This window comes from Peromyscus leucopus, chromosome 5 (genome assembly GCF_004664715.2).
Source record: "Peromyscus leucopus breed LL Stock chromosome 5, UCI_PerLeu_2.1, whole genome shotgun sequence".
Lineage (NCBI taxonomy): Eukaryota > Metazoa > Chordata > Mammalia > Rodentia > Cricetidae > Peromyscus > Peromyscus leucopus.
The window spans coordinates 66280783-66402678 of NC_051067.1; the positions used below are offsets into that span (position 1 = coordinate 66280783).

General features: G+C 40.8%; 2 protein-coding genes and 1 non-coding gene across 6 annotated transcripts; 1 reads left to right on the forward strand and 2 right to left on the reverse strand.

Moving 5' to 3' along the window:
• Positions 1 to 30653: 30653 nt before the first annotated feature.
• On the forward strand, positions 30654 to 95823 carry Pter (phosphotriesterase related). 4 transcript variants are annotated; one of them, XM_028870521.2, is made up of 5 exons: positions 30654 to 30756; positions 68493 to 68950; positions 70515 to 70780; positions 87821 to 87961; positions 94442 to 95823. In XM_028870521.2, exons 2-5 carry the CDS (start codon positions 68519 to 68521, stop codon positions 94650 to 94652), a joined length of 1050 nt encoding a protein of 349 aa, XP_028726354.1. In that variant the 5' UTR covers positions 30654 to 30756; positions 68493 to 68518; the 3' UTR covers positions 94653 to 95823. The 4 variants fall into 4 exon arrangements, with proteins under 4 accessions (XP_028726354.1, XP_028726353.1, XP_028726357.1 ...); XM_028870520.2 differs by having other exon boundaries at positions 30671 to 30747; positions 94442 to 95230; XM_028870524.2 differs by lacking the exon at positions 94442 to 95823 and adding an exon at positions 93729 to 94435 and having other exon boundaries at positions 30671 to 30747.
• Positions 44607 to 44679, reverse strand: Trnaa-agc. The gene has a single exon. It is a non-coding gene; the product is annotated as a tRNA-Ala (tRNA).
• On the reverse strand, positions 95667 to 105276 carry C1ql3 (complement C1q like 3). The gene is made up of 2 exons (XM_028870525.2): positions 103758 to 105276; positions 95667 to 97987 (listed from the first exon to the last, which is right to left on the reverse strand). The coding sequence occupies exons 1-2, from the start codon at positions 104343 to 104345 to the stop codon at positions 97808 to 97810; spliced, it is 768 nt and encodes a 255-aa protein (XP_028726358.1). The 5' UTR covers positions 104346 to 105276; the 3' UTR covers positions 95667 to 97807.
• Positions 105277 to 121896: the final 16620 nt, after the last annotated feature.

A 121896-nucleotide genomic window follows, 5' to 3' on the forward strand; every position in this document is an offset into this window, starting at 1 on the left:
GATGCAAGCCTCAAGTAAGATGCTCAATTAAAAGCCACCTCCATTTTTGTCTTTTCTATACAAGGGGCAGTGGTCAGCTTCAACAGTAGGTCGCTCCGTAAGCACTCTTTGGGCAGGTGACTGGGTTCCCTCTTTGGGTGAGAGTGGCCAGTACTTGTTCCAAAAGAGGTTATTATTAAATCAATCATCCTCCAGGCCATGACTGCTCATCTTGTAGTGTTTCTCTCCATTCCTTCTGCAGGTGCCACTAACGAGATGACCGAAGTGGAAGCCTGAGACACACATGGGCAGGCTCTAGCAACTGGATTCCAGTGAGTGAGCAGAGCTGCTGTGCTGCCCCTTCTACCAGTGATAGTGGAGCTCTTGGGAAGTATGTCGTCTCTATGGAAAGTATTGATCATGCCACAATGACTTACAGCCTAATCCCTTCCCCTCTGCAAATCTTGTTAAAATTTCTCAACATAGCCTTGCTTAAGAAAAGCCATGAAATAAAAAAACTCTCTAAAATTCCCCCCAAATCACCAAGTCTTTGTGCCTAGCTAGAAAGAAAAAACATTTAATTATATGTTACTACTTGACAAGAAAATATAATGAATAAAAGTTTGTATCTACATTTTTAATAGAACAAATTGCTTGAAAAATGAATTCGAATTGATTCGGGGGCGTTAATAATTCATAGATAATCACAAAACAAAATCCAACCCATCTAGATGAAAAGTTAGGTCACAGCTTCTTGTTTTTGTAAATAAAGCTTTATTGGAAACAGCTATCTCTATCCATTTGAGTGTGGCTGCCAGCGTGTTATATAATGGAAGAGTTGAATAGTCACAACAGAGACTGTATATGCTGAAAGCCTGGTCAACTTACTAATCTGCCTCTTTACTAAATAATACCTGCTCATCTGTGGTCTAGATACTTAAACTGATTATGTTTTGTTAAAGGTGGTTGGATTAATTGTTCTGAAAGCTGAATTAGGATTTGGCTCTCATGGCAGGTTTGAATGTCCAGTTGTTTATGAGTCATTTATGTGTTCAATTAGAGGGTTGATTGGTGTTTTAATCCATAGTCATGAAATTATACTGCTGCTTCATTTGTTTGCTATAAATATCTTCAGAGCTCAGCTAACACAATGGTACGTAAATTTCTTAAGCAATGACCAAGCTTCCTATTCCCTAACCCTTTCATCAAGAACATGGACCAAATTGCCTTGTCAGTATGAAACAGCAGCATCTTTAGAAAATTCCTTACGCACTCATGGTGTGTCACTTCTACTTCCTACTTGCCTTGTCTGGGTGTATTTATAGATGTTAGAGAGAAAATAGTCACTTGGCTCTTCCTGATAGACGTTAATAATTTGTAAGAGGAAATAAAATGAAGGAGAGAAGGAAACCAGGAAGCAGACTTTGCTGATAAAAATGACACTTTGACAAGGATGGCTTTGCCGGGTATGAGTCTCTTGTTGGTTAGTTGATTGTTTTGGTGTTATGTGATGGTTCAAGGCTAGCCTAGAACTGGCAATTCTCCTGCCTCAATTCCCCCAGTACTTCAATTATAAGCATACCCTCCCATACCAGCTTCGAATGTTTTTGTTTTTTTTTTCTCTTTTGGATTAGTTGGCTAGGTTAGATTGGCCTGATTTTTCCATTTTTTTTAAATTATTATTATTTGACAAATTCACAGTCTTTTTTTGAGACAGGATTTCACTGTGTAACTCTGGCTAACCTGGAACTCACTATGGAAACCAGGCTGTCATTGAACTCACAGAGATTTGTCTGCTCTGCCTCTTAGTGCTAGGATTAAAGGTGAATTGCCATCATAACCAACTGTTTAAATATATTTACTTAATGAATTTAATCATTTTAACCTCATTCCCTTTCCTCAACCCTTCCCCTGGCTCCCTCCTCACCACGTTCTCTTCCTCCTTTCACACTTTTTTTTTTTTTCTGTAGGGGACCCACCTACTAAGTTCAATTATAGTTACTTGCCAGAGCATGGGTAGGAGGTTATTCAGCAGAGAAAGGGCAATTTACACATGCCTATTACCCTGAAGAAAGTGACAACCCCCCAACAGGTGTTAATTTTGAGAAGAAATGATGTGGAGTGCAGTGTCCCACTTGGGACAGCTAGAACAGTTCCCCCAAGCCTTGGGGGAAAATTGAGGAAGAGGGGGTGGAAAGAACGTAAGGGTAAGAACAAGTGTTGTACAACAAAATGTCTTCTGGATACAACACAGCTGCTGCACTTGTGAAGTCACTATAGTTGTGGTTACCTGCCCAAGATCTGCATGAGATTGGGCCTGTCAGGATTTTATCATGAATGATGGAGGGCCCATGTCTCTCCCTCCCAAAAGGACAATTAGCTTGCCTTTTTTAAACCACCATTTTATAGTATACACATAAACCTAGAACTTTTGGCATGTTTGAACAGAGAGCAAATATTTATTGCTCAAGTCACTTTTTAAATGACTATTTGTTCTTTGATAATTTTACACATGTATATAATGCATTTTGATGATATTCACCCCCTGTTACCCTCTCTTACATCCTCTTCTCCTTTCCAGCTAGTTTAGCTTCTACTTTGTCTTTTGCCAAATCCTTTTACCTAGGATCCCTTTCACTTAAAAAAAAAATGCAGTATTGAACCTACTCTTCTAAATCTAATAACATTTAACACGGCTTCAGATTCCCAGGAACCAGAATTAGAGTATTACATCGTATCCCAGATTTTACACACTAACTTGCTGTGTAAACTTAGGTTAGGTATTTCCACATTTTCAGTTTCCCCATATGTACAAAGTGGTTACACCAATGTCTTCTCCATATAGCTCACAGCATGATGTCATGGTGAGATGAGGTAATGTTTGTGAATTTGGCAGGGTGTGATCAAGTGAAAGATGTTATTATATGATTTTGGTCTTCCCAACCTACAGATGATATTAAAAATGTGATGGTCATGACCATCTATGGTCACACTCCACGTCTGACTGTGAAATTCTCCTTGTAAATTTGAGAGTTCAGATTTTATTTTGATGTAATAAATGAGTGTAATTAATTTTTATTGTGTGCATTATTTGTGAGAATGTTTTACCACCTTAAGTATGGCCATATTTCTCAATGGTACTCAAGGGTTATCAAGCTGAGAAGAGCTGTCGTTAAAAAAAATAAAAACGATGATTTCATTTTGAGATTTGAGTTTGCTTTTATTGCTGGGATTAATAAAATGTTGCTGTTCAAAATGAAATTGTTTTCTTTCCAGGACTTTGTATTTCTGCCTGGTTAAAGAAATAGCAATAACATGATTAGACGTCAGTAATTAAATATCTAGGCAGAACAGTTTCTTAATAGCATATATTTAGAACACAACCATACCCCAAACATTCAATTACATGGATATGGCTTTAATATTTAACAGCTTGTTTCTTAACTACCAGCCTTATGGTGAGCCGATGTTGACTGTGGATGAAGGAAAGCGAGCAGTTTAGTGTCAAATTAAGAGAAGTAGAATATATTATGATGGTACTTTTTATGTTTTGCTGTTCTCATATTCAGCTTAGCATAATGTTTTTATTTAATATAGCTAACTATCAATTTATCTTTCTTGATTTTAGCAATAGAAACCTTCAATTTTCTCTAAGCAAAATGAAGGTCTACCCAAGGACCAAGTCATTTCATATAAGCATCATGAAAAACAAACAACTGTTAAAAAGCAATAGGTGTTAAGTAGGAGAAGCTAGTCCATGAACTGTTAACTCGAGGATGGCGATGGAAGACTAGCACAGACCCTTGCTATGTGCAGTGAAGGAACTGAGGAAACTGGAGAACTAAGATTGGTCTGGTACCATTGTGACGATGACCCGAGACTCCAACTGGAAATCTCCAATCTTTGAAAAACCCAGAAGTGAAAAATTTGCATGGGTGCTGAATGGGAATGAGAGGATGAGATTTGAAAACACTGAAAATCCTGCCACTTCCAGTGATGGGATAGGGACTCCAACCCAGCAACAAAACATTGATTTACAATATGTTCTGCCAGCAAGATGTGCTGGGACAATGGTGGCCTGGAGCTTGCAGGAATGGCCAACCAATGACTGGTCTATCTTGGAGCCCATACTGCAACAGGAAGTTCATGCCAGACACTGTCTGAAGAGCCTATAACCAGAAGCTAGAGAGTCCAGAGACCTAGGATAGAACCAAACAGGACTGGCAAAATAAATGAATAAATAATAATAATAAAATTTTTAAGTCAATGAAATTATTCCTAATGATATTCTGCTATATTAAATGATTGTTGTCTAGCCCAGTCATCATCAGAGAGGCTTTCTCCAGCAGCTGATGGTAGCAGGTGAAGAGACATTAGGTAGAGCTTGGGTGAATCCTTCAGAAGAGGAAGAACTGTAGGAGCCAGAGCAGTTGAGAACACCAGGAGAACACAGTCCACAGAATCAACTAAGCAGGGCTCACAGGGGCTCACAGAGACTGAAGTGACAATCACAGAGCCTGCATGGGTCTGTCCTAGGTCCTCTGTATACATGTTGTGGTTGATTAGCTTAGAGTTTTTGTAGGACTCCCAATAGTGGGAGTCGGTGGTGTTTCTGACTCTTTGGCCTTCTTTTGGGACCCTTTTTCTCCTCCTACTGGGTTGCCTCATCCAGTCTTGATGTAAGAACTTGTGCTTGGTCTTATTGCATCTTGTCATGCTGTGATCAGTTGATATCCTTGGGAGGCCTGCTCTTTTTTAAAGGGGAATGGAAGAGCCGTGGATCTAGGGGAGAGAGGAGGTGGAGGTATGCTGGGAGGAGTGGGGTGAGGCAGTGGTTAGGATGCACTGTATGAGAGAAGAATGTGTGTGTGTGTGTGTGTGTGTGTGTGTGTGTGTGTGTAAATAGAAAATCCTGACAATAGTAGCACTGTTAGTGAGTGAAATAAGTACTGACTTTGTAGAAAACCATAGTGTCAGACATCTTGAAAAAGAGAAATGGTGGATTTACTTGTCTATTTAAAAAAAATCTGTCTTTTCCCATGGGAAACTAGAACTATCTTTCCTGTCTTGGCCTGTCCCAAATGGGATGACTGATTTGGGATTGGAGTGCTGCAAAAGACAATCTGGCCTTTGCCACTGAGCAGAAAGATGGAGCCTGAGTCTTGAGCGCATCTTCACTATACTGTTGTACTTGGCAGAGCACATGTGATGTAGATGTAGGCCTGTGGGGGATTTTACAGTCTGAGAATGAGTGTGTGTGAGTGAGGCAGTACCCACATTCTCAACTTCAAGCCATTGCAGCTTCTTTTCCCCAGAAGACAAAGGAATTTGGTGTTGCATTTCATATAATAACTAAAGTTCTAGTACAGCACAAGAGACATGTTTTGAAAACTATTAAGAAGGATAATAAAGGATGGACACACTTTTTGGCTTTGTTTTTAATTATTCTAGAGAGAAAATGCTGATGAATGGCCAGCTCTCTGGTCCTGATCTTTTCATCAAGTTGCCTCTCCTGGTAATATGGTTCATGTGTGAGTGTAGCTGTGGGGAGAGAGGAGAAAAAGGAACCTCTGCAGTTAGAGGACATAGAAAAACAAAAGTATAGTTGTTATAAATAAGAAATACAGGCTTCAAAGACAGAAAAGCCACAACTCAAACCAAAATTTAAATGCTTGAAAATTGGCATCACAAGAGCAAAGCTCTCTTGTGATTTGTATTGTGGCAGTCGAATGTCCCCAGGACATATATCAAAGAATTTAGAAAACAAATGCACAAGAGCAATACACGCTCAAAAGTGCAAATTCCAGGAAACTATTTGAAATTGCAAATGGCAAAAATGTAATGTTTGAATGATCTGATAAGATAGACATTTGGAAACTGAAGAAAAAGTAAATAAATAAAATAAAAGCAGTCATTTCTTCTAAGAGTCAGGAAAAACAAATGAATGTTAAAAAGCAGTAAGTGTTAACTGAGAGCCCAGTGACGGTCTCTGACTATCAAATGCTTAGGTCACTTGAAAGGACACAAGCTATCTCGGACAGGACACAACAAAACCACCCATGCTTCTCTTGGTAATGGGAGGAATAAAGAACCCAGAATCATATCAGGGATCCTATTATATAAAGGTAAGTGTGAATGTGTAAATAAATGAAATTAATGGCTGGTTTATATATGTTTATTTTGATTTTAAAAGATTTACACTTTCCCAAAATTTTTATTTTGATTCCAGTTTTCATGACTGTTTCCTATATACTTTAGTCTCTGCCTGAGAAATTCAAGACTTTTTTGCTAAACAAATGAAAGAGCTAGGCAGCTACTAGAATTGGGAGAATGAGGACCTTCAAATATCTATGAAGGCAGAAACTATTTCTGGATCCCCATGGCAATCATGATGGGGACTGTTTAAAGAGCAAGATGTTCACCAGTGACTGATTCACTTCTGCGGTGGAGAGCAATAAATCAGTAAAATAATACAGTGCTATATCCGAAACACGGAGGCCGAAATCAAACCACCAGGCTCAGAGAGGCTCCAGCCATTCCTTTCCTGGGTGACTCTGGGGCAGATGCTAACTGTCCAGTTTTCAGCCTGATACCCATGAGATGAGAATGAATCACAGTTTCCAATTCCTGAAAATGTCACAGTCTGTAAGCCTGGTGTGCATTTGGTGCTCAATAGATAACAGAACACAGTTGAAACGTTGCTGAGGAAGAATCGACAAGGACTCACATGGTAGCTCAGTCGATAAAGTGCTTGACTTTCAAGCACAAGGACCTAAGTTCGATCCACACAACCCACATTTAAAAAGCTAGGCATAATCCGGGGGAAGTGGAGACAGCCAGATCCCTGGGGCTCACTGGCTAGTCAGCCTAAGCTATTTGGAGAGTTCCAGGTCTGGGATAGACCTGGTCCAGAGGGGAAAAGAAAAGTTGGACGGTCCCAGAGGAATGACACTCAAGGTTGTTCTCTTGCATACACACATGCACACCTCAACTGCAAACATACTTCCACACACAGGCGCCTGCACACACACACACACGTGATAGGAAATCAAAGAGGAGGCTGTATATGAGAGAGAAGGGAAGGAGTGCCTTGCTTGGATTGCTGCAGATCTCCTGAGGAGGTAAGTAAAGAGGGATGTAGGAGGAGGGCTTTTATCAAAGTTGAATGAAAAGAGAAAATAAGCTACCCCATGGCTAACTTGGAACTCTTTCTATTCATTACAGTAGTGGGGTTAGCCAGAGAGGTTCAGTCTTCCATTTCACCTTTGATCTTTCAAACATCATTCATGTGGCTTTGAACTTTTATGACGACGATGGTGATGACAACAGATGGTGACCAGAAGCAGTCGGAGTACACTAAATGAGAAAAGTTGTTCTTAGACCTCAATATTCTGGTTATTAATTCATGCTTGATAACTATTTGCAAACAGTCGCCATTCTGGTGATCCTGTAGCTATTCCAGACCATTCTTCATGGAGCACTAAGTTCCATGCAGATAAGAGAGGGCAGAGGGGAAGTACTTAATCTTTGCAGCAGATTGAAGACACTGAGGCCCCAAGTGAGACGCCACTGAACAACTCTGCTTTGTGCAAACTTCAGTTCATCTGAGTTAAAATGAGCAATGTAGCAAAGGACTGTTCCCTTCTGCCCCTCAGCTGCATTCTCTAGCCAAGATCATAATCAATGTTCCTTATCACTGACTGGCCTATCAATGACTGAAATGGAAAAAAATAGTTTATTTCTGACTTGTCTTTCAAGCTCCATCCCAGAGCTGGGGACCGTGATAAAGAAGAGCAGTAAACATCCTTGCTGTGGTGGGGCTGCGAGAAGACAAACACTGCTCGCTTTCAATCTGTTAGGAGAGAAAACGAAAGCCTGTTGTAGAAGCAATATTTCTGCACAATCCTCTCTGATCATTTCCACTAGGGTCTGCTCAGCTTAAAAGGCACACAACTTAAAAAGAAAGAAGAGGGGGAGGCATTGCTGTGGATAATATGAACATGTAAAGGGAAAGGCGCAGGAGAATAAGTCAGAGAGATAGCATTAAAACCTCTTTTCACACCCGACACAGAAGAAACCTTATCTTCCAAAGCAGAAAAAAAAAAATGCCTGATGAATATATGAGCTGCTAATGCTATACCAGAGCTGAGATTCCATCTTGGAGGCAAAAGGAATGATCTCATTGTGGTACTTTGAAAAGAAGCCTCCAGAGAGTGAGGAGCAACTGTCCCCACTCTAAGATGGGCCACTGTGATACCCCACTCTGTTAGAAGCTCTCACAGCATCCTAGATTTTTATGGGATTTGACAGAAACAGGAGTGTATGGAGACTCCAGGGTGATTGTTGTTTTTATTAACCTCCTGTTTAGACAAAACAAACAGCAACAACAATAACGTAGTGTGAAGATGTTAGCTCAGAAAACGGTTAGCTATTTTAAGTGGGTAGTTTTAGCCAAGTCATGATCAGACAATGCTGAGGGAAGACTACTGAGAAGTCTGGATCTGTCATTTAATTAGCTGTCAACCTATCAGAAATAAACAAGCTGAAACCTGTTCAATTTGCATTAAAGTGACTTTAATGCAGTTCCTTAAAAATACTTTAGTGGGGATGAGAGAGAAACTCGGTGAATCATTGCTACCCAAGCCCACAGTAAGATGGAACGAGAGAACTGACTCTACAAAGTTTTGCTCTGAACTGGAGCACTATAGCATATGTGCACACACACACACACACACACACACACACACACACACACACTTGTTAAAAATCTATATATTAAAAAAAATCTTTGATCCCACAAAGAACTATCAATGCTGCGAAATGGGCCAACTACTATCTCTCACTTAAATACCTTAGCGTCTCCCTTGCCCAGGGTTTCTGAACTTATTGTTGGAAGGAAGGACTATCTTGCATTGTTCGCAACATTTCCAAAGTCTTAACCACCAGAAAATTGATGTCACTCCCCACACATGTTATGATAAAGATGTCTCAAGTATTGTCAAATGTTTCTAGGAAAGGGGATATGCAATATCAACCCCAGTCCAGAACCACTGAGGCCCACCCACTTTCCACTGAGCAGCACACTGCTTTCTACACTGCTGGCAAGGCCACCAACTTTTGGAGTACCTCAGGATTCACTTCCGGTGGGCCAATCCACCGTCTCCCTAGCTATTGACTCTGGTCATTGTGTCCCCTTAGATGGCCCTTGTAGAAACTACTCCAATACCATCCTCTGAGCTTTGGTGTCCCTCCCAAAAGTCACATGTTGAAGCCTATCTCCAAGGAAATGGTATTAGGAGGTTGACCCACTGGGGGTAATCAGGCTGTTAGTGGGGACCTCACAAGGAGAATGAGATTAGTTCCTTAAAGGAGATTTCAGAACTCCCCCTCCATCTATTCTGTCAGGTGAGGTAAGAAGATGCTATCCAAAAGGAGGAAATGGGCTCTCATCAGACAAGTCTGCTGTTACCTTGATCTGGTCTTCCCATTTCCCAAGCAGCAGGACAGGCATTTCTGTTGTGTACAGTAGTAGTTCATTAGAGATCCAACACAAACTAAGATACCCAGCTAATTGATGAAATAGATAGCAGGAAATAAACAGCATTCATTGCAGAGCTGGCAGCCTTGGGTTCAAATTTCACCTTTAGGACTCAAGAGACATGAAATTTTCAGTCATTATTTTTCTTTGAGTCTTGTCTTTTTATACAAAAACAGTATTTTTAAAATGTCTGTCTGTCTGTCTGTCTCTCCCCCACCTCCCCGTCTCCTGTGTATGTGTGTGCACATGTGTGTGCAGGTACTCACAGAGGACAGAAGAAGATGTTGGATTCCCTGAAACTGGAGATACAAGTGGTTGTATACTGCCAGATTGGGTGCAGGGAATCAAATTCAGTTCCTCTAGGAGTCGCAAGGGTTGGTAATTGCTGATCCATCTCTCCAGCTTCTCTCTTCCTCAAGACCTTAATTAATTGAGGTCAAGAGATACTAATCTCATGAGGAATTGGAGCACGTTGGTTATGGTTTAAGGTTAACACAAAGGTCTATTTTGAGAATATTTGATGAACTAAGATGAAAATCAAAATCATCACTGTTGAGAACTAAGGAGTGGTCAGGAAAGGTAAACAGGAGCACAAGTAGTCTCAGACACCTGGTCATCTGCAGGCAGCTTAAAGGTCACAATGAGGGTTGGAGATACGGCTCTGTGGTTAAGAGAATATATTGCTCTTACAAAGGACATGAGTTTGGATCCCAGGTTGAGTGGTTCACAACTGTTTATAACTCCAGGCCCAAGAGATCTGATGCTCTCTTCTGGTCTCCTTGAGTACTTGCATTCACACACACACACACACACACACACACACACACACACACACACACTTGCGCGTACGCTTGCACACAAACACTTCAAAACTCAATTTAAAGATTACAGTGGTCCAGCCCATAAAATAAAAATTATGATTTTTACAAAGATGGAAATAAAAATAACTGTCACTGAAAGTGAAATAGATGAGTGAAGTGGGAACTCAAATAGATGTAAATTAATCAAGCAGTGATAATCCTTCTCTGTTTCATTGTGTTTCCCTGACCACTCATTTATACCTCATTGATTTCTTGCAAATTTTTAATTGTGTATCTGTTTGTGAAAGAACTCTCCATTTCCATTAGATTTTACTTGTTCATGCTTTCATGGGTTGGCTTACTATTTCAGAATCAAAACGCACTATTGATGAAATTTTACCTTTTCATTGCACTCGTTATTGTAACACATGAAAAGGAAAAGTGCCTGGAAAATCTTTTCATTGTTGGAAAGCCTGTATCACTAAAGGAGAGGGAGTGTTAAAACCTCAACTAGTTTAAATAAGTAGATTTCCCAAAACATGCATAGCGTTGTTAATTTCATTTACAGAGTGCAATTCTTTATGTTTACAATAGCACATTTAAAGTAAGAAAGTAAAATTTGATAAGTACCCTAGACAGTATGCCCTTTTAACGAAGTGTAAGTATAAAATTTGTTATTTAACTGGGGATTGAGGTAGTAGGTCAATATATGCTTTTACTGTAACAATGGTCATGAGAAAATATTATTGTAAGGCATCAAAATTATAAAGGGGTAGCTGACAAGTGCATTTTTCTCTCTCGTGAATTCCTAATAGCCCCGTACAAGTACTATTAGGCCAAGCTTCCGTGAGTAGTGTTGGGAAAATTAAAGCAGACAGGCATCTCTTTAAGGCACTTGGTACAATTTAGTTTGACTTAATAGGATCTTTCTCTGGGAGTCTGCCTGCTCACCTAAACAGTTTCACCAAGCTTCAGAGTGGGTTAGTGTGAGAAATGTTGGCTGCTTTGGATCATGTTGGCTGCTGAGCTGTCTGATTTGCTTTGGCACGAGGCAGGTCTCTTACCGGGCAGTACGGTGCTTTGCTATTCATCAGGGCTCCTTTGCTTTTGTCATAGTTTCAGCAAATGGGCAGCAACTTCTTGTTGGTCCTGGTCAGAACTATGTCTACATCTCTTCCTCACTCCTCTCCTCTGCATCTCTGTGTGTCTCCCACGATAGTCACTTTTAGGTGTAACGTATGTTACCCCTTAACAACTAGTTCTGTCACTCTATTTCCAAACACCTACAAAAGAGCTCTTGTCCCTATCAAAATATGTCAAATGGCTCAACTAATAGAAGAGAAATCCTATGTCTTCTGTTTTCAAATGCCACCATTGCTTTAAATGTTCGGAATTATGATTTTTTTTTTTTTTTTTTTGCTGCATTGTCTATTCCATCTTTGAAAACAGATTAGGGTGAGTATACAAACTGTAAATTGCTCCATAGCAACAAGAGATAAGGGAGGATATGGCTTTCTTTTTGCATTTTCCATGCTAAGTGGCCAAGAGCTGCTTTGAATCTTGTATTTTAAATGCATTTCTGTAACACTCAGAAGACGCATACCAAAGTTTAGAGTGCATTTCTCAAAACCAAACAAATGATTTCTATTTCAGTATTATATCTTTAATCATTAATGTTAGGTATTGGATTTTAGGGAGGTAATTTTCTTTTCCTATGTGCTGACATGAGACATGAAATTCATTTATTTTACAAAAATCTTAGAGATAGAGAAGTTTTATGTGTAATGAAGAAACTTGGTCACACATGCAGAGGCTATGTGACCCCCAGGCTGTCAATCATGGAAGAGCTTTGGTGAAGAAGAAAGTGATTGAATGTTTGTATACGAGTAAACATGGCACCATTGTTAGTGGTGAAACCCCTTAGAGTTGGAAGAAGGTTTGCAAGTTCTAAAATCCCAGAGATCATTGCTGTTTTGTTGATTTCTCCACATTCCTGAACATTTCATCTCCCCTGGGTCTCACTGACTGGGCAGCTTCAGTAAAGGAATCATTTCGTAAAACCTCAAAACCACCCAGCTACTGGCAGGAGACTGCTAGTTTCAACATTGTAACCATGAAACCAAGTCTCAACTTTTATGCCATCTGGAGTTTTTTGAAAAAGCTTTTGCAAAGCAGCTTGTGGGTACTAAATTGCTTATTTTTTCAGTGCTAAAGATTGAAGTCAAGGCCATACACTTGTTAAACAGGTGCTCTGCCACTGAGCTACACCCCAGCCCTGGGACTTTTGAAATAAAGTCATGTTATGAAGTTCAGAGTGGTTGGCCTTGGAACATATCTAGCCTACACTGACCTCAGACTTGTAACCTCCCATCTCATCCTCTCCAGTGCCAAGATTGCAGGCATGCACCACCGTGCCACAACCTAGAAAATTATATTTTTGCATGAACAATTGCATCTATGATCAACAAAATAAGGAATAAGCCCTAGTTGCTAGTATTATAAAGAAAAAGGATTTATGTCATTTGAATGTAGGAACTAATAATAGGTCTTGAAAGTGATGTTATGGAAAGCTGGCACTAATGTTCACTGTTTGCATGAAAACATGCCTTTCACAACCCATGTTTAGGTAGTTCTACCTTCCTTTAGGAAAGGTGCCCATTACATATTTGTTGATATTCTCTTACCTTGTGCTGTTCACGTTGTTTTGTTTTGTATAGGGAGAACTGCTAAAGTAAGAGTTTTTCTTCATGTTTCTTGTGAAGCATCTACTAAAGACTGAATGAGGGTATGGGGAGAGTGCTAGGTCGGTAAGGTGCTTGTTATGCAAGCACGAAGACCTGAGCTTGGAGCTCCAGAAACCTTGTCAAAATCTGGGCTTGGCAGCATGTGCCCGAAACCCAAGTGCTGGGAGGTAGGCACAGATGCATCCCTTAAGTTCATCAGGCAACCAGCCTAGCTGACCTGATCAACTTTGGATTCCGTGAAAGACCCTGCCTCAAAACTAAAGGTGATGAGCACTAGACCTACAACTTCAACATCTGGAAGGTAGATACAGGAGGATCTAGATTTCAAGGCCAACCTCAGTGACATAAAGAGCTTGAGGCCACCCTGGGCTACATGAGACTTTGTCTCCAAAAACAATAAAATGGCCCCTACACACCTACATGAACAAGTGTATACACCAACACTAATTATGTGCACACACACAAACTGAATGAAAATGAAAGAATACTTATAATATGTGTAAGGTATAATAAATTACAAGAAGAATGGAAACCTTGTGTTCACCATCCAGATAAGAAAGTGTTTGGGGCACCACTGAAGATAACTTTTGATATATATAGTAGTATGATATCACTTGCCTCTACATGATGGCATACCTATCCTCCACTGAAGAAATCACTGCCCTGAATTTTGGTCTGTTAGTCTCTGACTTTTCCTTGTAGTTTAGCATGTGTGCTGGATGTTTTCAGTCTGTATAAATGGAAATATTATCTGAATTCATCTGCAAACTTGACTTTTTTTTCACACAATACTATTTCCTGTTTCCTGATATGCATCCACTATGATTTATATACCTTTTTCCCACTGGTATATAGTATTTTTACTATTCTAAACATTTAATGTCATGTGTGTGTTTGTGTGTGTGTTTGTGTGTGTGTGATGAGTTGGTCTTTTCTTGCACTTTTACATGGGTTCTAGATCTCAAACTCAGGTCATTGGGCCTCACAGCCAGTGCTTTAACCACTGAGCCATCTTTCCCGTCTGTATTGTTACATTTCTATTTTAAGAAAAAAAAAAAACATTTAATTGGAATCAGTGGGATATATGAGGAAAAAGCACATGAAGCTGGGAGGGAATAAGGAGAGAGCAGTTCTTCTGAGAGGAGTTAGAAGGAGTGGTGGAAGATGAATATGACCAAAAAAACATTGTATGCACGTATGAAATTCTCAAAATAGTAAAAATAGTGTATTTTACTTATTTTAAAAGACAAATTGACAAAAAGAAAGCAAGAAAGACTAGCTTGAAAAAGAGAGATTGGCTGTATCTTCATTTTTTCTTTTCCTTTCTTTTTTTTTCCTTTCTTTTTTTGAGACAGGGTTTCTCTGGTTGGCTGTCCTGGAACTCACTGTATAGACCAGGCTGGCCTCAAATTCACAGAGGTCCATCTGTCTCTGCCTCCCTAATGCTAGGATTAGAGGCATGAGCCACCATGCCTGGATCAGTTTAGTTTCTTTTTTTAATTATTATTATTTATGTGCATTGGTGTTTTGCCATGGGTGTTGAGTCCCCTGGAACTGGAGTTACAGACAGTTGTGAGCTGCCATGTGGGTGCTGGGAATTGAACTCGGGTCCACTGGAAGAGCAGTCAGTGCTCTTACTGCTGAGCCATCTCTCCAGCCTCTATATCTTCATTATTGTTTTAGAAAATCCCTAACTTCATTTGTTTTCACTTTAGCTAGTGATTTAATTTTATGCTTCGGTTAGAAAACACAACATGTGTTGGTTATCAGTATTGAAAGGAAATTTAGAGATACTTTTGTTCACTTATTTATCCTGTGTATGCTAATGAATCCCCTGATCCCTGAAAAGATTCAGAGAAGGTTCTAGAACAAATAAACCTTGAAGCATCTCCAAGCCCCTATTTCACAGGGCCTCAAAGGAAAGAAGAGCTCACACTCTGCCAGTCTCTGGCACTTTCTTTATTTTTCAGAAATAACAGAGAGGAGCAGTGTCTAAGCTCCCTTCAAAGCGGCTTCAGGTCCGAAGTCCTGGGGGAAAACACAGGAATCTTCACTGCATGATGCGTCTTCATGCTTGTAATTAGTTACTCCATTCTATCATTGTTGTGGATTTCCAGTGCTTTCTTCTTCTCATTTTCTCTGAAAGAAACTAGTGGTAAAAACAAGTAAAAGAAAGAAAAAGTAGGCTCTCTCCATCCTAGGTTTGGATAAGAATCTCCAAGAAATCCAGACTTGGAAAAGAGACCTTCTGGAAGACTGACTTAGAAGATTTCTGAAGGAATCGATCAGCCCCACCTTCAACAACTATGTGACAGAGGGGAACCAGTCATTCAGTCACATCCTTGGAGGAATGTACAAAGAAAATAAAATGACCTTGTACATTGTCTTGGGACACTGATGCCTAAGACTGTTCTTAGAAGCCATGAGTAGGATTTAAAAAAAAAAAATCCAAATATTTTTGTACATGCTGTGATCTGGCCCTGAGGAAGGAATATTGAGAGCTCAGGAATAGCTTGGTCTACATAGTGAATTCAGTCACCCTGGATTATATAACAAGACCCTGTCTCAGAAAAGAAAGAAAAAGGATGGAAAGTGAGGACTAGAGATAGAGAGTAGGGGAGAGTAAGGGTGAAAGAGCAGGAGAGAAAGTGTTAGAGAGGGAAGAAGAGAGAGAAAGAGAACGGGAAAGGAAAATAAAAGAATTTTGAAAAGAAGGGATTGGAGAGATAGTTAAGAGCACTTGTAGTTCTTCTAGAGAACCTAAATTTGGTTCCTAGAATCCACACTTGGTCACTCACAACTCCTGTGCTCCAGCTCCAGGGGGACCCAAACCCTCTGTCCTCCATAGGCATCTGCACTTACGTGCACATAACCCCCCCGACACACACACACACACACGGGCACACACAAATATACATACTCAGTAATAAAAAAATTTAATAAAAGAGTAAGAAAATTTTACCCATTACATAGCAAGAAAATTATATGACCAACAAATGTACTGAGCATAGAAAATAGCCCAATATTACAAAATGAATGATAACAAACTCAAGTCTTCTGATGAGAGTGTTAAAAGAAAATGATTCAATATCCAAGTACAAACCAATAACTCACATAGCCAATTCTATTTTGAAAATATAGATGATTGCAGGAGAGTTGTCTTGTCATCATGCTTTGGCTTACCAACATCTCTACCTTTTCTTGTATTTGGACAACATTCAGCCAGCAGAAATCAGTGTGAATCAAAAATCTACCTTTTACTACTGAAGTTCAAAATACCAAATACTGAATTTTACAGCCTCCCTTGCAGCTAGGCATTGGTCACATGCATCTTTCATCTATCAATACATAAAAATCTTGATTAGCTTTGAAAGGAACAACAACATCCAGCTTCCAGAAAGAGTACTAGATGAGTAGAACAACACATATGAAAATGTAAAAACAATGAATTTATAACACACAGTTTTTCTTACTTTTCATGTGTAACTGTAGCAAATACTGCATGAAGCCACAAGCATAGAATCTTTAGGAACAGCAGCCAGAAGACAAAGCCAAGCATCAAAAGAGATGCTTAGCATTGATAAGGAAAGTTATCTCCCTGTGGGAGAATACATTGATTGATAATCTCTAGTATGAATCTGTGAGTTCATTCTCTTTTTATTTATCCAGTTGCTGCTAAAATTCTTTCTGTGCTTGGAAGCACTGTCCATCTCTAGGGCTGGCAAGGAGGCTTCCCGCAGATATTCACAGCATTAGCTCTTGTCACCTTTTTCTTTCAAAGACACAGAGCAAGAGAGATGGAGAGGTGTTTTTCTGGGGCTTGAACGTGTTTGTCTCTGAAACAGATGCTTAGGATTATATCACACTATGCCAGCACTGGGTGCCAGATCCCAAACACCAAACATGTCCCGATGTATATGTATGTGGGACCCAGGCACTCTGGCTTAGATTTAAGGGCATCAGGGATAGGAAGACAGCTTGTCTCAGAAGCAGCCATGACAATGATGGCTCGTCCAAACTGAGGTCCTGCCACTGTGTGGTCTTCCTTCTGTTTCTCTATCATCTTCTTCCTTCTCTTCTCCCAGATACCTCTACTGGATGTTTGTTTACGTAAACGGATGCTTTTCTGCTTAGACTCTACAAGTTGCTTAACCATCTTTGTACAACACAGGCGCTACAAACATGGCTAATCTGCTAAACTGTAAGGCTTAATGGCAGAATTGCATAGGCTAAAGCTTAGATCAGCTAGAAAGTTTCTTTCTTTCTCTTCTTGGTAAATAGTTGTACATATACAAAAAAAAAAAAAAAATCCAGGGAATTTTCAGTGTTTCTGTAAAAACCCTTCATTCCATGGCTGTTTCTGTCCCACTTTGCAGTCCGTCAAAAGCCCATTCCTAGCAGACAGAAGAGCACTGTGTACTTAACATTCAAGAAGCAAAGGTTTAGAAACTTGACACCCTCTTCTTAAAGGACATTATTCCTCTAGATAAATATTCACCAGTTCAAAGTCCTTCTGAACATCCTTGGTAATTTTTAACAATAAACTCTTGGTAAGGGAGAAGACCCTTTTTATTTCAATTCATATTGATGAATACCTTTCTGAAATGCATCAACTTTTTTCTTAGTTTTTGTGGTTTTCATATGAAATGCTCCTTAAAGGTTCATGTGTTTGAATGCATGGCCCCCTGGTGAGATGCTCCTAGGTGTCACTGTGTCTTCACATCGTGGAAGGGGCAAGCTAGCATGTTGCTGCTTCTGTTATAAAAGCACTAAATCTCATAAGAGGGTTGCTTGTGGCCTAATGATATCCCAAAGTCCCTGCCAGTGTTTGCATTAAGAATTTTCAATGCTTCAACACAAATGTGTAACACAAATTGCTAAATGGTCTTTTTAATTTAAAAAAAAAAAAGGGAGGGAGCCAGATATTGGGGTGAATGCTAAAAGATCAGAGAAACAGAACAAGCCACAGCCAACCTCACCTTCCAACTCCTCAGCTGATCCTGTTTCCATGAATCCCCAGACTGAAAGCCTCTGAGTCTTCACCCCTTAGGGTCTCAGTTGAACTGCTGCTCAGTTCCTGTCTCCTCATAACTTATATACCGTTTTCCACCCAGCCATGTCACTTCCTGGGATTAAAGGTATGTGTGCTTTCCTAGAAAAATCATGAGATTTCAAGTGCTGGGATTAAAGGTGTGTGCCACCACTGCTTGACTCTGTTCCCAGTGTGGCCTTGAACTCACAGAGATTCAGACAGATATCTGCCTCCCAAGTGATAGGATTAAGGGTGTGTGCCACCACTGTCTGGCCTGCATGTCTAATCTAGTGGCTGGCTCTGTCCTCTGATCCTCAGATAAGTACACATTATCAGGGTACACAATATAACATTATATTTAGGGTACACAATATATCACCACACAAATATATAAAGCATAAAAATTCACAAGTATCTTAATGTGAGCATGTGTATGATCATGGGATTTGTGTGTGCAAATATCACAGAAAGAGTTGTGAGTCTATAATTGTGCATGAATACTTGAGTGTGGGTTTTATTTTATTTTAACAAAATAACTGGATTTAAAGAACATAAACTTGAAGCAACAGGGATTTTTGCTTTGGATTGATGGAACATTGAATGGCAGGTGGGTGTGCAGAGGATGGGCAAGTGAGCTCAAAAGCAACCCTATTCAGTCACTTATGAGAAATTTCCCAGTGGGGCCGGACTGATGGCTTAGCAGTTAAGAACACTGGCTGCTTTTCCGGACCTGGTTAAATTGGCAGGAGCTTCTTGGCGGCTCACAACATCTGTAACTACAGTTGCAGGGGATCTAACACCCATGTGGTACACAGACAAACATGTAGGCAAACCACCTATACACATAAAATAATTTTAAATTATTTTAAGCAAATCTTATAGTGAAGGGAGAGTATATAAATAGGGATTCCAAAGACTGTGCACGAGAATCACAAAAAGACCAAAATGGAGGTGAAGAGCATGAAACACAGGACGAAGCAAAGGTGATTTTTGTTCATGGAAATCTTTTGCCTGAGAACAGCCTAGCCAAGAAAAAAAAAATCCAATACTTATTTCGGTGAGCCATTAAAGCCCTCACTTATTCATGGAGAGTTACATAAAATAATTTTTCTTAAGTCAAATATACGTGAACATAATTTCAAGGAGTAAAATTGTAGAGATGTTAAAGAATGCAGTCAGTGCCTAACAAATACTACACTCCGTGACTCTCCAAATGTGACTTTCCAAATGTATTTGTGTGCTGTGTGTGTGTGTGTGTGTGTGTGTGTGTGTGTGTGTGTGTGTGTGTTGTGTTGCATGTGCTTACATGTGCAGATGTGCATCCCTTTGCATGCCCATGTGGGAGCCAGAACAGGGATGCTCAGTATCTTGAGACAGGGTCTCTCTGTAGACTGAAAGCTTGCTATTTTGGTTACACTTGCTGGCCAGCTGCTGCAGCTAATTGACTTCATCCTCTCCTCATGCTGGGGTTACAGGCACACATAGCCAGGCCCAATTTTTTAAGTGGATGCTTGAGGACTTGAACTTGGGTCCTTGTGTTGCAGAGCAAGCACTCTTATGCACTGAGCTATTTTCCCAGCCCCCACATCAAACTTTAATGTTTTCCTTTTCACCAGAAAGCAGATTAAATTTTGGGTTGTTTTTTTTTTAAAAACCATTGCTCAAAAGCACACATTTTTACATTCTCTATTTTGAGTTTATTCTTTTAATGAGAGTTTGAAGATTTTCCCTTTGAGTGGCATCCTCGGTAGTCCCCACTGTGGAGTATGAATTTGTTCCATTAAGTAAAGCTTCAGTGAAGATGGCATGCATGTACACAAATACCACCATAATTTTTAAATTAAATGTGTTGGTTTTAAAAGCTTAGGGGTTCACTTGATACCAGCATCCCCTCTGTCTAGAAATGGAGTGGTGGTGAGTCTGCTTGGGTGGGTAGAGCATCATGTCAGCCCCGTAATTCAACCAAGGCTCCTCAGTGGCTATGACATTGAATCACATCCCTTCCTGACTGAAGGGACAATGGGTCCTGCTTTCACCAGAGCTTTGTTTTATTTCCTTTCTCCTGCCCAACAGTCATGTTTTCTACTCTAACACTCACACGAAATGAAATATTTTCACAAGAGGTTTGTACTACCTGTCAAAAGGCCCAATCTGCCCCTTCTATGATGCGCTAAAATATTTGTACCTTATGAAGTGTTAATTAACACGGCAGCTTGCAACTTTTCTTTTTTTATTTACTGAAGCTATTGGTGTTTGGTCTTGGGTTAAAAGCACAGGCTGACATAGCTCTTCTCCTTTTACACTTACTCCATGTTCTCTGGATGCTGACAGAAATATTTTTTTATGCTGATAAATCAGGCTGTCTTGTTATCTGAAAGAGGAAAGAAGGTAGGTTAAAAAAAAAAAAGTCAGGGAAATAAACATTTCCAAGAGTCTATCCTTACCAAAGGGAAACAATAACCCTATTTCTGGGGGGTCCTTGTGAAATCTTACTGTGTAAAATACTGAAGTTGCCAGTGTTCAGAAAGCAGAAAGTAGTGTCTTTACTACTCTAATGACAAGAGTGGAAGAAGCTTGCCCTTCCTCATAAGCCCCTGATTCATCTCAACAGTTGTCTTTTCAACAATTCCTCTTTGCCTTCCTGTCTATCCCCACTGGTGAGGAACCCATCATCAGATAAGGCCTTCTGAGAACCCTGAATCTGAACAAGAGTCTCTCAGTACAGGTATGAACACAAGGTGAGGCTTGAGCAATGAACAGACATGCAGTTGCCATGCAGCTCTGAGCAAGAGCCTATGTTTAAGCAAGGCAGGAGACTTCTATCCATCCTGCCAGTCAGGTAGAGAAATGTGGTAGCAACTCTTTCACGAGAGCATGGCTGCTTTAACACAAAGCATAGTGTATCCTGTGGGAGCAGACACAGAACACCACCAGCATCTCCACTCTGAAACTCTTGAGTCTAGAACATGCAAACAGAGGCAGAGAAAAATGTGTCAAATTTAGTGGCAAAATCTGAGACAACAACACTATTTTCAGATCCTTGATGTTAAAACCCTCTTCTTTTTAAAATAATAAAATGAATTATTTAACATCATTGTCTTTATTTACTTAATTTAGAGAAGACAAAGCAGTACTTTCTTATATTATCCTTTTATCAATTTCATTACTATTTCACTCTGACAAAGTCACATACCTTCTTATCATGAAATGTGATTGGCTCCAGCAAGTCTCTAGTACCCATGACTGATGTCAACACATTTCCTTAGGAGAACTCAAACCTGTTCAGATGGAGGACCTGATACCCAAGGACTCTCTTGCATTCCTCAGGGATAAGAGGGATCTTAAAGGCCATGTGACAAAGTCGTCTCTGCCTTAGTTTTTTTTTTGGGGTTTTTTTGTTTTTTTTTTTTTTTTTTTTTTTTTTTGGTTTTTTCAGACAGTGTTTTCCTGTGCAGTTTTGGAGCCTGTCCTGGATCTCCCTCTGTAGACCAGGCTGGCCTTGAACTCACAGAGATCTGCTTGCCTCTGCCTCCTGAGTGCTGGGATTAAATGTATGTGCCACCTCTGCCCGGTTTTCATGTGTATTATTATTAGCTGATGTGTGTGTGTGTGTGTGTGTGTGTGTGTGTGTGTGTGTGTGGTGTGTGTGTACACACTCACACATGTGCACGCACTACAAGACTAGAGGAGGGTGACTGCTGTCCTGCCCTATGACCCTCTTACTTGCTCCCTTGAGACAGGGTCTCTCAGTGAGCCTGTAGCTAGGCTGGTGTGCTGTTTGGGGGTTGTTTCCTTTGTCTTTTTTCTTTTTTGTCATCTTGACACAAGATAGAGTTGAGAAGAAGGAACCTCAACTGAGAAAATGCCCAAATCAAATTGACCAGTAGGGCATTTTATTGATAGATGATTCATGTGGAAGAGCCCATCCCACTGTGGGTGGTGCGATGCCTAGGCATGAGGCCCTGGGGTGTATAAGAAAGTAAACTGAGCAAGCCAAGAGGAGCAAGCCATTAAGCAGCATTCCTCCGTAGCTTCTGCTTCAGTTCCTTCCTCCAGGCTCCTTCCTTGAATTCAAGTCCTGACTTCCCTTCATGATAGACTTCAGGCTGAAAGGTAAAATAAACCCTTTCCTCCCCAAGTGGATGTTAGTCGTGGTTTTTAATCACAGCAACAGAAACCAGGCTATGACAGACAGTGATGAGCCAGCCCCAGGTCCTCCTGTCTCTGTCAGTGCTCGGCTCACAGATCTTATTTGGTGGCCACACCTGAGAATTTCAACAACCCAAGTCCCTGTGTTTGCAGGCCAGGTGCTCTCACCCACTGAATCATCTCCTTAACCCCATTAACTGATTTTAAAGACAAGTCAAATATGGGGGTAGAGTTGGGGTGAGAACAGAAAGGGGCAGGCTGAGGACAGTAAAACTGGCAGAAGCTTCATTTTTCACTTGGTTACTGGGCTTTGTAACCTATTTCCTGGGTATGTGAGATATCATTCTGTCTCATTTCAAAAACAAGAGTTTCCAATAGTCACACATGATTGACTTATTTGTATGTCTTACATTAAAAAACAAAATTTTATGAAAATCTCCAAACTATCCTCACATTAAATTACTATCTAAACACCACAATAGCCAAAAAAAAGTCTGTTTAAAGAATCTCAATCAAAATAATGTTAAAATCTCGCAATTTTCCAGCACTCCGGTTACCTTTGGCAAGCATCTAAGCTCACTCTTGCACACACGCCCTGATTGTGAAGTGTCTTCTGACTCACCCTGCTTCTCCAAGGTCAAAACCTTTCCGTGAGACTCCCAGCTCTTTGAGCTAAAAGCCCTGTAGTTTGCTTTTTCTCAGCAGCTGGTTTTTTTTTTTTTTTTTTTTTTTTTTTTTTTTTTTTTTTTTTTTTTTTTTTTTTTAATCCCAGAGATGTCCTTTGTCTACTGCCATGAGGAGAGGACCAGATACAAGGTTTTTCTTTTTCTTTTTTTTCTTAAAATCTTCCTCTGGCTCTAAAAGTGACCAGTTCTGAAACAATCAAGGAAAGTAATAGCTTGCCTTTCCAACATTCTTGTTATCAAAGCCTCCGGATTCTTCCCTACACTATTGAAGAGGAAGAAGAATTGGCTACTTGACCTCTCACTTCTTTAATGTGAGTCCACCTTACGCACTGACGGACCTCTCCCACCAGCTCCCCATTGCCTCCCTGCTTCCTCTACACATCCCCAGCTCCACACACTGTGTATGAGGAGCCTGACCTCACTGTGTCTCCAGGTTAACTCTTCTCTTGCTTCTGGTCTTTCCTACCAGATATTCACCCCTTGTCTAAATACTAACATATTTTTTATTGAACCCTCTGCTGTGTGTCGTACCGAGCACATTATTAGAGCTGCTGACTAGCTCTCATGGTTTTAATTGTAGCTTCAGCAAATCCCAGATTTGAACCTCAATTTAATTATAAGATTTTAAGCAAGAATTTTTCATATCTCTGAGAATCTATAAAAGATGGGTCTTACTAGTATTTATCCTACACCCACAAAGACTTGGTTATTAGAATAGGGAGTAGCACAAGATAGCCAATAAATGATAGTTATTTTTGTTACTATTATTGTCCTTATGCAGATACCATGGCATTGAAGCCATGTTGGCCAATGTAGTACAGCAATGTAAGAAGGAGAGGGGAGAATAAATTTAATAGTCAGGTAGCCACCTGATGAAATTGCACCACTCTTACAATCTCCAAAAGGAGATTTTAGACAAAAAAATTAAATCCATTTAATTTAATTAATAAACATATCTTTAAAAATGAGACATAATTTAAAATCATAGTCTTTAAAATACGTATTTTTAAATGTTATGGGTATAAGTGTTTGCCTGTGTGTATGTATGTACACCAGAAGCATGTATTGCCCTCAGAGACCAGAAAAGGGCATCAAGTCCCCTGGAACCTGAGTTGTAAGCTTCCATGTTCATGCTGAGCACAGAACCCAGGTCTTCTACGCAAACAGTGCATGCTCAACTGCTAAACTCTCTCTCCCCCCCCCCAAAGATGACCTTTCCTTTGACACCAGTGGAGACAACTTAGGGCCAGTGTCTAGTTCACTCGTTTATGGGTTATCTACAAACAGCTGCTTAGAGTCAAGTGTTTTTGCTGAAACAAGACAATATTTTACCACTTAAACTTTTTGAAGTGTGCAGTTCAGTGGCATTCAGAGCATTTGTGTTGCTGAACAGCTATCACCATTGTCCATCTGTCTGAGTTTCTCACTGTCCAAACTGAAACTCTGTGCCCAGTACATAATTCTTCCTCCCCTGTTCCTTTTCTCCTATCACCTGGCACCACCATCCTACCTTCTGACCCTATGAATTTAACTATTCCAAGTAAATCATACATGTAAAATAGGACATCTGTCTTTGTTGAGTCCAGTTTATTTCAACAAACAATATTTAACAATATTTGAACAATATTTTCATGGCTCAAGGTTTAATCTAAGGGTAAATAATATTCCACTATATGTACATCCGCTGTGTGTACATAGCTGTTTGCTTTCTACTGTGTGCACATAGTGGTTTGCTATCCACTGTATGTACATCGCAGTTCACTTATCTGACCAATTAACAGTGGACAGTTCAGTTACTGTTTTCTTTTGGAAATTGTGAATAATGACATTATGAGTACAGATGTATAAAGGAGAGAAATTGCCAAATCATATGGTGATTTGCTTCTTTCCTTTCTTTTTTGAGGAACCTTTTCATAGCAGGGAGGGCTTTGATTTTCTGAGGCAGCCCTAGCTTACCTCAAAGTCCCTGTGATTCTCCCTGCCTCAGCCTCCTAAGTGCTGGGATTACAAGCATGATTGACATGCCTGGCTGTGCCAAAATATCTTTTAAGACAAACTGGTCACTAAGCCTTAACAAAGACTGTATAATTACCAATGGATCTTTTGCTCAGTAAAAGTTTCACTCAACTGGAAGATTATATGTTTTCAATTTAATTTTTAATAGTCAAGATAATTTTAATTTATTTTCACTTTATTGCATTACTACAATTATTATTCTTTGAAGTGCTGGTGACTGAATTCAGGACCCTACACACAAGTCTTGCTTCATTATTAAAAAGGAAGATAAACTATGTTGAATAGTTACTTCGGAAGGGGGTTGTATAAAGGATAGAAATTTAACAGGAAAATTACACACTGAGAATTTGGGTCTGGTTCTTTTATGCACTGGTCTCTAGTACCTTTCCTGGAAATGATAGAAATAGTTCACCACATTATGATCAAATTTGAAACTAAGAGCTGCTCAAGACCCCTGTAAATGCTAACTTTTAATTAACAATTAACCCTGATAGTCATAGCATGTAAAGCATTGACATCATGGGTTGTGCTTCCCATTGTTACTGACCTGATGCTTTTCTGGATTACTCTGGGCTGTGTTCTCTAGAGTGTTTCTATAAACTGTTCATGTACATAATTAAAACAATTAACTAGGACTGTGAAAAACCTGGGTATTTTTTTTGCATTTTAACGCAAATAGCAAGAGGCTATGAAGGTCTGGGTTTGATTTCATTCTATCTCTGCCAATTTAGCATGTCTGAGTACAGGTACTATTGAAATCCAAAGATCCTGTGAGAACAAAAAGCAAACTCTATAGAACTGAGAGTATGTTTGAACTAAATCCTTAACTGGGAGGTTGATTTAGAAACCTTTGGTCCCTTAATAATGTGATTTTCAACTTTGGTATTTCATCATAGGCATTGTTACCCCAGGATTCAAAAATATCCCCAAACTAAGTGTCCCCAGAAATAGTGAAGTGGAGCATAAGCCTGATGCTAGAGTATCATTTTTGTCTGTTAAATATCACAACACTTCCTTTTCAGTTATTCTTGTTTTGTTATATACAGAATATACATTCTGAGGTCAACAACAGTTATTTTTTTTTTTTTTTGACATTTAAAAGAAGATTTAGGGCATCTTCTGTGACATAGCATCTTCTATATATGACAGGGAAGTTGTTCCCATGACATCTCAATAATACGGCTGCCTAAACAAGACCTGAAAATGATAATACCAACTGACAGGGCAATGTGGGTGGGAAGGGATCTCACAAGGCCCCACCCTTAGTTGAAGAGTGCCAGACAACTAGTAGCTGCTGGGAGAAGAACTGACCTTTTCCACGGAGGAGCTTCCCCAATAAGTGATAGAACCTAAGTGGTCAGCCCTAAACACATACACATATGAGTGACACTAAATGAACTCAGCAGGTTGTATTTATAAATTTGTGTGTGTGTGTGTGTGTGTGTGAGAGAGAGAGAGAGAGAGAGAGAGAGAGAGAGAGACAGAGAAAGAGACAGAGACAGAGACAGAGAGAGACAGAGAATAGTAATTAAAGATTCAGAAGCCATGAATTTGAGAAGGAAAGGGGAGGACATGTGCTGGTGGCCATGCCAAAGGAGCAGCAGGTGGCAGCTGACTTCAGAGAATTGGTCCACCAGCATGCAAGGCACTGATGAGTGAATCTTAGATAGGCAAGGCCCAAGGTCTTCGGTCCCAGAATGTCTCTTGTTACTGCTATGACTTTACGTGTTTGCTCCTGCCATTTTTCTTTAGTATCTGGTATGATGTGAATGGGCATGGGGAGATTCCCTACTGCCTTTAATGTAGTGTGATTATCTCATGGAAATGTCCCATTCTACTGGGCATTTTTACCTGTGGATTACTATGAAGATGATTTCCTCCTGTTTAACTAAAGCAACGATTTTATACAATAATAGTGTTAGCTTAAATAGAATTTTGATGACTGAGGGTCTTTAATAAATATAGTAAGGGACTATGATAGAGGTTAATTAACTTAGTGGGAAAACTAATATCGGTAAAAGCAAGATATGGTATTTCTCCCATCCCTGATAAAGCAGGGGCTGCAGAGGATAGATAATAAGAACAAGGAAATGTCACACAGCTCGTTTCTCTTGAGGAACTGTATAGACTATGGCATAGGTTAATGATTAAGAAAAACAATTGTGTCCCAGAAGCTAAATTAGCTCAAGTTCTGTTAATCTTAATGTTGAGAGGCATGTTTACAGATTTCAATGTGCATCATAGCTAAAACAAAGCTTTAAATAGTTAATTAAGGTTAGGTTAAAATGTTTTTATTAATAGCTCTGAGGCAAAGAATCTTGGAAAACAACATAAAGGCATCCTCTTAGTAGTTGAGCAAGGAGCTCGTCGAGTTCAGGGAGCAGGAACAATGACAGCCTGGCTACTTCTGGCTTATACACCTTTCTTGCTAGGATGGGTTGGTGATCAAGGGTGATGACTAATTCTTTGTACCCATTTCTGCCCTCAGCTTTCTAATATAAAAAAATAAATAAAAGCTGTTGATGAGTGGGTATGCACCCTGAGGATTTAAAGTGGGGCTGACTGTTTTTCACATATAAAAGTTTAAATTTGTGATTCTTTTAAGATTTCTTATAAGATTACCTTACAAGATAAATATAAAACGATCGGTCCTTTCTTTGTAACTGCAAAATACAGCCTGCCAGTAAAAGAACTGGCTAAGGAAAACATCTTACTTGCTTACACTTTGTTAATCTATAACAAGTTGCTTGGATAGGAACCTACGTGGGTTCTTGGGACAAGTTGTTTTCCACCTGTAATACGTAAAATGTTTAATCATGTAAGGGATATGGAAAACATGTTTTTTTTTACTTGTATTTATTGTGATCATTTACTTAAAAATAGATTGTAACCACATTGTAATTTTAATACTGCTTGAAAGATTTTGCTGAGATATATAAGCTGTAAGGGAAAAAATAAAGTTAGTTAGAAGGAAAACATCAAGAGAGACAAAAGGAAAACATTGGGGTAGAAAGACAGAACAGAAAAGGAATACAGTAGAACAAGCAACAGTGAGAATACTAAAATGAAGAACTTAAGCCTTGGCCCTCAGAAAAGTCCTCATGTGTCTGTCTGTCTGTCTAGTTGTTTGCCTGCTCTGCATCTCCTTTTCAGTTTCTCTGACTTGATGAAGGCTTGCCATTCATCAGCATCCTAGGTGAGACCCTGACATGTCAGAGATGTGTGTGTATGTGTTTGTGTGTGTGTGTATTTCCCTTTTTCGCAGGCCCCAGAGAGTTAAGCTTTACTCCCTCAGATAGAGTAGTCAAGTTGAGTGATTAGTTCACAGACTCCATGGCTCTTCTCCAATCCCTGAGCTGCTAGAAGCTGGCCCTCACAGCAGCCATAGACAAGAGAGAAGTTGTAGGAAGGGGGGGAAATAATGTAAATACAAACTGTAATATGAAATTGTAATAAATAAATATTTTGTTACTTTTAATTACATGTATATGTCTAGGTTTGGGTCTGTGAATGTGAGTGTAGTTGCCTGAGGAAGCCAGAGAAAGGTGCTGGATCCTTTGGAACTGGAGTTACATGGTGTTGTGAGTTTTCCAACATGGGTGCTAGAAGCTGAACTGGGGTTCTCTGCAAGAACAACAGGGGAGCCATCTCTTCAGCCCCTATTTTATTTATTTTTAAAATCTAATGGTATTTGTTATCTGGCTAGCAGTAGTATACAAATCACTTATAATATGCAGCAGGACAGCAATATATATCTTGACACGCTAAAATTGTTTCATTATTATCCGCAGTCTAATTATGCTGGGGGAATGTTTTAATATAAGTAAATATTTTACATATTAATTTGAAATTTCTTTGTTGTTGTTTCATTCAAAGATAAATAAAGTGTATGGTCACTTTTCTTTAGCTTTAGTACTATCCTTTTAAGGAGTAAAAGTCACAGAATTAAGTCTGCATGTGAGGTCCATCATGAATACTGCTCTATGGGTTTAATGTAGGCAGCAGAGAGTTTAGTCACTTCCACAAAGGAAAAAACAAAGTCTGTTTTTAACATGAACCTTGTGCATAAATTCATCTCTGGCAGCACAGACTGATAAAACATATAACATAAATAATGAGCCTTTAGGCCTCTCTTTAACAACCATTGACAGGTACACATTTGGCTTCATGGCTACAGGGAGAGCAATGAAAAGTGGGAGCCCGCCCTGAAATCCCTCCAGAAGACCCTCTCGGTCCATCTATTCATCCTACAGTCTCAGTGTGAGCCCACTCATTCCAGCAAGGTTCAAGCCTCCCAGTACTCATAGGAGGGTACTCTGCACTTCCTTACCTCTACATTCATTTCTGTCTCAGGCCCCACGTCTATTCTCATCCCTGCTTCTAGGATTGACCCAGCCACATTGCTCTCAATATCGCCCCTTACTATCTTTTTCTCAAGGGCTTCTCATACTGTAACACTGCTTAAAAGGAAAAGTGAATGAGGAAATAAGGAGAAGAGAACTGCGTAAGCTTTTCTTCTGTGCCTTCTGACGTGAATAAGGATTTCCTGCCCTCCAATCAGGGGCCGCCGTGAAGATAGGATACCATGGTTGCTATCAACTAAACTGGATTTTACTCCTGGCCTTGAACTTGAAGATCATTCTCTAAGTCTGTTTTCTTGTCTGTAACTAGAGAAAAAAAAATCATATGTAGGTTGTTCAACAATTAAACACAAGGGCCTGCGAAAGGCTTAGCGGACGATGGCAGCTTGTCCGTCCAGTCAGATGACCTGAGCTCCATCCTGGGACCCACACAGTGAAAGGAAATCTGAGGAAAACGGTTTTTATTCACACAAACAAATAAATAAAATGGAACAATTTTTAAACAAATGAAAACCTGTGTTTAAAAATTCAGCACAAAACACACTGTTTTTAAAGCATACCAAAAGGGGCTCCATCAACTATCAGTTGTTACCCCTAAACCTCTATCTTCCTTAGAAATGACTCTAGGTTCTTCCTCTTTTCCTCGGACTTCAGATTAAAATGAACTGGTAGTTCAATCCAGAAAGGTGCTATTCTGTATTCTAACAGCAGCTCCTAGGAGGATGTTTTGCAGACTCGTGTGCATATTTACTAAGCCTGTTTCACTGATATCAAGTTCCAGGCCTTCTTCAAGTGCTCTAGAGTAGCACTCTAATTTTAAAGGCAGCAAGCAAGCCCAGGGTAACGAAAAACAAAAAACAAAAACCCGTTAAGGAATACAAAGCCAGGGCTCTCTGTTAAGCAGGCGGATCCAGAAGTGCAGCATGACACCCAATAGACCGTGCTCAGTGCTCTGACTTGTAGTCTTGGAGGACACAGAAAAAGTTACTCAAGGAGTCCCAACTTTGCAGGTTGTTCTATGGAGAACTGAGACCTGTAGGAAATCCTGCTGCCTCCTTTCCCCTTGGGGATCTAACATCATCCAAGCTAAAGAGCCATGGGACGGTTAGGGTGTGGAGTAGGTGGGCTCCTTGCCCAGCCTTTCAGAGCAGCTCCTTAGCAGGCCCTGCAGCTGGTAGGAGCCCAGCCTAGGCCTAAATGCTGGCCGGGCAAAGCCGCAATCTAATGGGTGTGGTCTCCCGGCGGCGTGAGCTCGCTGGGTGTGGCTTTGGGCTGGAATGGGGCGTGACTTAGGGTCAGTGGGCGGGGAAAAGACAAAGTTGGAGGGGGGGCACAACTAAAGGGGAGGGGAAGCGGACCTAGCTCAAGTTCCCAGGGGAGCAAGCGGCGGCGCACGGCAGGAGGAAGGACGCCCCAGAGCTGGTGCAGGAGCTGTGGGCCTGGTAGGAAAGGTGGGGACCAAGGCCTGGAACTCGGGGATCATCTGCAAGGAGACACGTGGAGCCCCAGTGGGCAAGGAAAGCTGCTCTGTGGCCCTGCCACTTTTCTCTGAAGGTCTCCTGAGAGGTTGCAAGGACTAGGGGGCCTGGCTTAAGGAGGCCTGGCCTTGGGGAGCTGGCCCGGGCTCAGAGGGCGCTGATCTCCCCCAAGTTTCTAGTCTCCCCAAGTCTAACTTGTAAGCTGGCGATCCTGGGCGGGTCCAGCGCTTTGCTTGCTCTGCTCAGCTTGACTGCTGAGCTCTAGGGACCTGTTGGGGCCCGCTGTGCGGGGAGGGAGGGGGAAATGGAAGGTGGAGGCGTCTGTTCCTTGCACGAGTTTCTTTAACAAGCTTTGACTTCAGAACCGTCAGCCTGGAGCCCTTAACCATCTTGTACATGTATTCTAGCACTTATGCGAGTCTCCTTAGATCTCTTAGAAAAGTTTATACAGCCCTGATATTGAGTGATGGCTATTAAGATGCCTGGGTATAGTGATACCTGCCAGTGAGGACATCTTCAAATCTCCACCACAAAGAGGAGATTGACAAGCGCCCAATTCCTGTCCTTAAGTTCCCTTTATTCATTGCTACAGAGGAGGAACCTCTGGAAGAAGAATCCCGGGACTAAACACCCACTTGGCACAGTCCTTTATAGTTTACATAGACAGAGAGGATGTCCAATAGTTATCCTTGAGGCCCGGTACCATTCTAGAAATAACCAACGCCCTTCAAAGAAAAAGAAATGAGGAAGGAAGAAAAATAAAGAAAGGAAGGGAGAAAGGGAGGGAAGGAGGGAGGGAGGGAGGAAGGAAACTACAGTGCACACTGAAAAGAAATTTCTGATCATTTCTGACTGTTGATGGGTCAGATAACAATTTTCAAAAAGATAATTTGAACTCCAGCTTCACCGTGTGTCTTAATGAAATTATGTTTTTCATTTGTGAAGGCTAGATGTTGCTTTAGAATTATCAAAGTCATGAAAACATATGTAGTTTTGGATTAAAAAAAAAACAAATGAATTTTTTTTATTTCTATTCCTAGATTTTGGATGACCAAGTACTTGTTTTTTTTTTTTTTTTTTTTTTTTTTGTTTTTTTGGTTTTTTTTTTGACATTTAGTGAAAGTTAGCTGTCAGGGATGGTACCTGAAGTCTACATTCTAATTCATCACACAGCCTTGCCAGGTAGCTTCACAGTACAGATGAGCAAGATGAGGTACAGAATGTTCAAGCCACACTACTGGGAAGCGTTAGGAGGGGGTCTGTTTTTCTGACTCTGAAGTCTATGCTCTCCCCAAGACTGTCTCCACCTTGTCTATTGTAGACTTGTCCCACCTCCAACAGGGACTAAGGTCATGATCCAGAATACAGCTTAAGAATCATTTTTTGTTGGCCTAGTCTGGGGGCATATACCTGCACAAGCTACTCAGGAGGCTAAGGTGGGAGGATTTCAAGTCCCAAGCCAGCTTGGGCTACTAAGTAAGAACCTGTGTCAAAATAGAAAATTCAAAAGGGACTGGGGCTGAAGCTCAGTGGCATAGTGCTTGCCTAGCATGCACAAGGCTCTTTGTCCAACCCCCAACAATGGAAAATAAAATCATGTTATTTTAAGAGAGAGAAAGTGGCTGCTGGTGTGAACAACTCGTACATATCATGAGTCTGTCTGGTTCCAGCTCTGCAGTCACAGAGCTTTAGAGAAGTTACTTAGCTTTCCTAGGCACATAGAGGTCATTGATCTCTAAGTCTTGGCTCAACCTAATAATCTATGGATTTATGAAAATAAGATACTGCTTTTAGTTAATGATATTTTGGTCACATCTGGTATTGAAATTACAAGGTGGTCAGGAAGGGTTACTTTATTCAATCAATAAATATGTACTCTGCGCCTGAATAGTCACAGGGCCTATAATGAGAGCAGTACAAATAAAGACACCAGATTGTTGAGTTTATATTCTGTTTGGGGGTGGAGGAGCCAACAAGCAAATTAATATACAGATACAACTTGTAAGTAGGGGGCTGGGATGGATAATGATGCAGAGGGTACACTTAGGATTTGGTGATGGAGATGCCTCACCAATTTAGATTCTGATGTAAGAAGATAACAAGGACTTAAAGATGTCCCTCTTACTGGGACCTACAAGAGCAGGGGAGGCATGAAAGAATTTGATATATTCTAGGGACTTCGGGAAGGTTTCAGTGTCTGGTTCAAGATGAAGTTGGAGATCTGGGTGGGAGTAGGTTATGTTGGGATTTGTGCCATTTGGAAAGGACTGTGACTTTCCATGTACTAACTACAGGGAACAGGGGACTAACACCAAGGTGGGTCTGATGAAACCCAAACACAAGCTGAGGACAGGTCTGGTGATGTCAGTGGCTGTGGGGGCAGAGAAAGCAAAGTTGTCAATGTCACATAATCAGTACATCTTCCTGATGTTCGCTGTAACCCTTCAGTGCCCTCATTTTGCTTAGCATTCGTTGTTTTCATACTCACCCCCCCCATATTGCTAATTCCCATACAGCACACTATATTTATAACTCTGTTATTTATTCCCTCTTTTGAGAATGTCTTGTACTTGAGGACTGAAGTATGTCTGAGAGAGACAGGATCTCCCTATGTTGCCCCTGATGGTTTGGTGCTGTGGATGTCTTTCTGTATGGTGTGAATATGTGTTGTTCTGATTGGTTGATAAATAAAGCCGTTTGGCCTATGGCAAGGCAGCTTAGAGACAGGTGGTAAATTAAACAGATAGATGAGAAGAGAAAGGAGAGCAGAGGAGATGCCAGGCAGACAGCTGTCTCTGTCATTCTAGATTTTTGGAAGTTCCTTACAATGCTCTTCCTGCTTGCTTAGATAATATTGTATCCTTCTGAGGTCTTTGATGTAGTTGAAAACTAGATAGTTATAATTATAATTTTCCTTGGTTGTGATAAAAGATAAGTTAGATATGAAACCTTAGACTCACAAATATAGGATAGATAAAATATTTTCTTTAATTTTGCCAAATACAAATAGACTAGATATTGTAACTGTAATTCTTACTTGATAACTGTTGTTAAAATATTAACATTTTACTATGTTAAAGATAAAACTTTCCTTTGTAATTAAACAAAAAAGGCAAAATGCTATGGGATAGTGATTTTGTACATTGGTTTAATAAATTGCTGATTGGCCAGTAGCCAGGCAGGAAGTATAGGTAGGATAAAGCAGACGAGGAGAATTCTGGGAAGAGAAAGGCTGTCAGGAGATGCCAGCCTGCCATCTAGGGAGCAACATGTAATGACACACAGGTAAAGCCACAAAACACATGGCAATATATAGATGAACAGAAATGGGCTGAGTTTGAGTATAAAAGCTAGTCAATTATAAGCCTGAGCTAATGGCTGAGCAGTTTTAATTAATATAAGGCTCTGTGTATTTACTTGGGTCTGAGCAGCAGTGGGACTGTGGGGCTGTGGGAGCCAGGTGGGAACAAAAAAACTTCAGCTAAAATTTGGTACTTTAGTATGTAGCCCAAACTGGCCTCAAGCTTGAGTCTCCTTCCTGTGTTTTCTATGAGTTGGGATTTCAGGTATGTGCCACCACAGCCAGCCAAGGACTGAGTCTTTTGCCTGTTGCCTCTACTGCTGTTTCCCCATGGCCAATGCTGTGCTGCATGCATATTAGATTCTTACGGATTTCTTGAATGAGTGGAATGAGTGTGTTTGTTGAGTACTTTAGATCCTGATTCCATTGAATTTGCTATTGAATGTGGTAGTGAAAGAAAGGGGGAACAATCAAAGATGAGTCTCAGTTTGCTAGCTTGAAGACTGAGTAGATGCCAGGGTAATAATGACTAGAAAAGCAGTACCCATTGGGGGAAAGACAGAAGAGAAGTTCTACGTGGTACTATGTGGGTTTCATCTTCTCTTGTCTCTTTGTCCAAATCCCTGACAAGGAGCCATTTAAAGGAGGATACCTTTTGTTGTTTTGGCTCACAGTTTGAGGGTGCAGTCAACCACGACAGAGAAGGCATGGGGATAGGAATATGGAATAGCTGGTGATGTTATGGTCACCAGCAGGAAGTAGAAAGATGAATACTGGTGGTGCTCAGCTGGCTCTCCCCTTTCTTCGTTTTAGCCAGTCCAGCATCCTAGCCCATGAGATGCTGCTACCCATACTTAAGGCAGACTTTCCTATCAGTTACTGCCCTCTGAAAACACCCTCCCAGAGCAAGATTAAGATGAAAAAGATTAATTGAGCTCCATGTTACCCTCTGAGAATTACTTGATTTTATGGTTGTTGTGATGAGATACCCTCGAAAAAACTCAAGGGCAGCTGGGTTTCTTCTGGCTCGTAGGAGACTTTCTACCATGGTGAGGCAGTCATGGCAGCAGGAACTGAGCTTGAGGTTGCTGGTCACATTGCAACTACAGTCAGGAAGCAAAAAATGGTGAATGCCGGTGCTCAGCCAGCTTTCTCCTTATTCAGCCAGCATCCCAACAAGGGTCATGGTAACACTTGTAGGGTGACTCACCCCACCTCAGTTAACCTCATCAAAATAATCCCATACAGGCATGGCCAACAACCAGTTGACTCAAGATAATTCCTCACAAATGTGCCCGGAGCCTTGTCTTCTAAGCAATTCTAGATTCTTGTCAAGTTGACCATCACACGAACCATCACATAGTGTAGACTATGAAGTGATCTACAAATACACTCCCCTTGCCTTTAGTCTCAGAGATTGGGGAGTTTGCTAGTGTGTTAGTGCGCCCTCACCTAATCTGCATTACAGACTCTAGGAGGTCTGAGCACCGTGCATCCAGGAATTTCTGTATCCAATTCACCAGATACCCAGAGAGCCTGGAAGGTGCTACACAGGGCTTTTATTGTGACTAATGTCCATTTCACTGTTGGGAGGATGGCAGGCCCACTGTTTCCCATGGTGCCCTAGTCAGCTTCGTGATATTAAACAAAGGTGGAAAGAATAGCAGTTGTAGATCAGCAATTCTCAACCTGTGGGTCGAAACCCCTTTGGGGGTTGAACAACCTTTTCACAGAGGTCACATAAGACCATCAGAAAACAGAGATGTAGCTTGAGAGTTTTCTCTCAGGGTCCCGCCAAACCCCAGCCATCCCACAGCCCACTTATAAAATAAACACACAGACACTTATATTATTTAAACTGTTTGTCCTAATGGCTCAAGCTTCTAGCTATCTAGTTCTTACATCTTTAATTAATCCATTTCTATAAATCTATACCTTGCCACGTGGCTTACCGGCGTCTTCACATGCTGCTTGTCACGGTGGCAGCTGGCAGTGTCTCCCTCTGCCTTCCTGTTCTCTCAATTCTCCTCTCTGTTAGTCCCGCCTATACTTCCTGCCTGGCCACTGGCCAATCAGTGTTTTATTTATTGACTAATCAGAGCAACACATTTGACATACAGACCATCCCACAGCACAGAAATATTTACGTTATGATTCACAACAGTAGCAAAATTACAGTTATGAAGTAGCAACAAAAATAATTTTATGCTTGAGTTCCCCACAACATGAAGAACTGTATTGAAGGGTCACAGCATCAGGAAGGTTGAGAACCACTGATTTAGATGCTTATAAACATTCTGTAAGCACAGCCAGGGTCATACATACAGACTCAATACCCAGAAAGGGTGGAAATCAAGGCTCCCAAATTTATTTGGAAAAAAAAATGTGTGTGTGTGTGTGTGTGTGTGTGTGTGTGTGTGTGTGTGTGTGTTGCATGCTGCTAACTTTTCTAGCATGGAGAAATGACCCTGGATGAGTTGTGAAGAGACATTCCTTCCCAAATGTAGTTATCAGTGAATGCATTTCCAAAACTGATTTGTCACCAAAGGGCATTTGAAATGAATCATGTATATTTACCATTGACTAATATTTTTTTATGCAGCTTAAGGGGCCTTTAAAGTACGATTTCCTGACTATCTTACTCGGATATCAGAGCATCAGATTTGGGCTTTGCTCGCATTGTGTGCTCTTTGGCTCTTTGATTGTGACTTAAACAGAAGTGAAGCAAGGAACATTTTGCTTTGGGCAGAGCCAGGCTGCATTCTGAGGGGCGCCAGCTATAAATCCAGCCTCCCTAGAGGTTAACAATCAGCGTTCTCCCCTTCTCGTGCTCAAACGAGTGATATGATGATGATAAATTGCTTGGACATGACTGCCCCAAGCACTGGCGTGATGAATTATGTTGTTCAGGGCATGACCAAAGATTCCCTATTGTCAGTCTGTGATATTCAGTATTGACAATATTCATAAATAGCCTTCTGCCAATTTTGATCTCTGCTTTGCATATTTAATTCTTTGGATACAGGCCCTGACTCTTGGTTCTTAGGCAACTCTGTCTTCTGCTGAGTTCATGTAGACAATCAGCCTTTTGTTTCTTCTGCTCCTTCCTCATTAAGATGGTGTGAGGTGTGCTTAGTTATACACAGTAAACACTGTCTTACTTCACAGAAACTGTTATAACAATAATTATTAGTCGTTTTCACTAAATCTGCAGTAATAACAGCTTATCTTACAGTGGCTTAATTGGGTAATTTTTTGGCGTTTGAAAAGCATTTTGAGCAGAATATTGGTAAATATTATTGTTAATTTAATGCTCTTTTGTGTAATTAAAAGCCTATGCCTCCATGAAGTCTTCAGTATTATTCAAAGATTTCTGTCTTGTTGTTTATTATTACCCAAACTCTACATGTATTGATCTTTAAAATATTTTAAGTATTTTCACGAACTCTTAAACCTATCTCTTGTTTACCCCATCACACTGCTATACGTGTCCTCTCCACTACATGGCTCACATATCTGAAAAGTTAAATACTGTCAGTCTCATTCCCCTCCTAGTTCAGGGCTAGTTCACATCATACCACTGCTGCATGTACCATGTGATACTGTTTAATTTTTCGATGAGCTTCCTGGTTTACTCAGTCTAAGGCCACGCCTCAACTATCACCTGATGTCATCAAAATCTGTCACATTGTGTTATGTTGAACTGCATGTGTCTGGCCAGCCTTTCCTACAGTTGCCGTTCCGTTCATAGAACCCTGAACCGTGAGGAGTAGCTGAAAGGGCATTTCTGTAGCTTAGATTAGATGGCCTCCACTCCAGGATTACACTTATTTGTTCGGTCTGCGGTAACAAAATACCACAAACGGGGTGGCTTCCCAAACAGAAATGAATTCTCTCCCAGTCAAGAGACTGGACGTTCAAGATTAAGTGTCAGCTGCCCAGGTTGTCTTCTCCCGAGGCCCCTCTCCTCGGCTGGCAGATGGCCAGCTTCTTCCTGTGTCTGCACTTTACCCTCCCTTTGTGTCTGTGTCCCAACCATCTCTTCTTTACAAAACCCCCAGTCCTGTTGGGTTAGTGCTACCTTGGCAACCTCACTTTCACGAAGTTCCTCTGTAAGACCCTTTCAACGAGCAGTCTATTTCTGAAGGGCTGTGGGTGAGGAATCTTAATGCGTGGATAGTGGAGGACAGGAAAACTCCAGTGTACCGTGGTAATGGTCTCTCGAAATGACCACTTTGGGAGTAATTTTCTCTATCAAATATGAGCTGCTAAGTGATGAATGCAAGTCCCTGGAGGCTGCTTTATGCAAGAACTTCTCTTGAATATTTTTTGAAAAGGAACTTTATGCCTGTGACTTAACACTGAAACAATTAGATTAAAAATGAAGCGACATCATTCAGTGAATTAGGCAGAATTTATTAAACAGCCAAAATATAGTCAACTTTATACTTTACTAACTGAACTGCAACCATTTAAATATTTCCTTAGTAATTTGCAGCCATTTTTTTCTAAGAGTTTTCTCTAAGTCAAAAATATGCTTTCAGCTGTATAGTAAATTCTAGGCCAGGTTGTTCTAAAACTAACAAATAAATAAATAGAAAAGAAGAAGGGATAAGAGGAAATGAATGATATATGCAGCCTATAATGATGCAAGCTTTGATGCTTAAGGCCCTGAAGGAGATGAAGTTTACATGCGCATGTTAGATAATTCTTATGTAAGAAGAATAGTTTTAGTTGTATGATTGTCAATTTTCATTTTCCACTTGGTTGAATTTGGGGTCACCTAGTAGACATACATGTAGGTTTTTCTCTGAGAGAATTTCCTAAGAGGTTTAAATGAGGAGGACTCACCCTGAATGTGGGCCGCACCATCTCATGGGCTGGGGCCCTGGACTGAATAAAAAGGGGGAAAGGATTAAGTGAACTGAACACCAACATTCATCTCTCTCTGTTTCCTGATTGTGATGCAATGTGATCAGCTAGCTGCCTCAAGCTTCTACTGGTATGCCTTCTCCACTATGATGGACTGTACCCTCAAACCATGGCCCTGAATAGCTTCTTCCTCCTTTTCATTGTTTCCAGGCAGGTCACAACAATGCAGAATTAACTAATACAAACTACCAGTTCCTCCACTGAAAAAGTACCGCTGAAACCTTTATGCAAGAAGGCTATGAGAATGCCTTTCCTGGCTAAATGTGTTTGGTTATTTTCTATCATATGGCATGTCTATTGCTTCCACAACTCAGTGCTTTTCTACTAGTTTTTGGGCTCTTGGGATATGGTTTCTTGAATTCAGTCTTTGACTTGGGAGCCTGTTAATTTATCACTACACTAACCATTGAACTTTGTGCCCAATACTCTGCTGAAGCAGGAACAGTCTTAGAGGTTGACATTAGTCAAGCGTGTTCTTCACAGGGGTGATTTTCTGAAGCCCAGTCTCCTTCTGTCATTGGCAGTGCCTGTCCAAGTTCTCCCATGTGTAGGATTGGAAACTCTGCTGAACTTCACAGGTCACATGTCTTGGGCCCAGTGTAGGTTTCCATTGATTTCTGTGCTGCTCTGAACTTGACTCATTATCACTCAGCTAAGCGCATTTTTCAAGGGTGGTCCTCCTTCTCCTCTAATGGAAATATCTTGTAGCAACTCAGTTCCTCAGTAGTACAGCATCTTCTACCTCAAATAGTGACATCACTGAGACTTTTCCGTAGTATTGATGTGGAGGTGATGAGGCACAAAGGGAAGGCTCTTATGCTCAGAGTTGCAATGGCCATTTAGTCGCCCTTTATTTCTCCTCAGCAGGATCTTCCCACTTTTTGTTTATGAATGTTTGGGGGTAGACAGAGGGAAATATTTCCAAGTAACAGTTTCAGGTGGAAAATACTCTTCTTGAGGAGTCTATGGAGTTCTGTTGGTCTGTGGTTTTTTCATTGTTAGACTTGTGCCATATAAAAACATCCTCAATTTTATTGCAGTATGGATCTTCATGAGCCTATGCTATTATTCGTTCTTTTTATAGTATGTTCAAAGAATATATGGAATTTTGGAATGTATTATTGCAAAACACAATACAGTATAATGGCATTGTAGGATGTATGTGTGTGTGTGTGTGTATCAGATAGTTTTCATTTTATTATATTTTTGTTTGTAACAACTAACCCAAATAAGTTTATATTATTTATTGCTTTAAATGCAATAGCTTCACAGGATATTTTTGTTTGTTTTTGTTTATAGTGCTGGGGACTAAGTCCAGGACTATGGCTATCACTGTGCTGTACTCCTACCCTCTGACATTGTGGAGAATTCTTTTATGTTGTTTCTATACAGCGAATGATGCACAAAACTGTGGAGCTTCAGTCTATAAATACTACAAAGCTTGATAAGTAACTCTACTGTGTCTGACAATAATGCCTAAATCCATAGTCTTCAAGCAATATATCATATATATGTCTTTAAACAAACATCATTTAAAATAATGTCCACAATTATAGGATCAATAAACAGGTCTGAGAGTTGAAATTGGATAATAGCTTTCTTTGACGAGCTAGAAGTTAGGATTATATTTCTGATGAATTAGGGGCAATATTAGTAGTTACTTCTGTAACAGGCTTGAAAATGAACCTTACAAGATGCTGTAGACAGGTGGACAGTCCTGTTCATTTTCACAAACAATCTAAATTTTACCCATCCCAATGAAACTTGGTTCATTGTCCTATCATCTTCAAGAGAATTTGCTATCCCTACATTCTGATTTTCAGCCAATCCACTATTTAACTTAAGCTTTACCTTAATGTATAAATTGAAATACAATAGTGTTTATTATATCTTTCCTGGAATAGAATAAAATATATACTTGATTAAAACATTTTAAAATGGCCATGTACCACCTAATATCAATTTGAACCAGCAATGAGAAGTATATCAACACTTTTAAAACATTAACAAAACCGAAGTGAATTATTGATTTTTAAAACTGTACATCACTGTACACTAAATAAGAAAGCATTTATTGGTAGTTTGGTTGACACCAAATCTTCAGAATACTTTCTGTGTTTCTACTGTAATGATTGGAAATAGCTGTTAGTCTATATGTACACACACATACACATGTACATGGGCAGATCATGGATAACTCACACAGCTACTTGGGAAATAATAGTGTTGACTTGCTTCAGTGGAACATCTTATTTGAGGGCTAATGAAGCCATCGTTCTGTGCACTGTGCTTTATCTTGCTCTTATGAACAGTATAAAGAGTAACAAATACTTAATACTCTGGAACTTCAGGGTTGTAAACTCATTTGATTTCATTCATTTGTTAGTACTAATCTATGGTTTATAGTAACTCAAAACTACATGCTGTAAAAGGAGAATTTTAGAGAAAGGTATCAGTAGGCTTCATATTCCTTGTAGAGAAGGCTTACAGTTTCTACTACATATATATCTATTCTGTCTGTCTCATTTCTGTCTGTCTGTCTATCTGCCTATCTCTCATCTCTCTGTCTCTCTGTCTCTCTCTGTCTCTCTCTGTCTCTGTCTCTCTCTGTCTCTCTCTCTCTCCCTCTGTCCAAGATCTCACTACATAACCCTGGCTGACATGGAACTCTATATAAATCAGGCTGACCTTAAATTCATAGAGCTCTGCCTGCCTGTCTGCCTCCTGAGTGCTGGGATTAAAGGTGTGGGCCACTCAACTGGTAATATTCCTATCTTAACATTTAAATATTGAACTTGCAGAAAAACTGTGGAAGGCACATACAAAATGCCTCTTCAGATACCACCCTAGAACTTGGATCTGGAAGACACTTTAGGCATCACCTTTGTTCAACTTTTTCATTTTGTTAATGAGAAAACTGAGGTCCACAGACTGAGGTCCAAAGACAAGGTTTTAGCACAGTAACTTTCTTTTTAATATTTATGGAGTTGGTAAAGTTCCAGATTTTATTCCTCTTGAGGAAAATTGTGATGTATTCAGAAAACCATCATTTTCCCAATCTGTGTCCATTTTCTCATATTGATTGGCTGTACTAGGTAGTTTTATGTCAGCTTGACACAAGTTAGAGTTACTGGAGAGGAGGGAGCCTCAGTTAAGAAAATGTCTCCACAGATTGGGCTGTAGGCAGGCCGATAGGGCATTATCTTAGTGATTGATGTTGTAGTGATGATGTGGTGTAGCTGTGGGTGGTGCCAGCCCTGGGCAGGTGGTCCTGGGTTCTATAAGAAAGCCTGAGCAAGCCATGAGGAGCAAGCCAGTAAGCGGCACCCCTTCGTGGCCTCTGCATCAGCTCCTGACCGCAAGTTCCTGCCCTGTTGAGTGACTGTCTTGACTTCCTTTGATGATGTACGGTGATGTGGACGAGCAAGCCGAATAAACTCTTTCCTCTCCAACTTGCTTTGGTCATGTTTCATCACAGGGATTGAAACCCTGACTAAGATTTGATTAAGTTGACAGTAGCTCTTGGTAACATTCAAGATATTTCATAACTGTCATTTAATATGTGTTATATACTATAACTTATTGAATTAAGATATTCATCTAATAAATCAGGAATTATTTCTATTGCTTTTGGGAGCCTTGAATAAGAGGGAAAAATTAATACTTTTTTCCTAAATGGCAAGATACATTATACATAGTAAATATTATTTCTGTTCTTATATCAAATATACATGGGTTTAAACATCCTAAATTCTTGATTTCAGAAAATGACATGTATTTATTTGCTTTGTGTGTATATCTGTGGGTATGAACATTGCATGGCATGTATGTGAACATCAGAAAGTATCTAAGTGGTCAGTTCTGCCCTACTATGTGGATCCTAGGGGGTCAGACTCAGGGCCTCAGGTTTGGTGGCAAGCACCTTTACCCACTGAGCCAACATCTCACTAATCCCCCAAATTATTGATTTTTTTAAACCTGTGATCATGTCTAGTAATAGAGCAAGTGATAAAAACTGATAACCAAATGTAATAAAAGCACATTTTTATACCAGTACATCATGAAAAATGCATGAGATGAATTTACTGGAAAGAATTAGCCAGGAAATGAGATTAAATTTCACAGGATGCCTAAACAAGAACCCAAAGCAGAATAGAGTGGCAAGGCCTGTAAAGACTGTACCTACGAAGTTAAAAATAACTTCAAAGGATCCAGGACAGCTAATTCTGTTTATGTAATCGGTTTATATTGCTCCGCAGCTTGTTGGTAAAAGTAGCTTTGAGTACTTAGAGAATGTATCTTTATCCTTACTGTGTTCCAATTAAAAAAGTCTTATTGCTTCTTTTTGGAAACTGGAGCCTTGGAGTAATTCTGGGGTCTTCTGGGTGCACACAATCCCAGAAAGGGAATATTAGCCACCACCATCCCTCAGAAGGCTGCCATCACCATCCCTCAGAAGACTGCCATGTGCCATGACCAAGAAGACAAGCAATAATCTGAGGAGCACTGCCAGTTGGTAACTATTCTACCGCTAATGTCACCAGAGACTACATATCTCAAATCTGTTCCCTGTGTTTTCAGACCCACAGTGGCTCTGAAACCCACATATTCTTTCCAGTCAAGTTAATTTATTCATCCATCCATAAACATTTATAGAATGCCTGCTTTGGGCCAGGCATGGCGCTAAGTGACGTTGTTCTCACTTCAACATCGAGCAGGGAAGATTCTTCATGAGTTATGAGAATCTGTTTGCAATTCTCCTGTGGGGTCCCCCGAGAATACTGAGAGATTAGAGGCCCCTCCAATGAACACAATATCCTGCCAGTCCCTGCCGTGTGTGTCATTTGTCATTGACACGATGACAGTCATTTTACACCGTGGTTTCAACTCAGGAAACCAAGGAGACTACTGGGGGATGGGCAGCGTTTTTCTCTCTACGACTTTCTTTTTCCTGGTGCTGGATCTGAAACTACATAAGGAAAGCTGTGCTCTTTCTTCATCTAGCAATCCGGGACAGTGCAGCTCCCATTCTCTGCATGGAAAATACTGAAGGAAGATAAAGCTAAAAAAGTTTATTGGGCCTGTGACACTGGTGACCACAATGCCCAACAACATAGTTACAGAATCTGGAGAGGGTTGTGTTACCGTGTGTGTGTGTGTGTGTGTGTGTGTGTGTGTGTGTGTGTGTGTGTGTAATGTAAAAGTAAAGAGTGAAAGACTAACTTACTTTATTTGTTGGTTGATTGATTGATTGCTTAATGTGTTTGTGTGTGACCCTGAGTGTTTATATGTGCACCACATGTGTGCAGAAGGCTGTGGAGGTCAGAAGATGGCATTAAATCCTCTTGCAATACGAGTTACTGTCAGTCGTGAGTTTCCATGTGGGTGCTGGGAACCAAACCTGGGTCCTCTCTAAGAATAGTAAGTGCTTTCCACCACTGAGCCATCTCTCCAGCCCTTCCTCACCCACTTTCATAGAAACTTACCTACTCCTGGGAGATGCAATTCATCCCCCAAGATCAGCCAGCGTTAGTCCCCTCTCAGGATGATCATGACCCTGTCACCTCCGACAAGGCCCCTACTCTTTTTTTTTGGGGCTGAGAATCGAACCCAGGGCCTTGTGCTTGCTAGGCAAGCGCTCTACCACTGAGCTAAATCCCCAACTCCAAGGCCCCTACTCTTAAAAGTCCCAAGCTCATTTCCATATTTTTAAATGAGGGAATATGCCCCAACATGGGTCTTCAACCCACAGTACTGCTTCCAGCCTGTGCTTAGGTGTTACAGGGCCCATGTATTCTCCTAGAGTTCTTTTCTTTTTCCAGAATTAGTGAATGCAAAGAAGCCATCCAGATGCTTATAACACACATTCCATTTCTCCCAAAATAGTTATGCTTGCTACATTCAACTCTCCCTAGTTATTAGATATTCCTTCTAGTTGGGGATATAACTTAGTGGTGGAGCAGTTGTCTAGCATGCAGAAGGCCTTGGGCTCCATCCTCAACAATGCAAACAACAATAAATTCTTCAGTAATACCCAGCCTCTGGGTATTACCAATCTCTTCAGAGTACATTAGTTTTCATGAAAGCGTTCAACCCAAACCCCATTAAATTGTAAACTCCTTGTAGGTAGGAACCGTGTCTACTTTTACTTCATCTGCCAGGAAGGTACTGGCCCAGTTCATCCTCACAAACAAACCCAACCTTGGAAACTTAGGAAAGGATTAACATCTCAGTCAAGGGTTGTCCGATGACCTTATTACAAAATGCACTGACTTTTGGAGGAGATGAACTCTATATTGCTGAGCGTCACTCTTTGCTTTTCAAGCTCTTATACCATGACTTGGTTCCATCACGATTAATCTTGTATGGCAATGCAGTGACAATGAGATGATTTCTCTAGAGAATCTATGCTAATACTATTAAAATGCTCTTACAATGTCAGAATGATTGCAGCAGAGCACGAGGGGACTGTGCTTATGTGATTATGATATTATAGTGATGGGCGATTACCATAGGAAACTACTAATTCAACCCTGCAGGGACTTGCATTATGAAGCCATTATAACATGAGATTATAATGACACAATAACTTGGATGCATATTCGTGATGTGAAAACTAAAAGCTAATTGGAATGCAAGTACTATTTCCATTAAATTGTAATTAAACACTGAGAGCAATGCTTGTTTAAATTTGAGATGGAGATATACAATTCAGAAAGGAAAACTGTGGGCTTTAAGAACGAATACATGTTGAGTATAAGCTTAAAAATGGTTAGAAGCCATTTTCAACCCTGCCTTTTAGTACTAGCTGCATGGAGTGGCTTCCCCTGCGAAAGCATCATCAAGAACTGGGACCAAGAATCCAATCAAAAATACTGGCTCCAGTTCCCACGCTGTCACTACCACCAACTCACATTCCCAACTCTCTAGTTTCATTTCTTTTGTGAACGTCATACTTTACTTTGCCAAGTAGAAGAGACTGAAGCAAAATATTTTTCACATAAAAATTATATATGTGCATATATACATATGTATATGAAATCAAAAGTAATCCATGTTTGTTTATACTTATTTTCTTATTTTTTTAGGCCTGTGGATTGAACCCACAATCTCAGCCATACTAGGTAGCACACCCCTAACCCCAAAGTGATCCACATTTGAAAAAGATAAGAACAAAGGAGAAAAGGAATTTCTAAAAAAGTTGCTTTTAAAAGAAAATCCTATCCCTAAAGATGACTCCGACCCACCCTGGTGCTGGAGATGGAACCAGGAATTTTTGCATGCATTTTATCACAGACCTTCCCTCATAGTCCTATTTTTCTATACCTAACATACTTGCCTTTCTTCAAAAATTTGCATTACAACACTTTTATAATGTAATTATTAATACTTCCCACTCTTTCCTGTTGCAGAATCTATTTCTTATCCGAGAGAATCTAGTCAATAATTTTTTTTTAAAGGTCAGCTCAAGCCAGACAATTTTGCATGTCACCTGGGAAGCTATATTTTACTATTAGGGAATGATACTTGGCAGTGCTTCTGCTCTGTTACAGGAGAAATGCACGGTGGATTCTTCAGTTTGTATCAGCATCAACAAAGGTACCTACTTAACACTGCCTCCTGCTTAAGAATCGATGGCACCTGGGAGGAGGCACTGACTTCTAATTTGGTCTCAATACATAATTGTTACACGGGTTAGGTAAACACAAAGCTGGATTATGGAAAAGTAGGAACATTTAGGAGCCACAGAGCCTCTTAGATATGCAACTGTATTAGCTTGCTCGGGTGTTATAGGGACACAGAGACACTCCTCTCGACTCATTCCTAATTATGACTCCAAGTGGTTATTGCCTCTTGGTTTAAATATAGTTGAGATGGGTTTTTGTTATTAAGCATTTAGTTTGCATTTAGCTATGCCGTATGCTTTATGGTTATTTTTATTATTGCTTCTTGCAACAACCATATTAAATAGGTGAGTCTAAATTACTAAAGTCCTTGTTTTTATAATTAGGAAAAAGAATACACTGCAGTCCAGTGACTGCTCTGTGTCACCCCCAAAACAGTGCAGTTGGGATTAGATTGTTGTAGCAATGTTTCTAGAACCATAAATTATATTTTCTTTGGAGTAGCACTTCCATATTGAAGAAGACCATGAGAACTCATTGTAAAGTTCATAGCAGATGTTCCTATGACTTAACAAAACCATCATGAGGTTGAGAAGTTAAGAGACTCTGTTCTGGTGTAGATTACTAGACCGTTGAAAGAGAAAGGATTCAGTTTTCACATCTGTAAAACAAAGACATGAAATTGAATGACCCCCCCATGGCCCCTTTCAGTTTAAAAACTCTTGGGCACATAACATTTAACATTAATTGAAACTTAAACATCTCCATTGTAAACACAACCTTTTTAATATTTAATAAAAATATCCAATATTTTAGTTACTTTAAAATCATTGATCTGAATTCCAAACCATACTTTGCTTGGATGGCATTTCAGCATTTGACATGTTTTGGCAGTAGATTTGTGATTTGACTTAAAATGACTTTTTTTATTCAAGAAACTGAGTAAAATTCTTAAAGTTACAGACATAAATAAAAATCTCAAAAAAGAGATCAAAATTATAGTCCTTGGGTATTTTAGCAATTTTGATTAAGTGTATTTTAAGCTACAATTAAAGGAACTTTCTGCTTAACAATTGTTTAAGAATTTAGCTAAATAATGTCCAGTAATAATAAAAAAAAAATATATGTGTCTACAAGATCTTAGGAAGCAGTGATAGGATGCACAAGATAAAATATTGCATTGGAGAAACCTTTCTTGTAAAGATGTGTGTGTGTGTGTGTGTGTGTGTGTGTGAGAGAGAGAGAGAGAGAGAGAGAGAGAGAGAGAGAGAGAGAGAGAGAGAGAGAGAGAGAGAGAGAGAGAAGTGCCCAGGGAGACCAGAAGGGGGTGTCCCCTAAACTGGAGGTACAAATGGTTGTGAGCAGCCAGGCTCAGGTACTGGGAACCAAACTCTGGTTTTCTTTAGGAGCAGGAAGCATTCTTAACTACTGAACCATCTCTACCCTATAGAAAACCCTGATAGTGGTCTCTCCTCCCAGATACTTCCCACCCACCCCCACCCAACTCTATTACCTTTCTTTCTCTTTTTCTCAATAAAACAAACACTCTTTTCTCCAAATCAAATACTCTTTCTCCAAATCCATTCCTGTATCAGGTGCCATGTTCTCTTAGGACTAAGCAGATTCTACCACCTGGTTTCTTTCGTGAGCCTGTTAATAACACCCCTCTTGAAGCAAATTTTTCTTAAGCTTGTGGTTCTACAAACTGCCAACTAGGGTTTGGATTTTGAACTTTTGTTGTTGTGATAACTCAGTACAAGCAATCACTCTCTAGGATTCTGATTCCATTTGTTGTCAAAATGTTGCCGTAGAGTTTCATTGTTTGTATCTCTGGTGTTTTTGTTTGTTTGTTTGGTTGGTTGGTTGGTTGGTTTTGGTTCTGGTTTTGGTTTTGGTTTTTTTTTTGAGACAGGATTTCTCTGTATAGCTTTCCTGGAACTCACTCTGTAGCTCAGGCTGGCCTCGAACTCACAGAGATCCCCCTGGCTCAAGGAATATATATATAATGTAGTCACAAAACAATAACATTTGTCTTCTTTTTAACTGAGGTTTCTATTTCCCTGGAAATCACAGTTTTTTCCTGGGATATTGGGAGAGAGTTGGATTGGGTGGATGCTATCAGTCTGATAAAGCAATTAGGGCTCTGAAGTTTCTTTATAAGAAATCGAGTTTGTTTATGTAAGACGGTTGCACACAAGTTTGCTCTTCAGAGCCTGAATTAGGATCTGTACCAGTACACCGGGGAAAGAAGTAGAAGGAAGGACTTATTCCATTTTCTAGTCTGCAACAATCCGTTTTTCTATTACTGTAGCAAAATACCTGAAAGTGGGTGATTTATAAAGAAAATAAATCTACATAGTTTTAGAGGCTCAAGAGCATGGACACCAGTATCTGCTTGGTTTGGGCGTGAATCTTCATGATTGTCACATTATCATGGGTGGCATCATGACATCATTGTAACAGGGAAAGATCTCTACTCAGGGAGAAAGCTAGAGGGACTAGGAAGGGACCAGACTTACTTGGTGACATAACAATCATATACAAATTAACCTGGATCCCAAGAGAACTCCTCACTTCGTTCCAAGGGCAGTATCCACAATGAGCCAATTCTTTTTTCGCTAGACTCCATCTCTTAAAGGCCATACCACTTCTCACATTGCCATGAAGACCAGGCTCTCAATCCATGAACCTTAGGGATATGTGTTTAAACCATAGCCAAACCATGCCATAGTCTTTTCAATATCTAGTCCTGTAAGCTGTACTGTGTATGCGACATAATCAACCCTACTCCTAACACACCCACTAATGACCAGGGAGTACCCACTCATCTCTCTGGAGCTAAGTTAACAAGAGATATAGGGAAGATAAGAACTTCTCTAGGCAGAGGAATTCTCACAAGATGCTTGTGCTTATTAGTCTTGGTGGACAACTTGATTGGATTAAGGATTGCATAGGTGACTGGTAGGGCACACTGCTGGGACCTTTCAGGAGACGGCACATAGATGGTGGATTAATCCCCCATTGGATTCACAATGTAATGGTACTAATGGGTGGTGGTAAAATGTAGGAAGTGAAGCCTAATGGGAAGAAGTAACCTGAAGTTACAGTTTGCCCTGCCTCCTGCAGACTCCCCACCCCCATCAATGCAGTATGGTGAAGAACACTCTCTGCTGTATGCTTCTGCCACCCTGATGATCTATCTACCTAAGCACACAGGACCAAGAAAGCATGGAGGGAGTTCTCTGAAATCAGGAGTCAAGATGAGTCTCGACTCCTGTAAATTCTTTCTGTCTGGTATTTTGTTATAGTGAAAGGGGTACTTAAGACACTTCCCATAATCAGTTACATGTCACTCACCACAACATGTTGGGATTCGTGTCCTGTGTTTCTTTTCCAAGAGCAAAAGGATGTATATATTCTTTGGCACACATTTTAGGTCTTTATTAATAAATGTTGGTCGACTCTCAAAAGACAAACCTCACAGGTCATGGGTGTGATGCTATTTTTGAAGGTCTCCAGGGATGCTTCCAGAGCCTGCAGCAGTGTGTTTTGCCTTTGGTGAAAATGCACTAGAGCTCCTCACCCTCGTCCAAACAAGAACTCCATTTCCTCATTGCTGAAATGGGAGCAATAATAAGTGGATTTCATCTCAAAGCACGTCCTGCGGTCCAGTCTTCCACTGTTGGGTACTTTTGGATGACTCACCTCCATCCCTTGCCTGCTTGTCCTGGACATTAGGAGATTTAATTAAAGTGTGCAGAGTGTCTTAAACCCTTTAGGGAAACACCTGAAATTATTATTGTAAATAACTATTTTGATGCTCTGTGATCCCTTAAAGGTAATGAAACTAGCTCTATAGAAAACTGGGGCTATAATATAGAGTTTTATTACAATATATTCATGTGTACAGTGCTGCATTAATGACTGGGTTTTAAGAGTTCAGGGTTGAATTGCTGGAATCTTTCTGGCCATTTTAAATGATGTAACTTTTCGCCATCACTAAGTCACATGGTTCAGAGATCAGCTCAGTAATGAAGTTATGCTGGTTTGAGTCAGCTTTCAAGTTTTAACAATTTGTTCTTATATGATAATCTTTCCAACACTTTCACATATCACGGGAAAAAGAAGAGGATGCTCTCCAAGCTGGCAAGTATCCTTAACAAAACAGATCTTAGTTTCTTTTCCTAACTTGTCACTCCTGCCGCCCTCTCCCCATGTTCGGTTCATGCCCTGTACGGCCCATTTGATGATCACTCTAATACAGAGCTCAGTTTGGGGCCATGCCCACGTGTGTCATTGTGTTTCCAAATGCACTAGTCATGTAGTCCGTGCATGAGGCCTTCCAAGCCGCTTGCAAGTCCCAATGTGTCTTTTGTTGCTCGTACCAGGTTCCTTCTCCAGGTGGAGAAGCCTTGGTGCCTGTCATGTGGGTGACCATTGCCCAGGCACACCCAAGCAGGACATCTGCCTTGCACTTCCTTCCTGACGTCACCGTAATTCATGATTTCATGAATATCCTGTTAATATAAAAAAACAAAAAACAAAAAACAAACCAGCCAACCTCTCATTGGTGTTCACCGTGTGCCAGCGCTGTGTCATGGGTTCTGTGACTTCCTAGTCTGTCACCTTATCATCTTCATTTTCTTTAATATCTTCCCCTGAACATGGAAGATCCTTGGAAAACATGGGCTACATTGAGTTACGATATACTCAGGTAAAAATTGTGTGTGACTGGAAATCTTGGCTTCCTTATGTTGGCATCCTAGATCTTCTGCACTTAGATATCAAGGTATCCACTATAAATTTTTATAGCATGGTTTCCTGTCTTAAGGCTAGCAATAGCTGGTGACAAATCTTCATAGACAGCACAATACTTATGAGAGCATGTGTCTTAAAATACGTTCCATTGGAATGGAACTGAAAGACGGAAATACAAGACTAAATATCAATTCTTTGGTTATTGAGTGCCAGTTAGTTGTCAACCACAGTTATAGCTCAGCATTGGCATCTGCGGCTCTGAGAGCAGGAATAGACTCTGGTCATTAGCAGAATAAGGCTGGTTTCAAGTCCCACTGTCCCCGTCATCATGCATGCCATGTTGGTTGTCCACACAGTTGTCCAGTTAGGCAACAGCCAAGCCACCACATCAAGGGCCAGAAGAAGGCTGGCAACATCTCTAATGTGCCCGGCTGTGTCTCTTAACCTTTTTCTGTATAACTGTCCTGTTGTGGTTTTGTTTCTTTTTGGTTTTTGTTTTGTTTTGTTTTGTTTTTCCTTTTTACACCAAACAAGCTCAACCTGACTTTCTAAAACCATGTGGCTGGCACCGGTTCTCTATTAAACTCTGTATCAGCTACACAGAGCAGCAAACCTCAAGCCTTGTTCATCTCATCTTCAAGTTAAAGGATGTGGGAAGAGTTTGTAGGGAGTATCTTTTAATACACAGTGGTGCAATTGAATCTGTGATTCAAGGAAGACTTTCAAAATTAAACTGCCTTAAAAAGATACTAGTGTGGATGGTCTGGGCTCAATACATTGAGAGCATGAATCTCGGGGCGTTTGGGAGATGGCTCAGCCAGTAAGGGGCTTGCCGTGCAAACATGAGGTCCGGAGTTCACATCCAAACACCCACATAAAAAAGCCAGGCATGGTAGCACAGACATGTGGAGACAGACGGAACCCCAAGGCTTACTGGCCAGCCAGTCTGGCCTAATCAGTGAGCCCCAGCTTCAATGAGAGACCTGGTCTCAAAGACTAAGGTAAAACATGATGGGGGAAGACCACCAGCATCACCTCTGCCTCCAAATGCGCATGTGCACAAACCCACCCCCATCCACATCCACACATGAAACATAAGCCTAAAAGTCACTGCTCCACTTTCCTCTTCGTAAAATAATCCCTGTGGCCAGGCACCGCTGCTGTAACTTTACTTGGTTTCTGTGCTTTTCTGGTTTACAGTTGGCTTCCACTAACTTAGTTGGGAATCGAGATGAAGTCACTTACTGTTATTTTTAAGTGTACAAAAGTCATGTATCCCTATATAGTATTGTGTGGGGCACAGAAGAATATGCTAGAAAGTTGTGTTCACTGTCTTCCAAGAGCCTGGAGTGTGAAGATACAGGCAAATTGAAGAAACAAACCTGGTTTTAAAATCTGTCACCCAGAAACTGATAGAAAACATTCTCCATGCTTTTAAGTAATTTTTGACATTATGATTCAGGGAAATAATGTAGTTCTCAACAAAAAGAATCTGTTACCTGAGATTTCTCTATTGTCAGAATTATATTAAATACTCATTCCAGGAAAAAGCATAACCTTTTATTAACAGTTTTTAACATCTGAGGAGTATATGTTTATGTTGGAGTTTTTGTTTAGTGGGTGCTTTTGTTTTGTTTTGTCTTATTTTGCTTTGAAGTAAGGTCTCTGATGTAGGTATAGCTCAGGCTGGCCTGGAGCTCATTATGTTGCCAAGGCTGGCCCCAAACTCAAGACAGTCCTCTTACCTCACCTCACTGTTAGAATTATAAGCACAAGCCACCACAGTCAGCTTATGACACCTTTTTCTGATCCTAAGTCTACATCTATTTATAATTTTCTTGGTTTGGCTGTAATAAAGTTCCCTTTCTTCATTATGTTTCCTTTATGTAAGTCATTTATAGATTACAGCTTGGTTATAACAAAAGCATATAGATATCAATCGCTCCCGTGTGCCAGGCACTGAAGAGAGCTGAGGACAGATAAGATATAGACTTACCTGCAGAGGTCAAATTATAATAGAGAAATAAAGCAGAAGTACATTTTCCAGATGCTAGCCTAGTACCTAAAACCAGTACATCACTCAGATTGCTTGAACAATGTGAAGAAATATCAAGAGAAACATTTGACTAGAAATGATGCCCGACCCTGTGAGAAGGCCAGGCAGGTTAACCAGGAAGGGTTAGGGATATGAGCCAGTTGAATTTACAAACTGATTAGGAAAAGGAAGATACCCATTCAAAACTTTGAACCAATGAAAATTTGTGAAGTCCAGACACAAGCAGGCTGTTTAGGGAGATTAGGGTTGGGGACCAGAGTGTAGTTATGGGGTGGGGGTGGGTATCAAACTCTAGGTGGAGATTTATTTGGGGGCCTGCAGAGATGGATCAGTAGTTAAAAGCGCTCTCTGCTCTTTCACAGGACCAGAGTTCAATCCCCAGTACCCACATTAAGCAGCACTTCTGTCTCTAACTCTAGGGGATCTGATGGCCTTTTCTGGCTTCTGTAAGCAACTGCATTCATACAACTTGCGTGGACAGTAAAGGAAGACTATTGAAAAAGACTTGTTTTTAGAGTAGGAGACTCAGGCAGGGAACAGTTTGTGTTTGCATTCCAGAACACTTGGCGAGATGGGCTGCAAAGGTGGAGAAGCCATGAAAAGCTCTCACCTTACGCTATGTATGTGAGATGATGATGCCTCCGACTGAGATAGACTTCCCACGGCAAGATTAGGAGGAAAGGATGAATTAAAAAACAGTTACCTATGCAGTAGATGCAGTATCAGAGAGAATATAGACATGTAAGCTGTTTGGGGACTAAGTATGATGTCCCATGTAAGTGACCAAGTGTGCATTTGGCACAGAGTGACCATTCAGTAAGGCTGCTATGGCGTTCGTCATAGACTAACCTCTGGCTATCGGTGAGCAAACTTTCTGTGAACTGCTCTCCATAATGAATACTGACATTCTCCACAATGTGCCCTGATTCAGCTGCCAGCCCTTTAGCAAATTCCTTAAATTTCCTCAGCCTCAGTTTCCTTGTGTCACATCAACCCGGAAGCATTAGCAACAGTTCAAGGTAAGAGAAGTCATGGGCTTGTAAGGGGACTCGGCACATGGAAGGAACTCAGTAAATATGGCATAGAAAATGGATAAGAGACACTGCTGTTGTCTCTTAGCATCTGGGTGAAGGTGGGGCTTCCCTCTTGCATTTTGTCAATCTCCCATTCTCTGTCTACCACAGCGCATAATAGATGCTAAATATAATTTTATTAATTCTGTAACAACTGTTCTTCATCATCTTTTATTGTTTTTCTGATGATCTACCAAGGATTCCCCATCCTTAGGCAAGAATGCTCTCTGTGATCCTTGTCTTGACTTGAAATTTCTTTTGCTTGATTTCTCCTTTTCATTTACCCTTGATCTTTTCAGGCAATTTTGTTTTAAAATGTCTCTTTGACAGCCCCTGTTTCTACTGTGAGGCCCACACAGGAGTTTATTCAAGTGGAATCTTGGCTCTTGACTGAGTTGATGGTGATATAAGAAAAAAATACTATGGAAATTAAATATGTCTTCAGAAAAGTGATGATGGTCTGTATTAGAGATAGAAATTGATTAAAGGGTGTAACAAGTTACAACTATTCTGTATAATCAATAAAAAGAATTTTTTTTATTATCTGTCCTTTAGAAGAAAAAGAAAGAATTACTCACAGCATTGGATCATTTCCAAATTTGTGGTCAGGCTCCAGAATTTCCACTCTGAGTCCCCCAGACTTTCATGTCAGGGCGATTCCAAGGTCAGCCCAATGAATATCAATGAAACCACTAGAATTTAATCAAACTGACCCACAGCCACTGGAAAGGTAAGGACTTGATCTAAAATATTGCATAAGAGGCAATACCAGGCATCAGGCAAGAAAGGCTCTTGAGATGATTCATCTCTGTCTGCGTTTATGCTTAAGTAGAGGATTCGCACTGTTTGATTTTTACATGTGATTTTAGTATAGGTGTTGATCTTTTCCCATTTTATTTTCTTTTACTGATTATAAATATAAAAGATAAACATAAAAGCAAAAGAATATACTGTTGTAATGAGAAAAATATGAACTGTCTTTGCTTATTCTCCTAGCCTACCATAAACACAGTGTTTCAGTATGTGCAGTTTTAAGCTCTCATGCAGATGTATACACTGGGCATATATTTATCATACTTAGTATAGTTCGTTTTGCTTTCTCATATATTACAATATGAGCATCTTTCTAAGTCATTAAATATTCTTTGAAAATTTGGTTGGGGAGACGTCTCAGTGGTTAAAGTGCTGGCTGTACAATCGGAGGATTCAGAGTTCAGATCCCCAAACCCTTTGTAAATGCTGGGTAGGTATGGTGGCCCACCTTTTAATTCCAGTCTCAGAAAATAAACATGGAGCGATTTATCTATTGAGAATAGCTGTATCAGTGAGCTCTGGGTCTGATTGAGGGGACTTGTCTAGTAAATAAGGTAGAAGAATAATGAAGAATGATTGCTGGCAACAACCTTGAGCCTCCACATGTACATGCACATATATTGCACGCATGTGCGCTCACACACTTGTGCCCACACACATGCATACACATGCACACATCACACCAAACACACACACACACACACACACACACACACACAGGGGAGAGAGAGAGAGAGAGAGAGAGAGAGAGAGAGAGAGAGAGAGAGAGAGAGATGTGGAAAATATTCTTTGAATATTTTTTCACCGATTATATAAAACTCCATAGGATATATCACCGTTCTCTTGTACGATATTTTTGTTGCTTTTAAAAAAATACATTTACTGTGTGTGTGTGTGTGTGTGTGTGTGTGTGTGTGTGTGTGTGTGCCCGAATGTATGTATAATGTTCATGCAGTGCCTGGGGAAGCCAGAAGAGGGTTAGAAGTTATAAGCCGTTGTGAGTTTCCATATGCTGGAGCTGGGAACCAAGCCAGGGTCTTCTGCAGGAGCCATGAGTGCACTTCACCACGGCTCTGCCTCTCCAGCCCCCAAGAACTTGGTGCTGTTCTAGATAATGACATAATGAAATCTTTATATGTCAATATTTGTACATGTGCCTAGACAGCTCCTTAAAACAGATTCCTAACATCGAAGTAACATGTTTCAGACCGTGATCCACATAATACTGCCGAAGTGTTTTTCTTTGAAGTGGAGGGAACCTTTCACTTCTGCTGTGGCACTTCTGCCTTCATTGTGGTGGTGTTTATTTTCATAAACTGCTCAGTGAAGTGGCAGATTTGTGGTAGCTGTCATCCAAGGGAATTTTTCTGAAGGAACCCTACCATGTTACCACTTCTGCCAATGTTTAAGGACTAAGTTACCATTTCAAATGTAAAGCTCTTCCCTGATGAGTGAAACAAGATTTCTATCCATGAAAACCACTGACAGTCTTTCGGTACTGCTGCTGCAGATGTAAGTTAGGATCCGTAAATGACAGACTGTTGCGTAACTTTATATGTTAAACAGTACATTTTGTCTATTTGTGTGTAGGTACATGCATCACAGTGCCCAAGTGGAGGTCAGAGGGGGACTTTTAGAAATCTGCTCTCTCTTACCTCACAAGTTCCAGGGATCAGGTCGGGGCTTGGCAGCAAGTGCCTTTTCTCACGGAGGCTTCTCACTGGTCTGTATCTTTATTCTTTAGAAATGTTCACACCAAACCAAACTGAAATTGCATGGCCTTTTCTCCTATCATGTTTTGGAGTCTTACCTGGTGGCATCAATCCCAAATAAATGCCTTCCTTATCTGTCAGTGGAGCATTTGGATAGCTATTTGAAATGTAGAGGGGGTGTTGCATTGTGTTGTGTCCCTCTTTGGAAGTTGTTTTTAATATAGCATGTATCTTAAAAACTATAACAATATATTTTATATGTTCATACTTTTCAAAATGGTCTGTCCAGTCCATGCAAAGGCTTTCAAAATATGCATGAACTAAAAAAAAAAAGCAACTCTTAAAAAGACCAATAACCAAAACAACCCTGAGCAAAAAGAGCAAAGCAGGAGGCGTTACCTGGTTGGTTTAATAAGTACAAAACTGTAGTAATTACAGTGGCATGTACTTGCATAACAGCAGATGTGTAGACCACTGTGAGAGCCTGCCTGGAAACCCAGGTGTCCACAGCCAGCTGATCTTCAGCAAGGCTGCTGAGAACGTGCTCTGGGCAGAGGAAAATCTTCAAAATCAGACACTTGAGTATAGAGGAGTCAGAGTGGATCCCTCTCTCCCCACATTCACAAAGCCACTGGAAATGTAAGACCTGAAATTGCCATAAGAAAATACAGGGGGAGATTCTTCAGGGTGTTGAAATGGGAGAGCCTTTTTTATGGATTACATCTCCAAAGCACAGAACAAAAGCAAAAAAAAAAAAAAGTTACAAGTGAGATGACATCAAGCTAAAAGGCTTTTGTCATAGCAAAGGAAACTATCAGCATAGTGAAGAGAAAGCTTTCCAAAGAGGAGAAAGTATTTGCAAACTATGTATCTGATGAGGGTTGGTACCCAGAATGTATAAGGAACTGACATGTTAAAATGTGATTGAAAGTGAGTGACAGAGCTCAACAGGTGTTTCTCGAAACATGATATGCAAGTTGCTAACAGATATGTGAAAATTTTCTCCATGTCACTAATCATCAGGAAAATGCAAATGAATTACAACAAAATACTACCTTTCTCCAATTAGAATACCTATTATCAAAACGACAAAATATGAGCTGACAAGGATGAGGAGGAAAGGGGTCTCTTGTTTACTGTTGGGGGAAGGGAAATTAGTCAACCATGATGGAAAACTGTTGTTAGGGGTTTTTACTCTTTTTTTTTGGGGGGGGGGCACCACCCAGTACCAAATAAATCACACACAGAGGCTTTTTCTTGCTAATGTATGCCCGGTCTTAGCTTGGTGTTGTTTCTAGCCAGCTTTCCTTGTCTTAAATCATCCTGTCTACCTTTTGTCTCTGGGCTTTCCCTTGGTCTCACTTCTGTAAATCTCACTCTTACTCCATGACTTGCTGGTTGTGTAGCTGGGTGGCTGGCCCCTGGGGTCCTCCTCCTTCTCTGGCTGCTAGATCTCCTCTTCCCCCAAATTTCTCTCTATATATATTCTCTCTGCCTGTCAGCCCCACCTATCCTTTCCCCTGCCTTGCTATTGGCCGTTCCTTATTAGACCATCAGGTGTTTTACACAGGACACAGCTTCACAGAGTTAAACAAATGCAACATAAGCAAAAGTAACACACCTTATAATATTCTACTATGGAAAACACGTGAATAAACCCAAGACTAGAATTAGCATTCATCTTACCATTGGGTACATATTTAATGGAAGTGAAATCAAAGACATGTCAGCACACCCATGTTTATGGCAGCACTATTTGAAATAAGCAAGGAATAGAAACAACCCAAGTGATTAATGGGTGAAGAAAATGTATGTGGACATATAGTGAAATTCAGATACCCAAACCCAGAGGACTGAAAGGAGCCAATCCATCTTTTGTGTCCACAGAGGTGGAATTATTAAGTTAAAGCCAAGGACAAAGACAAATACCACACGATCTCACTCGTACACGGATTATGAAAGAATTGATCTAGTGGAAGTTGAGATCAGAAGGGTGGGCACTGGAGGCTGGAGAGACTAGACTGGAGGAGAGAGAGCAGAATACATGCTGGTCATTGAAGATTAGCCCACAGTGGAATGAGCCACAGAAGCTGTGGGGTGCCATTGCACAGTAGGGTGATAAAGACAGTAGTAGTCTAGTGTGTGTTCCACAAGGCTTGAAAAACAATCTTGACATTTTCACCTAAAGAAATTATAAAATGTTTAACCTGATTTAGATAGTATACAATGTATACATGTATCAAAATGTTATATGGCACTGCATTACTGTGTATATTTTATGGGTTTTTTAAAAATTATTTTATGTATATGAGTGTTTTGCCTGCATGAATGTACGTGTGCCACACATGTGCCTGGTGCCCGAGAAGATCAGAAGAGCACACCAAATCTCCTGAAACTGGAGTTACAGATGGCCACGAGCCATCATACAGGTGTTAAGAACTGAACCCAGGTTTTCTGGAAGAATAAAAAGTGTTCTCAATAGCTGAAATATGTTTCCAGATACCCATTTTTGTTTTTAATATGTCATTTATAATGTTTAGAATTGATATGACACAAACATAACTTATCACAGCTTACCTTTTTCATTAATGAGATAGATATTAATAATTTAATATCAAAAATGTTCATCAGAAAAATTACCCCAACCCTTTTTCACATCCAACACTCAACTTATCTTCATTATAAATAGGATAAAGTTATAATTATGACTTAATTTGAATAATATTTTTATTCTTCTAATTTGAAATATTTTTCAACCCTTTTGTTGATTTGTTTTGTTTTCTGCAACAAGCTTTTTGCTGTGTAGCCCAGGTTGTCCTCAGTCTCCCCAGAACTAGGATTCTGGATGTGTAGCTTGATTAAACCTTCTAAAAATTTACTTATTCAGCATTGCTCTCCAACATATGTTATCTCTTGCAGAAAAGCATCGTGCCTGTCTCCGTCCATGTAGTGTACAAAAACAAAGAATTACAGGCTTTCTGTCTTATATGACATGAATACAGTCTCACATGATACTTCATAGTTCTAGAAGCCTAAAATATAAAACAGTTCTTGCAGATTTTTATCTTCTTTGTGGATTGTAAAAGGCCTGTCATCTTGTTATGTCTTTACGTGGTAACAGGGGCAAAGAAACTCGGAGATCAACTGATCTCATTGCCGAGGGCCCTGCTTTCATGATCTCACAGCTTCTCCAAAGCTCACCATATCGTAATTCCGCCACTAGTGATGAGGATTCCATTGTATCAATTTGGCCTGGGCAACGATTCAAGGTTCAGTCCACAGCACTACCTTAAACCAAAGGCTTCAAACAATAGCCACTTTATAATCTCCCACAACTCTCTAGGTGTACCATGCTCTACTGAGTCATGCGGGTGAACTTTAAATCTATATGGGATCTTTATAGAACAAAAGCACTGAAGGTGGTCACCCAACTTCCTGGTACCTCCACAGGACTGAGTTCACAGGGGCTGAATGGCTGAGAGCCTCCTCTTTCCATACACTCTCAGGACCTCTCCTTCACATGCAAACATAAAGACTTCGTACACTGTAACTCGGTTCCCCAAAGCACAAAGGAAGAGGCTGCTTGCCAAGATGTTGGTCTCAGACTACCACCCCATTGGTCCATCACTTCTGCCATATTGTTTTGGTAACAGTGAGTCACAGGTGAGCTCAGGTTCGGGGTGACTGGGGGCTGCCCAGGAGTGGTGATGTTGGGAGGCATGCTCACTGAAGGCCATCTGTGAAGACTAACACAGTGTACTACGCAATTCATTTTAAAAGGCGTTTCTAGTTGCAGCTCCCCGTGGCTAATGAGGACCTCCTGCAGCTTTAATCACTTTGGTGGGCATTTCCAAAAACCTAATGAGCTCTGATGTCAATCGCGACAGTCAATCTACTTTTAACAGTCCCGGGTCTCAAGTGCAGGAATTCATTTATAAGCAAATTAGAGCCTCAGTTTGATTCATAAACTCCAACCCCCTATTGTTAGTTTTAAAAAAGAACAAGTTCAGGTCCATTTGACTGTGGGTACTAAGCAAATATTTGGGAAATAATTCAAAGTTTGTAATAATTCCAAACATTTAGATGGTGCTTTATAATTTGAATAGTGCTTTGGGGTGTTCTCTTACTTGCCTTTGCCTTTCCATCTTGTGTGGTAGTTCAGGAGAATGTTTGAGTTTTCAAGTGAGGAAAATAGCTCCTCAGAAGCTGTTAAGTGTTCGTTAGAGAAGAAATATCAGAGCCAGGACCCAGTCAATCTTCTGATGTTCTCTTAACTGTTGAAGGGCCTGGGCCTGAAATCCACCCTCCTACACTGTGTGTGTGTGTGTGTGTGTGTGTGTGTGTGTGTGTGTGTGTGTGTGTAAATACGTATATTTTAAGGTCTTCCCCGTAAAGAATAAGCTTTGGAGCTTGGACTGCATTGGGAATTCATCCTTCTGACCCTTAATTTCATAGTTAGGAAAACAGATTCAGATTGGTTATGCCACTTGCCCAACGTGACACCATTGTTTAGTGGAACAGCCAAGAACTATGGACTCTGAAATCTGCTCTTCTTCCAGCTTCATTTGTGTCCTTTAGGAATAGATTTCTAAGTAAAATTGTGTGAAGATGCCGGGTGTGGTGGTTTATTTCTGCAATCCTAGCACTCAGGACACTGAAACAGGAAGACATCCATGAGTTCAAGATCAGCCTAGGCTTCATAGTGAGTTCCAGGCCAGCCTGGGCTACTAGGATTCTTTCTCATAAAAGAGAGAGAGAAAGAGAGAGGAGAGTGAGAGAGAGAGAGAGAGAGAGAGAGAGAGAGAGAGAGAGAGAGAGAGACTGATATTACACAGTTCAGATACTAATTTGTGGTTTTCTAGGAATTAAATGTAAACACTGTAGTTCTTTATCATTTGAGTACAGGTCAAAACCAGCTTTAATATTTGTTCAGAGTATTGCAATTTCTGGGTGACAACCTCTTGCTACAGAAGGCACCTCTATGTATAAAAATCTGAGGACTAAATTCAGTGCAGAGACTTTTTCTTTCCTTCCTTCTATTTATTTATTTGTTTGCTTATTTGTTTGTTTGTTGACTTACTTATTGCTACAGAACCACACTGAGGGCCTTTTGGCCTTCAGCTTGCTGGACAAGCATACTACTACTGAACTAAACCCCCAACTCCCAGTGTGAAATGTACTCCGTGATGGAAATGAGGTTATAACTGGCCTGTCTGGTGACTGGTGTATGTTTCGCTTTCAGGACTATTGGTAGCATTGAAATCGAAGCATTTCACTGAGTATTCTCCAAGCATCCAGGGTGGAGCCTTCTCCCGAATTAAGGACATACAGTATGACTGCCTGACAGTCCAGACTGTGACATTTCCCCAGACTCTTTTTGACTTTAGTAAAGGTACCACTCTCTTCCCCCTTCCTCCTCTCCTCTTCCATTGCCCTCCTCTCTTTTTCTTCTTGTTTTCTTTATAACAAGAGTGTGGCTTTAGTTGTTGCACTAAACAGCAAGCTCACAAAATCAACAAGGCACTTATCACAATCTGCACAGTATATGATCTAAAGAGTTGACCAAGTGGCCCATTTTGATGGACCTAGAGTCAGCTAAAGCCCAAGCCACATCCTCAGTCATGCACCACGATATGGTTCCAGCTTTCATAACATTTCTACATTGTCTGTCGACTTTTTTACTCTAAAGGTAACCAAAAAAAAAAAAAAAAATGAGCTTGTGAGCGAAACCCTTTCCTCCAGTTATTACATGTGAGTTGTTCTCTGAACAACTTTGTTTCCTTTATCTCACAGTTTGGAGTGTACTGAGTTCCATTTACATACTTGTAGGTCTGATAGCATCTCTTTCCCTCTCTTCCTTCCTCCCCTGACCCTCCTGTATAGGACGTGATACCCAGGCCTCATCCTTATGCTAGATCTTTCCTTCTTCGAGCATAAGTACGTGGGATGGAGAAAAGGCAGTGGTTGTGTGCAAGATGGACTCCTGGGGTCGCCGTTGTACAGCAACCAAAGCCATGCCGTTTTGGAGAGGCCATGTCACAGATTTGAACTTTTGCATGATGGAAAGTATTCAAACAAGCTTTAAAAAATATTATATAGCTGTTAAAATATTTTTATCACAAATCAAATGTCAGCTTTAAGTGCAGTGTTTATAGAGTACTGCTGTACTGTGATGTAACACATAAAAAAATAGAAGTGTTGATATATTTGGGCCATTTATTTGCAGGGTATTTTTTTAGTACCAGCAAGTCCAGTGAGAAAGTCCCATCTGCTCTTCTGCTTTTTTGCCATCTCAACTGGTGTCATTTCAGACCAAGGCACCATCTGATTTTTTTTTTCTTTCTGCATTATAGCGATACTCTACAGGTCTCGGCAGGGACACGGCCTTGGTTCCATCTCTTCTCCCTCATCAGTAAGGTTTATTCATGGAGAAAAATGAGTGAAAGGCAGCAGAGGGTTTCATAAAAGGCACTAGACCTTTCACTGTTGTGGGAGAAGTCAGGGTAGGGAATTTTAAATCATTTCGATAAAAAAGTCAGTTTGCCAATTTGACCATTCTATCTAAGTTGAAATACTAATGGCTTCAGTCAGCTCTGGGGCTAGCACACCAGTGTAGAAACAGGGCAAGGGATGATGTCTACAGTGTGCAGAGGATGTGTATCTGAAAGTTCCCACTTGCCTGTACAAACCATCCAGACTCCCGGATGTCATCTCTCCTCTGAAATGTGAAGGCAACTGTGTCCGTTACTTTTCTCACCAATGTGACAGAATATGACATGAATCACTGGACAGGGGGGAGGGAGACATCAGTTTTGATGAACTGCTTCAGAGAGTTCTATCCACAAAGTCTCTGGGATTGTTGATTTAGCTCCAAGGTAGTGCTGACCATCATGGCTGAGGAAAAATGTACTAGAGGAGGCTGTTCTTCGTATTGTGTCCAGGAACAGAGAGAAAGAGTTAGGGAAGAGGACAGGATAAGAAGCTATGCCTCTAAGAACATGTAGCCACTAACCTGCCTCTTTCTTGTTGGCCCCACCCTCCAGCTCCACCACATGCCAACATTTATGAATCTGTCAGGACTTAATCTGTTCACTGGGTCAGAGCCCTTATGATCTAATTGTCTCTGAAACTTCCTCACAGACACAGCCAGGTGTGTGATTTACCAACATCCTAGGTGCATCGAGGTCCAATTAAGTTGATAAATTAACCATTACTGTAGCTGAAAATGATATTCAACTTAGGTAGACAGAATATGCTTAATCATAATGGCCAGACCAAAATAACAGTCAAAATTTCAGTGAAACTGAACAGAAACTGAAGTCATATCCAGGATTCTTCCTCCCCACCAAATCTTCGGTCATGAAGCAGATTTTTTACACATCTTATAACAGTTAGTATGTGCATGTATTTGTAAGTAATCACATCCACTTACTGTCTCAGGGTTCAGCTGTGGTACATCAATTTCATTCCATTCTCTTACTCTCTTCTTGTTTGCATTTTTTTTTTGTTCAATGTTCTCTTTTTATTCAAGACCCAGCAAGACTAGAAGGGTTGACAGACATAGTGACTCACACCTATATTTCTGGGACTTAGGAGTCTGAGGCAGGAGGATCACCATGAGTTCAAGCTAGTGTAAGCTACATACAGAGACCTGGTCTCATAAAACAAAAACAAATTTGAAGAAAGGTTAGGAGGGTTCTACATTAGTTACTTGTCTTGTTGCTCAGACATAGGATAGGGCAAAGACAATCTGAGGAAGGAAGGATTTACCTGGGGTTAGAGTGATACCATCCATCAACGCAGAAGCACCCGGGCTGTGTCTGGTCAGACTCCACCCACAGCAGAGAAACAGGAAAGATGAATGCTAGTCTTCAGCTAGCTTTCCTCTGTCCCATGTGGTATCCCAGCCCATGGCATGTCTCTGCCCACATTTGGGCTTGCGCTTCTCACCTCAGTTAACCTAATCTGATAATCCTTCAGACACATGCCTGGAAGCTTGACCCTTCCATGAGTCCAGATCCTGTCAAATTGAAGCTCAATATTAACTACCATAGGCTGTTCGATTCTGCCTGGGCTATTATAATACTTGCACACTATCCTTCCACACGTGATTTCAGAGATGATGTGGAACAAAGCTTTGGTCAAATGTGCTGATCGACTCAGCTATCCCTTTTCAAAGCAACTGTGTATAATCCTGAACTTCCTGTGGGCAGTTCTGGAGATCACCAGAAGCCTCCTTTGGTGTGGGTGGTCATTCCTCTGGGCACAGATGTGCACTGGCACTCACATCCTTTATTTGCCATTCCTGGTTCTACAAGTGCTCATCCTTAAGATGAGGGGTCATGAGAGCCCTCAGCTTGTGTGCTGCGAGTGACTTCCAGCCCAAACACAGGCAGAATGGGCTCCTTAGCCACGCTGGAACCCTGAATTCCTGCTCTGTGTCTTGCTCCATTCAAAGGAGCCTAAATTCCTAAATTCCCGCCTAAATCAGTGCTGCCTGCATTTTGTTCCTTAATCTTTTCTTATCCTCTGCATACGCGTTCCATTGTATGTGATCACAGAAGAGCCAGCCAGCTCAGTTTGAGAGCAGTAGAGGAGTTTCCCAAGGGGGATGACATTTCTTAAATAATTTTTTTTTTTACAAAGACTCACAGCTTGTAAGCTTGAAGCGTGCCATGTTGCTCTTTCAAATACACATCAATTAAGTATGTAGTTTGGTACTTTTCTAGTAGACGTGGTAGTGTTTTATCAATTTATCCTAATTTCTACCCTCCTCTGTGACTCTCCTGAATCTATCTGCAATGCTGTCAGATGGAAGGAAACAGAAAATGAACCCATATGGAGGACTGAATCTATTATTAATGGTGCTGTGATCTCATCAACCAAAGGAATAACTATATACTGTTTATTTTTAGTAGCAAAGGATAAAGCTTTGAACGGTAAGTTCCAGTCTATAATCATCACCTTCCATGTAACTCTCATCTGAACAGAGAGATCACCAATGAAAAACACTGCCTATGTGGGGACTGGCAATTGTTTGGTGATTCTTGGAACAGATACCATGTGTTCCTCTGGCCTCCACGGGTGCAGCCTAATGTTGGAAGTATGGCTTGCATAAGAGCACTGTCAAACAAAACTCATCAGCCACACAGGCCACAACCCTGAAGTTCTCTGTGAAAAGTATAAATTGATCACTTACGACTGTCAGCTAATTTCCCCAAACATCCAAGTTCAAGGTCATTGAAAGGGCTGGATAAAAATTAACCTATAATTTGTAAACCTTTTCCCCTGACCTCTGACTTCGTTTTCAAAGTTTGTACTGTACCTATTACATTTTTTACAGTTTTTTCTTTTATTGAAAATACATTTTTCATACAATATATTTTGATTATGGTTCTCCCCCCAACTACTCCCAGATTCCCCCCATCCAGATCCATACCCTTTCTTCTGCAGAAAGAAATAATCCAGTCAAAGTGCAAAATAATTCTACTCTTTGCTGATTACAGACTGTGTGCCACTTTTACTGGTGTTTTCTGTGTAGTATCCTATTGCATTTTACTTAATTCCTTCTGATTCCTATGCAATGTATAGTCTCTAACTTACTTATGAGAAACCAGACTCTCAGATCATTATAGAATGTGGCCAGAAGGTGCTTCAGCAGATAAAGTGCTTTTCTTGTAGGCGTGAGGCACTAGTAATCCCATAATCAGAATTAGTCATAGGTAGATTGCTAGAGCTTACTGTCTAGGCTTCTTTGTGAGCTCCAGTCCAAGGAGAGACTTTGTCTCTAAAAGCGTGGTGGATGCCTTCGGAGGAATGACCTCTGAGTTTGACCTGAGGTTGAACTCTGACCTCCACATGCACAGGCTTAAACTTGTGCACCACCTCCATACATACAGAGAAGGCTTCCAAAGATGTGGGGGAAAATAATTTAGAATGTCTGTTGTAGGAACACTTTGAAAACTTTAAAAGCTACTCTATTCTCAGTTCCCAGCCTGTCTTTCTGGTCTTGTGAGCATGTCTGGCTGGTCCTCTGGATGGAGCTTCACTTCTGGCAGTGCCACGGTGGTCTTGCCCTCAGCTATGGGGTGTCTGTTCACAAGTTCAGTGCCATCTTCTTCATCATCCAGTCCCTTCCATTAGGGATGTACATTGAACATGGAAGTGCTGAAGTTGGAGTCCTTGCTGTCGCTGTCACTGAGAAACACTTGGGTGAATACTTAATCTGCGTCTGAAAGGAACGTACATAGGGGACAAGTTGGTCTTCACTCTTTTTAGAGACAGCAGCTGATTTCTGTTTCAGTAGTGTTCTAGCTTCATGTCTGTGGCTGTGATAAAATACCCTGATGCAAAGCCACTTAGGGGAGGAAAGGTTTCTGTTAGCTTTGATTCCAGGTGACAGTCCATCACTGCAGAGAAGTCACAGAGGCGGGACCTGAGACAGCTGGCCACACCATACCCAGTCAAGAGCAGAGAGAAATGACCACGTACACATTCGCTTGCTTGCTTGTGCTCAGCCCAATTTCTCCACTCTGATGTAACTCAGGATCCCCTGCCTGGGGAATGAATGTTGCCACTGGTGATGGGCTGGGTCTTCCCATGTCAATTAATGTAATTAAGATAATTCCCTACAGACAGACAGACAGACAGACAGACTAACCCAGTGTAGACAATTCCTCGCTGAGACCCTTTTCCCAGCTATTCTAGGTCGAGTCAAGCTGACTTCTAATCATCACAGATAGCACTGTAGTCACTTTCATGATAACAGCGATGTTCTGCTTCTAAGAATTTTGAAGGGTTACTTTCTGTTCACACTAGACGATAAACTCTTGAAAGTGAAATGGTTTGTTTCTTCTCACTTTTGACATTAAAAAAAAAAAAACTAGCTATGCATTTCTTCCTCTTCCAGTTATTTTGGGGCCATCCCCACTGAAGCCATGCAGGTTAGGGATTTCGTGTTATGCTTCTGACACACAGCAGGTCTTCAACAGTAGTTCATTCCCTTCAGTGACAAATGGGCAGCGCCATGCGTAGAAGCCTCTGTATATTTCATTTGGGTGAAAAGCGATGAGCTAATATTAATCCATGACTAGTTTTAATGGCGGTTATTGATTACGAAGGAGAATGGTTTTTGTTGACATATCCAAGAAGCATAGCTATAACTGGGGGGAAAAAAATAAGTGACATATAAATGTGAATTGAATATCAAGAAATTTTTCCAGTGAATAAGGTTGGAATTGATCCATCAGAGGCGACCTGGTGGGAGTGACTGGGGACATCTTATCCACACATCCCACTTGGGGCAGATGATAAATGAGGTCATAGCTCTAGTTTCGTTGATCATGCATCCAGACTGGCACATTCACAACCCCACCCTCCACAGACAGACTGCATGTTTGTGTTAAATGTTCTAATTCTGTTTTCCTGGTTCCTCTTTAGAGAAAACCCTTGTGACACTACCAGGGATGTCTTCCTTAAGTGGGAATGTACAAACCGTTTTGGGCCTTGTAGAACCAAGCCACCTGGGACGCACCTTGACCCACGAGCATTTAACAATGACCTTTGACGATTTTTACTACCCACCTCCTCCATGCCATGAAGCTACCTCCAAGGAACCTATCATGCTGAAGAATTTATTCTGGATTCAGAAAAATCCTTATTCCCATCGAGAGAACCTTCGGTTGAATCAGGAGACGGAAGCCATAAAGGAAGAACTGTTGTATTTCAAGGCTAAGGGTGGAGGAGCCTTGGTGGAGAACACGACCACTGGGCTCAGCAGGGACGTGCAAACACTGAAGTGGCTAGCAGAGCAGACTGGAGTCCACATCATAGCTGGAGCTGGGTTTTATGTTGACGCAACTCATTCAGCAGCAACCAGGGCCATGTCAGTGGAGCAGGTAAAAAGTTCTTCTTATGACGTTGTTTGTATATAAATTGAGGGCAGTCTGAACCTTGGAAATGCTATTGGCTCAGAAAAAAAAAGCTGGCTCACAAAGATGGCTGCCGACTAGGACCCAAATTAGTGAGATTCCGTGTCTTTCGAGTGTTGAGGAAGGTGCTCTCAACACACTAGTCATTGACAGTTCCGAGGCGTTACCGCTGAGTCTGCACAATTGGATCAGAGCTCAGCGGTTCCGCTCCAGTCTGTTTTGTAAACCTCGTGTTTCCATCGTGAGCTTCAGCCACACAGCTTCAGCTTTCCCCTCGGGTTTTTATAATAACCAGCGAGGAAAATTCACAGTAGGGTGAGACTTGGCAGGCAGAGACTTGGTACATTTGCAAATACAGCTTCTTCTCTTATTACAAGCTGGGAGGGGTGGGAGAAGGTCTGTTCTCTTGTTTATAATATTAAGTAAGAATGGGAGGAAGGAAGCTGAGCTTGCAGGGCTCTGTTGCACGTGTGTATGTGTTCTCTTGTTAAACACGTGTCAGTTTACATGTGTTTGCATATAGTATATACCCCTGTATATTTCCCAGGTACAGACTGTCAGGTAAACTCTTGGTGAAACATCTGTTAGTATTTAAAATGATCTGTTTTAAATTTTTGTCTGCATTATGCTCCAATGAACTTTTAAATATATACATTTATATTAGTTGAAGACTGAGCTAATGACAAGGATTATACACTTGTCAAACCATGCTTCAGTGTTAGTGTACATATGAACCGGGTAATGTGGATACTGTGTTGTGAACTTTCTAGGCTGAATGAAGGTAAGAATTAAAGAACTACATGATAGAGCTGACAGATTCAATGGGATCCATAGGTGCTGTACCCAGATTAAAATGAAGACGCTTTTATTCAGTCTGAACACACTGTCTTTCTCCTTGCCCCTACAGCATCGTTAAGCTATGAGCTTCTCAAATAGTCTCAATAAGATACTTAGAATAACTTGTTGAATTTGAAAATTAGTCAAAAATGCATGGTTCATTAGGCAATATTCACTAAATGAATGTTGAGTTTAGTGTGGTGTGTGTGTGTGTGTGTGTGTGTGTGTGTGTGTGTGTGTAAGAGAGAGAGAGAAAGAGAGGGGAGTGGGGATGTTAATATATGTGCAGGTGCATGGCAGGGGACATGTACATGGAAGCTGGAGGTCAACCTCAGATGGCATCCTTAGGAAAACTGTACATCTCCTTTGAGATGGGGTTTCCCATTGGCCTGGAGCTAACTGGTGATATTAGGCTAGACCATCTGGCCAGTGAGCCTTTGGGATCCATCTATCCCTGTCTCCCCGCTGCTGGGGTCACCAGAATGGACCACCACACCTAGTATTCTTATGTGAGTTTTGGGGGTGGGACACAGGTCTTCATGATTGTGAGGCAAGCTTAGCCATCCTCCCTGCCCCCTGGCTCTGGGTACAGTTTTGAAGGAGTACATTCCTAAATAAATACCTTTGTATACTATGAGTTTATTTGGATGTATTTCACAACCTATCAGATAGGCTCATCCTCATTCTTCCTCAGCTTACAGATATCCTTATTAATGAAATTCTCCATGGAGCTGATGGAACCAGTATCAAGTGCGGAGTTATTGGAGAAATCGGTTGCTCCTGGCCTTTGACTGACAGCGAGAGAAAGGTACTTCAGGCCACTGCTCACGCCCAGGCTCAGCTTGGCTGTCCCGTCATCATCCATCCTGGAAGGAGCCCAGACGCACCATTTCAGATCATCCGCATATTGCAGGAAGCAGGTGCAGACATCTCTAAAACAGTTATGTCCCACCTCGACAGGTAAGTGGGCTACTTTACAGTTCACTGCAAACCACTGTGCAACTAAGGGGTCATCAATTAGAAAACTCACTGGTGATGAGATCGATGAAATACCAATCACATCAGGAGATGCAGTTGCTACCTGGAAGATAATTTTTTTCCATCTCTGAGTATTGAACACAGGACCTGACACATGTAACCATCACACACTCTACTGCTGAATTATACCCGCAGTTCCCAGAAGGCAGTATTTATGGAGTCCTGTAATGAGCATAAATTAAAATCAGTGCTGTGGTTTACATGCCCCTCTTGTGTGTCAAATTCTGTCTGAGACATTTTGTGAAAGTACTTTCTTGACCTTCCCTGACTCTTCAACACAGGTTACTACTGTCTGCTTTATTTCTTTCTCTTATGAGTTGATATCATGCACGTGCCAATTGGACTTGTTCGGTATTTGCCCACAGTTGGGGTGATAAATGCATCTATATATAAATAAGGAGAAAACAAATGGTCTCCCCTGAAAAGAAAACCAAAAATGTCGGTGCTTTTGTTTCTGCCACCTGTTTTTGGTTTGCAACACCTGAATTTGGAAACTGAAATTATTATAATAGTGGTAAATATGGTATTTCTAATCTTGGCATATTAGTATTTATGACTGCTATAACAATCACAGCACATCAACCGACCCAAAATAGTGGATTTGATTGGTTCATGGTTCTGAAGGTGGAAGTCTGAGAGTCAAGAGTCACAAAGACTATGGGAGTCCAGAGGCTGCTGGGAGAATCCTCCCTTGCTTATTCCATTGTCTGGCAGACACTGGTGTTCCTCAGCTTCTGTCTGCATAGCTAGTTTCTGTCTCTGCCTTCCCTGGGCCTTGGGTTTATGTCTGTCTTCTCTTCCATCTCTAAGGACATTTGCTATTGAATTTACCCACTTGTAATAGAATGAGCTCAAGTAAAGATCCTTAATTATAATCTTCAAAACCCCTTTTCTCAAATAAGGTCGTTTTCAGAGATTCCTGGGGTTAAAACACAGACGTGTGTTTTCAGAGTGTGCATTCAACCTACTGCATGTCATATGAGAGGCTTGACTTTATAAACAGATGCTTGGCCACTGTTAATATACACACGTGCAACAATGTTGCCAATGCTAATCCTAAACCTTTAGATTAACTGTACTAAAATTAGCATTAGATTAACAACCATTATATAATTCTACCTCTTTTTAAATAATTGTATTTCTTCTTTGAAAATTTTTATACATGTATACAATCTTGATCACATCCGTCCTCACTCTCCACTCCAACACCTACACGCAAGAACATTTTTCATTTCTTCAGTAAATGTCTGGGTTATAATGTTATTTCGTTTGTCTGACAATACCCTTATTCTGGTTTTGGTTATGGATAGTATGATAGAATTGATCATTTCCAATGGAGACCCCACTTGCAGATTATTTTCCTAAGCAAGCCCTTCAGTGATCTTCCGTTTTCAGCCATCCTGCACTGTTATTGATAACCAGCTAAAGCCAGGTATTCATCCTTTCAAATACTATCTATGTCCTTGGTTTGTTTGTTTCTTTGTTGGTTTGCTGAAATCTTCTAAGGCCATGTTTTCATTATGCTGCGTTTTTCTATGACCTGACTCATTGTGGGTTTGTTTGTTCATTATGGTTTTGGTTTTTTGAGACAGGGTTTCCCTGTGTAGTCCTGGCTGTCCTGGAACTCGCTTTACAGACCAGGCTGGCCTCAAACTCAGAGATCCACCTGCCTCTGCCTCTGAGTGCTTGGATTTAAAGTGTGCACCACCACTGTCCCACTTCATTGTGTCTTTTTTATTGTGTACTTAAAAGTCCTTGGGATTCCTGATATAAAAATATATCTTCCACTACTTCTGGAAAGCTCCATCCATTATCTCTCCAAATATTGTTTATTGTCCATAGCATACTTCCCAGCCCAGTTCCAGCATGACCTTAAGACCTGTCCTTCTTATCCCTGAGCATCTCTCTCGTTGTTTCTCTGCTTCTATCTTTGAGCTATAATGTCTTCAGTTTTTTCTATTCACTATGGTCTTCCCAGCGGAATCCATCTTTCTTTGTGTGTTTTGCTTACATTATTAACATAAAGTTTTCTTTATTAAGTTCCACTTCATTACTTTTCAAATCTGTATGGTTAAATTTAAGAACTTTTATTTCCTTCAATGTATTTTCACTTTCTTCTTGTAAAAAATAATAATAATAATAAGCATAAAGCCAGGTATGGCTGGTGCACCCTCAATCTTAGCAGAGGCAGGTGAATCTCCATGTGTTCATGACCAGCCTAGTCTAAAAAGCCAGGGCTACATAGTGAGATACTGTCTCACAAAAAAGTTAAGTATAATCTTATAATTGATGAACACAATTTATTGTCTTTTTTATTGGTGTGGTTTGCTATTGACTAACTGTAGAAGGGTCCTTCATAGGAAGTGTTTCCCTGTGTTATAGAGTAAACTGTTTCACTATGAGCATATCTCACACTCCTTGAAAATTATTATGACAGGTGAATTATTTTTCTTCTTTCAGTGTGTTCATTTACTTATTTATTTTTCAGACAGAGTCTTACTGTGTAGCTCAGGCTGACTTCAGAACTCCAGACCTTCCCATCTCCACCTTCCAAGCATTAGACAGCAGGTATGCTCCTCCATTCTTGACCCTTCTTTTATGTTTTTGCTGGGGTTTTTTGCTTTTCTTGTTGTTTTTGTTAGTAGGGAGTTGGGTGTCATTGTCAACTTAATTCAACTTTAAATTAAATTTAAAGGTGTTTCTTTTTTATTTATTATGATAAAATACATGTAACATAACATTTATCATCTTAAAATATTTGAAGCAATCAGTTCAGTCATGTTCAGGACACTTTCTCTCCCCTTCTGCTTTCCCTCTCCGTGAATCTGAATGCCAAATACTTCAAATGAACGGAAACACACACAGCTCTTTATGGTTGTTCACATTTCTGACAGGAGAGCCTGTCACACATCACACAGCCGCTGTGAGTTCTCACCCTTACACTTGTTAGGCACACAGTTATGGCTATAGATTCTCAAGACTTCTCTCCCATCTTTCCCACTTCATCAGCTAAGAGGAAGGCAAGCATGCACTCTTGAGAACTCTGTGGCTCACGGTTTCTCCCTGTTCCGGATTCATGGAGAGGGAGGGAGGGAGGCTGTTTTTCCTGGTGGGGCAGCTTCCCGCACATCGCCAGACTGATCTTGCTCCCACTTTAGTCCCAAGCCCTGGCTCCCTTAGCTCTCCAAGCCTGTCACGTAGTGCTTGCGTTACCTGGCCTTATTGCTCATTTTCTCACCTCCGTTGTTACTTCTGCCCCTGAACAAGTCTCAACTTTGCCAGCAGCCCCAACCAGGCATTTAAAAGCAGGAGACTGTTTTCTCTCTTCAGTTTTAGTCAGTGTTTTACATGGACTCTGTTGGAAAGGTTTTCTGTGAACGTTTAGTCTACCACACTGCTTGAAACTGGATCAAGCTGCTCCTTAAAGCAGAATCTTACTATCCTTCTTTCTTCACAGTTAGACGTTAAGTTAGAAAAATTATGCTTGGCACACATAGAAAATAAGTTTTCATTGTAAATTGTGAAATAAACTTGAACTACCACAACATTATTTCCTGGCTTATAAAAATCAAACAATATAAAAAATAATTAGTAGTTATTTCCTAGTGGTTGAACTACGTTTTTCACTAGACCTTTATATACATTATATATACACGTATACAGCATGTATATACTTTTTATATTAAATGATAAAAACATTTAGCTGATTTCCATTGGCTACAAGTTCATTATTTCCCTCTTGGATGGCTCAGGACTGAATGAAATTGACCTGACCCCACACAAGCCCTGAGCAGAGGGGTACATCCTGAGGCAATTGCTAGAGCAATCACCCGCTCTGCACCCATGGTATGGATCATTTGGGATTCCAGTGCATGACAAAGAATTACATGGAAATATTTCAATGGGGAAGCAACCAGGGAAAATGACTTTTGAAAACAAACCAAATAAAGTAACAGAAAAAGATCAGGAGGCAGATGTAGGAAGTGGTGGCTATTTGAAGTGGCTGTTCACAGCAGACCAGTTGCCAGGCTGGAGCTGGACTGGGTCAGCTTCCCACAGGCAGTCTGAGCTCTGCTGGGAGGTGCATAAATCTGATCTGTGCTGAAAAAGCAGGGGATTCAGCTCTTTGTAATGGGGACAACTCACAAAAGAGCTGGACACATGGTAGAAGACATAAAAAAAAGGGGGAGCGTTCCCTAAAACACAGTCTCTAAAACTCCCCAAACCAAACACAACACCATTTCATTCTCCCACCATGTTTCTGGGCATAGGATAGAAGGTTCTAAAGCTGTGGTCTGTTAAGTTTGGGAAGTGGTACCTTGGGGTGACCGGTATGCCTTTTGGCTCACTTTGGGACACAAGGGGTCGGGACTGAGAAGGGTCATCTTCACCCTTGACTACCCATTAAAATTACGTTAGTTCTCCCTTCAAATGCAGATTTCATTTGGGAAAACACAAATACAAAACATTTTAGTGTGCTCACCATCCTATGGAAGCAGTTAAATATTTCTGAAGATTTATGAAATCTGCATGAGGATTTACCCAGACAGGCAGGCAGGCAGAGAGACAGGTAGCCAGGCCAGCACACACACACACACACACACACACACACACACCACTACAACAAGAATGTTTTGCATGGTTATCCAAAGGGGGCGATTGGGATGTTGAAAAGAAAGAGTTAACAGATGACCATTTCCTTGAAGACCTCCAAACCACACTGTTACCATGTGACCATTGGTTACCAGTTTAAGGTCATTAAACAGGCAACAACCTGATAAAATAAATCTGCTGTGTTCCAAGCTCGCCCCTAACCATCTGTTTCCCTTAAGGCACAGGAATCTGTTGAAGAGCAGTTTGACTGCTATGCATTTAACCCTTAGGGACATCAAAGGGGACTGTCCTTGACAGTGATGTCTACCCAAAGTCAACATGGATTAGAGAATCGCAGCATCCCTGTGTTCTTGTTTGGGCTTTTAATGGGAAAGTCTTTGCACCATTACACGTTTATGATAATTTTACCGCCTGCAGAAACTAGCCACACAGGTAGGTGGCGGCTATCAACGGCACCACTTTGGGGCAGGTCTAACATGGGCTATGTGTGCTTTAAAGAATGCCCCCCCACAAACAGCTGTTCTTTTTGCCATTTGTTTTCAAACAGGGTTTACTATGAATGCACTATTAGAGTACTTGTAACAATGCATACACAACAGAATTATTACTTTATCAGAGAAAAGCTCAATGGGAAATAAATAAATAAATAAATAAAAGGTCCAAATAAGAAATATTTGGGAACTATTTGCCAGTTCAAAATTTGAGCTTCCTGGAGGGCAACAGACAGGTGCTATGCCTAAATCTTTTATCTTCTGGGATATCTATTTAACAAGCCAGAGATTTTTGATGGACATCCAGGGTCTGATTAGGGGCATGATAATTAAGTGTAGGAAGATAGCACATCACTCTCTTTGAAAATTGCTCCCTGGGGAAGGTAAAGGAATTTGACCCAAGGGTATCTGAAAGAGCAGAAGGAAAAACTCAGGAATGCTCCAAAAACACTTCATTCTCTTTGCCTTTGATCATGCATGCCAAATTGGCCAAACTCTTGGAAGGATACAAATCTGACACTTTTTTCCCATGCTGCTAATTAAATGAAAGGAGTGCAATATCACTTCATTCGTACAACAAATATTTGAATGAGCAATTACCATATGTATATATCAAACATTGGACTGCAATTCTGTCAAAGTGATTATTTAATTATAATTATGGTGACTTTTAACCTTAAGATTTTCTTTAAGAAGGCACAAAAAAAAATAGCTCTGCAGGAACCTTGGAGCTGTACACGTTTAATTCCTATAAATTCTAATGAATTAATTTGAAGTCATTCAGAAATATTTCCAAGCAAATGTCTGGCAAATGGAAATTGAACAAAATATCTTTGTATTGCTAAATGGTACAGTAGCATTCTTAAAAAGAACAATTGGAGTACTATGCACCTACAGTGGTGTGCAGTGTTCAGAAGCCTATAAATACAGCTCCATTTCTTAACAGTTTATAATTAGGAGGATGCATGTCCACACATTGTAGACATGATGTACAAAATGCATTAAGACAAATGAGTGTGCATTGTTTAGCATGTGCAGCATGCATTTAATATACAGGAAAAATAAACAATATCAGTCAGTCTGGTTGGCTGAGATCCAACCAGAGTGAGAAATTAAAGAAACTGGTGCAGGCAACAAAGGATGAGCAAGTGAGAATTTTTAATAGAAAATATTTACTAATATCACTTTCTTTCCTACAGTGACTAATGCTCACTGGCATGTCCTCTGCTTTCATTACGACAGAAGATTCACTGTGTAGTATGTGTTATGTGTACGTATGTCACATACATGATAACCTAGGTACTTTTTAACATGGCATCTTTGTTGCTTTTGTGTACATGTGGATTCTGGTAATACATTTTATGTAAAATATGCATTTTAATAGAGTCCTTACTGTGGTGGTAATCTAATTGTACTGAAATGTGATTTTGATTGTATGTTAATAAATAAAGTTGTCCGAGGGTCAGAGCTATTAGAGCCATAGCAAGAGTGTGGCGGTGGTGGCACACGCCTTTAATCCCATAGATCTCTGTGTGTTCAGGGATACAGCCAGCATTGGAGACATATACCTTTAAGACCTAGGGGGCTGTACATTCAGACAGTGACGAGGCAGTCATGTGTTTGGGTTTACAACCAATGAGAAGGCAGAACAAAATACTATAAATAGATGAACAGACAGGAAATAGGTCTCTTTCGGGAAGCTGGGACACCGCAGGCGGAAGGGTGAGATTTTAGCTCTGAGCTCTGACCTCTTGGCTTTCTCTTTTACATTGTTTCTGTGTTTCTTATTTAATAAGACGGTTGGTTACATCAATACCTTACCGATACAAACCTTGAATGTATTTTAAGTTAAAATTATGCAATGACATTGACTGCAGTGATTCTTTACTTAATGCTGCCCAGACTGGACACTAGAGAGAGGAGATGGAGCTGGCTTCCCTGGTTTCATGTTTCAGTTGCTTGCCGAGTGACTTTCAATAAGTTATTTAAGCCTCCAAGTCTGTCTGTTCAAAGAGGTTAAGAAAAATTATTTGTGTATGTGCAGATGCCCATGTGCACATAGAGGCCCGAGGAAGACATCAGGTACTGCTTGAGACAGGGTCTCTCACTCAACCTGCCACTAGGCCGGTGGCCAGTAAATCTTAGCAATCCTCCTATTCCAGGTCCCATAGCACTAGGAACGTAAGTGTGTTGCCACGCCTGGCTTTTCACATTGAGTCTGGGGATTTGAACTCCCCAGGCCCTCTTGCTTACACAGCAAGTGCTCTTTCTCACTGAGCCATCTCCCCAACCAAGAAAATTATCTTTAACCCTTAAAGTGCCATGTAAATGTCTTCCTATTACTGCTTATCATGGATTTTCTTTTAAGATGGAGCCTACTTAAAAGACAGACACAGAAAGAAGAAAGAAATCCAGCCTAGCCTTTCACAAACTGAAAGCCAGCTTAATTTCTATGTACAGATACTGTCCAATAAAATGCAACTATACTACAGTGGTATTTGATATTTTCAAGTATCCCAAATTGCCATTTGTAGATCTGCCAATACACAACAAAAGGCCACCCTGGTCCTGTGTTATTCCTGGCCCATTCTACCTACCCAAACTTTCCACTATTAATTTTTTTCCTGAAGCAATTTGTCATGACTCTGACACCATTCACATGAAAGGTGACATTTTAACAAATAGGATTGTCGTGTCCATGAGATTTATCTTCACTGTCCTCAACACCGTCATCCCCTGAACTGTGTACTGCAGAACATGAAAAACGCAGCCTCTTTTGTGCTATGTGGCAGCCAGAAAGCTCATGGTCAAAAGCTCTTCCTGGGGCGTATAAACTGTGAAGTGACTTTTAAAGTTTTAATCACGCTTTGCAATTCAGAGCCACCTTGTGGTTTTAGTCTAATTTAAAGAAGTGTTTTTTTTTTCCTTGTGGCCTGCTGTTCCTTTTACTAAAATCTTAAGTCATAATATTTAAAGTCATAATATTTAAAGTGTGACATCAGTTCTTCCTATGACATCATCAAACAGAGACTGGACCAGTCAGGACTGGGAAGTGTGGAAGATGTTTATTAAAATGTAGATAATGGCAGTTGGAATTATTTTCCTCTTGGCTTTTATTCTCAGTTAATCACTAACCTTGAAATACTGGCCCATAATAGGATGTTAAAAAAAATCTTATAAAACATGTATGTTGATATTTTAAATACTTTCAGATATAGCCATGAGCTAATGATATATTAATCTAATATGTCATTCTAAATAAGTTTGAATGAAACTCAAATTCTTGGTCAACATTTAACTGAAATATAAAATTGCCTTAAAATCTGCTGGCAGTAATTTACTCCTCATATTTTTGACATTTATTTTTAATTAATTGAAATTTCTTAACTGGTATCTTCCACCCCTGTGGTGGCAGAAATAGAATACAGACCACGTGTGAGGCCCTGGGTTCAATACCCAGAACCTTGTCCAAACTTAAAGTTTTTTAAAGGTTTCATTGCAGTAAGGCTGCCATGAGCTGTATAGAACATACACGAGGAGAGTGTTTGGAAATCATTTTTAAGTTGAAATTTTTTCATTTTTTGAGATAAGTCTCAGGTTGCAACCCACCCAAGCCAAACTAAAATCAACAGTGTAGCCCGGAGTGGCCTTGAAATTGTGATCCTCCTGCCTCAGCCTTCAGGGTTCTGCAATTATAGTCATGAACCACCAGATCTGGCTTCAGTATTAATTAGATTATTATCATTGGATTATAATAACTTATATTTGCTTAAAATATCATCAAAGATGTTAAAATTCATTTTAGGTTATTAAATGAATGTTTTTAGTTGAGTTTAGTAATTTAAAGTAGCTACTGAAGTTTTTATAGCATAATTAAACATTCCATATACTCTATCTGTACAAATATTTCTTGGCTTTAAAGTGAAAAATTCAAGGGGTCAGGGGGATAAATAAATTACTTTTTTTGGTAATTAGTTTTTATGGTGGGCATTCATCAAAATTCAGTTTTTAAGAAAGCAGTTGCATATATGAATGTCTATCTTTGCATGTGTGTGCCAACTTTTAAATTTTTACTTGATCCAGAGTATGTATATTTTGTGAGAAATGCAGTCCATGCTTCCTCATGTGCCGGTTCAGTGAGACAGGACTCTCTCCTCAGTTCCCAGCCTCTAGCCTCAGGAATCCATAGGTCTGAGTGTCTGATGACTAACTAGGTCACTGCACAACCTAAGGAGAGAACACTGGGCTTGGGTACTGGAAGACCAGGCTGCCTATGCTTTGCGGGATCCACGCTTCAGTTTCTTCTTTGTGTACTGACATTTTCACGTGGCATAATTATATCCTCAGTGTATTGTGTGCTTCGGAACCTGCTCCTCCCATGTGCTTGGAATCACTTAATCCAGCTAATTAGCTGACCTGAGTTCATTCCCCATCTGCACCACACTGACAGGCCCCCATAGTTCCCCCCAGCTGCTTGCTGCTTTCCTTCTGACCAGTGGCAGTGCTCTTCACTCTGAACACTAGCCTGAGTGTTTCTTTGGAGTCCGGGCATGCTACTGTGTACTCACCTCGTGAAGATCTCCAAACACAGCTCTTGCTATTCACTCTTCTCTTATTGCCCGAATTCAGGCCTCTTCGTTTGTCACCTGAACTACTTACTGTGAGTCTCCCCAAAAGGACTCGATTCCTTAGCCTCCTCACAGAATCTGGTCTCCACAGTCAACTAGAAACATCTTCTCAAATACAACCCTGACTATGTTCCTCCCTCTGACTTAAAACACTTCAGTGAATACCATCCGCTTAAACCCAAAATCCAAATACCTTGGTCCTCTGGTGCCCACCTCATGCTCTATCCAATCTCCCATAAATCTCCAGGAACTATTTCAAGTGTCCTGTGCTTCCAAGCTCTCATACAAATGTGTCAGTCTACTGTAATGTCTTATTCTATTCTTTGTGCCTGTTTGGAAGATATTCCGTCAATATGTAATTCACCCAAGTTTTCCCTGAACCAGGCAAGATGCTCTTTGCCTTTTTCTATTTGCTAACCTCATTCTTAGAAGTACAATTATCATGATACTTGGTAAATTCTGTAAAACAGTTATTTGTTTAGGTGTCTCTTTTCCTTAATAGACACTATTTTTTCTGAAGAAAAGGACTGTATGCTACATGCCTTTGTTCTCCAGCTCATAAGTTATGCTAATAGGAGACCAACAATTTCTTATTAATTAGAAAGGTGAATGTATGGTGTACTGGGTGTAGGAATAGATGTATGGATGGACAGATGGATGAATGGATGGATGTTTCCTCTTTCAATTACTTCACCTGGGATAAGCTATTGCCTTACATTCAAGAGCAATAAGCTCGTTTCTTAACTCTCAACAGGTGTTCCCCTGGATTGAGCACCTCTTATGCAACACCTGAACCCCACCTAACTTTATGTAAATGAGATACTTCAAGACTCAGCTCAAGTGAATCCTTTCATTCACTGTTCTTTCATAATACCTTGTATTTATTTGCACTATAAAAACTCTGGTACATTTCATGATAATTATTACTTTAAACATCTGTCTTCTTCAACAGACTTTAAGTTACTTAGCATGACAGCTGAAGGTCTTTATTCAGATTTGTATTCCCAACATAAAGGATAACACAAGACAGGTGACAGTAAATGTTTGCTGAGCTAAGTCACAAGGCATAATTGGATATATGAAATGACATACTATATTCAGGAGTTCAGTGAACTGGGAGCCTCCAGACAAATAGTAGGTACTGCTGCCATTTTTGAGGTACCTGGGAATCACAGCCTTTTCTCTTACTCTTAGTTCTTTTACATAAAGGCCTCCAAACCTTGTCCAAATTGTCATTTTATGAAGACATCCCTACCCCCATTCAGGGTATGCTTTGATGTTAAATTAAATCCCTCAGGACATGACAATAACTAGAATAGAGAGGGAGCAGGAAGAACAGAATCAATGTTCATGTCCATGTTGACCCCAGGCTTGAAACACTAGGTCATTTGTAAGTGTTTTGAAAATTAAGACAGATCACTTCAGATGCCACTTCCTATTCTAGGAAGATAACAGTACATCTTTTATTTAATATATATTTTTATTAAATATATTTCTGTTCCTTCTATAGATGCTACTTTGTAATATATGTAGTATCAATCCACTAGCTGAAGAGCAAAAGTTTAAAGTACGCAGCAGATGAAATTATATCACAGGAGTGAAAAGAACAAATACTTGACTAAAAAATGTCTGATTTTCATGCTGGAATTCCCAAGATACTTCATAAATGACTTGGAAGTTATTTCATTCATCAGAAGATGAAATGTTCTTCATGTTGTATTTAAGAGTTCTTTTAACAATTTTATATATATATATATATATGTATATAAAACATATCTGTGTGTGCACATGTAGGTATATATATTTATGAAAATGAGCCATGGTATATATGAGGAAGTCAGAGAATAATTTGTGGGAGCCACTCATTTCTACAACATGAGTCCCTGATACTGAACTCAGATTGTCAGACTTGGTGATAAGTGCCTTTACCCATGAAGCCATGTTGGAAGCCCAGAAGCTCTTTTACATGTCATAGTTGGTACAAAGAAGAAAAACATTAAGACTCTTATCTTAAAAACCTATGGATTCTTGGTTAGAGAAGAATAGAGTTACTCATGGATATAAAATATGGAAGGCATTGGCCTGTCTGCGGTTAGCACCTCCACTTCTATAAGCTGTCCCCTGACATCACTGATGGCTGGAAGAATTGAGATCTCACCTGACAGACTTCAAGTGGAGTCCATTTTTCTATATTGACATTTGGGAACAACCCTTCTCCAAGTGAAAGAAAAATCATGTGGGTAAACAAAACTGAAATAGCACAACTCCAGTCTCTGGAAATCATCCAACTAGTGTCAGTTTCACATAGGTAAGTTGACCCTGTTGAAGTTTAAGGAGCTGTGGGTAAGTGAGTCTTTTAGATCTCAATGCCAGGAAGCCTGTTTCTCCACAGAGTAAGAGTCAACGGCATTGAATAGAGCTTCTTTGGTGAGCGGGTATTCTCAGTATGGATGAGGCTGGTAGAAGTCAATGCTCCTCCTGAACACAGAGCAGTCTGGGTTTCTTCACACCACCATTAGGAGCTGTGTATTTATATTTTCTTAGATTTACCTTTTCCATCTATAAAATGAAGATGTGTATATTATATATATTTTATTAAATGCCTATGTTATAGTTTGAATAAAAAGTGTTTCCCCAAAGGGCTCATGTGTTGAAGTCTTGATCACTAGCTGTTGAAGCCATTGGAAAGTAACAGAGTCTGCAGGGGAACAGCTTTATTCATCGTCTGTTGATGAGTTTACAGCTGAATGGACTGACAGAAAGTGGTACCTGATTAGAAGAAATAGGTTGCTGGGGCATCTCCTAATGGATTTATCTTGTCCTTACACCCATTATTGTTCTCTCTCTGCTTCATTATATGATGATAGTCAGACAAAAACAACAATGTGAAATGAATCAACTTATAAAGAATTTGGACCAGCCAAATCATAATGGCGAACGTCTTTAATCCCAGCACTCGGGAGGCAGAGGTAGGCAGATCTCTGTGAGTTCAAGGCCAGATTGGCCTACATAGTGAGTTCCAGTACAGCCAGAGCTACATAATGAGACACTGTCTCAAAAATAAAATTTAAAAGAAGAAGAAAAAGAAGAGAAGGAAGAAGAGGAAGCAGAAGAGAAGGAAAGAAACAAAGAAAGGAAGGGAGAGAGAGGAAGAAAGAAAGAAAGAGAGAGAGAAGGAGGAAGGGAGGACGGAAGGAAGGAAGGAAAGAAGGAAGGAAGGAAGGGAGGGAGGGAGGGAGGGAGGGAGGAGGGAGGGAGGGAGGGAGGAAGGAAGGAAGGAAGGAAGGAAGGAAGGAAGGAAGGAAGGAAGGAAGGAAGGAAGGAAGGAAGGAAGAAGAAAGAATCTGGGTCATAGTCATGGAAGTAGAGTCTGAGATCAGGAAGATGTATTACCTCGAAACTCCTCTGTTGGGAATACAGAATGCTATGGTGGGAGCACTTAGCAAGACAAAGATCTTCAACTCATGGCCAAGCGAGAAAGAGAGTAAGAAGGGACTGACATCCAAATACACCCCTGTCAAGGGCATCACCCAGTGACTGGAAGACCTCCTGTTGTGTTCTACTTCTCTAGGGTTCTGCCTGCTAATAGTGCCACGAGCTGGGGGCCAAGCTCTAACGCATGAGCCTTTGATAGGCATGCCCTCAAACCAAACCATAGCATAGTTTATATGAATTAAGGTAGGGAAGGGTGTGGGAGCAGCCAGCATGGGTGATAGATCAACCAGCCATCTTGTCTGACCTGGTGAAAGAAGATGCCTATGTGCCCTTTAGCAGCGAGAAGGAGCCCAGAGAGATGTGAGGCTCATGGGAAGAAAGGAAGCACTAGTCAGGACCAAGGTTGTTCCTTCTCCTCCCTTGAGTATGTTAGTCATTCTGTCTAAAATGATTGGAAAGGCTTCATCTTATTACCTTTTATACTTACCATATTAATTATACCCCTACCTAGGAATTAAAACACTCTACAAGCTAATCTTTTTTGTCCTTCTGGAGTTTTCCCTTCCTTACCCACATATTCCCATTTGATTCCCATTTTTTCACACACAGTTTCAGGGTAGTGTGGGAGAGGATACAAATACCAAGCTTTAAAATGACATATACTATACATATATTCAGTCCATATAGGTTTTCCATTAAGTGGAAAAAAAAAGTGGTAATGAGACAAGTTGTGGATTGTGATGGCTAAGAGCATGGCTTCCAAACTTTGAAATGAGTTTAGCACAGTACCTTAATACCACTTTCCCAGTTCACCAATGAGATCAAGAACTGTAGGATTGTGGGAAACATTAAATGAGATGATAAAACAGCACAACTGCTGAGGAGTACACACGGGGGGGGGGGGGAGATTCATGTACATGTGTGTTCATGCATGTGGAGGCCAGAAGTCAGTCCTGGCTGTTGTTCCCCAGGGGCTGCTTGCCTTGCGTTCTGAAACAGGTCTCTCACTGGGGCTTGGGACTTGCCAGTTAGACGAGACTGGCTGGATGGCAAGCTTCAGGCATCTGCCTCCATCCACTTCCTCAGCACAGAGATTCCCAGCGTCTGCCACAGTGCATGGATTTTGATGTGGTGCCTGGAATCAGTCCCGGGTTCTCATGTCTGCTCAGCAAGCCCTTTCCCAGCTTGAGCTACCCCGCCCCCACCCAGCCCCTGGTGTTTACTTTCAATTGGAACTAAGACTGAAGATTTTCCTGTGGCTTTATACCTACTATATTTTTGTTGTTGTTGTTGTTGCCTTAATACATTACTTAAAATGCAGAAAACTTTGTTTGGGGGCATTGGGCCAAAAGAAGAAAGGAAAAAATATTAGGAACAGAAACAAGAGTCTAATCTGACCTGTCAATGCCTCCTTCCTCCTCTGGCTTCCCATCTGACCTGTCAATGCTTCCATCCTCCTCTGGCTTCCCATCTGACCTGTTAATGCCTGCATCCTCCTCTGGCTTCCCCGTCTGACCTGTCAATGCCTGCATCCTCCTCTGCCTTCCCATCTGACCTGTCAATGCCTCCTTCCTCCTCTGGCTTCCCCATCTGACCTATCAATGCTTCCATCCTCCTCTGGCTTCCCATCTGACCTGTCAATGCCTACATCCTCCTCTGGCTTCCCCATCCAGTAACTTGTGCATATTGGGTAATTAACAATTCAAATTTGACTCAAAAAAGAAAATACTAAGCTTAATCTCTTCTCCCTCGTGTTATTTTAATTGTGTATATTTTGTTTCTAAGCATGGTTCTTTGGGAAAAACAGAATATGTTTACTACATAAAAACACATATCCTTTTAGCTTAGTAAATTTGGAAGCAAAAGTTTGTCTCCATGGTAAGAAGATGGGGAAGGAGTAGTATTAATAGACCTTAGCACAGTGGTGACTTGAGTCTTAAAGAATAAAGGAAGGCCTCCTTAGCCTCCCCTCCTAAAACAGTACCATGAGCTCTAAGTTGTGTTAAACTGGTGAAAGAGAAAGTCAGCAGCTTTATTCTGACAGCTCAGAGTGAGGCAGTGGCCAGCTCCCCGGAAGCATGGGAAGCAGCACCTCTTGCCCCACAGCACAGGGAAGCTTCATTGATCCTCCATTGTTTGGGAGAAAAGCTTTGAAAATACTTCTGATTGCTTAGTAGCAGAATCATAGACATATAGTCATGCTCTAATCCTTGGAGCCTAAAATTGCAAAGTGGTAGAACATCAGTGCGCATAAGAACCCACAAGGTAAGGAGAAGCCGGTCTTTTTGTTTCTTCTCCAGGCTAATTTTGGGCCCCAAGTAATCACTTCCTCTCTCTCGGCTTTTTCTCTAGCCCTTCATGCCGTGTCTGATGGAGCTCCTCTCCCTATATTATTTTCCACTCTGTATTCTGGCAGGATCTATTTATTCCTTCCTATTTCTCTGTGTGATTGAATGTCTATAAAGTTATTTGGGGGTAATATAATGCATTCCTTTTTAGCTGTTATAATCTAAATTTCTTGAGATATCTTTTGCTCTGTCCTCTGTTGCCCTGTCTGTATTTTCTTATTTCCATTCACTTGCATGACTGTATTCTAAAATAGAGAGATTTTTAATATACCTATTAATTTGACAAGATATTGACATAATAAATTTTAAGAACATACATATGTGTGTGTATATATATACACATATTTATGCTATATGTACATGTTCATATGAGTATGTGCATGTATGGACATGCATATATGGAGGCCAAGGTTGATGATGAATGTTTTCCTTAATGACTCTCCACCTCATTTTTGAGACATGGTTTTTTATTGGAACTGGACCTCATCAATTCAGGTAGGCAGACTGGCCACTGAGATCCCGTAATCTACTGTTCCTCCTTCCCTCCCCACCCTGCTTCCCCCCTTTTCTGGGGTTATAAATACACTGCATCTGCACTTGGCCTTTGATGTTACGGAGGATCTGAACCCAGGTCCTCATGTTTCTGTTTCAAGCACTTCACAGACAGATTCCTCTCCCCAGCCCCTAAACATATTAATTTTATGGATATCGCCCCTTTGAAAACTGTTGGAATAATACTTATGTAGGCTTTGGAATTAATTTCAGAACCATTTCTTAAGAAAAATCACACCACTGCCACCATGCAGCAAGAGCTTCCTGTTTCAGCCAGACTGGCATTACTAACCTAACTGGTTTGGTGAGAACTGATACCAAATACCTTTGACAGCTTTCATAGCTCGTGGTGGTTCTACAGGATGAAAATACTTGCTAGTAAAGATTTTTAGAAGAATGTGGGACATATCTTAAAAGCCATTCTGAAGGAGAGTTATAATATTCTGCTTAAATAATAGCAGAAAAATTGATGTAAGGACTAATTCTTAAGGACTTTATAATGGTAACTTCATTTTTTAGTTAGATCTCCATATTTCTGTTAATGAATTGAACTTAGTTTAATTAAACTTGAACATAATAAGGGCCATAGTTTTTATGACATTTATTTTACATTTGTGTGTGGGCATGTTCATCCCATGGAGTAGAGTTCAGAGGGCTCCTTGAGGCAATCCGTTCTTCCCTTATACCATGTGCATCCTAAGGATTGAACTCAGGTCATCAAGTTTGGTAGCTAGTGCTTACGATACCCATCTGGAGTCATCTCCAGTCCTTAAAATATATATATATATATATATATATATATATATATATATATATATATATTCCCGCAGGATACATATAGAGAATATGCTTTCAATAACAGCAATAGCAATATGTCTGTCTTGTTGTCTCTAGGTCTATATTTAATAAGAAGGAGCTGCTTGAGTTTGCTCAACTTGGCTGCTACTTGGAATATGATCTCTTTGGTACGGAGCTCCTTAATTACCAGCTCAGCCCAGCTATCGATATGCCTGATGATAACAAAAGAATTAGAAGGTAAATATGCTGGAGGCTCTAATCACATTCTCTTCTGCCAGCCCTTTTGGCTTGTCATATCTGGGTGAGTATTAGCAAAGATTTGGAAAATAGTAAGCAGGCTGAAGCAGCATTGGCAGAGAAAAATATATCTGAGCTGTTCCAGGGAGAAAATCTCTATATATTATTTCAAGAAGAAAAATGAGTCATAGGAAGTAGGCTAAAGCTATCAGAGCCTTAGAAGTTCAGTGCAGATGGACAGCTGACAAGAAACAGGTAATACCCTACCTTGCCATAACAAGGAGAGAATGAAAGCCATCTCCATCTTTTACCCTTAGTGGAATCAGTTCTTCCTTCTTCCTCAGGTTGATCTCACTAAAGCCAAGATTTTCTGCAACTATCATTTAAAATGTTTTATTAGATGTATCATTAAGGTGGTGGTTACAACTTAAATGATAAAGTGCCACATGTAAACACCATACATCACAACTTCCCAACACTGCCTACTGTGTGTTGAAGTAAATCATGACAGCATTCATTCCTTGATGGAGTCAAAGAGGGCTATGTTGTTTGGTGTGGGTTACAGGGTGACATGAAGATTGAAGATTAAATGAACTAAGACAGGGAATTGGAGAGGAGAAATACATCTGAGATTGTACATCTGATTGACAAAGAAGACTTTAGTTTAGGAGTGTCTAAGTATTGTTATCCCTAAAATAATAACTAACATCAGAGTGTGAAGTGCATGCAGAGTGGGTATCTGGACTGAGACAGACAAGTAGACATAATTAGTTAATGAGATTGCTCAAATCTTTGGAATACATAAGATCATGGAGAGGAGAAAGAGGACAGAGACCTGGGGACACAGATATTGAATAAATGGAGTCAGTAACAGCCTCTTAGGGACAGGTAAGTAGAGATGTCTGCAAGCTGATACCGTCAGAGGTAAGGTAATGGATCTCAGTGAGAAGGCATGCTTTAAGCCAAGGACTTGAACACGTACACTATGCAGCAGATATCAAGAAGGATCAAGGCTGAAGGATAGCAACTGGATTGCAAATTAGGAGACTCTGGTAGTCAGGAAGTATGGTAGTCAGTAGAGGGCTTGAGAAGTGAGTGGGAGCTAAGCAAGGGGGTGGAGAATGTGAAGGTTACTCTTGGCAAAACTGTAGTAGTAGAGAGGAAGAGGGAGGTGGGCTGATGCTAGAAGACAACAGGTGACCCAGGGGAATGTTTTTCAACGTTAAACAGTTTATTAAGCTAAGATCAGAAATTGGGGGGTACAGAGACAAGGAGAATGGGTCCAAGAAAGAAAGGTAATCCTAAGAGATTAATACACAATTTATATAAAATATAGTATGCAGAGTTTTTGTATGAACATCTGGTACCACATATGGAAATATTCAATGAATGTTCACACAAAATATCTGAAAAGGTAAGAAGTATAGATCTGGCTGCCAAAGGAGACAAATGGGTGCAATCTGGGGAATGAGTAGAACACTATTTGAGAGACCATTTCTCCTTGGCATTGGGAAAGCAGGAGGCAAACTACAATGTTCATGCAGATAAATGTCTTAGCAAGAAGATCCAGAACTGAGGCCAAAGCCCTTTGTGTTCTCCAGTCTTCCTGTGAGGCAGCCATGATTGTCTCCTGAGAAAGCAGGGGCAGATTAAAGGCAAGGTCTTGTGGAGAACAAGGAAGAATAGGAGTGAATGGCTGCTGGGTTGAATACATGATTCTGAGACCCACTCAAGGCTGGAAATCATGGCTGCAGGACTCTGTGTTGGCACTGGTACACAGGGTTTACTGATTGTTTTCCCAAAGGATGTTGTAATATTTATAATAGTGTTAGTGAAGCATTGTGGGTAGAAGCACTAAGTGTGCACACATAAAGAAATTTTGTTTAAAACCCCATAGGATTGGGATTTTTATCAGAAAGATGCAGTTGATAGCCAGGGGAACAGAGGAAGGGTTGAAATGACGGGTGGAGGTAAGTACATGAAAAAATGTGTACAGATTTAGAAATAACATAACAGGACATTGAATCTAGAGACTTTAAAGAAGTGGGTGAGTATATACAGTAACTGAGCAGGGTGAGTGGAAACAGACCAAAGACGATGAATAACCAGCATGGGAAACTGAAGATTAAGATTTCAGAGAGAGAGGTCCTGTGGTAACAAGGACCAAAGTATAGGTTTTCAGTAGAAAACTGTTGAAATAGGAGTGTGCAAACAATAACTGAGAAATAATGTCCAAAAGTGAGACAGGTATCAATAGTTGACCATGCATACAGTAGGACTATCCCAAGCTCATGTTCAACAAACTGGTTGCTCCCTCAGGAAGGTGACCTTTCTATCTCTGTGCTTTCCTAGGCTAAATGTACTGCATTTGTCTATAGTGACCCAGTAACTGTGAAATATGCTTTCGTTCCGGTGCCATTAGGTAGAGAGAGCTAGCTGATACCTTTTGCATTAGTTGTGTGAAATGAAGACTGTTCCACACGAGTAAAGTACTTCCTCCTCCCTGACCAATGAAGCCGTCTTTTTGGTTTTGATCCTTGAACTAGTTCTTTGGCACACAAATTCATTGCCTCATTGTGTTCCTTTTGTGTATGCCTGTGTAGTATGCATGCGTCTTTGAGGCAAAGGGTGCACATGAAAGAGTATGTGAAGGTCAGAGGTTAATGATGAGTGTTTTCCTCATAGCTCTCCACCGTATGTACTGAAGCAGGTCTCTTGCTGATCCCAAAGTTTGCTGAGTCAGCTTATCTACCTAGCCAGTGTGGTCCATGGATCCCATGACTCCCCCTTCCAAGTCTGGCATTACAACTGGGCCATCATATCTGCCCACCTTTTTTTATGTGGGAGTTGAAGATCTGAATTCTGATCTTCACTCTGATAGCAAGTGCTTAACCTTCTGAGACATCTCTCCAGACTCTATTGGTTCTTATCATTTATTTTGTTTGGTGATTTTAATTTTTCTGGTCAGGAACACCATTAATATGGACAAACAGGTTTCTTTAAAGCTGTATCAGTTTGTGCCATACTCAGAGGTAAAGCTTCTTTGTCCACAGACTTGGATTTTAAAATAATGTGCTATAGTAAGTTATCACCTTTCATTATCTCAAGATAAGACAAAACAAAAGATGGAGCTAAAGAGATGGCCCAGCAGTTAACAGTACTTCTGTTGGAGAGGGCTGGAGTTTGGGTCCCAGCACCCATTTCAGGGCCTTACAACCACCTATCACTATAGTTCCAAGGGATCTGATGCCCTCTTTTGGACTCCACAGGCACCTGCATGCATATGGTGTGCCTAAACACACACACACACACACACACACACACACACACACACACACACACACACTTCTTTTTCGAGTAGGTCTTCAATAACTTTCATGATGAATGTCTTCAATATATTTTAAATTCAGTTTGGAATGAGAAGTTTCCACTCTGGATCTGTTTCTTCTTCCTAAAGCTCTTTGGCCAGTGGGGTGTGTCTTTGCATCCCTGTGCCTTCGGTGAGGTTCCCAGGCCTTCTGGAACAGGAGGGGAGGAGTGGTAACGGTGGAATATGATAATGGAAAAATGGCTGATGGCTTCCCAATTAACCCTTCTTAACTACTTTGGGCTCTAATTAATTCAAGAACAAAAACAAGTGATTTTGATTATCTCTTGTGCCAATGTAAGCATTCTTTATGTATTAAACATTGAATAATGTGTATATGTGTGATTGTGAAAAATATCTCTATATGCTGTATGTATGCTTATATATTTCTTGCTTATTTGTCCTTAAATCAATATCATGCATTTGTTCATCCGCTCATCTAGTGATAATAACTGAATGACCTCTGGGGTTGTATGCATTCCCGACTCCCACTGTCCCCATGTGCTGAGCACTTGCTTTACATCATTCATGACAGCCTTTTCTCAGCCATGGGAATCTGCAGTTCCCCCAGTGCAGGCATGAAGACACACGCTTCTGCCTACCTCTGGTTCTCAGAACCAGAAATTCTGTGTCTATAACACCTGTTTTCAATCTTCTGCTCCGTTTCTCAAATCTTATTATATCTCTGCCTTTTCACACTTTGTAGTCTCTCTCTAATATTTGTTTGCAAAACATGGACTCATTTGTATTGCTATAATTACTGTGATTTTTTGTCTTCTTGTCTGTAGTGGTTCCTCCCTTCTGGCAGCCTCTCTGTAACTCCTGTTCTTCTTCATGGTGCCATACCATCAGAGATGAACTCTCCAAGTAGGCATGTCAAGGCACATTCCAATCCTGGTCAGCATAGGATTGTGTTTCTGGAACCAGAATATGATCATGCTCAAGAGATAACACAACTCTGGAGCCTTGACTTCACTGTGATTTCTAAGTGTCCCCTCCTACTCTGAAAATGAATTTATTCATAGTTTAGCCAAAATAGGGAGAGAATGATTCCAAGTCTCCTTTTCTGGAGTGGTATTACAATTTTGTAGGGGTCTCATTTTTAATTACAAGCATTTAGTCCATCATATTCTCTCCTGCGACTTCCCAGTTGAAGAACTTTGTGTTTCCAGGTGGGATACAGGTATATTATAGGAATTTTTCTGTATATAGGTCATTGGAGTAATGACACATCAAAATTCTCAGAGAAATACCACTCTACCACTGAGCTACAGCCTCAGCTTGAAGAGGAATGGCCCAGCTTTTCTTTTGATGTTTTGGGGAAAACAAAACAAAACTCTGAAATAGCCCAGGTGGGCGACCCTGGAGTGGTCCGAAGCCAAAGGTAAACCTGAAGTCCCGCTCCAGCTTCTCCAGCTTCAACCTCTAGGTGGGATTACATTACAGACCTGTGTGCCTCCACTGCACCTTTTTAGACAGTGCTAGAGGTTGAGCCCAGAGCCCGTGACACGCTAGGCCTAAGCTCTGCCTGCTTTTCTGAGCTACATCTGCAACAGGAAATATAGTTCTCAGAGAGTAAGGAAATAGGCAAAACCTGAGAACTGCTCAGAAAAATCAGTCAGGCAGCAAGAGCACCCCAAAAGCCCCCCTTACTGTGACATTCCCTTCTGATCAGTGTCGTCCTCCTCAGGCTCAGCACTGCACATGTATTCAAACTTTTCCCTTTGTATGGTAAATGATCATATAACTCTCTTAGCTAACCACCCTGGACTACAGTTTCTTCAAAAAATAACTGCAGATCAGGACTTCAGGGCCAATTTTAACAAGGCAAATAACCTTAGTGACATAAATGAGGTTCCAGGTGCCATGCCACTGTAAGACAGGCGTGGTGTCCATGTGTGCCTGCTAAATGCTGGCTTCTTTACCCAGCACCCAGATTGGCTCTTTTCTGTGGCACTTAACATTCCTTTGGCCTTCAGATAGGTCTAGTATTCAATTGTAACTTATTTTAAAGGTCCTCAGAGGGCAGGCTTTTGTGCCTTGGATTTTTGTGTGCAGTATCCCACGACTACCACAGTAATTATTAAATAGGACTCATGCCTGAGAATACCAAGAAATGCTCCTATCTATCTACTAAAACAAAAGAAGACTTTTCCAAGAGCGTGATCCATCCACCTCCATCCATTGGTACTCTTGATACTTACAAGACTGTACAAGAAGCCCAAAGGAAAGCCATTGTTTGCAAGTTGCACCTCTGTCATCAATGGCCCATGGTGGTCAGGGACAGACAGTGTCCAGAGTGCAGACACACACAGATGGTGGCTGTCAGGGGCTGACGCATGCTGCAGATTACAGCTCTTAACTAGGCAAAGAGGATTACATTTTTTTTTTTTTTTACAGCCAGGAAGCTGTCTTTTAGTCAACTGACTATGGATTTAAAGGAACAGCTTGCTATGTTAGCAGCCTTGTTGACAAGGAAGATATACTAAAAACTTTTGGTCAGTTTCATCTGCTGCTCAGAGACTACTACTAAGTCAAAATTCCTATAGACTTCAGAGGAACAGATGGCTCGGATACAGAGAACTTGGCCAACCCATCTTCATTGACTGTATAACCACATAGCATGGACCTTGCACTTGAAAAATCAGCTTATTTTACTCTAAGTATTTTATTCATATGAAGAATCCTTTTGTTTCTATATTTTAATCACAAACACCCACTAACTTTAAAGAAAGAGAGAGAATGGTATTTCAAAATTGAGTCTTAGACAAGCATTTTAGAGAGGAGAGCCAAATATAAAATTATTCAGTGAACTGCTATTGTGGCCATTCATTCAGATGGCCTAACCACTGTAAGCTCTCTTTAGTGAAGCATTGCCAGGCACTGTCAGAAATATCACTGGTTAGAAATGTCTGTGTGTGCAGAATAAGGATCTCATTCAGATGAGCGTGCAGTAACACCTGCATCCTCACCACAGTGTGCGTTTAGAATCTCCTGGTACATATGCCACAGCGAGATGCAGAATCTTTACAAGCACAGTATGTTCAGGAGTGAAAGGTAACATCTAAAAGGTGAGGCTGGTGGCCTGTAATGAGTTAACGTTTTCTTCACAGGGTCCGCTTCCTGGTGGATGAGGGCTATGAGAATCGGATTCTCATGGCACATGACATACACACGAAGCACCGATTGATGAAGTATGGAGGTCACGGCTACTCGCATATTCTCACCAACATTGTTCCTAAGATGCTTCTTAGAGGAATCGCTGAGAGAGCAATTGATAAGATCCTCATAGAAAACCCTAGACAATGGCTAACATTTAAGTAGGATGGCTGTTGATGAACACAGACCTCGAGGATAAAATTTGTAGAGAATATTCAGTGACTTCAAATCTATCTGAGACTTTAATCCAAGCTACACAGGGCCAATGACTGATCACTTTCCTCCTATAAGAAACTATCACAGGGAAATCTCTAATTGGGGGCTACTGGGCTCAAGTAAGTCCTATTGTTTTACCTTAAAAAAAAAAAAAAAAAAGAGCATGTCCCCAAACAGTAATTTAAAGCTGTATCTCCCAAGAGTCGTTTTTTCCCCTGACTCTACCATCTACACTACTTGAGAAAAATGAAAGTGTCTCTAGTTAAGTTGCCCCCTTCTGGAGCAATCTAATGTTTCTTGTAATATTGATGATCCTGCTAATTATCCTGCTGTTCTTTAATTAATGCTTAATGAATAATATGGCATTTTAAAATCACTTTTGCAACAAGGGAAGTTACATTTTGAGACATTTTTTCCCCAAAGGAGACTGCAATAAAATTACCAATTCACAATAATAAAAATATTTTGGAAGGTGAACTGTGTTTTCCATCTATATCTGTAAACTTATAATAAATCAGTTTTGCTGACTTTGGCTTCCTGGTCTCCATTTTTGCTGTTAATTATGTTGTGTTTTGCAAAGTCTATCTAAGAACACATAATAATAGTGAATTATAAAAATGAAATCATAAAAGTAAAAATATATTACATAATATAGTTTAATGAATCATTACAGTTATAATAACAAAGGCCACAATTTAATTAATTCATAAGTTATAATGCAAAGAAAAAGAGAAATGCTTGCCTTATATATAGTCCCTTTATTTCATTTACCTTTTATTTTTTTTTTCCTCAGGCCTAAACAGAGAAAATAATGCTTATTTATCCAAGAAAAGGTCAGGTCTATTGGAAATGACAGTCTGTTTGTAAATACTACTCTTTAGAAGAGATCCAGCCATGAAGTTCTTTGCTAATAAAGCCTTTTCAAAAATATTAGTTAAAACGCTTAACTGATGTACACTGTTGTTTATAAGTTAATCCCTTGAATCCTCACTATGTGATTTGATACCTAAGACAAATCTCTAATCCCTTGCCGCCAATCCATCTTTGATAAATATATGCCGTTAAATAGAAATTAAAACAGTGGCAATTCATTTGTGAGTTACCTTACATATTAGAAGGGTCAAATCGAATTAGTCACTACTCTTTATGAGTGATCTAAGTGTTTTTTATCATATAAATCATGACAGTTACTCAGACCAAAGGCATTTAAACACAGCAAACACCACCCTTAGATGGGAACACCATGCGTAACTCTTGGATCGAGTTTTGCTAAACTAAAGCTATTTCCGTTGATCATAGCTGATCAAGCTCTCTGTGTATTAGAACAAAAAGTACCGAAGTAAAATGAGCCAGGGGAACAGCCCAATTCCTTTAAAGGGGAAAATGCAAATGTCCTTCACCAATAAAGCAAGCAGATTTTTAAATCTCTGGTTTTGAAACCTACTTGTCAAAGAGTGTTTAAAGGCAACTGAAAGGGGAACAGATTTTCCATTGTAAGAGGGGAAGTTGTGTGTTGGTAGGAAGTATTCTCATGCATTTTGATCTTTCCCTTAGATTAAAGAGCTAGCTCTTGGCAGTGTGTTTTAACTAGAGAGAATGGGTCTGCACTATACTGTCAGCTTCAATCTGCCAGAAAGAAAAGAAAGAATTGACTACTCAAATGTGTATGTCATAGACGTTGTGAAGGAGCTCTGCTTGCTTCCTGAAGTCCCTTGTTAATGGTCTGCCAGAGAATGCAGTTAAAATATCGACTGCATATGGAATACAGTAACCATGGGATCAACTAACTCACACATGTGTGATGTGGGGCACTTGAATCTACTGTGATTTCATTGCCTGGATAACTCTTAAAGAGAAGTCACTTTTATTGTTTTGCTACTCTACATATTTGTATCATCTAAAATATATTTCAATCTAAAATAAGTCAAATAATTTGTGCATGGTTCTGTGTGATACATAGATACTTTTTAAATTACTTTTTTGAGCTGTACAGCCACCGTGCCTAGTGGACTGAAGCCATGTATATATAATATTTCATCTAACATATATGTATATAAATAAGTGTGTGGCAGATATTTATATAAAATATATACACTTTGTTTTCATATTGGTTCTATGTGAAACTGTTAAGTTTGAAATAAGCTCAGGCCATGGATTTGCGGTAACTGTTTGAAGGCCTTACATACTGTCCCCTTGATGACGCATGCAGTAGCTCAAATTAAACCTTTGTGCCTTAGGTTGTGAACAATCTTTTGTTCCAAAGAAGGCAAAAGCCTCCATCTGACTTCATACCAAAGAATAAATTTCTCTGACTGTTCAAGTGAGTCTAAATGTATTCTATTGACGAAATGGACACACAGGGGGGTTCTAAATACCATACATAATTACACATTTTCACACTTAGAGGGTAATCCTATGATACAATTTCAATCTCTATTTTCTTAAGACTATCACCAGAAAAGAGAGAAAAGAAAATTCACATGAAAAAAAAATGTGAAAATGATCACAGGCTTGGGAATTCCCACAAATCCAGAAAATTCCAGGTTAAGGCTTGAAGTTGAATCATTCCCAGGTCTAGCTCTAAAGTTAACAAGAGTACAAGGCAAACAATATCTTTGGGGACAAGCAGCATTACTTCAATTAGACCTTCTCCTGCAGGGTAAAATGACTCCTCCCCACACTACAAATAGACTCCAAGTATCTTATTAAGCAGGTGAACTCACAAGAACCAAAGCTGACACATGGATAAAAGCAGCAAGATCACGGTACACCAAAGTATCATTGATATCGAAGAAATAATTCAGTGTCTTAGATTTTTCTATAAAAATTTGTGGTCTATATAGGACTTCATTCACATGGACACTAACAATAAGGAGTATTTGCTTTGGCGGTAGTAGATCACACATCTGCTTATCTTGCGTTAAATTACTTTTTTACATAATGTGTCTGAGTGATACAGATGTGAGTCAGGTAGCATTTGATCTCCCCACATTTACACAACCGAGATGCACTACAATCGGCATCCCCAGGATCCTTGATTCACTGACGTTAGCCACACGAATCCAGCGTTCAAACTCAGAATAGCAAGCTCAGTTTCTGCATTATCAGTCAGCATAAATAATAAATCCAGAAAACGTGCTGTATTTGTTGTTGTTTCCTCCATGGGCTTTCCCACCATCTAATTTGATATAGACTTCATCTCCTGGTTCCAGGTGAAGGACCACACTGTTACTGGCATAGTCGTAATTCTGATCAGCGTCTTGGGCAATTGCACTAGCACGCACCTATGTGAAACAGACAAGAATTAGAGCTTGTAGTAGAGAAGCCTCAAGTTGCCCCTTTTGCATAATACATTCCATAGCCTGGAATGTAGCACAGTGATGTTGCCGTTGGTCCCACATCTTTAGGAGGAATGTCTGTAACAACTTCAACTGTGTTACTAGAAAAGAGAAGATATTGCTTTAATAAGGGACATTGCAGCAATCTTTTCTATCCTTGTAAATAAAGCATGCCAATCCAATTTCCCTCTTCGATTACTGCTTTTTCTAATTCCTTGAATCTCCACTTTCAGTCACTTTTTGAAATGGAAATGGCAGTATTGTTTTGCATTTTGATTTAAGCCAAATAGCAGCATTCCAACCGTGTATTTCAATGGCTCATCATAATTATTGGAGAACTGATATCTCAAGTGGCAAAAGACCTAGGGAAATACCACCCTGTTTCTATATAGAAGGGGGAAGCTTTTTGGTTTAGAGCTTTGAAAATCTGATACAAGCAAAGCTCCCCACCCCCCTGAAACCAGGCTTCTTCAGAAAAAGCTTAACTCATTTAAACATCTTTGTTGATGTTTCTCACATTTCCAAACTTCTTTACTTTTTTTGTGCCTTTTTGTCATTTAATTATATGTTCCTTTAAATCAAAAATTTAATCTCACCAGATCCAAAAGTTTTTAGAAGGGATTGGATTTGTGACCTGAGATTGCTCGGTTCTCTAGGATTTCTGCATTGTATTGTTGCATAGCTTTTCCTATCTGTGTGACTGTAAATGTGTCTGACTTTGAGGATGGGAGTTGACTATAATCTGCTTATGTTCTGCCTTTAGTCTCATTAGAGAGTTGATCAACATTTGCAAACAGTCAAATTGCCTATCATATCGTGTCATATGGACATTCTGTCACACTCTCTCCTTCAGATTCATTTAGACATATTTTGATTCTGCCATGGAAAAATTCTTTCAAAAGGCAGGCTTGTGTGTGATTTATTTCGGTAACACATCTTCTACTCTGTGGCTTGTTTCCGTTCCACTATAATGGTGTTTCCCTGAATAACATAGCAAGTGATTTAGTGGTTTTTGTAAACCTGCACTATGTAATAATGTATGACTTGGGGTATAATATGCTAGGTTTTATCACTTGGCAAAATGAGAAAAATGAGACATAAGTCAAGAATTTCCATGCATGTCTTTCAAAATCTAACTGATGGGTTTTCAAATTAAATTTTCATGGGAAGATATGTTCTCACATTAATGCTGAAATGCCATAAAAGGAGAAGGCTCTTGGACACCACTGAACTTGGAAAGTAATTTGAGTAGTATTTTAACATTTTTTTTTTCTGAGTATCATATAGCAAAAGGAGAGAAGAGCTTAAAGGATTTAGAATTGCTTAACACTATGCTAACTGGCATTAATATAATGAAACCAATATATGCTGCATGATTATACTCAAAAGCCTTGACTCAAACTTGTGCACCACTAGTAAGGTGATTCATTTTAACCATTACATAACAATGCATTTGGACTTCATAATATTTCCCAGGAATTAATCTTCAGTTTGTAGAAGCTGAAGGCTTTGGTTCATTTATTTCATCTAGTTATTAATTCCCAGTGAAGAAAATCTACACACTGAGAAATCATCATTATGGCTTGACTTTTAGAACATGTGGACTTTTAATGATGTGAAAAATTAAAATACAAACTAGTAATTATCTACATTAGTAATATGTTAATTAATCATCAGACTAATATACTTCTCAGCTATTATTAATGAGAATACAGTTTATTCAGCATTTTGGATATTTAGTATATGTCCTATGAATGTTGTCCATCATCATTGTTTTCTACATGAAACCTTTAGGAGCCAGGACTCACTGAAATCTTTGATTTAGAGACTGTATTCTTTAAAAAAAAATACATAGAGAATGCAGTTTTTATTCTATAGAATATAGCCACAAAACCAAGTAAATGTTACCATTTTTAATTCAATAGGTAAAACCACAGAAACCTGCTAATGCATTAGTGTGATTCCACACACTAGAGGGTTATCCTTAGAGCATTTTATTTCCTTTGTTGGAAAAAGCCAGTATGGTGGCTTTATAATAAAGAGCAGTTCCCTAAGATTTTAACCTATGCAGCATTAAAGGGCTTTTTCAATTAAATACCCACTATCTGCCAGTGTCCATGATGTCAGTCTGACTGCCCACCCATCACACTCTGAGAGTATAATGGGACTTGGAATTTCAAGCTCTGATATGTATCCCACTGACTTCGGCAATTCTTCCTCGAAGCCATCAAACTATTGAGGAAGGTAATGTGTTCACCCTGAAGGCTATTTTCAGATTCCTAAATGTGCACCTATTTCAGCATTTTGTCTGGGAGTATAATGCATCCTTTTCTCAGCCCGATATACCTATTTCTTCCTAAATTCTCTTTAATATCTTTTTCTTAGTATGTTAACTACATAGTTCCTGCTTTATCTTTAGTATGTATTTCTCTGCTTCTCAAGAGAGGACTAATTTAGCATGGCACATCATCACTCTTCCTGACAAATGAATATAAAAGCACACAGTATTCACTCTTTCCAATGTAGTTCACGTCCATTGTTACCATAACTAATAAATTCTTGTAAGTGAAAGGCTTATCTCTAATTATTTTATATGACTAATGTTCTGGCAATTTAGTTTTTATTATGGTGGCTTACAGGAATGACATTATAGTAACTATACTCAGAAACTATTTTTTTTCCAGGTTTTTAACTACAAGTATGCAAGCATTGGAAATTCTTCCTGTATCTATATAAAGCTATTTAAGCTCCATTTTTTTAACCTTTAATATGCAATATGATGGCCTCTCAACAACTGATACGATTAAGTGTAGGCTAATGATTTCATGGGGAATATGAAAACCATGGTCTTTTATAGGGAATGATAGGCTTGTGAGAATATAATAGGCTGTATAGTTTTAGCATTGTCTTATTATTGAGTGATTATCATTATACAAAATATTTACTGTAACATTTACCAATTTAATTAATTGCTCTGATGTTCTGGTAATTTCATTTTCATTGTACTCCCGTGGAACCATAACCAAAAGGTTAAGTGGTACATCAGGTTAATGTATTGACCTTTGATGTTCCCATCTGTGACCCTACATTCAACACAAAGCATAAATAAGATGGCCCTCCTATGGTTATGACCCAGCCATTGCCCCCTCCTACACTGAAGAACTGCATTCTTCCCTTGGTGTTTCAAGTCTGTGCTTCTTCAAATCCACTTAATCCCTAGAACACCACTCTGACATGGATCTCTGAGTTTCTGTTTTTATGAAAACAAATTAGGTCAGCTCAGAGGGGGAACTGTCATTCTAAGAAACAACCACACAGACTATAATTGAAAATCAAGGATAAAATATTTATTTAAAATTAATAAAAAAGAGATTTTACAAGATTTCCCACCTGGCCCTGGCTGCAGCCAGACTTTACGAAAGAGTTTTATTCTAAAGACAAAACTCCTTAGCCATAATATTGCAATAACCTTTTCTCTAAAACAGCCCACACTGAATTCAGAAGGATGTTGTTTACCACTATTCATATATTTTTTTTTTTGAATTACCTGCTACCCACTTTTTGAAGAAGCAGGAACTTGATAAGCAGCCAGTGAGGAGCATCAGAGGTCTTTTACCCACTTGCTTTCCTGATCCCCACAGAATCTGTATCACTCAAGCGGTACAGAGAGGAGCTCATGCACCAATGAAGTGGTTTAAAAAACAAAACGCATGGATGTTTTCATTTTAGAATTTGTATTCTAAACAGAATGCTTTCTTTTGACTAGTGGGTATATGTCAGGTTCTACCCTCTAACCACCAACATCTGAACTAACTCCATTGTGCTGCTTCCTAGGGATTCCTGCATTTGCAGTCTTCAGATATTTAAAAAAAAAATACCATTTCTATATTTGTTGACAATAATAGAACATTTTTAATGGGTGCCTCTAGAAATATCTCACCAGTATAGTAGTGTTTTACAGACCCAACTTTTGAGTCAGACAGAGTCGATTTATAAATAAAAAAAAAACAAATGCCCCATGGCTGGCTGCTGGAGGGGATGGGGGGGGGGCTGGCATTTGTAAGCCATTTGGTCAGCCAGACACAATGCCTCTATTTTGGTATAGTGAGTCATGCCCTTTGTAGCCACATACCTGCAACTACCTAGCCCACTATTCGGGGAACAAATTTTATTACCTTAGTGTTATTTTCATGAATAATAACTGTAATGAACAACCCTGTCAGTGCCTCCTGGTGGCCATGTTTCCTTTTTTGTTGTTGTTCCTAGTATCGTGGGGGTTCCTTAAGGGATTTGCAGGAAAGAGGGACTTGTAAAAAGTGTATCATACATTTAGGACCTGCATCTTTTACCTTTGAGAAAATTCTGACACTAAATTGGGTTTTGAGGAAAACAAAGAAAAAACAAACAAAACAAAACAGCCTTAAAGGTGCTCAGTGGAAAATTGGGATTTAGCTAACATCTGAATTTCCAGGAGACCAAAGACCTGCAGCACACCAGCCCTTGTTAAGTCAAAATTACTGCCTGAAATGAAGCATCTGGAGGGCCATGACAGGGTCTCCGGGTCTTTCTTCCTGTCAGTCAGTAAGCAAAGTTTAGGGCTCTGAAACTCAGCTCGCACAGCAGGCTTGCAAGCTCCAAGACCTCTACCTGGTGCCAGCGACTTGGAGTGTGCAAAGGCGATTACACTTTTAGGTAGAAATGTGTTTTCCTCCTGTGGCTAAAAGATAAAAAAAAAAAAAATGCTTCGGTTTTGCATTGACTTGCTCTTGACTCTGGCAAAGGCAGAGTATCCTTGGCGGACACTGCAGACCAGTGGCCTCTGTGGCACCACCCACCAGCTCTGAATAGCAGGTACCGGCTGGGACTCATCTGAGGCTACTTTACAACCAAGGCAAGGTGGCTGTGAACAAGTAGGCTAGGCTTATAGAGCCTCTACCAGGGTGCCCTGGGGCTTCCCGGTGATGAAATTGTTGAGCCCTGACCGGCTACCTTCCCAACCACGTCCTCGTGTATTTTTTCTACTCCAAACAGTGGAGTGGAGGTTCCCGTGTTTTGGGTGCGAGCTGCTGTACTTCTACAGCGTAAACCCAACTTTTCCTTTTCCCGGCAGTCTTTCCTTTGGAAACTAGTCGGAGTGTAAAGTGACTCTGAGTTTCACTGCCTTAAGACCTCTCGAGGACCATGCGGTTACGCGCGCGCCAGAGTCCTGTCTGAGTCGGAGATGGTCCTGCCTGAGACTCACTCTTGGAGGTCCTCCTTTCACCCTGGGGTTCCTGGTCTATCTCCCCCGAGTCTGGAGCCCTGACACGCCCATTTCGGGCTCCGGAAGCCTTCTACGTTCTCGGGAAACGCTGTAAAGGTCCCTAAGCTGTTGAAGATCTCACCCGCCAGGAATTTTGCACAGCTCCAGGACTCCCCTAGTACACGAGCTGTCCCGGGGCCAAACTCCCCGTTTCTCACCCCCTCGAGGGTCGGGCTCACAAATGCGCGCGCCAAGCACCAATCTGACACTCTAGAAGCACCCTCGCCTGGCTCCTCCGCGTATGACCCCCACCTCTCCAGCATGTCTCAGAGTCCCCCTCGCCCTCGCTCCCAGGAGCCGGGTTGCCGCGCCCTTCCTTCGCGGCCTCCCACCCCCATTTCCGGGGTCTCCTCCCTCTTGCTTGCACCTTCCCGCACTCGCTCCCCGCCCTCCCCACTGCCTGCTCGCGCTCACCTGGTTGTTTTTGCAGAGATCAGCCCACATGCTGGTGCCATCCCCTCCGCGCATCAGGACGTGGTAGGTGAAGAAGTAGATACCCGGGATGGAGCAGGTGAACTTGCCCGTAGTGGGATCATAGTGGTTTCCGAGGTTGGTGACCACGTCGTCGAACTTGAGCACCTCATAGCCTTCATGCTGCCGTTTGAGGCCAGCGTAGAAGGCGATCTTGGGCACCGTGCTGTAGGTGGCCGCGCTGATGGCCCCGGCCGCATTCAGGCCAGGCGCCCCAGGCGGGCCCGGCAGGCCTTGGCGGCCAGGTTCGCCCTTCTCGCCCGGGGGCCCCACGGGGCCCGGTGGTCCGGGCTCTCCGGGGGGCCCACGCGGGCCTGCCTTCCCCGGCCTGCCGGCCTCGCCTTTGGGACCCTGGATAAAGGTGGGGAGGGACTGCATGAGGCCGCGGTCCGGAGTGGCGGCGGTGCTGGGAGCCTTGGTGCCCCCGTAGGGGTCGCAGACCATACGGCAGGTGCCCAGCATCTCGTAGTGCGCCGACGTGCCGGCCGAGCTCACCAGCACCGGGATGAGGATGACCAGCAGAAGCACCATCACCACCCCCAGCGCCCCGGCGGCGATCAGGCGCCTCCTGCTGCCCACGAGCCGGCTCAGCGCGGGCCGATCCTCTTGTCTGCTTTTGGACAAAATTTTGAAGGTTGGGCGGGGACCTCCTCAGAGCCGAAAACAATCCCCCTTCGAACCCCAACTCCCCTGGGCGGGCGCGCGCCGGTCGTTCTTCTCCGGCTCCTGCTCCCCCCGCTGAGGCTGCGGCTGGGGAGGGAGCTGGGGCGCCAAGTGACTTGATCTGAAGTCCCGAGCGGGGGGTGGGGGCTGGGGGAGGGGTGCTCAGGGCGCCCTCTCGCCTCCAGCCAGCCCCTTCGCACCTGTGGCTGCCGCGGGTGCCTGCGCGGCCACCCGGAGGGCAGAGCCAGCCGCTGCCTCCTGCGCTCGCCGGGCGGCTCACACTTTTATGCTGCTGCTGCCGGCGATCGACTTTTCCTTTTTTGCAGACTGCGCCAGTTCGCACCAACTTTCCGTCTGAAGTTGCCTTTTTTTTTTTTTCCTGGGCCTTGCTTCTTTTCTTTCTCTGGCTGGGTTCGTCCCTTGCCTTTTTTCTTTCTTTTTTCTTTTTTCTTCTTCTTTTGCAGTCACCACAACTCTAATAGAAGCGCACCCTAAAAGCCCTTAGTGGACTGTGGGAGCTCGGGTCGGGCGCCCCCCGAGATGCGCGGAGCGGCGGCTGTTCGCAGGATCAGCCGCTCAGAGAAGCTCAGAGCTGGAGATAGGAGCTAGCCAGCAGCGGCGAGAGCCGAACGAGAGAGGCTGAACGCAGAATTCTGCCTGGGTACCACCTGCCAGGAGAAGAGGAGGCTGACAAACGCGCGCCGGAGCAATTTATAGGAACCCAAGGCACAGAGGAAGGGGAGCCGCTTTGGCATCTCTCTGCAGCATCTGCTCTGCTCATCCCACTCACACAGAGTTTGGCATTACTCTGACAATGTGGGATTTTTTTTTTCGGCCTCTCTTTTTTTTTTCCCCTCTCTGCAAGGGATGAACAGTGAAATCCTGAATACTCCCTTGTCTAACCCAGGCGATGGCAGCGCCCTAGCTGGACACACAAGGGGAGGGAGACAGCTGTGCGACAGCTCTCAGGACTCAAGGGTCACACCTAAATCTATTTCCCCAGAGCCAGCAGCCTTTGTTGGAGGTGGAAGTGAAGGTTGAAAGGAGGGAGGTTTGATGACAATATTTCTCTCCTGGCTCATCCACAATCAGTGCTTCAGGTGTTTTTCAAAATGCCACTTTTAACATAAGGAGGGCCCTTTCCAATTTTCCAGACAGTAGATGTGCGGTTTTTTTTTAACCTTAGCATTTGCTTCCACAGCCTCCTAAATGAAAGAAGATGTTACCCTGAGAACAGTAAAGTGTATTTAAAAACCAAAGGACATTTCTTGATTTAAATGAACTTGTCCACCGCCCAAAAGGAGGAGGGCTGGTTCTTCTTACAAGTGTCACGCCATGGTGAGAGCATACATGGGCATTTGACTTACGGGCTTCCAATTGCAGCTGCCCTTTAGAAGATACCATCATTGGACTTGAAGTTGCGTGTGCTTAAAGGTGCAACATGCAGGAGAAATAATCACTTGTCAGTATGCCTTCGAAGGTCTTACAATAAAGCAAGCAGTGTTTGCAAAAGTGCCAGGTTTCATAAGACAGGGAGAGAATTCTGTAGGTGCCATGGCAGACTTCCCAGATGTGCATTGGGGGAGGGGAAATGGGGAACTTATGACAGAAAAGCCACCACCCCTAACAGTTGGAAGAGCTGGATGAAGAAACCACTTGAATTTAGAATATCAATAGAAGGCCCCCAGAGTGGGTTTTAGGAGGGTTATCCCACCAACAAATACATTTGACACATAAGGATGGTTTTAAATAAATAAGTAGAATTGATTCCTAAATCATACTTCTGCATTCAGGAGCAATAGATGTCAATCAAGCATGGGTGACATTTGCTTGTCAATACGGAATGATGGCTGGGAAGACAGTAACTTATTACAACAGGGTGAGAATCTGAAATGAGAAACAGGAACAAATAATAATATAACAAGCAAGTAATAAATCCTAAGTGACTATCAGCAACCCGTGGTCTTGTCTGTAGGCTCCACAGCACAGCATCTCCTTCAAGATTCTGCAGCCTCTCCCCTTTCTCCCCTATCTCAACAGTTAAGTCCTTTCTCTGATTCAAAACAAAGGAAGGTCAAGTGAGCAGATTCATTGATTCCTTGGAGGGGAATGTCAGCAGTTCCTTGAGGGCTTTCTGGGGGAGTCAACACTAAAGACCTGGGCTTACTTTCCCATGGTACAGCTACCCCATGTTCTCTCACCATCAGCCAGGCTACTAATAGGGTCCTAGGGTGCTGATAGGGTGACGAGAAATGGCCTTCCAACTCTCAAAACCTTAATTTTCATTTTAGGAGAATGGTTTTTATAAATGTGCATCAATACCTTTGGCATATATATTCTGTAAATTTTTGTTCATGTGAGCTACCTGATTTCTATATTTTTAAGTAATAAACACAGAAACTGATTGCTCCAGGCCACAGTACCAACACCTACCCCCCAACATACCTTCTTGGTTGTTTCTCAAAAATCTTTCTCCAGGGTGAGAAAATGGTAACCTATGGTGCATGCCCACAGTGGAAGGAAATGTACTCATGTAACAAACTCTTCTTTCATGTTCCAAAATATCCCAATTGATAAAGCCTTCTAAATTACTAAGGAGAGTCTGATGGAAGGGATGTCTGAAATGGAGTTTTTAAAAGATAGAGATAAATAAATGTTCATCAAAAGGACACAAAGGGCTTTCCCACTGAAGATCTTCATTTCATGAGAGAATTCATCGATGAGAATGTGACATACTAGAGTCAAGATCAGCTCTGAGAAATGAGTCATCTTCTCATGCAGATGGGAAGACCCAGACCTGTGCCATTGGATGAGCTCACTGGAATGATCTCTACAAATCATTACTGCATCCAGCCCAGCCTGGGTGGTAACATGGGGCATTTCTTTGCCAACTTCTTTTTATGACAATGCAATGTTTGATATTGCATGCAAGTGCTCTGATATCCTAGAACTCTGTTGAGGTTTCTGAAGATGACCAGTGCTGCTTGTTCAGAATGAAGGCACCTTCTCCCAAGTTCCAAGGCTGAGAGACTATCTATCAAAGGCACATTTCTGAGTGCACACATGAGCATTTGGCTTTTTTTGTGAAGTAAGTTAAAGTCACTGCCCTCCTTTCTCTTTTCTAGAATACCCCCACCATGCACTTTGGGAGAAAATGGCTTTTGTTTCCCCAAGATTTTCAGGGATGACTCGGTAGTAAATGAACGTATGGCTGCTTGCTGTCATTTTCTACTGCTCTAGTTCATGGAAGCTTCTCTGGAGAGTTACTCATGCTTCATCTCTTGTTCTGACAGTTTGAATAAACCATCTGATGCGGCTTATTACTCATCTTCTTTATATATATGTAATAATGGAAACCACGTCAATTAAAAATATTTAGTTTTCTTTAGTGCTCATCAGAAAAGCAAGTTTTCTCTCATATTTGGTATCAGTCTTGGAAATGGCTGTGGAGTCTCTTTTTCACAGCATTCCTCACTGTTTTGGAAGAGAGGGGGAAAAAAACACTAGTGGTATTCTCAATACTGAATCCGAGCCTTTGGGATGCTTCAGCTGACAAAGCCCAATCCAGAGACGCAGGATCACGGTGGGGTGGTGATCTGTGATTTTCATCTTCCCGCATCATTTGTGCTGCTTTCGAAGAGCTGGGCAGATTCTAAGTGCAAGACTCCCACACAGACACACACAGCCATCCATTAATCTTTATCGAGCACCCACTGGCAGCATAGCCCTAGCCTGGGCTCTTACAGGCAAACAAATATTTAGTCATAAGAATGACTTCCAAATCTAGCAACACCTAAACAGAAATAGCATTTCTTATAATAAGGAGAAATCACAAATTAATAGGACCAAGCTAGAAAAGCAGGCATAAGAAATCGTTTTTTTGTTGTTGTTTTTTTTTTTTTTTTTAAATTGGGACTAGATCAGCTATTTACCTTGAATGTCTGAGTCTCCAAATTGTGTTTCACAGCATATGCTCTTTTGACTGGAAAATATTGTTTATAGCTTTAAAGGGTCTGTTTGGAAATATGTGAGGAAACAGTATATCCTTACAGTTTGAGAACTAGAGGGTTCTTAATTTGTTCCCTAGACATCTTCATTCTGTAGCTGTGAAGGATGCTTAGTGGCTCTGAGCTTCAACTCTTTTTTCCATAAAATGGGAATAACACTAATATCTAAATCACAGAGTTGTGGAGATTGAAGAATCAACACAGATAATCACAATGGTACCCAATTTGTGAGAGCTCAACAAATATCAGTTGGCATACTGTGTACTGTAGGGATGCTGAGCAGTACATGCATCTATAAATTAGATGGTAGGACACACAGTGTGGGGTGGAATTTACATGCAACTTAATAGAAATGGCATATCATGGACAATTGGTGTTATAGACTTAGCTAAAACTTAGAACATGAAAATTCTCCAGCAGAGTTGGCATGTGCCATCTTCTATCATCTAAGACAGTGGTTCTCAACATGTGGGTTGTAACACCTTAGTGGTCTAACAACCCTTTCCCAGGGGTCACAGATCAGATATCCTGCGTATCAGATATTTACATTACAATTCATAACAGTAGCAAAATTACAGTTATGAAGTAGCGATGAAAATAATTTTATGATTGGGGGTCACCACAGCATGAAGAACTGTATTAAAGGGTCACAGCATTAGGAAGGTTGAGAACCACTGATCTAAGACAAAGCAAGACAAAACTCAAAATGAGGATGACTTCTCCAAGGTTAGAAAAAGAAAGTTTCACATCAAGGTTATTTAGATTCATTGCAGATTTCAGATGGAGGACCGAAAAGGATGCACTTTTTCCCTGTAGGAAGGCCCTGTCTGAAGTTGACAAGTCGTGATCATACTTTAAAATTATTGAGGTAGTTATTTTGAAGCCACTGTTTATGATCATTCTCAAATAAGGAAACGTGCTAGCTGGAGTTGCTTATACATTAGTCAGGAGATCAATCACTTTGAAGGACTTCTAAGTCAGCACCATATCATCAGATTGAGAATTTTTAATACACAGGAGAATGAGTTGGAAAGGTACTTTGACAGATCAGTTGTGACCAAACTAGTGAATGGGTGACTGAAGGTAGTAACCAGCTCATTATAGAAGACTAGGCTATAACACATTTATTTAAACTGATCTCAGATTCTAACCACATCAATAAAAGGACACAATCTCCAGGATGAGTATGATGTTTTGTGCTTGTCATGAATATAGTGCTTGGTCCCTATCACCCTGCTGATGTAGAATGAAGGGCAAGTTACCAAGGACTGAAGTATGAACCAGTCCTCTGTGATTTCTGGTTTTCATTGTTAACTTGGATAGAATTAAAATCACCCGGAATATGGTAAGGCACATCTCTGGGTGTATCTGTGTTTTCAGAAAGAATCGCTAAGTGAAGAGACCAACTCTGAACATAGGTGGCCCCATCTCGGGCATTAGGAACCCGAAAGTAATAAAGGTGGCAAAAGGCTAAAGCCGGCAAAATGCCTACATTTCCCTGTCCTCTGGCCCCTGGCTCAATGGGATGTGAACAGCATCTGTTGCACATTTCCACAGCTATGAACAGAGCTGTTCTGCCACGCCTTCCCTGATATGCTGGACTGAAACCAAGATGCAAGTTAAATAACTCTTCCCCTTATGTTATGCTCAGGTATTTTGATTTCAGCCATTCAGAAGAAACTAATGCACTCTCTTAAGCCATGGTCACATGAACACAGTCATCCAATGGTGAGGGGTAGAGTCAAGAAAGTAAAATTAGCTAATGCTCCAGCAGAAAAGACAAACTGTGCATCCACAGACCGGTCTAGTGGGAGGTAGTGATGAACACTGTAGTGGTCTTATTGTCTTGTTTAATGATCCAGGGATGCCAGACATTTTTAAGAAGGAGGTCATAGAAGGCTTTCAACAGAGCTACATCATGAGAAGAGCAGCGGCTATTCTAGAATCTGGTCCTAAACGTGGTCAACCCAGAGTAGTTGTGAACTCTGGTGGTAGATGTACTCAGTTTCACACCTACATGAGTATAACCTCAGAACAATGCATGTTCTGATGTGAACATCATGACCTGTAAACAAATGACATCCTTTCTGGAGTACCCATGTGCCAAGTAGACATAATAGCTTTTCCTAACGCAGGGAGAATTCTCAGCTGTATATAAGTGGTCTACTTCTAAACCTTAATCTTAAAACATAAATTGCCAAGGTATTTTAGAATTTTAATAAGCTGCAGGGAAAAATGTGACCCACTGTAAGTTGCTCTGCTTTCAAGATCAATAGTTTTAACTTTACTGTGATGTCTGCCATTGAAAGTTATGCAGTTCATAATTAAATTAATTAATGAGGAACTTTATTTTAGGCTCAATTATGGGGAAAGTCCATAAGAATTATACTTAAATCACAACTCTGTGTTTTGCTTTGCTTTTTTTTTTTTTTTTTTTTAGCTCAAAAGTCAAATGAAAAAAAAATTCGCATTGATCAGTATCCACAGAAGCAAATGGTTCTCATTCAGACCCTTCTAACAAGATGTCTGCAGCTTAGGTATCCAGTATGAGCCTTGTCTGGTATGCAAATGGTACCAGGTGTTTCTGCCTGTTTTTGCATATGTATCTGTGTGATATCTGTGCATCTGTACATTTTTACATGTATGTGGGCACATGCATGAACATGTTCATAGGCACCTACCTATGTGGGCATGTGTTGGATGCCAGAAGCTGATGTTTATAGCGCTCTACCTTATATTTTGAGTCAGAGTTTCTGACTGAGCTTGCTATTTTGGCTAATCAATCTAGCCAGCCTATTTAGGGGACTCCTTGTCTCTGCTTCCTTTGTCCTGGGATTACAGGTGGGCCACCATGCCCATTCAGTTTTTGTGTGGGTTTGGGGAATCCGAACTAAGGTTCCTAATGCTTGCATAATAAGCAGTTAACCCACTCTCCCAAGCCCTATTTTTGCCTTTTCTAGCTTGCCATTTCTATGTTTGAACCATTCATGTGAAACAGCAACTTCCCAAGGGAAGAAGCAGAAGTTTGTGTTATCAATAGATACTTTTGTGAAAAACTATTAAAATCATCTATTAAATTAGGGATTGCCTAAACATGTCTATTACACAATAGCTCCTATTATGTATGTATTTATATATGTCTCCCATTATATATTATCTAATCATGCAAATCAATATGTAAACATTTATGCATTTGTATACACACACACACACACACACATAAATTTTTCACAGTTAATCTTATGTGTTTTTTATAAATGGACAGAAAGGAATGTAAGGAAAGTCAATACTGAATATCTAGGGGGGTTGTCTCTTGTTTGAAATCCCATAATTTTTGCATATCTCCCCTAGAAATGAGCATACCTGCTGCCATGACAACACAGACCACTGACTAGCTCTTCCTTTCCGTTGTCCCACGGCCAAGTATGGTGTCCATATACCTCTTGGTTTAAAGTCCTGGAATAGAACAAAGGGTGGGGGGAGGGACCAATTAAAAGGAATTTTACAAAAAGTATGTTTCTCAGGGGGAAAAAAAAATTCATGTTGAATCTGGACTACATGTTGGCTTTTCCTTCAGAAATTCTAACTGGCTCAGAGGCCATAGCCTAATGTTTCATCCGGCATTTGACTGCACTGGTGAAAATGAGTTCTCTGGATAAATCAGTTCTATTATTTTCTCATTAATACATTTCATTTAATTCAATTCAATTCAGTATAAAACATGTGAGAAGAGAACTAAACACGGCCCATGCCATCCTCCAGCCGTCTTTTCTCCCCGCCTTCAGCAATTGTTCAACGCCTATGACCACGCTCCAAAATTAGGACTTGCTGGTTGTCCTTGAGGTCAGGGACTCTAATTCCCTAAGCTCTGGTGACTGGTGCAAAGCTTCTTTACATTCCCAGGCTTGATTTGCATAACTGAGCCTGTCTTCTGCATCATTGGGCAATTCTCAGTTAATCATTCCTGAAATAGCCTCTCCATCTCCAGGCTTTCGTGAGTTCCCTTTCACACCTTCCTCTCCCTTCTCCTCCTCTGGACACCCATTTAATCTCCTGTTGCCCTGAGTTCCTTCCCTCCCTGCACCTTCCCTGGAGTTTCTCAGGCACGGTGTGGCTCCTCTTCGAACACCCACCCCGCTGCACTTTGTTCTAAGCCTATTCCTCTGCCCCTGCTATCATGCCAGGTCTTTTCATCTCTGGCTTCCTGCCATGTTTTGTCACTTGGTGTTGTTATAAAGGAATGCCACATACTAGATAATATAGAGAGAAGGGAAATGTATTTAATCACAGCTCTAAAGGCTGCAAGTCCAAGGCATAATGCTGCCATCTGTTTGGCATCCAGTGAAGGTCTTCCTGCAGCACTACCCCATGGTAGAAGATGGAAGAGAGAAAAGAAGGAAGCCAAGTTCAGACTTTTAGGAAGGGAGGAAGGGAAGGAGGGAGGAGGGAGAGAGTTAATGCAGTTGGCAGATTTATTCCTATACCATGTCGATAATATCTGAACCTATTAATTACTACAGCTATGGATGTGTTGCTACTTGTATTTTGAGGTTTTTGTTTTTGTTTTTTAAATCTTTGAGTAAGTAAGTTAACTAGTCATACCAATTTATCCAATTTTTAAAACAGAAAGGAAGGACTGGGAAAATGGCTCAGTGGGTAAGTGATGGTTAGGGAAGCCTAAGGACTTGACTCCAAACACTGAGACATTGGACCACAGGGTATGCTGTGTTACACACCGAGGCTCCCAATGCCACCAGGACGAATGAAGAGATGTTGGATAGGCAGGAAAGAGGGAGGAGTGAAGAAGTTTTGGTTGTTGTTTTGTTTGGGTTCCTTGTTTGTTTATTTTTCTCTTTGTGTTAGTTTGTTTGCTTGCTTGCTTGCTTGCTTGCTTTGTTTTGTTTTGATTTTTTTTTAATTTTCATTGAGAACTGCTACAGGGGGAGGGGAAGATATGGAGGGACTGGGAGGTGAGCAGAATTGGGATGCATGATGTGAAATTCCCAAAGATTCAATAAAGAAGTTATGTTAAAAGAAAATAAAGTTGACCTGGTACTATGTTACCTTCAACACTAGAGGGAGGGATGGAGGAGATAGATTGCTGGAGCTCCTTAGCTGATTACCTAGCCATTTAGTGAGTTCCAGCTTCCATGAGACACCTTGTCTCAAAAACATTAAGATGGCATGGTTGGGAGTTTCTTTTATTTAAAAAATATTTGATTATTTTATGTACATGAGTGTTTTGTTTACATGTATGTCTATGAACCACACATGTGCCTGGTGCCCAAAAAGGACAGAAAAGGGCATCAGACCCCCTGGAGCTATAATTACAGACAATTGTGAGCCACCATGCAGGTGTTGGGAATTGAACCCAGGTTCTCTGGAAGAGCAATAAAGGCTCATCTCTCTCGGTTAGTTTCAATAGTGAACTTGGTATATTCTAGAATTAGAGTATCAGTGAGGAATTGTCTGAATTGTGTGGGCCTGTGGGCATGCCTATGAGAGATTTTCTTAACTAGGTTAATTAAGGTGAGAAAACTCACTCTGAGTATGGGTAGCACTCTTTTAAAGGCTGGGCCTAGGACTGAATGAAAAGGAGAGAGCCAGCTGAGCACAGGCATATCTGCATCCATTCTCTCTGCTCCGGACTGCAGATGTGACCGGCTACCTCAAGTCCCTGCCACCTTGACTTTTCTATTAAGGTGAACTGCAACTTGGAATAAACTCCTAAAATAAACTAAATAAAATAAACACTTTCCCTATCTTCTTTTCACCAGGATGTTTTATCATTGGAAGAGGAAAGGAAACTAAAATAATAGGTAGAGAGTAAGAGAGGACACTTGCCACCAACCTCAGACCTCCATAGGCATGCACACACACCCTCAAGAGCGTGCACATACTTTTCTCTCTCTCTCTCCCTCTCCCCATCCCCCAGGCCCGCCACACACAAATGGTGTCATCCTTTATTTGGTATCACACATAACTACTCAGTTATCAAAAGCCCTAACAACTGTAGGCAGACCTGTGTATTTGTAAGCACAGATCTACTCACTACAAATATGAATGTCACATCCCCCTCTTCACATCTTGATTTGTTATTTATAATTAGAGCATTTATTTCAACCCCAGTAACTTCTTCTGCCAGTCTATAATACATTGTCACCTAAGTACTCACCAGCTCCAGACACATAGACAATGCATTCAAGGTAAGATAGCACAGCACACTTGAGACCGTCAATGAATTTTCTGAAGTTTTAAGCACGGAGTGTAGTTTGAATGTTAATGAGTTTCAGCTCTTCTTAAACCCATACAAATATAGAAATACATATTGTACGATGCAAATGAACTTGAAGTGGCTTTCAGTGGATGATAATGCCATCCTGGGATGGCTGCATTAATACCCACGGACAGAAACCACTCAAAAGGTACCACTTTCCCACCCATGAAAGAGAACAGGCAAGCTGCTCTTCCCAAGCAATAAAGAGGACATAATTCAGCTGCAGAAATAAATACTCTTCCATGACACAAAGAGAATGGAACTGGAGAGATAAAAATGCGAGGATAAATACAGGTGGTTTGCTAGTGAAAAGGGAATCTCAATGAGAGAAAAATGATTGGCCCATTTCTTTTCCTTGAGTGCTTCCCATAGCAGCCTTCTTGGAATAACTCAAGTTTTAAATATGGCGGTGCATTTAAGTTCAGCCTTCAAATAGCCTTGTCATCAGGGAACAATTTTGAAGCACCATGGGAATAGCTAAAGAACTGGATTCTCTTGGAAGCAACAATTACCTCCTTGTCAGTGCAATTAGAAATGACCAGTGGGTAACAGGGAGAGGAATGGTGAGGATCTACTGTATGTACAGTGACTGCTGCTTCCTTCTACCTGGTGGGAACGTGCTGTTAGCCTCACTCGGGGCTCAGCTGGCATGCTAAAGCCGCCTCTCATCCTCACCAGAAACTTGATGGATGCATGCCATCACCGCAGACCCGGGTGTGACACAACTCCAAATTAAAACCTGCACTCTTTCGTTGTCCAGGAGATTCATTTGAGGCTGTTCCCCCCTCCACGTACTCCATCCTCTGTTTCCTGACTATGAACTCTGAAATCATTGGCAACTTAATTTTTTAACCACAAATGTGACCATTTTGACTATTCACTTGTGAAACTTTTTAAAATTTAGCATAGAAGAGACTTTAATTGAAACTGAGTTTCTTGAAATGAAGTGGCCTCTTTGTGGAAGATGGAGTATTTTGAAGGGATTTCAGGTCTTTGTGTGGCATTCACCTGCAATCACAGAGCTTGGGGTTAGGGGATGATTGAGGTGTATATACACTGACTCAAATAGAATGGGCGAGATTGAAATTGGAAAACTCCTTTCAGATGAACTGTTCATGAAAGTGGAAAATTACAGGATTTGTCTCAGTAACATAATATTTGGGGCTATGAGAAGACACTTTCATATTTTATCTTGGCAGTAAGAGCTTGTTACAGAAAATAAGATGGCTGGCTTGAAGAGAGGGTCTCAAGTTTGAAAGCTATTTGTTTTGTTTTGTTTTCCTTAATGCTAAAGTAGGAAAATTACCTTTTAAAATTATTAAGAAGGCTAAGTAAGGTAAGGATCCAGAAACTAGGGAACCACACCTCTCCTGTTCTCAGATTGCTCTTTTGGATGGGACAAACTTGTTTAAGGGGCTAGGGTACTTTGAACAAAGCAGATCTCTCTCTCTCTCTCTCTCTCTCTCTCTCTCTCTCTCTCTCTCTCTCTCCTCCCACAATGTCTGCTACCAGCATCTGTGCACCCAAGAAGTCTTCAGAACAACTTTTTAATGAGGAAAGAGAAAGGTATCTGCTGCTTGTGCCTGCTAAAAGGAAAGATCAAAGCATATTCAACAGTTATTGTTCATCAGAACATTCTGGACCAACTAATACACCTTTAACAGCACCAGAGGAACCTGCGGAGGTAGTCCAGTCACAGGGACTCTTCCTTGGGAAGACCCTGGGATGGGAAACCTGGGGCCCTTTGTCCCTGAGACTCTAACTGTCTCCTTTTCTTCAGTCCCATCTGGTCAGGTACTTCCTCATCTCCACAAGGGCCAGGTTCTCTTCCTTGACTTTCAAAATTTAAATCTAAGAGTTATGGGCTAGCCATTAACTCTAACATTTGGGAGGCAGAGACAGGAGGATCTCTGTGAGTTTAAGACTAACCTGGTCTCTGCACTGCAAGTGCCAGGCCGGCCATAGCTACAAAGTGAGACCATGTCTTTAAATAAGTAAATAAATAAATAAATAAATAAATAAATAAATAAATAAATAAATGGACCATTGGCAGGTCCAAAGAGAAATGACCACAGAGGTCTTCTACTGAAGCTCTGGAAGCTCTCACAGTCCTTCAGATCCTGTGGGATTTGGCAATGGGGCCCACGACCACCTTCTTAGCTCATGTTCTTTCTTATTATACTACCTTAAATGGTTTTATGTTACTTAGAAATGTAGACCCTAACAATAAAGCCATGATGGGGCTTTAACAGCTTTATGGGGATGTTTATGCTTTCTTCTAAACCTGCGAAGTGCTGTCTACTAGAACTTTCTAGGAGACATGATGGGAATGTTCTGCACTTGTTGTGACCATTAAGGTAGCTTCTAGTCACAAAAGACTGCTGCACACTTCACATATAACTAGTGCAAACAGGAAAACGAATCTATCATTTTACTTCATTTAATTATGTTAAATTTAACTAGGTAACTAGTGGGTCTGTGTTTAGAGGTGCGCTGTGTTCCGATGGTAAGGTTTCTTTTTCTTGGGGAAGGACAAAATAAGAAAGAAATGCTCACACACTGAAACAGAGTCACTAGTTGTCTTGAGCAAAAGCTCATGAAACAAGAATCCAGAAGGCCTCCTGGAAATGCCACATGCTCAGAAGTGGCCATGGGCGAAGCAGTATATCATATCATTTAGCTGAGGGCCTTATAAGCAAGTGTCACACATAAGGCAGCTTAAGGGAACTTGGTTTTCTCATAGTTATAAAAGCTAGAAGTCTGACGCCCAAATAACAGCAGATTGGTTTGTGTCCATCTTTCTCCTTGGCTTGTAAGTGGTTGTTGTGATAGTTTAAATGTAGAATGTTCCGCCAAGGCCCATGTGCTGAAGGCTTAGTCCTCAGCTTGGTACCACTGAGAAGTAATGGAAATTTTTATGATGTGGGTCGTGATGGGAGGTTTACAATCTTGGGAGCATGCCAAAAGAGGAGGAAGTTGTAAGATCCTGCTCTCTCTCTCTCTCTCTCTCTCTCTCTCTCTCTCTCCTCTCTCTCTCTTCCTTCCCCCCCTTTCCTGGTCTTGGCCATAAGGTGAATGTCATTTTGCTCCATCACGAAGGATGTGATAGTTTGGATAAGATGAGATGTTCCCCCATAGTCTCTGGCATTTGAACATTTGGTCCCCAGGTGATAGCAACCAACTGTTTAGGTGGTTTAGGAGGTGTGGCCTTATTAGAGGAAGAACATTACTGGAGGTGGGACTTTCAAAGTAAAAAGAATGGTACCACCTTCCAGTGTGCTCTCTCTGATTGGCACTTGTGGTTCAAGATATGAGTCCCCAGTTTCCACTCCGTCCACTATACTGCTGCTTGCTGCTATACTTCCCAGCCATGATGGGCTTTTATTTTTCTGGAACCAGATGCCAATTAAAACCCCTTTTCTATAAGTTGCACTGGTCATAGCGTGTGGTATTGTATTCCCCCAAATATTGTGCATGCTAATAAACTTATCTGGGGTCAGAGACAGAGCAGCCACAATATTAAACATAAAGGATAGGCAGTGGTAGCACACGCCTTTAATCCTAGCATTCCAGAGGCAGAAATCCGTGTGCTCAAGGATACAGACAGGCATGGTGACTCATCACGCCTTTAATCCCAGAAAGTGGGCCTTTAATCCCATGGAGTGGTGGTAGAAAGCAGAAAGGTATATAAGGCATGAGGACCAGAAACTAGCAGCATTTGGCTGGTTAAGCTTTCAGGCTTTTGAGCAGCAGTTCAGCTGAGATTCATTCTGGATGAGGACTCAGAGGCATCCAGTCTGAGGAAAAAAGACCAGCTGAGGAATTGGCAAGGTGAGATAGCTGTGGCTTGTTCTGTCTCTCCGATCTTCCAGCATCGACCCCAATAACTGGCCTCCGGTTTGATTTTATTAATAAGAACTGTTAAGATTCCTGCTACAATAGCGTTTTATCACAGCAACAGAAAAGTTACTAACACGGTGGGTGTATCTCTTTTCCCTGACATGCTACCTCATCATATACCTAAAGTAATAGGGCCAATCAATTATGGTCTTGAACTTCCGAAATTATGAGCCAAAATAAGCCTCGTCATTTTATAGGATGGCCATCTCAGTTATTTTGTCACCGTAAAGGAAAGCTAACACATCTTTCTCTTCCTTGTGTCTTCCCATAGTCTCCCTCTATGTCAGTATCCTAGTCTCTCCTCTTACAAACTACCAGACCCGTCAGATTAGAGCCCACCCATCAAGGAATCATTGGTTCTTAGCTGCTTTAAGTACAGTCACAGTTGAAGAACTGGATTAGAGTTTCAACATATGGGTTTGTGGGGACAGAATACAACTGAGCTAGAAGAAACAGTGGCTTAGACATGGAAATGCCTGAGAGAGGATGGCAAAGAAGAATGTTCTAGTTGCTAGCACAGCTAGACACGTACCATCCACTGAGACCAGAGCCTTCAATCAGAATTTCCAATCCAAGTTTGCAGCACCTCATGCATTTTAATTGCAGCGTCAGATGAGCTATAGATGTGACATAGCTCTCTTCCAGGTTACCATGTCCAGGGAGTTTAATGAGTGTGACTTATTGCTTGTAACTAAGAGATTTCAATGGTGATTTTTGGCTCTTTCAGATTCTTCCTTTGAAATTATTTCTACTTTGTCTTTTTCTCCTCCGAAATGGTTTCTAGAGCATGGCTTTGTGGTTACATGGCAGGACCTTCATAATAGCTTCCAGCCTGTTCAGTTTCCTGACCCCCAGCTTGTGCCAGTTCTCATCTTACATACCAAATTGAGATTCCTCACCCCAAGAGATGGTAGTCATCACTCCTCCCACTTTTTAGAGATTTTAAAGGCCCCATCATCTCAGAGTCTCAAAATAAATCTCTAATTCATAATGTCACACCAATTATACTTTATGCCTACTTAATTTCTATTATCACTGAAAATTCTGCTCCTTCCATGACATATCTCACATGTTTCCAGTCATGGCTCCTTTCTCCTGCCACCCCTACTTAGTATGCTTCCAGAGGCTACCTGCTCTGAAGATTTGCTCTTTAAAAAACAAACAAACAAACAAGCAAAAACAACTTTCATTTAAAAGTTGTGGTTCCCCAGAAACATCTTCTCTGTCCATTCTGTCTGGAACTCATCTGGTGTGGGCCTATATCCCAATCTACTCAGAGGCTGAGTTCAAGATCAGCCTGGGCAACTTAGTTATCTATTCTCTAAATAAAAAAAAACAACAACAAACAAACAAACAAAACAAACAAACAAAACAAAAAAAAAACCAGAGGCAGCAAGATGAGTCAGTGGACACAGGAGCCAGCCATTGAGTCCAATGACCTGAGTTCAATCCCAAGGCCCCACATGGTAGAAGGAAAGACAAAAATCCAAAAGTTGCCCTCCATTGTTGCACACACACTAAGGGAAAAAAGGGTGTATTCCTGTTATATCTTCCTTTTTGGTAGTGTTACTGGCTGTACTGAATTTTCATATGTTGAAGCCTCAATTCCAGTCCTTGCAAATGTTTCCTTATTTATAGATTCTTTAGAAAAATCATTAAGCTAGAATAGGTCATTTTAATGGATCCCAATCCAGTATTACCAGTGTGCTTATGAAGCAAAAAGATTAGGGAACAGAGATATACTGGGGAATTGAAGGAAACACATCTTAAGGACCTGACCTTATAGACTCCAAAAGAAAGATCTAAAATAGATCCTTTCTATAGTCCCAGAAGAATTCCACAGGGCTGACACCCTGATCTCAGACTTTCTGCTTCTAAAACTGTAAGAAAACTAACTTCTGTTGTTTTTAAACCACATGATCCACTTTGTTATGGCAACCATAGGCATACAACACAGGTGAGTGTGAATCAGTATTTCTTTCTCTGTATGTCTAGTTCCCCATGCAGGCAGACAATTAGTTCCTTTAAAGCTATATCTCATGGGTAGAGCAGTACCTGTCACATGATAGACATTCAATAGTTGGGATGCCATTCTAATGTTCTTGGCTCTGTTAATGCTAATTCTTCAGTATAATAATTTTGACAGTTTGTTTGCATATAAAATTTGCAGCCCAGAATCCAGCCTTTGCTGGTAATGAAGATGGCACTTCAGTCTCTCTTGCCTTTTCTTATTTCTCAGTTGGCTCCAAACTTGATCAAGGAGGAAGGATGCTGGGTATTAGCGCTTTTGATTTTCAATATCACTTTGCATCTTGGAAGTGGTAGGGACTCTGCAAACACTTTACTAAATAAGATTTTGTTTACCTGTTTGCTGAAATTCTCCTGATGCATTTTAAAAGTTATATCTGTTCCTTGAAGATTGCACACATGTGTATGGTTACTTTTATTTCGTATCTGTCTCACATCTCTATCAAGCCACCTCCTCTATATAGCTCCATCTTCCACGTTCATGTCTTTTTGTTTTCTCTTTGTGACTCACTGAGTTTAACCCTCTGTGTGAACCTGGGTATGGGACTGTCTAATGGAGCCTGGAGGGCTTACTGGTGGATACTCAGTGGAAGACATGACTTTCCCTCCCTCAAAACCCACCAGGGAGCCTTTTTTAGTTTACCCGGCAGGGTAGGGTCCATGAGCCTCTCCTTCATCCCAACTGGCTATTGACAGGTTCAGTCTGGTGCAGGATCAGTGCCGGGAACCCAGCTGCCATGTGTTCTGATTGCATAATGCATATTGTGATCTCCAGCTGGAATCCAGGTCTCTAAAGGGCAGGGATTTTCCTAAATGATTGAAATTCTGCCCTCTTGTAGTAAAGGTTTAATAAATCTGCCCAGGTGCCCATTCTGTGGCACTTTGGTGGAATATGGAGGTAGCTCCTGACAATTCCCTTTTTCTGAGCTTCCTCTCCCTACTTCCACAACTCCTCCACAGTACACAGACCACCAGCGTGGAAGTAGTGACTCTGTACTGCATGTCTTTGCCTCCTCCTCTTGGTTGTATCCCGGGACATAGATGAACATTATACCTTGTAAAGTACTTCTTCTGGCAGTGTGGATTGTGACCGAGAGACTTGTGACAGCATTTTTCTGCTGCAAGATTTATAGCTGGTGAATCTAGCCAATGGACAGAGACAATCAATGCCCATGTTATGGAAAAGAGAAAGAAGACAATTGGTAGA

Bases quoted from the DNA above. Each gene is read 5' to 3' on its own strand.
- C1ql3 (XM_028870525.2), bottom strand. From the start codon at position 104,345: ATGGTGCTTCTGCTGGTCATCCTCATCCCGGTGCTGGTGAGCTCGGCC. The intron at 97,988-103,757 runs GTGAGCGCGAGC...TGTTTCACATAG, and splicing joins ATCTCTGCAAAAACAACCAG to GTGCGTGCTAGTGCAATTGC.
- Pter (XM_028870521.2), top strand. From the start codon at position 68,519: ATGTCTTCCTTAAGTGGGAATGTACAAACCGTTTTGGGCCTTGTAGAA. The intron at 68,951-70,514 runs GTAAAAAGTTCT...ATTCTTCCTCAG, and splicing joins GGGCCATGTCAGTGGAGCAG to CTTACAGATATCCTTATTAA. The intron at 70,781-87,820 runs GTAAGTGGGCTA...TGTTGTCTCTAG, and splicing joins GTTATGTCCCACCTCGACAG to GTCTATATTTAATAAGAAGG.